General features: G+C 29.1%; 1 protein-coding gene across 1 annotated transcript; it reads left to right on the forward strand.

The window, feature by feature from the left end:
• Nucleotides 1-18,111: 18,111 nt before the first annotated feature.
• On the forward strand, nt 18,112-115,824 carry LOC107444002 (synaptogenesis protein syg-2). The gene is made up of 24 exons (XM_071177677.1): nt 18,112-18,724; nt 50,110-50,247; nt 67,645-67,766; nt 69,610-69,667; nt 71,116-71,268; nt 72,395-72,559; nt 74,348-74,644; nt 80,768-80,979; nt 82,529-82,616; nt 85,275-85,411; nt 87,951-88,104; nt 88,860-88,918; nt 93,461-93,704; nt 95,033-95,311; nt 96,946-97,230; nt 97,834-98,121; nt 101,121-101,297; nt 103,502-103,638; nt 106,960-107,041; nt 108,285-108,400; nt 109,898-110,033; nt 111,887-112,008; nt 113,787-113,887; nt 115,566-115,824. Exons 1-22 carry the CDS (start codon nt 18,670-18,672, stop codon nt 111,970-111,972), a joined length of 3,468 nt encoding a protein of 1,155 aa, XP_071033778.1. The 5' UTR covers nt 18,112-18,669; the 3' UTR covers nt 111,973-112,008; nt 113,787-113,887; nt 115,566-115,824.
• The last annotated feature ends 28,355 nt before the right edge of the window (nt 115,825-144,179 follow it).

Consider the following 144,179-nt stretch of genomic DNA (forward strand, 5'->3'; position numbering starts at 1 on the left):
GAAAAATAAATGCGTCTATACTAAGAGGAAATTGTAAAATTTAGCGTTTTCTGGCTCTATAAGAAACACCACATTCATTTTCTACAGAGTTTCGTGATACTTTTTCATCTATACACTTTCGTGAATTAATGTTATTTATTTTTTAAATATGTCACTATTTATTTCCAATGCTAACAACTAAGTCTTATTTAAAAACAATGAGTCCCAAGCAAAATGAAAATTTGGAATTACAATATTCACCTTGGAAAAACAAAATTCATATGTTAAATGCATTGAAAAGCTAATATTTCAATAAATTATTTTGAATTTTTGCATTCTAGTGATCTAATATTATATATTTTCTATATTATGAACTAATATTATATACAAATACGTAGCAATTTATTTCCATTATAAATTTTTTTATCTAATATTTAAAAAAAGAGTCGCACTTAAAGCAAATATTAAAATTCAGTGAGCTTGAATTACCTGAATTTAAATGTTTAATGCTTTGAAATGCTGATATTATAATATTTCAATCAATATGTTTGATTATTAGCATTTGAGAAGTGTTTCGAAAGTTTATGTTATGTGTTTGGATGTTTAACGATTACTACAACAGTTAAAACACTTTTCAGTATAATTTTTCCATTTGAGTTTAAAATAGCATGTTTTTTTTTAAACAAGAAAAGGGGAATTGGAGTTTAATCTTGTAAATATAAAAACATTACTGATTATTTACAATTTACAATTTCAAAATTTTTATATCCTTGCACAAATTATGGTTCAACACAGAAGCATTTATTAGGGAGAATATTTAATGCAACATTAAGAAAGTGTTTATTTTGCCATGGTTTTTTTCAAGTCATAAAAGTCAAGTCAAGTTAAATTTAAAAATAATTAATTTAAGCGATAATGCATTTTAATTTAGAGCCATATAAATGTTTCGTCAAAGCAGCATGGCTCCTCTTGACAACGATAAAGTTATTATTTAGTTATTTGTCATTTTAATATTAGAAAGAATTTAAATTATCTTATTTTTGCATAGATAATATTAAAAATTTATAGCATTGAATAAAATGATGTAAGTTTTTAAAAAAATCATGTATTTAAGTTACTAAGTTAAAATACAGCGAAACAGTTCTTGGTCTCATATTTTTATTTCCGAAATGAATTTATCTAGCTTTTATTTATGGATTATTTTTTTTAAAGTTTTACATGCCTTTGAATTCTGAGACATGATTGAAAATATTTACTGAATGTTATTATTTACTAGCATTTAAATGAAATATCATGGTTATTCAAAACAGTTTTGTGTTAACTAATGATAAACTTGATATCTTATTTAAAGTTATAATGAATTATAAGAAAAGAATAATAAAGAGATAGAATGGAATTTTATTGAATCAGTTATTTTAAGTTTAATTGAAATTTATTAGAACAATACATATTTGTTAAAATGAACATCTTAAGTATAATACATTGTCGAATATTTGACAACATATTTCGAAATACTAATATAAATTACACAAGTATAGCATTTTTATTTTAAATTGAAAAAAGTATAATAAGACTATAATGACTCTAAGACTATAATGTAAGTCTAAAAGATGAATTTAAACTTTCAAACAATCAACACAACTAATGATATTTGAAACACAGTTGGAATAAAAAAATGAATTCTTTGCTTTGAATAATAAACTAATATAAAATTGTTAAATAAAATATCTTAAATCTTGAAGATTTTGTCCAAAATTTTTCAACGCTGTTCCAAATTAAAATTCTAATTGGAAATAAACTAAAGATTTTTTTAAATATTAAATTTAAAAATAATTAATTTTGTTATAAAATTAATTAACAAATTCCCTATTAGTAATTAAAAAAAGTAGATCCATATGATGATAATTGCAAATTCAATTAGATCATTATGAATTTGATCATTTTGGAACGAAACTTTCCACATATTGACGTAGATCTGGAACAAAATTTTTGTATGGAAACAATATTAAAGAAAATTAAAGCATAGAATTGGAAGTAAATCTGAAACAAATTTAATAAAACAACTATATTAAATCCTAAGCATTATGTCTAATATATTTCCCCATTGTTCTAAATAAAATTTCGAACACCAAGAAAAAATAATAAATAATTAAAATAAAATATGAAATTAAAAGATTTCTTGTTGTGATTAATTTAAATTCAATTTTACTATTATGAATTTATACATTTTGGAAGAAGCAAATTTAATATTTATTAATATTTGGAACAAAGCTATTGAATCAAAACAAGAATAAAGAAAATAAAAACATAGTATTAGAAGTTTATCTAACACACATTAATTAAAATCAATACCTTATAAACTGAACATGTTTAAGATATATTTAAGATACTACAACATTGTTCGAAATCAGAGTTTTAACTGCCGAAAAATAACAATTTTAAAATGATTCATTAAGCATTTCCGCATTGTGCTTAGTCCCAATACAATTTGTAAATTACGAATTTAATCATTCTGGAAACAAAATAATTCTACACTTTCACCGACATCTGGAACAAGACCTTCGCAAGAATTAATGAAAATAAACCGTAACATAAGTCCATTCAGCAAAGCATCATTTAAATAAAATACAAAGAAACACATAAAAAAATCATGCCTGATATTCATAAATGGTAAGCCATTTAAAAAAAGAAAAAAATTTCTAAAACGATAATGTATTCTGTCTAAAATGGGATTTCCATTAAAATAAATGTTATGTTTTGAGAAAATGAATAAAGAGGTTTTGCTTTCAAGATCATTTATAAGAGAAAATGAGGTGTTATTGGCATATCCGATAGGATTGAAAATTCCAATGTAAAACTGTTCTTAGTAAGTATCTGTAATTTAACGATACTACCTGCTTTGATATAGAGCTATAAAAATAATGCTTAACTATATTGAAAAGCTGAGAGAGGAAGTTTTATATTTCGGCGCTGAATCAGTTTAAGAAATTTATTATTGCGAATTTTAAATCAATATTCTTCGTTTTTATTCCTTTTTTCCATACATATTGTTTTCAAATTTACTTCCATACATAAATATTAAATGTGTATTATTTTGATGGCAGTTACGAAACATAAAAGGCGACAGCAATTTTAAAGGAGGTTTTCAATAGACGAAATCAATAAAAAAGGGGAAAAATAGTTTTTATAATTTCCTTACCGTATTTACTTACTCTTTTCTAGCTAGATTTTTTTCAAACAAAGCTTCTGCAAATTAAAAATGAATTACGAACTAAAAGTTCTTAAACTACAATCTTAAACATCTTAACAATAAATATTAATAAATGTAGTAAGATTCTAACATAGCAAATAGACGAATATTAAAACAAGTTTGTTATTCAGAACTTTCAAACTCAAAAGAAAATAACCACTGAAAAGATCGAAATAATTTTTTAACTTTTAATTCTCCTAACTTTGACAAAAATATCTGTAAAAATTTTGTTTTAACTTACATTAATGACTATTTTGGAATGAATGAAACTTTAGAAAATAAAATTACAAATAAAAAAGTGGTAAGAAAAAAAATATATACATCAAACCATAAGGATTGCTCGAATGAAAAGTCATGTGTCATAACATCAGCAAGATAATAGTCATAAAAGGGCACACTGTTTTTGGTTTGAGAAATTAGATAAGGAGGAGAACACGCGTAACTTGTGTGCGCAAAAGAGAAATAAAATAAATAAATAAACAAAAAAAATGAGCTTCCTGAATAATTTTTCATAAAGGGATTTGTATCTTCATATACAAAGACTTAATCTTTTTGATTTGATGGCCTGGCCTCAAATATCTGAATTAATAATTGCAGACGATATTTCAAGTTGCGAAATCAGAAACAAAAACGTATTTTCTCTGAATAATACTGTCTGTTTTCTAACGGGTTTGGCCTCTTGACTCTCAGAATAACCTCACCCAAAATAGTTTAAATAATTCCTAAGATATCAAATTTAAAAAAAAGGAAGAAAAAAACATATTTTGTAAAAGTTGATTTATATATATATATATATATATAATAAAAATANATATATATATATATATATATATATATATATATATATATATATATATATATATATATATATATATATATATATATATATATATATATATATATATATATATATATATATATATATATATATATATATATATATATATATATATATATATATATATATATATATATATATATATATATATATATATATATATATATATATATATATATATATATATATATAAAGAGAGAGAGGAAGAATACGACTAACGCAGTAGTATATCATTAATAAAAATTACGTTTCTTAAAAAAATGAACTTAACCTGCGGTCAAAATAACATATGAGACATCAAGCATTTAATGTTAGTTTCTTACTTCTTGATACCATTACCCAACTTCTAATCCTTAAAATATGAAGCAACGTAGTTTCAAAGTAATCTATAATGGAAAGAGCGATTAGGAGCCCGAGGAAATGCTCATCATAATAACATTTATGTTTCACTTTTCCAAAGTTTTTGATATTTTTTCGCACGAATCTTGTGGTGTGATCTAATAAAAACTCTTACTTGATGGCTTTACCTTCAAAAATCTCAAACATTTTCTTATAAAACATATGTTTTTCACATCATTTCAATGGAAGTAGTAAATCTACCATTTTGAATTTGATATTTAGATAAAGACTGTATTAATCTCAAAAACTATTCTTAATTTAGTTTTTTATTTACTTATATTTTTTCTTAGGATTTTTATACAAAAAGCTGAAAAAATATTTCCTGAAATAAAAAAAGTATAATTATTATTGGAAAAATAATATTAATTTTTTCTTAATAAATTACTTTTTTTAATTAAACATCAAGTTATAGTAATGATGTAATAAAAAAATTAATATTTTGATTTTGATTTTCTGATTTTAAATTCCATTATTTTATATAATTTTTTGGATCTTTACATAATTTGTTAGTCGTCTTTAGGAAATGTTACGAATGGTGTAACTGCTTTTGAGAAAATGCAAGAAGTAATGTTATTGGTATTCCACCCAGTATGCATGGTGGTCAGGAGCTAACCTCATTTCAGAAAAGCCCCTGTTTAGAATCCCATTTTGCACATGGGAGTAATTTCCCTCTCTGTTTTTCTTATGCTATTACGTGATGATGCCTACAAAACAATGATATACAAAACTGCTCATTAAGTACAACGATGGCATATAGTTTCCAAAAGAGGTGGGAATTGGAAATAAACATTTTTTCTGTTGTAGTCAATGTTTTATAACACCTAGCAAAATTTTTCCACGGAACAAATTCATAATGATCACCTTTAAAGATATTAATATCAAATTAGTTCAAATATTAAAGTAAATAAAATTAAAATAAATATATTGTTGTTGACTTATGCCTGTTTAGGCTGAGGGGGTGCGATTGTTCTTGTTTTCCAGTGGTGCCATCTATGGCCAAGTATTTGACTTCTGCCACACCATGCGTCACACCCGTTTATAGGGCGGACCCATTAATACATCCATTCATTCATGATAAGTATATTAAGTATCAAAATTATAAAAGTCAGCTTGACTTTTTCACAAATCTATTGTAAGCAGTTTATATTGTATGAATTGTATGAACGTAATACTGTATTGTAAGAACTGATATTAAAAACTTAAGATTTTAATATCAATTTATTGTTTCATAAAAATTTATTTCAAACAAATTTTTAAATTTTTATAATCCGTGTGCTAATTTTTTATCGGTATTCATTTTCTTAGAGTTGCTGATATAGCAAGATATTTTTGCAAGCGGTAGCACCATTATTACTCAAGAAATAATTTTCGAAAAGAGACAATAACTGGAAATCAAGAATGGGATCTAACAATAATGGAAGTCTAAATTTTAATTGATTTTAATGGTGTTTTGAAAGAAATTTAATTTTAAGCTTATTTTATTTTATAATCAATAGCACATTTTCATTTTATGCAATATGTAGTAAATTTCTGATCACCTAACATGTTTATGCTAATACTTTCCCTTCATTTTCTCTTTTATATTAATACTTTTATTTATCCCGGACTCGACCAAAGATTATAAACAGACTTTTGTAAATCTCTCTATGAAAGTTTAATGTCAAAAATTTAAAATCACTCATCACTGCAATTTATAGCTTGTAACCAGAATTTTAACTAATATCATTCGTTGAATAATTTACATTTTAACTAATCAAAGATAACTAAGGTACTCAAAATAATTATTATTTTCAATTGGTATTTTATAAATTTTCGAATGGAGCAGTCTGTTGAAGATATAATTTTGTTAAAAGAATTTTATTTTTATTTTTTAAAAGAAATTCAATTGATAATCGATCAAATTTCTTAAGTAAAAAAAAAAATCCCATCCTATTTAGATTTTAAAAGAGCTTTCTATTGGCTTCTTGGTTCGATCCTTGGACCGGGCGTGGTTGACTCCACCTTCCATCCCTTCTGTGGGTCTATAAAATTAGTACCAAGCATGCTTGGGAACTAAACACTGTGAGTTCCACGTTGGGCTGACCACTCAGCCGGAGCAGCTGCTCCTGGACCTCAGAGCACTAAGGTCAAGAAAACTGAGATGGACACAGTAGATCTCAGCCTTCTATGTACTGTCGTGCCACTGAGGTTAGTTCAGTTTATATTGCTATTTTTTTTCTCATTTTTACATACACTGGACCATTCAATTTACAACATTTCCTACTCAATTCAAAGCATAAAAAACTAAAAATAAAGAAATGCATCACCTTAAATTTTTTTTTCTAAAAGGTTATTGGAAAAACCAGGATAAAAAGGAAGTCAGAGTAAAGAGTGAATAAAACAAAGTCATCACTCATACAGAAATTCATACCCATGGCTAGATTACATACATCAATAAAAGTGCAGTGAATATTTATATAGGTTAACTTAAAATGATTTGGCGAAAGATAGCGTTTAACAACTAATTTCAAATGGCTCGCATTAACGGCAAACTTGGCTTTTAACACATATTGAAAATTTTATAACTTATTTATTAATATTATTCATTTCGTTCCGCTGCTGAACTGTATTGTAAGAATTATGATTTAAGTTTTTCTGAGGAAATTACTTAAATAAATTTTTTTAACTGAGGCGTAAAATGGGATAGCTATTTTTAAATGTTAAGATTCACAGTAAAGAATATAGGTTTATTTATTTTCTATTAATGACATGACAGATACCGCATCGCTTTATGCCATAATAAAATCTAAATGAATCAATTAAATTAACAATCTAATTTAAGGACAAATATACTTTGTGGTGCACACAAAAATAAAGCCAGAAAATGTGAATAAACACAAACCCTCATATTATAACGTCTCAATATCAGACTTACAACAGTTTTGGTTTTATAATCAGGAATCTTTAAGTTGAAGCACAGAGTACAAGGGGGAAAACAGAAAGGAGCAAAAGAAAGTTGCAAGCAAGTTGCAACAAGGAAAGTTCGGACATAATTAACAGAGGGTGGAAAACTTGTCCCTTTTCTATTTCTGTTTTTCGACAATGATAGAGGATCAGATTTTTAGACCCTTATAGCATAGCAACAAAAAATAGGACACCTAATAATATTGAATGCCTATCTAGAAACTTAGGCTATTTTCCGGGCGGCACCATATGATCAATAAAAAGGGAAATATCAAAATTTAAGTGGATAGACTGTCTGAAAAAAGATCTTTAAACTAATAGCGACAAACAGCAAACCCTTAGCTAAGAACAGTGCGGTATGATATTCTGAGGAAGACGAGGGGCTACCTGTGGCTTGAATGTGGAAAAGGAAACAAGAACTACATTATGTCAGTTTTCGTAACTTTATATCTGCTTTATTCCCATTGACTTGTTTTAAAAAATAACTATCGGAAATATCAAACTAAAAATTAACACCGCACAACAAGTAAAGTAATAATTACAGAAGACTACTAAATTGCTCCAATTAAATAAATATTACTGTAAAATTTGCGGCATAATATTTTACTGTTAAAAAAGATTTTACGGATGAAGTACTCAATGCGCTGGTACTTTGGCACTCAATGTGCAATGTCACAGTGTATTCTTGTTTGCTGGAGCATAATAATGTCCAACATATAAATGCTGTCGTATAAATTATAAAATAAAACTTAGCCATTAACAAAAACTTTCGTTTTACATTTTTTTTTCATTATAATTAATTATTTTTATTTTGAAACATTGTGATTGCTAAATAGCATGACAACATTTGTTTCTGGAAAACTGCCAGTAGAGTTTAAATATTGCATGCTCATACATTTGCAATTCCTTTTCTTTTTCAATTCAATTTTTTTTTCAGTTCAGTCTACCCAAACTCAAAAAGAAGCATAAAATCAGATCCCAAAGAAAATATTGCATAAAAAAAATCGCAGCCTTCTTCGTGATTAAAGTACTGAGAGAAAAATTACACCTGGTTAGAATGCTGTCGATATCCATTAGACTTCTTGTAAGTGTTTCTGTTCCTATTTTAATTTCGGGTTCCCTGTTTAAAATGCAAATGTAGCGTGACCTAGAAATTTTTAATCAACTTTTGGCATTGCAATCGACTTTAGAGTGACTCGGTAGTACATCTAATTTTAGAAAGCAGAAAAGAAATCACTGCAGCGATTTGTGAATAAAGCTTGTTTCAGATTCTGTTTTCTTATCATATATATATTTTTTTGCAGTAGTTGTTTTAGCCAACGGAAGAAAATTCATTATTAAAACTTCAGAAGTTAGAAGAAGAGAATTCCTTATTTTTTGCATGCATTTTTTATCAAATGAGAAATTGTTGTTTTATGTGCTTTTAGAGCCGAGTAAACTGTACGCAAAGTTGGGTATGTTTTAAGCAAAACCTAATCGACTTAAGTAATAAGATAGGAATTTTTAAAAAAATGTGTAACAACTTTAGTTTTCTGTCAAAAATATAAAAACAAATTGTTTGAAACATTTTTTTGTTCGTTCTTAAATAGGAATATGATGCACTTTCAGACTACTTAAATATTAAAGATAAAAATTAGTTATTTATCAAAATCCAGTGTTGATAAGCAGCTATTGCGCTGAAATTATTTTCTACACAAGACCTTAGAATTTATTCATTTATTATATCTTTTAAACATATCATAATTTTTTCAAAATCGAATCGAAACGTTTCAGAAGGGATTTTATTTAGTTCATATAATACGTAGAGACGTTAATATGTAAGTATATATTGAAACTTCGCAGTTGCGTTTTGTAATCATAAAAAATTAGTCTTTTGCATGACAAATACCAATTGTTGCATCCATCTCTATCAAATTGTTTTTTAATTATGTAAGAAAAATGGATGACATCTGTTTTTTAAATCGAAAAACAATCTATAAATAGCTATTGTAATATAATGCTAAATACGAAATTAATAGAAACTATCTTTTGTGATTGCATTCAGTCTCATACTATACTTATGGAATAAATAATATAAAGGTTGTAATTTTATATTTCTCTAAATTCTAAATCGCATGTACTTAAAAAGTTGGGCATTACTTCACTGTTTGATTTTCCTTTTAATATCAAAATATATTTAGTCCCTAAATCAGGTCATTGAAATTTCTCTAAATTTATAAAATGAAATTTATTTATTTATTTTATTTTTAAATTTTATTTGAATGAAACTTTTTATGCACATGAAATGGAAATAGTTGTAAGATACATTTTGTTTGTAAAAACTGCAATTTTACATGGTGTCCCAAAGTTCATGCTACATAGGTGAGGGGTGATAAAATATAACTAGGTAAACACAAATCACCATACAATCCATGGTCCTAACGCCAAAGATCACCATAAAAAGGCTGTTACCAACAGCTGTCATCATTCGCTTTGTGGATCACCGATGAGATGTCACGCATCTTCTAATCAGGAGAAAACCGAGATGCACATTGCGGAAATCGGTAATGAAAGAGAAACTCAAAACGTTTTCTAAGGGGACGCGACCCTGAAGCGAGGACAAGTCAGCGATTGCACCAACACTCATTTAACGTTCATTGTTGTTCATTTAGCGCTTGAAGTGAACACCTGTGAACCTAACTCAGCGAGACAAGAAACATTACCAACGGCACACTGCCATAGATAACTGCTCATAGAGTGAGCCTCAGTTACACTCCTCACAATAGAGGACAACATACAGAGAAATATCCATACCAAGAGCGAGATTTGAACCTGCAGCCATCAGCTTCACAGTCCGGGACTCTGACCGCTCTGACACCTGGGTGGTATGATATATTTTATAAAATTAGAGAAAAATTCAAGGATCTGGCAAAGGCAGTCTAAATATATTTTGTTTTAGAAATACACATCCTTTCCCACCAAAGCTGATTTGAAAAGAAAAATCGATCCTCTTTAATAAATAACATTCAAATTCGTCTCTTAACGCATTCATTGCGGCAATAGCGCGACTTTTCCCTATCCTCTGTGCTACGAGTTCCACTTTTAAATAAATAAAGGAAAAGAGGATGAGAATTAAAGGATAAGAGGACGAGACATCTCGTCACTAGCGGACAGAAATTTTCCTTAGAAGACGATGTATCTCATCCTTGGCGATGAAAGTGTTAAGAATAAAGCACCAGCAATACAAACTTTCCAGCAAATATTTCTTTATTTTTATCATAAACACATGCATATTTATTTTGATGATATTTACATTCATTGCGATGATATTAAATTATTCTGAGAATATTTATTGACAAAACAGCAAGTTAGGGAAGGAAATAATGCAAAAACATGAACTTAAAGTTTCAAGTTAGAACATACTGTTAAAATCCAACTGCAATTTTTCATGTAAAAACATAATGCAAAAACCTAAAACTGTTTCATGTAAAAACATAGTATTAATTTTAGTTACAAGTACAGTTTGTAGTTGTAATTTCTAAATTGTTAAATGGGTGATAAGAATAAAATAAGTAATAAGAGAAGTAAGTTAAGCAATTAATAAGAGAAGTTTGTTTTCCACAATCGTTTCATTAAAATTATAAATATAATTTTAATTATTATTTACTGAAATTTATTTTTATAATTTAATCAAACGAATTTCAAAACTCCTTATTATAATGACAAAGATGAATCATACGAATTACAACTAATAAAATTTTAAACGATAAATTCTTTATTGTATTTTTCTAAATATTATTTGGAATTCAATAGGTGAAAACATTTGCAAATCAAAAGGATTAAGTTAAAACATTTACAGTCTCATCATTAAATGAGCAAGATTAATGTTGTAAATAATATTTAAAATACTTTTTTTTAAAATCAAATTAACAAAAGCTTGTTTTCAATGCATCTTGGATAAAGCACTGATTTAATTCTCGTTTTCTAATCCATTATTATAATTCCATTATTCTTAATAAATATTCGAACTAAAATGGGATTTTCAGAAGTGAACAACAAGAGCATCTAAATTGCAAGATTATGCTTTAACCCACTGACGGTTCTANTCAAAGTCGTTTGATGAAGAGCAATGTTGAAGGATTTTAGTAAAAGATTTAGCAACTTATGACAAAAACTTATGCTACATAGGATCTTTTATGTTCTGAAAGTCGAAGTTTGGGGATGCATTTAGTTTGTAAATGATGCAAAAAAACTTTGACAAAAAATTGATAAGAACCCCAGCTATTATTATCACATATAGAGTCTTCAAAGCTTGAAAAATTTCAAATTTTTTATTTTTCACTGAGGAGAAAAAGTCTTTACTCATATTTCTTAAAAAATATTATTAAAAAAATCATGCTGATTTAGGGACTGATACTTGGACAATAAGCTAAAACAATTAAATTGTTTAAGTTTGAATTAAAGAATATCTCTAACTTCATTTATATGCATCTATCTCAATGAAAAGTTTAAGGTATAATAAAAAAAATATGCTAAACTATTAGCTATTAGACTAAGCGCTATTAGACTAAGTGCTATTCGACAGAAAAAAATAACTTGGCATTTAATATTCAACTAATTTACTTTGAAATTAAGTGTAAACAGAACTTCAATAATCCTATATAAAAATTCTTCATTTTATTTTATAAAATCGTATGGTATTATGATTTGATATGTTCACATACATTATGGTTTTTAAACAAACACTTTCGGTTACCTTTTGTCTTCTGCACTGTAAAACATTTTCGTACATCTTAACACAAAAAACAGTAGCAACTACTTTACACCAAATGAGCTGCTCTCAAACACCAGTAATATTCCTTAACAAAACATGGTATAAAATAACTGCTACCATATAGCTGCTGTTCAGTAAAACTAACATTTATTGTTACAGTAACATAGCATACGCATAAAAGTCAGTAAAGTTATTTTTACGAAGCGAAATATAGTAAAAATCTTTAATTTATGCTGCATATATACACTGTTTCTTAAAATAAAACTAGTTTGTAATTCAGATTGTGAGAATATACATTATAAACTTATGTAAAACAGTTTGCAGCATCTTTAAAATTAAAATATAAATATTCTTATTGCTTAACTAAAAACACATATACATTTTCTAAGGGTGAACTTTTGTTTCTCTACATGAAAAAGCAACATGGAAAACATTGACTATTTCGCGCCAATTCGTGACCGATAGTTAACCATCCTATGGAAGCTAATAACTTCTATGGCTAATAACTTCTATGATAAACATAATAGATATTTGGTTTAAACTTGTAAAAAAGAGCTCCTTCAAACAAGATTCTAGTTGTTCAACATCAAACTTGAAAAAAAAAATAGTGTGCCACAATTTTTACAGAGTACTTATAAATGTACAAAACGTCAATTGGCGTAGAATAAAAGAGATAATGGGTATTTTCAGAATGGGCACATAATGACAAGCAAAATGATTACTGAACTATAAATATATAAAAGCAACTGAAATTTATTTGAATGCGTTCGAGCAACATGTATTGTAAAATAATATATTATTTAGCAGAACAAATAATTCTACATTAAAAATTTTGAAAGTGATTTTTATGTGTGTTTAAATGTTAATTTAAAGCAGAACAATTGCACTTCAGGTATTTTAAGGTTGGCATTTTCATTCAAAGTTGTATTTAATCTGCAAAAATAGGAAAATGTTCGTTTTCATGATTTGAAATTATCGCATTAAGGAAGCTGTTTCTTAAATAAGTGCCCACGCGGAATGAATTGAGAATAGGGATTGTTTTTATTTTTGTGAAATTTTTAAATCAATAACAACCGAATGCAAAATAATTTTTTCCAGTTTTGTAGTTCAGTTATCTCGTAAAGTTATTTTGAAACAGTATTGTGTTGGAAGACCATGAGACAATGCCAACCTTCATCAATCAAAAGGTACCTCAAGATTGAATCAAGCTAGCATGTCCTATATACTAGTCAATTGATGTTTAATATTCGTAGTGGTAGTTACCCCACAGTATCATTTTCCGTAGCCACTAGCTTCTTTTTTTCCGAGAATCAACTTCCGAGAAGTATTCTCTCCAGAAACTTAATTTCCTGGGAATTTAAAAAATCATAATCTGTATAGTGTGGGAGAGTCGCTCAGGTAATGCTGTTTCGACGAATAAAATTGCTCGAATTTCAAACTCGAATAAAATTGCTCAGTGCCCTCCAAGCCTTAAAACAAAATTAATTTGCAGAAAAGGCACTTTTCTTGCAAATGATTAAACCTTAGCTGTAAAATAATTTCTTTATATGTTCTGTATCATTTCAAAGTCTACCAAGAATACTCATTATGATAAGTTCTATCAAATGTGATTGACTCCCATTAGATATAATTACTCTTCATAAGGTATAAACAAAATTCTAATGCGAATAAAAATCTACGGATTTAGTTTCGAAGCAGGATTGGTCATCATGTTAAATACATTTTAACTTCTAGCTTTGTATTTTCTGACATAACACGTAATTATAAAAAATAATTTTTTTTCTTGCTGGATAATAGTTAATGCCACTGCAATTTATTTCAATATTCTTTTTTCAGGTGATCTTTGAGTAAAAGAACTAGTGCTGAAGTTGTAGTTACTGTTGTCTCTCACTTTCCACAATAACTTCTATCATTTAATCTTCATTCAATTTGCGACAAAAAAATTAGTTGAGTATCATGCAATTTTTACTATTAAAAAAAAATTTTTTTTTTCATAAATATTTTTCTCTTGTATTTCGCTTTTTTTTGATTGAGTACTATATTTTTATAACACCAATAATCAACAAACATGTTTATTTGGAAGTTTTGGTATTATTTCTACTATCAAAGTTTATCCAAAACGTTAAAGAAGATAAAATGAAGATAAAATTAGAAGATAAAATGCTAAAATTATTATATATATTTCAATAAAATTTTTAATATTTTTTTTTATTATTACATTGAATTTTATTTTATTAGTTACACACCGTTAAAAAGTATATTGTCCTTTATTAGATAGGAAAATTAAAATTATGTGATGCATTTCGATAGATTTTTTAGCATTGTTTTACTACACCATATTGGGAATTTATTATTTCTTTCTCAAAACTTCAAAATATAGTTATAATGACAAGAAATTCAAAAGTTAAAGTTATCTTCTACAGGGTTGCCACTGGCAACTAAAAATGCAAGAAGCGCTGACTTCTGAAATTTAAAACTTTATTAACATAAATTAAAATGGACAATTTTTTTATAACATAATTTTTCATTTTACTACAGAAAGCGACTGGAAAAAATAGTTGCATATGAATTATATGAAATGTAAATTATAGTGGTGGTTGCGATAGAATTAAGGAGGTGATAAATAAATAAAAGTGACTGACTTGATTTTCTACCACTTTTTGCATAAATAATTACCTGTGGGGATGCCACAGGTCACTAGATAGGTGTATTAGATAGTAAAGCTGAAAGTTAAAAATATTAGCTATATTTAAATGAAATTTTGAACAATATTTCTTCTATTAAAGCAGATATAGTATTCTTTAAATCCAAAATGTTAAATGAAATGTTTTAAAATGAAAAGTCACTCCTTACGATGACCTGATAAACATTAATACCTTGGAACAGTAATTCTGAATGGAACAATATTTGCTTTTTTTATTTTCTGTGATTACCTTTAAGAACAATAGTAAAAAATATCTCCAATTTATTTCTCTCCCTTATTAGGTACAGAAACTGAAGCTGAAACTTATTTTCAGCTTGATGTCAGAGGCTTTATCACCTCNCTGTTTCTGAAATAAGTCAACTGAGAATAGGGGTTGTTCTTATTTTCGTGAAATTTTTAAATCAATAACAGCCGAATTTAATTTTTTTTTCCAGTTTTGTAGTTCAGTTATCTTGTAAAGTTATTTCGAAACAGTATTGTGTGAGAAGGCCATTAGACGATGCCAACCTTCAAATATCAAATGGCACCTCAAGGTTGAATCAAGATAGCATGTTCTATATACTAGTTAATTGATGTTTAATATTCGTAGTGGTAGTTACGCCACAATACTCCCCCACCAGAATTTTATCAGGGATGGAATTCGATGAAAGGATACCACTAGTTGCTGTATTTGTGAAAGACCGGGAGAGCTTTATTAAGGTCACTGGGTTATGAGCATCAGTCATGAGGGCTGTATTAAGTACATGGTTGCGTGAGTGGTCACTCCTGTGTTGCTATTAGCAGTCGAGTGTGTGCAGGATCCGTTGTGTATAAGCGAAACTGAGAAGCAGCAGCACGAGGAGGACAATGATGCAGTCACAAATAGCAAATCAACTGTTCAATGTCGACCATACATCGAAATAGTCGTAATCATACCAACGTCCGCAGGTCACCAATGTGTGGGGGAAGACCATTAGACAATGCCAACCTTCATCTATGAAAAGATACCTCAAGATTGAATCAAGCAAGCATGTCCTATATACTAGTTAATTGATGTTTAATATTCGTAGTGGTAGTTACGCCACAGTATCATTTTCCGTAGTCGCTAGCGTCCTATATTTCCGAGAATCAACTTCCATGAAGTATTCTCTTTAGAAAATTTAATTTACTGGGAATTTAAAAAATCATAATCTATATAGTGCGGGAGAGTCGCTCGGATTATGCTGTTTCGACGAATTATTTCGACGAAATAATAATTTCGACGAATTCGACGACGATTATAATTTCGACGAAGAAGCATTTCATTTCGAATAAAATTGTGCAGTGCCCTCCAAACCCTAAAATACAATTAATTTGCAGAAAAGGCACTTTTCTTGCAAATCATTAAACCATAGCTATAAAATAATTTTTTTTATATGTCCTGTATCAGCTCAACGCCTACCAAGAACACACATTATGATAAGTTCTATCAAATGCGATTGACTCCCATTAGATATAACTACTCTTCATAAGGTATAAGCAAAATTCTAATGCGAATAAAAATTTACGGATTTAGTTTCGAAGCAGGATTGTTCATCATGTTAAATACATTTTAATTTCCAGCTTTGTATTTTTTGACATAACACATAATTGTAAAAATTCTTTTTTTTTCTTGCTGGATAATAGTGAATGTCACTGCAATTTATTTCAATATTCTTTCCTCAGGTGATGGTGATGATCGGGTAAAAGAACTAATGCTGAAGTTGTAGTCGCTGCTGTCTCTCACTTTCCACAATAACTTTCATCATTTAATCTTCATTCAATTTGCGACAAAAAAAATATTCGAGTATCATGCCATTTTAACTATTTAAAAAAAGATTTTTCTTCTTAATATTTTTTTCGGGTATTTCGCTTTTTCTGATTGTGTACTATAATTTTATAACACCAATAATCAACTAACATGTTTATTTGGAAGTTTTGGTATTACCTCTACTATCAAAGTTTATCCAAAGTGTTAAAAGGTGTATTAGAAGATAAAATGCTAAAATTATTAGATATATTTCAATGAAATTTGTAATATTTTTCTTATTACTGCATTGAATTTTATTTCATCAGTTACACACCGTTAAAAAGTACATTATCTTTTATCAGATAGGAAAGATAAAATTATGCGTTGTATTTCGATAGATTTTTTAACATTGTTTCTACTATACCATATTAGAGAATTTATTATTTTTTTCACAAAACTTCAAAATGTATTTATAACGAAAAGAAAAAATTTATCATCTACAGGGTTGCCCCACTGGTGACTATAAATGCAAAAAGTGCTGACTTCCAAAATTTAAAATTTATTAACTTAAATTAAAATTTGCAATTTTTTATAACATGTTTTTTTTTCATTTTACTACAGAAGCTGAATGTAAAAAATAGCTGCATATGAATTATATGAAATTTAAATTATAGTAGTGGATACGATTGAATTATTAAGGAGGTAATAAATAAATAAAAGTGACTTGATTTTCTACCACTTTTTACATAAATAGTGACATCCCTGTGAGGATGACACAGGTAACTAGATCGGTGTATCAGATAGGAAAGCTAAAAATTAAAAATATTAGCTATATTTAAATGAAATTTTTAACAATATTTCTACTATTAAAGCAGATATAGTATTCTTTAATTCCAAAATGTTAAAGTAAATTTTTTAAAATGAATAGTCACTTCTTACGATAACCTGATTAACATTAATATCTTAGAATAGTAATTCTAAATGGAACAACGCTTTTTTTTTATTTTCTGTAATTACCTTTAAGAAAATAATGAAAAATATCTCCAATTTATTTCTCTCCCTTATTAGGTACAGAAACTGAAGCTGAAAACATATTTTCAGCTTGATGTCAGAGACTTTATCGCCTCGGTATACTATTAGATAGAAAAATTAAATGTTAAAAACATCAGATACATTTTGATAAAATTTTAATATTATTTCTACTATCACAGCAGAAATTTTATTTTTTTACTTCCAAAATTTTAAATTGAAAGTCACTCATTAAACACACTCAAGATGAGCTGATTTACGTTAATACCTTAGAGCAGCAGTTCTGAATGGAACAAAATTCAAATTTTTACTTTCTGTGATTTCTTCTACGAACAATAGCGAAAAATATCGCCAATTTATTTCTCTCTTTGTTCAGGTGAAGGAACTAAAGCTGAAATATTGTTTTCAGCTTGACGTCAGAGGCTTTATCGCCTCTTTCTCCTCTGATACTCTCACCCATCTTATCTTTATGCAGTTCAGAGATCAGGGGTAGAAAGTATGGTAGAGTGGAGACGAAGAGAATAAGAAGCGGGACGAAGAATATCTAAAAAGAAAATAGAGAACGGTCCGCGCATCCCTTTCCTGCTCACGTGACCGCGGAGGAGCAAGATCTTCGAGAACACAGTAAGGGAGCTCCACATCCTCCACTACAGTAAGAGAGGAAGAATCGAGGATAGAAGATGACATGCGTTTGTTCTCATTAAAGTTTTAATGCTTGCTGGCTATCAGCTATTTTTCATGCAGATTTTGGATAAACTGCTAAATAAAATTTATTTAAATAATATTTTTTTGTGGCAATTTGAAAACAACTTTTGTAAATTTTGAAGAAATTTAAAAAGGAAGAAAAATGTGCAGCGTGTTTACTTTTTAATGAACCTAGTATTAATGTGGAATACTTGTGTTGATGTGCATTTCATGACATTTTTAATGAGACATGACACTACATACGTGACATTTTTTCTTAAGTATTAGAAGGATTTCATATGGGACCAAAAAATATGGATTAAATAAAACATAGGCATTTACGATGATGAATAGTCACTTAGAACTATTAATTCTGGTGCTAAGCACAATTTTTAAAGGTGAGAAGTTTAAATTAAAATATTTCTTATAATTTCTAGCTTATAATATCATGTTTTCTTTCCGAAAATTATCTTAGAAATATTCGGATGAATTTTGTGGAGTATTAAATTTCCCTTTAGCCAAAAAAAATGTGTAACACAATTATATAACAGAAAAATTAAATATTATGAACATTTAACATTATAAAAATTAAATATTTAAATTTTTTTCATTCTTTTGCAAAAATTAATACAACATTGTGTGTTAAGTATTATAATTTAAGGAAAAATAAATTTTTAAAAAAATGATTAATGCTTGCATGACAACTAATTTTGCAACCTTTGCTATTTTTTGAAATTAAAAACAAAGTAAAATATAACTGAAGATAATATTTAATTCGTGTTGATTTTTTTATTTTGCATTTTAATTTCTTTTCATCTTATTTCTATCATTTTGTTCCTATTCTATCTAAATTTGATACTTAAAATTCCGATTCAAAACTGATCAATATTTTTTTTCTTTTAGTTATTGTGAAATTTTCAAATTCCATTTTTTAAATTTGCTTTATGAAAAAAGGGAATTAATAATTTCTTTAAAAAAAATTTAAATTCTGAGCATAATTTTATTAGAGAATTATGATCCCTTCATCATTTTATTCACGTTTGTTCAAAATATGTTCAGAAAAGAAACTGGAAATATCATGATTTTTTAAATTTTAGTCAATTATTATTACTATTATTTACTTTTTCAAATGAATGAAATGAATATATAACGAAAAGAAAAAATTTATCATCTACAGGGTTGCCCCACTGGTGACTATAAATGCAAAANTTGTTTCTTATATATATATATAATGCTGTGTTGAAGGATTTTAATAGATTAATACTTAGTTAATTTATTAGAATTCCAACTATTAGGATAAAAGGAGATGGTTTAATGCTCTAATTTTTCCATTTTTGAAATAATTTTCGAAAAATTATGCGATTTAATTCATGTCTTAAATTCGCATTGACTATCTAATAAACTTTTCCCGAAATTAGTTAAGGAAATCCACATTCAGTTTTAATGGTAAATCTCATGGCATTATCGATGACTTAGCTATAGGAAATTTCTTTATAAGGGACTTGTATATGCACTACTTCAAAGTGAAACACTTCGACATCCGTTTCACAATGATGGATAGTGTTTGAAAGTGAATATGTTTCGAATATTATAAAGTTTTTTAATCATTGCATTCAAATAACCTTTTTCAGACGTTCTTATCACTAATAGTTGCATTGAATTGTTGCCACTTAAACGTGTACTGTTTATACGAAACTATTTCCAGTTTTCCACCCACTGGTGGAATTTCATCCTATCTCCGTAATAAAAAAGTAGCAAAGTAGTACTTTTGCCTACCATGCTACAGAAATTTCTTAGAATAGTACTGCTTCAGTAAAGAGTTGCTTTACCTTAAAACAATCAATCCTAACAGCGGATTTCCATCTAATGTTCTTTATTTTATCTACAGAATATCGCTTATTTGAACTATTAAACTTTCTGATCAAAACTTGTTTTGCCTTACTATCACAGAATCTATTACCTAAATGAGAAAAATTTGAATTACTAAGACTGTAACTACAGTTTACTTTTATTTTCTCTCCTGTCTTATATAATTAAATTTTTACAACTCTTAAAAGAATCTATGTACGTTTCGAAGACTTAAAAGAGTACTCTTTAAAGAGTCGATTGTTAAAATTTAAAGATGGGGTTCAGTGTGGTCTTGCTTTCAATGGAGTTTGATTTTACCTTCGTTCCATATTTTTTTAAAAATCTTACAATTTAGTTATTAATAAGTCTTTTTTCACTCATGTTTTTATTCAGTTTTCCCTGAAGTTTGTTCAGTATGGAAAAAAATGTCGAAACTAAATAAAGAGCATGTACTGTAATGTGTGAAATAGACACATGGTGGTTCGAAAAAAACGTAATTAAAAAGATATAAACCGTCAGTGTTTTGCACCCATCTTTATTAACAGAGAATTAAGGAATCGAGTGATTTCAAAATGCATGCGATTTTTTTTTTCAAAATTAACATGATGAAAAGATAAGTTAAAAAATTAGCAATAACAAATTATAAAATATTTAAAGACTTAAAACTAATAGGTTATTGAGAAGAGTCAGTAAAATAGCTCTGTAAAACAGTATTAAAATAGGAATAAAATAGAAAATCTGGAAAACTCTTAATATGTTTATAAATTTAAAATGTTAATTTACTAACTTATTTTAATGCAGCATGGCGTTTCCATAATTTCTTAACGTTAGTTTAAACAATTAATTATAAATAGAATTAATTCAGATATAATATTTGTAACTAAAATGTGACAGGCAATTGGTTAAAGCAATATATTCTAGTTTGGTATCATATACATCATTATCTATGACGAAGCACGGTTACCTTTTATGTTTATCACACAAATGAGGATACTTCTACCGAAATGGTCAGTAATAATTTTAAATTTGCTAAATGCTGCTCTCGATTTTATTCTATTATGTGCAAATATAATTCTTGTAATTTTTGACTTTTTGTAAGAAGGGGCTAGCAATTTATGCAAAAAGTTATTTTATTAGAAAATGCATTTTTGTAATTAAGAATTGTGAAATATGCAATTAAAAGTTATGTGTGAAATAACATAGAGGATAAATGTTGTTCATAATTTTCATGCTACATATACACTCATTTGTGAAATTTTTTTGAGAAATACTTGACTTATATGGCGGCATTTAGTTGATCAAATGTATATAGACTTATTTTTTTACTTCTAGGCGTAAATGGTTATTTCCTTGCTGATATTTTTTTTGTCGTATGCCTGTTTTAGGCAGTGGGGGTGCGATTATTCCTGTTTTTAAGTGGCGCCATCTATGGCCAGGAATTTGACTTCTGCCACGCCATTCTCACAACCACAACCCATTTATGGGGCGGATCACATTCACACACATTCAGATACAAAGGAGAAAGGACATAGAACACACACACAGAGAGAAAGAAACATCCCGGGATTCGAACCCAGGACCTTTCTGATGCAAGGACAGTTCCCTGGCCACTGTTAAATTTCAAAAATAAATCAAAAGACGGTCCTACGATATTTTATCGCATGATCTACGCAGCAATTTTTATTCTAAAAACGGGAAATAATGCAGGAGAGCTCAATGCTTAAAATATCATTCACCAAAGAAAAGGCGCCATTCCTTCATCTGTATAGCTCTTTACTTCTTATTAAACCTGACAGGCCATCGGTTCCATTGCCTTTTTTTCCGCTGGTAATAATATATTGACCAAACGTACTAAAATTCAATTGGTGTCTTAATTTTAAAGCACGCTAAGAAATAGGATGGCCAGAACTACCAGAGTATGGTGAAATTAACACTGTTTCTGGCTGTATGGGAGAACCAAAAAGCTCCAGAATTTTTATCGATGCGCTTTAGTAGGGACTTAGGTAAAATTAACAATAAAATGTAGTTTTATAACATGTGATAAAATGTGGTAAATGTGGTAGAATTTGGTGATTTTATTGTACTTTTGAGCTTAGCATGAAAACTATTTTTTCGTTAAAACTTATTTTTCAGTTATTTTTTTTAAGTGTGTGGTAATAAGATTTAAAACCAGAATGAAAAAAATCAGAATAGAGCCAGAATTTCTAGTTAACCGTTGCCATATGATTTGAAATATTACCGTATGAGTGACTTAAATACTGTGTATTTTTAGATTTTTAGCCAGAGTTATGATTAGTTTTTTTTTGCTAGAAGTGTCATTGTCAAACAGTAAGTAATTTTACCAGATTTTTTTATAATCTTCGTGAAGATTGTTATTAATATTCTTTTAGTATTATTTATGTCGATTTCATTCATTATATTTTTTTTCTTCAAATTTTTTGATTGTGTTTTGTTTTAACAAAAAAAAGTCGATCTTATATTTGGGTAGAGAAAATTAAATACTCTCGAAACTGAATTAGGGTAAACCAACCAGTGAAGGAGCACTACCCAGAGAAGGAACATTTCATATATATTGATTAAAAATAAGAATTTGAAAGTTTTTCGTTAGATTGATTGGTAACAATAGCTTACTTCCAAACAATAGGAAGTCATCTTGCAATGTTTTGGATTTCATGGTCAAATAGACTTCTCTGGAAAAATTTTTGAATTTGTTATTATCTCTGCAACACATTGTTTCTTTGAAAAAATTATAAGGTGAGTGTTTGTATTTATATGTTTGAAGTAGAATCAATTGCATTTAGTAGTTTTATTTTTCTCAGTGTGAAAAAGAGAATTCAAAATATAGTTATTGTAGTTACGTTTTATTTTTTTAAGCATCATAGATAATAAAGTACTGAGATAAGGGGGTGTTTATTCACTGGATCACCAAACGATGAAAAACCAGTGAAGGAACAAGTGTTCCTTTACTGTTTCTTTTTCTAAGTTAATGAAAATAAAAGATAAACTTTAATTTTCTTGTACCTCTAGTGATGTTCCGCATCAAAAGTATGTTAAAAATACGAAAAACAACTTCTAACCAGTGAGAGAGCAGGCATGTTCCTTTAATGGGCATAGATTTCCCAGTGAATGAACAGTAAGTGTTAATATTTTGACACTTTTATTTTCAATTTATGGTTACAAAAAAAAGTTAACATTTTCCAAGTTTTTATATGCTATAATTTCAAGAATAGGCTTGTTTTTAAATATTTGTATGGCTCATAAATTCATAAAGAGCATTAGAAAATAGCCAAAATTAAGTGTTCCTTTACTGGATGTTCATTCACTGGTAAGAGCTGTTCCTTCACTTGGTCTTCTTACTACTTGTTATTTGAACCTCCAAAACTTTAAAACAATATTATGTAAGTTCTCTGCAATTTTTTTTACATAATTTCCAATTAGTAACAAATATATTGACACTAACTAAACTGTCATTTAACTAAAATTATGAATTTTGAAATTAATATGATTTTTTAAAAGGCAAGCGAAGCTTAAGTGTTCCTTCACTGGTTAGTTTACCCTAGTTTTAGATTCGAACGAAATTAAAACTTGAACAAGACTGCAGCTTCTGGCAATATATTTTTTAATTAGTGTCTCAGATTTGATAGTTTTATTTTTAGCCACATACCCTTTAAAGTAGTAGAAATACATAATTATTTTAAACAAAATAATTGAAATGTCAATCTAGATGACTAATTAAATTATATTATATTATTATATTTTGAAAAAACGAATGAAATATACGATGAAAAATATTTTATACTATCGTGAAACAAGATATTTTCTTAAACTTTAGTAGAACTTATTAATCCCGTTGAATATTTTGCGAATAACTTGTTATGATAAACAAAAATAATATATTCATTCTAAAGGGATAAAATATGCCGATTAACTAGAATGACAAATTAAAAAATATCCATTTTCAATTGAATAACTTTTGGAATGGGTTTTAACTTCAGAAAAAAATATTTAAAAATCAATATTTTTACTTTATTAAAAAAAACTGTGGTGTATAGAAATGTTCTCAATAAATGATAGCTTCGACTTCAAGATTAATAAAATGTCTACTATTAAAAAAATGACATATGACAATCAATAACTTCTACCTCATTTGTTATGAATAATTGGAACGTGGGTAAGTGATTTCCAATATGGCATGGTAAAAATTACAACATTGGTTTTCGGAAAAATCTTGTACGTTAATAAAGTAACGCATCTACTTCCTGCTATCCCAAAATCCACTTTGCCGAAATGTTGTTATTGATTTTAATATCCAATAAAAAAGCACTCGTCTCTCATGTATTGTTAAATTTGCATGAAGAATCCATTTTCGTTGAAATATATCGGGATTTACACAAGAAAAATACATTTTGGTTGCTTTGTGATGCTCATTGAAAGACGAAGTAAAAAGATTAAAGCAGAATAAATTTCTGAGACGAGAATAAATTTTTAGCATATATTGTAAGTTCATGCGTGTTAAAATATTTTTCTTTAAATATTTGGCATTTTTTAAAAGATAGTTTGCAAATTCGAAAAAGAAATGTGCAATTATTTTAAAACAATAGGGTGACGTCACCAGTTCGCTGACGCTCACCAACCCCAAAAGATTTCTACGCAATCATATAAGTTTTGCTTTGCTATTACTCACTCCACCCTCTAAGAAGTTAAAGGAATGTGTACTAGAGTAAATTCTTCAACATTTAAATCAATGATAATAAATTTTGAAATAATTCCTCGTGTAGTGCTTAAACTTGTAACGTTAAAACTTGTAACGTTAAAACTTATAATGTTAAGATTTCATGTTTGTGACAGCTCACATGCTTGATAGTTCGATTCTTTATTAACAAAGTGGAAAAGGATCTCAATTTTTCTGTCACCATGTAAAAAAAAATATACATACGAAAATATATATAATAAATAAAATGTGTGCTGAATATATATATAAATATATATATAAATATATATATATATATGTTGTAAATATATATATGTTGTAAATATATATATGTTGTAATATATATATGTTGTAAAATTTGCCATCGTTAAATTACTTCTCATTAAATACCAATTACTAAAATTATATTTCTTCCTAGTCATATAATATGTAAGTTATTTTAAGTATATATTAACTAAATGATTTTATTTAACCTTTGGATTTAACACATTAAACATTTTTGGATATTTGTAGTCTGATTCAAAATTTAACAATATTTTTTTTTGAATCAAAACTCAAGTCCAGAGTGATTTGCAAACCAGCAATCTCTAAAGTGAGTTGCAAAACCGACCAAATTAAGTCCAAATTATGAAATTGAATTACTATTTTCTTTACCTTTCCCTGCCTCATTATATTTTAAAACACATTACATTTTATGCTTCTTTAGCCAAATTGATTTGGTCAAATTTTACTTTGGAGTAACAAAATTATCTTAGACCAACTTATAAACCTACATAAGTTGGTGTATTATATAAACGTAAACTGGTGTATTATATTATATATAAACTTGTATAACAGGTGTCATAAACTTATTACTGATTTTTAGACTCATAATGCGTTTTTAAAATTTGCCAAACGTAATAATGCTGTAATAAGAATAAATTATGTTAAACGATCGAAATCGTACTTTTCTAATCATTTCAAAAAGTAAATAGCTCATCTATTACCCTCAATGCTTTATTCATTTCGTAATATTTTATTCTATTAAGTTAGAAATTTGATTTTTTTTGCATATTTTTATTAAATAAGATTAAGACTTAGACATAAACGTAATCAAATAAGTCAATGCTGTTTTTTTTAATAAATAAAATAACTAAGTGTTATGTATTGTGTACAAGAAAATATATCGGCCTAATTTTAAAGGCCTCGAATCTCCCGTGTCTTGCAATATAATAAACCAAAAAAATACCAATAATTGGAAGAAGAATTCAAAATAAAATATATTACTTAATTTTAGAGCAATTGATCTAGGACTTCAAGATATTTCAATTTTTATTCTTAAAATTTGAGTTAAACAGATTTTTTTATGTTTATTGAAATTCTAAAATTATCTGAAAATTTCATCATATACCCTATCTCATCTTCAATCTCTCTATATATACATAGATTGAATCTCTCTATATACATTTTCAATTGTATACATATCATGTTTTAAACTCATTTATCTAACAAATAAATAAAATAGTAGTAATTCACCATCAATTCAATCGTCAATAATAATCGTCAATTCACGGATTCGTGCCTTTTTTTAATCGTTTATTCAATGATTTTCTTCTACATTATATTTCCCCTTTCAATGATTTTCAGACTTACTGATTCATTTATTTACAAATTTTCTGATTAATTAATTGAAATCCTTTCGTTTTTTCGTTTTTTTCCTTTATTCACTAATTGAACTATACATACATAGTAAACAATTCAGGATAAAATTATAAAATACTGACGCTTAGGGCACAGCAATCATGAAATCCATTTCACCGTAAAATCAATTTTTACTTTAAAATATTGTGCAGTGAAATTTGCAGAAACACTTATTTAATTAGATTGATTCAGTGATGATATGGTAATTATTTTCCCTAAAAATACGGTAAATCAGATTTTTCGTTCCGTAACATATTCCTGTAAAAATAGATTTGACTCTGAATTCTGGCATTTTTTAACGTAATTTAATCTGTTTTATTTTAAGAATGAAATATCGGTTATCATAGTGATATACTATTTTTTAAAATACAAAATAACATTCGCTATGAAATGCCGTTGAATAACTTCCATTTTTTTCTATTGATTTGAGCAGATTTATGAACGTCAAAAAAGGACAATCAAAATGAAGAACATAGCTATCAAATTTTAAACACATTCTTAAAAAATTCTTATTATGAATTCTGGAAATGAGTACGTAAATCACTTAATTTTAAGCCTTTATCACATCTTCCCCACTTTAATGTACAGTTTTCTTTAATTTTTCTCCAATTAATGCCCAGCTATAAATTTAAAAGTGAGTTAGTGTTTTCAAGAGATTAGTCCTCCCCATAACTTATCAACTAAAGTAAACAATTTGATGACAAGCAGCAAGTACCATAAAGGCTCTTAAGTGAACGTTCTTAATTAATTCACCAAAACATATAAAACTGAAGGCGTGAAAATGAGACCTTAATGAAACGAATAAATTTTGCTATAAATTGAAGCTTTGCGTTATTGCTAAGTACCGAGAAATTTATTCCAGGTCATTAGGAACTCCTGCTATGAATACTCTTGGCGGAGGAAAATTTACTTGCCGCAATGTCATTAACGAAAGCACTAATTTGGTTAAAAAAAAATGATGAACTTAAATACTCATGAACTGAGCAGGTAAAAACCATTTTCAAATAGTTTTAACCGAATAGAATGATTAGGACTTTTTATCCTCATTCTTTTTTCCAATTTTTGGTAATTTGGATTTTTTTTTTTTTTTACAAACGGACATTATACTAGAACTGAAATCATCCTCTAGAATTAAAAAATCATGCTTTTTTGTGGAGAACATTCTAATACTTTGTGAAAAATATTTAAACGGGTTTACGGACAATATTATAACAAATAATAATTTGTTTAAAATTTATTATATGCGGATGAAGAATGGAAGCCTTTAGCTCTCTATGTAAAACCCATATCTTTTTAAGATTTTCTCTATTCATTGTTTAAACCATCGTTTTTCAGTACAGTGTGCATTCTAACCAATGCTTTATAAAAATTGTCTCATTTATCAGATCTTGTAAGATTTAAAGTAAATTTTTTTTGTTACAATATTTCTTTCGACCTAATATTTCTTATTGTTCAGAAAATAAAAAGAAAACTTAACACACTGAGTGTGAGATCTGGTTAACAGGGGGGCTACGAATGTTGCCCCCCTGAAGAAAGTAACAAGTTTTCAGATAAACTATTTTTTGCGGTTATAATGGTAGATTGTAACTAGGATTAAATGATGGAGCAAGACATTTCCCTTCAATAAATAAATCCTTTACCAAATGTAACACATTTCTCAAGACCAGCCCAATTGTAATTCCGATTTTATAGTTTGTTTCCTACATGATTAGATTCATTTTATTCTCTAACTGGGGTTGAACAGCCAACCCATCAATGATCAACCTTATGATCTTGAACCCAAACCGGAAGACAGGAGAACACATGGATTGAATAAACTAGGCTTCGTGGAAAACGTTTTGAGGGTACTAACCTGCGTCTGCGCTAAACAGCGAAGAAAATCACAAAAACTCCCAGAATAAGCCTAGAGGAAAGGGAATTCTAACCTATGATGATATCAATGAGCCACTGAGGATATTTAATGTAAGCACTATGGTCAATGGGAGAAGAGAATTCGTATCGGTAAGCAAATACTGAGATTCAAATCTGAGTTTCTTCATTGAAAGGTAAGTGCTCTATCTTCTAAGACACCGCTGGTCTCTGCATGATTAATTAGTACAATTGTACATTTTTATTTTTATTTCTTAACCGTCGTTGAACAGCTGACGCAATATTGAGTTTACAACTATCAATATTTAATTCCGTAGTCTTGTAATTTTGAACCAACTCATTCCAGAAGACAAGGACACTCCTCGATCAAGTAAAGGGGAGAAATTTGCCTTTGCTGAGTACTTTTTGATTAAACAAACATGCATCTGCGTTACCTGAAGAGGAGAACTATTAAAACCATCCACGGTTTTCTGGCCGGCAAGGTTACTCTATCCCATGATCTGTCTACCACTGAAGATATTTTATGTCAGCACTGTGGTCGATGCAACCAGGGGCTGAATTCAAATCGACCAGGGGTCTTTGGTCACCTCAATGGGAGTCAAAAGCTCTATTTCACGACTCATTGCACATTTATATAAATCACACAGTTAATTTTTTTTTTTACTTTTATTTATATATTTATTTACTTTGTATTTTAATTTAAGACTATTCAGACCGCCTAGTCAGGGTTCTGTATTGAGTAATCGCCTACCAGTTGGGTCAGCAGAGTGAGTTTTCTTACCAGACCTGGTTGAATTCCTCCTTGGTAAGTGTTCAGTGTGTGAGCAGATTTCCCTTAATCTGTGTTACCTTGCGTTATCAGAACCATTTTAAACACATTGTCTTCTGTAGTTTCGTAGCCGGAATAGTTAATGCACATTTTTTGTGTGGAAAGCGTGGTTCTCATACTTCTTGTTTACCACCATTTAAATCTGCTGATATTTTTAAATTGTGGAAATACAGAATGTGCATGAGTAAGCAGTATCTTTGGGTCATTACCCAAAATGAATTGCAATCAAGCGTGAACAAATTGAGCTCAATCGTGACGTTAGCAATCAAAGTCACTTTGCGAATTATTTAAAAACAATTTGTTTATGTTGTTATGCAATCATTAAGTGCTCCGAGTGCACTGTTGGTTATAGCGTAGCTCATATTGATGTCGGTCATGTGCTCGATTCTAATAGCTGACAAAACAACCAGCGTGTATACGCAGATCAAAGAGTACGTTAAATGCGGCGTGGCTGAAAGTTAGCTTGTTGGTTGCAGTGTGGAAGTTTAGAAAGCTGTACAAACTTTTGTGCTGTCCACGTCATCTGGCTAAGGTCAAAAATACGTGGGAATAATATCTAAGTCACTAAAAGAGCTCTAAAAAACGACGCTAGGTGCTTGGCAATGGTTTTGTGTTGTCTGTAACTTAAACAGACTGTCCATCACCTCTTGATAATGTAATCGTGCCCCCTTAACATTAGTAAACTTTAATATCTAAAAGTTAAAATTACAAGTAAAAAGTTCTTTATATAGATTCTGTTTATAAGTCACAACACTAAAACTTATCAATACTTTTAAAACTGATGCGAACATATTCTTTCCAGTATCTAATACATACAATTTTCCAAGTATCTAACTCAAACTTAACTTTTCGTTGTATCAAGTAGAAGCAGAAACGTTTAAAAGCACTCGAGATGCTTCCGTAAAAAACTATTATCCGCCTCTCTATTGCATAAAAATAAACATGAAAAAAATTTTTATAAAAAAATGGAACCTTTAATGGTTTTAACTCATGTCTTTCCACTACACAAACAAAAAATACCAGCTTTATTATTATTCAAATTTTTTCTAAGATTCGGAGCGTTTAGTTTAAAAGAAATATATAATTACTTGGCTGTATGAATTAATTATGTCTTATGATAAAGAGCAACTAAAATATTAAACAATAGCTATTTTTTAAAATTAAAATAATAAATTTTTACCCATTGTATTTTTAAATATTCATTTAAGCGCATATAAAAGATATTATCACTGCCCGAAGACATAAAACGAAATTTTTCCTATTCCTTAAAGTTTTGATTTAAATTTTCAATTATATTTATTGTGTTTTAATGATAAGGAGAGATGCAAACTTGGCAGAAAACACTTTTTTGACTTAAGTTAAAATTATTCACGTAACACATATGTGATGAAAGGAATTCAGTTTGCTTACGCTTCTACCTCCACTTCTCACTTCCAAATATAATTAGCTATAAGTATTACAAGTATTTAGATCGATTAATAAGCAGAATTAATTTTCCTAAGTAATCTCTTTTTAAAATAACATATACGTATATTGTCATAACAATATATTGTTCAAACAATTTTCAAGAGTTCACAACCCTAATTTAATAATTTCGCTTAGCAAAGGGGCGGATATATTAAATACAATTTTTGCTTGCATCTCATCATGCATGAAGCTGATCATTAAGTTGTAGATCCTTGAACAGATCTTTTTAACTGTAGTTTATAACAGTATATTAATGCTATTTGCACAAAAATAATTATTGTAAAGTGGTTAATAATAGTAGACCACCTTTCTAAACAACTTTATCTTAAAATGTAGTTCATAATTACATTTAATAATAAAAAAAAAATAATTCATTCTCGTAGTTTTAAAGTCTAGAATTCAAAGCGGAATAATAGCAGTAAAGGAAAATAACTTTAAATTACAGATACACAAATACTTATACAAAAACAATACCCTTATAACTTTTATTAATTTTATGCTGGTGACAACTTAAACAATATGGAAATGAATTAGAAAAATCTGGATCTACGTGATTTTCCGGCCAATAAAAATGCTCGGACAACAATAGATAACTGTCACGTTGTCATTAGATATAATCAAAACAAAATAAAAATTGCAACAAGCTATAACATTTCGGCAGGCAGCATTATTAAAAATTATTACCTTATCACACGCATGCATTCTCAATTTTGATTGGTTGTTTTGTGCGTGTGATTGGCTATGTGTTATCATTTCACTCTCTTCTTACATTATATAAAGATATACAGATAATAGATAGATATATAAGATATATAAGAATATATATAAGGATATATAAGATACGTAAAATTTTAAGTTATTGCGTATGCACCAGTGAAAAAATATCAAACTTATGTAAGTGAAAGTAAGAGATTTCGCAAATATCCGTAAGTTGTGTTGTTGTTGATGCACGCCCCCATTGACCAGCAGTGCTAGACCAGGTCCATGACGTTATACACCCTCAAAAAAAACCAACACCGTCAATGGATCATCTGCTGAACCCCATGCACGCGAGAATGTGGTGAGGAGAAGCCTGGTCTGAAGAACAGTTGGTACAAATTTCAAAGTTCTTGGATCCTTCCGAAAATTTCATTGATTTAAGGTGACCACTTCGAAAGCGGGCAAGAACAGTTTGTCCCTGTCTATTAAAACCTTGGACCAGGGAACCTCCAGGTCGAGAACACTAATACCATGGGTGCTTTGGGGGGACATTCCAAGTAGTCTCGTTTTTGTGTTTTATTTTTGAGAAGATTTCCAAAAAGGTGAGGGGTGTCGACGGCACAGATGCCTCGCAAGCACCAGCTTTAGCCAAAGTGTCCGCAATCTCGTTTCCTTCAAGATCGACGTGGGAAGGAATCCACTGCAGATGATTGTTGTTGTTGATTTACGTCGCACTAGAGCTGCACAATGGGCTATTGGCGACGGTCTGGGAAACATCACGGAGGATGATCTGAAGACATGCCATCACAATTTTGATCCTCTGCGGAGGGGATGGCACCCCCGCTTCGGTAGCCCGACGACCTGCGCGCGAAGTCGAGCACTTTACGGTAGCACAGTTTAACGAGGACCAATACCGCACACCCTCGGTCCCTACGCAGACTGATCCAAGTGGTCACCCACCCGCACACTGACCGTAGCCAGTGATGCTTGACTTCGGTGATCTTCTGGGAACCGTGTCTTAATGATCAGTCCACTGCGGGACCCACTGCAGATGAATCCGATGCGAAATGGAAACTTTTAAACTTTTTGAGTATTGACACTCCAGCACTATCTCTCACGCTTTGGCAATTGGTCAAGTACTGTATTGCACTTCAGCTATCAGACAACCAGCAAGTTAAAAACGCTAACGTAATAGAATATCGTTTTACCTTTGATTAAGAAATCAAAAGAAGCATTTACAATGGACTTATACTATATCTTCGCTCATCCAATTGCTGTAACATCACACATTTCGTTTCTTAATTTCATCAATATATTTCTTCAAATTCGCATTCCATGTTCATATTTTAAGTTCGAAGGTAGGCTTGAACAGAAAGCAATATTTAACAGCTATGAACAGCGTACTTGCAGTTTTGTCTTTGTAGAGTTAATCCCACTAACATACCGTTAAGATATGTAGCATCTAAAACAGGAGTTTTCAACTGACATGAGGCCGGGGGCCACAATTAAAAACGCCAGTCAAATGGCGGGCCGCAACTTTATCAAAATTTCATATAGGACTCTTTTATGTTTGAAGGATAATTAAATATTACTGCCAGATTTTTATCAAGTTGTACTAAACAAAAGTATTGAATTATAAATTAAAATAAGAAGTAGATTTTTACCTGAGAAATAAATTTTTCGCACCGTTGGTTTGTTAAATTTCACAGAAACGAAGAAGTTATGTTTTTTTAACAAACAAAAGTACTTTAAACCCATATAGATTTTTTATGGAAATTGTCCGCAAAAAAAATGACAACTGATATATTTTAGTTCATAGGTCACAAAAAAAGACTTGGCGGGCTGGATGCGGCCCGCGGGCCACCAGTTGGTTACCACTGATCTGAAATAAACGCGAGCACATGCGCAGTTGCTTCAGATCATATGTACGGGAGCGTCCAGAGGCTAACTTAAGAGTGCAAAATTATTCTATATAGCAATCCTTAACAATAATTTATAATTGGGTATACTATAGCCTACGTCACAGGTTGTGTTATTCCTACTAAATTTAACCCATGAACGGCATTTTCTGCGAGCCTAACTTCAAGCCACAAATAAACAAACNCTTATATATATATATATATGTATAGAGAGATTAAATACGAGATAGCGTATATGATTAAATTTTTAGATAATTTTAAAATTTCAATAAACATATAAAACTCAAATTTTAAGAATAAAAAATTTTAATTTTTTCAAGTCCTAGATCACTTAATTTAAAATTAAGTAATATATTTTACTTTGAATTCTTCTTCCAATTTTTGGTATTTTTTCGGTTTATTACATTTCAATACACGGGAGATTCCAGGCCTTTAAAATTAGGCCGATTTATTTTCTAGTACACAATGCGTAACACTTGCCGTGTTTTTAGCCGAAAAGCACGTTAGTGTTTACGGAAGTGCTTCCGTAATGGTTTTGGTACAATCGGTAAGTTCGAAATCATTACGGAGATTTTGCAAATTTACGTTAGTTGCGTACGCTCCCATACGTAAGATTTTAAGTTAATACTTTAATTAAAAAATCAGAAGAAACATTTACAATGGACTTATACTATATCTTCGCTCATCCAATTGTTGTAATTTCGTTGCTAAATTTCATCAATATATTTCTTTAAATTCGCAATCCATGTTCATATTTTAAGTTCGAAAGTAGGCCTAAACAGAAAACAATATTTAGCAGCTATTTACAGCGTACTTGGAGTTTTGTCTTAGTGAAGTTAATCCCACTAACTTTATGTAAAGATACGGGGTAGACAATATTTGAGGGTGCCCCTTGATTCTCGCCACCATGTGATCGCGGTTGATCGCCAAACTGGGCGATGTTGAAACCCAATCGTGATTCTGATGAGTTTCGATTTTTGCGTTATTTTTAAATGTTCAACGGTTATAATTTTAGAGGTCTGTTAGTTCTACGTGGGATACCGGCTGGTAAAGTTACTTTTGAATCTGGATAATAAGATCGAAGGTAGGTGGGCAGTCATAAAAAGGGATTTAAGAAAAAAATGTCACCGCTAGTCCGGTATTACAGACGCCATTTTCGATTCGCATTTCGGCGAATTTTTGTGGCGAGGGAGGTACACAGATTCTATTCATGATGAATTTAGACTGTATCTAATTGTTATTAGTTAATTCTGTACACCTAAATCTGAGAATATTCAAGCTTAATGGAGAAGTTTTTTCTTCTTTTTCTTTCTGCGCCTACTCCATTAATTTTTGCTTCGGATGTTTTGTTGAAATTTTCCAATGTTTTATTGAAATATCATTATGTTTTGGCCGCCATTCCTGTTACCACAGTGTTCCGCGCAAACAGGAATAGCGCCAAACATAAGTCGCCAATTTCGCCAAAGGGCACCCTCAAGTATATATTTCCCAAGATATGTAGCATCTAAAATAAACGCGAGCACATGCGCAGTTGCTTCATATCCCATGTACGAGATCGTCCAGAAGCTAACTTAAAAGGGCGAAATTATCCTATTAAGCAATCTCCTTAACGTAAATTTATAACTGCATAATAATGTAATTTAAAACAAAAATAATTATTGTAAAACAGTAATTAATAGATAGACATCGATAAGAAATTATCATAGAATTACATAATAATCAAGAAACAACTCTCTTAGTTTTAGACTCCTAATTTCAAAAACAATTGTAATTAGAATCGTTTTTATAGCAGAGTAAAACAAGAGAAATAAACATCACTCGTAAATTTGAGATGCAAAAATATGTAACAAGAAAACATACATTTATGGTTTTTATTAACTTCATGCTGATGACAACCAAAAAATATAAAGAAATTCACTTGAAAATTTGGAGAAAAAAAATTATGTATACCAACAACAATAACAAAACTGCCACACTGGATTTAGATTTATTATTAAAACAATAACAAAAATATAATATTTATAATAAATAACTATGTATCTCTATTTTATATAACAGCGTATATCTAATATTTGCGCCTTCATCTCAAATCTCAATTCATTTTTAGTCCCTTTTTTTAGTACGTATCAATTTATGTTTCTTATAAAAATTGATATAGAAAAACTTAAATAATCATTTACCTATCACTTTTTAGTAAATAAAATTTACATTTCTAGGAAAAATTTAGATTATTTCTATTTAACTTAAATATTTCATTTCAATGATGTTAAGAAATACTTAACAATGCTTCATTTTAAATCGAAATTACAAAGCAGAAAACTGAATGATTTTCACATCGCATTAGAATTAATGAAGCAGACTTCTATATCGCCCGAAGTAAATGAAAATAAAGAGAACTTATTTTGCATTAAAAAAGCCCTTTAAATAATGTCCGTAGTCAGTTTCTTGGAAAATGTGTTGTCAACAATGAACTTCTTTAAATTCTTTTTTTTAAATATGTATTAAAAGAGTGGCTTTTTTTCGAAAGTAAAATGTGAAATTTCTGATTTGTTCCTAATTGTTTTATTTATAATTTTTTTTCTGTGTCACAAAGAAAAAAAGACTTTCAAATGAGTTTTTAGCTGAGAATTTTTGTCCTTTAAATATTTTTTGCTTTGTCTTTATCTAGGATGGAGAAATAAATTTCTTCCAGTTTTCCAATTAGGGAACTCCAAAGGAAAATATTTTTATAAAATCTTTTCTTAATTTGTCTGTAATAAAAAGAATGTGTTTATATTCTGGAAGATTTTACAATGCAGCACCGATAGGGCAATCCTTTAATTTTTTTACATTTGTTTCAACGCAGAATTTGAAAACAGTATTTATTTTGAAAAACTGATTTTGGACATAAAGGACTATTTTAACTGAAATGAGTTCTCTTTATTTTAATTTACTCTGTTTAGGATATTAACCCGCTTCATTAATTCCAATGCAATGTATTAAATAAAAATTTGAATTTTTACGTTTCCTTTATTTATTTATATATTATTTTTGTTATTTATATTTTGCTTATATATATTTTTTGTTTATATGCATATAAATTAATTTACACTGCTGGCCACCCAAATTGCAACACCAAGAAAGACACGAGATATCGCAACAAAATTTATTTTGTAGATAACATGCTGATCAAGTATCAAATGATTAAATTTTTAGACTTCTGTGAAGTGTGGTTCCTGCCAAAATCAAAAGCCAGAGTTGCCGCCATTGTTGGAGATCACCGCTGCCTCTTGCTTCGGCATTGATTCAATGAAACTCTGGATGTCTTGGGGTAGAGCAAACCAAGCAGCTACCATACGTCACCATAGTTGATCTGGTGTGGCAGCTAGGGATGTAATCTGTGTCAATCGTTGAGCAATTATGAACCAATTATGTTTTCAATCGGTGAAAGATCCGGAGAGAGAGCTAGCCAGGGAAGCAATTCAACTAGCGATTGATGAAGAACCCTTGGACAATGCGTGCCACATGTGGTCGCGCATTATTCTTGTTGAAATATAACTATGGGCAGGCTCTGAAAGCAAGGACGGACAACTAGCTCCAGCACCTCGGAGATGTATCGCTAGCTGTTTAAAGTGCCAGCAATGCGTACTAGAGGAGGGAGAGAATGATATCCAATACTGCCCCACACCATAATACCCGGTGCAGGACCAGTGTGGCGGTGCATAACACAGCTGTTCAGCATCCTCTCTCCACGGTATCTCCAGATTCGAATGCGGCCATCGTGGTGTTGCAGACAGAAGCGTTACGCGTCAGTAAAGACAATTTCATTCCATTCCGCCGTCCACATCCTTCTTTCATCGTACCATTGGCGGCGGAGACGTCTGTGGCTCTACGTCAACGGTAAACGAAGTAATGGACGTCTTGCGGACAGATCACTCTGCTGTAAACGGCGTCGAATGGTACGTGCAGACACTGGATGATGCGTTACAGACTGAATGCGCTGTGCTATGGTTTGTGATATGACTGAGCGATCTGTGTCTGCCATGCTCCCAATTCACCTGCCATCACGTGAAGTTATGCACTGAGATGGATGCAATCGAACACGTTGGACCGTCTTACCCTCCTGCATCCAGTGATCACATATCCGCATTACAGTTGTTTGGTTTCGTCCAACACGACTGCTGATTTCCATGAAAGATAATCCACAATCTCGGTAGGCCACTATCCTCCTCTGTCAAACTCGGATACTTGATCAAAAGATGATCGCTGTTTTCTACGAGGCATAATTGATCGCTTTTTGAAAAAAACACAAGAAAAACACTATTGCCGAACTTGAAATCGTCGATTTCTCCAAGCCTTAAATAGCGCTTTGAAGTGGCGCCACAGGCGCACGTAATATGCGTCTGTGCTGAAATTCTAATCATTTGTATATCTCACATCCGCTAATGCATGTTGTAATTTTATGTTATTTGCATGCTTACTTCAGGATCTCGCATTTACGGTGGCCAGCAGTGTAATTTAATTCTAAATTTATAGCACTTAATATCTGTGCAAATCTTATAAAAAGAAAGCAATATAATTATAAGTATAAAATGTCATCCCGCATAGTTTTTGAGAATTCATAATCGTTCATGAGAACTCATAAATCATCTGATTTTTAAATTAATAATCTGTTGCACGATATAACAGTTAGCTTGAACAAAAAAAAAACCATAGTTCAATTTAATATCCGATTAAGATTTCCTCAAATTTCAAATGTATAAAGTTTTTTTTTTTAATGGCGGGTACTTGGACGTATTAAGTTTTAGGTTAACGATATTATTTTTCATCAGTGAAGTGATTGTCCTGATTCTGCACCGATAAGAAGTTTAATCAAAACTATCATAATATGATAAAATTTACTGAGCACGTTGAGAACATTAAAATGATCCATAATTTTCACTAAAATGCTTGGGTAATGATTTTTGTTAAATGAACAATAAAATATGGCTTTTTAATTTGTGATAAAATTTGATGAATGTGGTAAAAACTGGTAATTTCATCATAATAACTTTGAGCATAGCATAAAAACCATTTATTCAGTTGAATTTACTATTAAATTTCGTAATTTTTATTAATTGTATAATTGATAAGAACTATAATGTTAGAGACTAAATTTTCCGGTAAACCGGAAACCATATGACCGGAAAAAATTACTAAATTAGTGGCTTAAATACGATATATTTTGGTTTTGTTAACCAGAATTATAGAGTTTTTTTCCTCCAGAAATGTCAACACCATACAGCATGGTATTTCGATTAGAATTTTTTTTCTCCGTTTCTATAACTCTAAATGTTTCAGCTTTTTGATTGGTGATAGAGGAGAATATTTCAATAGAATTGTTAACTACGCTGCTCAGTGCCACTGCAGGAAGTCGTTTCCTCACATACTCCCTCAAATAACTTTTTGCGATAATGAACTATAACATCGCGCAAATTTCATGGAGTATTATTCAGGTATTGATTTGAAACATGTTTCCGTTCAAGTTGGATCATAATATTAAAGTTCCTTTTGTAATAGTATATTTAGCACGATAATAAGGTAAAACTAATTGAAGTTGTTGTTAATTTTGACTATTTTGTGGTTCCACTTGCTCTGGCATTTTTAACTGCGAGCTTGATGGGCAAGGCATTGCTGTTTCCGAAAGCTTTTCCTCTGAGTGCCTCGCCCTCATATACGAAAAATGGTCAACAGAAGTTTTGGATGGAGCATGGTTTTCCGAAGACAACAAAAATACTGAGAGGAATCTTAAAGCACTCTAATATTAAAAAAAAAATTAACTTTAGAATGGAAAATCATAAAAAAAGTTACATCGAGATTGAGTTGATTGATCGTGTGGCATGGCTCATAGTAGATAACCGAAGTCAAACGTCACAGGCAGCGGTCTTTGAGAGAGCGAGTTATTTCTTAGATCAGTCAGTGATGGAGCTGATGGAGCGCATTATTGGTCCTGGTTAGACTGTTCTACGGTAAAGAGTTGAACTTCGTGAGCATGTCGTTAGGCTACCTAGCTACTGAAGTGAAGGAACCTCTGCAGTAAATCAAAATTGTGATGATAGTTCTTCGAGTCATCCTCAGGGATTTTTCTCAGATCATCACCAATTCCCGATTGTGCAGCTCTAGTTCGACGTAAAAGAAGCACTTCTATACCACTAAGTATAAAACTAAGAAGAAATTTCTCGTATTTTAAGACAATAAAACAAGAACTTAACAAAATCTGCACAATATGGATGTAAACATAGCAATTAATATTATTGGGATCTTTGAATTCGCTGTTTTGCGAAAAACCACTGAAGTGAGAGAAATTTCTACAATTTCTACTTTTTCAACATTTCTACTTAAAATTCTTCTACTCTTTGCAATTAATACTTAAAATTTGGTAAATTATTATTTCTGCGAGGGAAAAGTAATTTTAGTTATTCCCTGGAATTTTGAGAAGATTTTTTTTTAAAGTGTCTGCATGCGCAATTACGTTGTTCCGCAATAACCACCCTTATTATTTATTTAAAAAAAACCTGTTAACATTGAAATCAAAAGAGTGTAAGTATTAGATGAAGCAAAATTAATGCTGCTTATACGAAAAAAGAAAAAAAAATGCTAACGAAGTTTAATGAAGTAGGAATGAGAAAAAAGTTGTTTGCAAACATTAAAACCAGCCTTATAAATAATAAGTGTATTTCAGATGATTTTTTTTAAAATTCCATCTGCAACCAAGCAAAGTTTTAATGTTTCAGTCCCTTATTTCTCAATAGTGAACTGTTATATAAGGATAAAATTTTTTCCAGTCATTAATATTAAATTGAGGTATTTTAAAGTGTCTGTATGTTTTTTTCCTTAAATTTTCGCCTGGAACTCTATAATTTCATATACTCATTAGTAAATACACAGTATACTCCTATGAGCAATGTAACCGAATGCTCAAATTGACAGTTAAATAACTAAAATCTGCAAAACTAGTCGGAATAGAAACTAAATATAATTAAACTTTTTTTGTTGAGTTGACCTTCGAATGAAGTGACTAGTTAATTTAAGGTGACTGGAAAGGGTAACAACAAATAATAGAAAGATAATAAATTTATATCAAATAATGTATTTTGTCAGTATATGCCGTTCAATTTTATGTAAAATTGTGCACTGCCGATTCGAAGGATTGATTATTTACTTTTATTACTCGGACAAGGAACAAGTTATTTAAAAGAATAATTTAAACATAAAATGATTAATATTTTTAAATGCTCAGCATAAAGTATATCTGAACAGTATTTAGTTTAGTTCAATAGGAAATGCTTTTAGATAACATGTTTACTCAAAAAGAATACTAATATTTAGACAGCGTGACTTATGGATATTTGATGATTGGTTGCATTTTAGCTTTCCAAAAGATATTTGTAATGCTATAATTTGCTTAAGTCTCAGAAGGCTATACTTTTCTTATTGAGAGTTAATGTTGTTGCAATTTGCATGGATTATTTGTTATTCTAAAATATTTTTTTTGTAACTAGCTGCTTTTTTTCTTTCATCTTGAATATGAAAATCAAGACGATTTTCAATATACGATTTCAAACTAAAATGCATAAATCACTATAATATACTTGTGTTTATGTAATTAAATTTTACTTATTTTCCTTGCAGATATGTAATAATAACTAGAACTCGCATTTATATACATGATGTTTTCGAATAATGAATAGAACTAATTTTCATATCCATTTTTGAAGCAGAAATGATATAAATTCTTCAAAAATTACAATAATATGTGTAATAAAAGTATGTTTTTCGAAGAAGAGACTACATTCTTCTTGAAATAAAAGTATTGTTAAACCTTATGTTTTATTCTTTACACTTTACCCTCAAAATTTAAACTAAATATTATTAAATTTTAATTGAGTTAAAATACTTTATTTTATTTTAGAAAAACTATTCAAAACATTTCTGATTTGTTCATTTTCTTGCATTGCATAGAATTTAGAAACTAAGTGAAACTTTTTTTCATGGAAATAATGCTAATTTAAGAAATTTATGTAGTTTTGGAAGCAGAAAATTGTTGTGATTAAAATTACCGCTAATATACAGTATAAAGTGGTCCCCATCTAAGTATAGCCACCATGATTTTGTTCCATTACTGGCTGCGAAAAAAAGGTAGGAAAACAAAACATATATGTGAAGAGATTCTATGAAAGTATATATACGAAGAGCAACTCCCTTCCTGCTCCACCAGGATAAGAAAAATCATTCAATAAGTAAAAATGGAGGGAAAAAGTGTCTCATGGAAATAAAGTCACTTCTTGTGATAACTAATAAATTCGCCAAGTTTGTATATGACTAAAAATACAAGAGTTTGCAATTTACTGAACACGGCAGGACATTAACATTAATATTATTCCAGTTTTCAATGATGGCAGTTTTCAAAAAGTAGAAGTTTCGGCACTGAAAGTTCTACTTTTTGTTATATACAGTCCTCGTGCAAAAACTACAAAGAGATGGATTTTGAATTTTAGAGAAAATGTCATGAATGCCCTGTTCTTTCTCAATCACAAGCAAATAGGTGAATGGCTATCCTGAGTAGAACTTTAAGTACAAAAAAGAGTCATTTTCACTCTGGTGCAGAAATGCAAACTGCTGTCATTGAAACTTGACATAATATTGCGAGTAGTTTGTCCTCTGAGGAATGGTAAATGGTATGCAGCATCACATATTTTAAGTCAAGTAAAATACGGTGGATAATTGGGCTATAATCAGAAGAGACTTTGCTTAAATGGGTACCTGTTTTCGCATTTTTTACTTATTCGATTTTTTTTTCTTGTTCAGCTGGTGCAAGAAGTGAGTTACTATTTATAAATATGTGTTTATTATGTAACTTAATATGCCTCTTTAATATATTTGTTTGTGTTTAGTTGTAGCAAAAATTCAAGGTGAGTTAATTCAGTGGGGACCGATTGCAATGCGGTTATTATAATTATCTTAGTGATTAAAAAAATAGCTCTAATGAAAATAATATTTTATTTTATATATCGTTTTTCCTTGCATTTATAAATTTACTAATTATGTCCTCGCTATGTCATCATGCTGTAAATCTACAACAGATTTAAAAAAAGATATGTATTTTCCCAGAAGAATTTTTTAGGACTGTTCCGGCAATTATTTTCATCCTGTAATATTACTCTTGTTCAACTCGTGGTCAAATTTTCTCTACTACATAGTGAGACTGAAGTGATTTTTTGAATATAAGTTCAATTCGTTGCTTATAAATTTGTTCCTGTTAATTTCAAGATTAATATGAACAAGCAAGTTTAAAATTTGGAATTGAAATAGAAGAATTGAATTGAATTGATTAAATTGTAATTGGCGAATAAATAAATCTTGATGTCAATTGATTGAAAAAAATGCAACAATCATATTTTTGTAATTTTGCACAATGTTATAAAAATGCAACAAATAATTTTAGAACAATAACAAACAAGTAATTAAAATTACTTATTCCAATGCTTTACGTAAACAATGAAACAAAAAAGAGTAAAGTGTTTTAGTACGCAATCTTTACCCCCTACGAAGTAGTCTAGAACTCTCACATTTTCACTGTAGACATCAACGTGACTGCCTTTGTTACATAGAGGAAAAGAATCTAACATAAAATAAGGTAAAATTACAAAACTCAGATGATTTTTTTTTTCTTATTTCCTGAAGTAAAACCTGGACAAGAACAAAATCTTTTCAAGACATATTTACACAATTTATTCTGTAAAATAATTATCACAATCTATCTATAGGAATCAATTTAAAATACACTGTCATAAAGAAAGATTTCTTAAAGAATGCAATGTTAAAATACAAAACCCAAATTAATTTCTTTAACTTATTTCTTCAAATTAAGATCCAGAGAAGTAAAGAAAGCTTTTTAATCTTTACACAATTGATTCTATTAATTTGCAATTTTTTAAACATAATTATCTCAATTCATTGTCCCTACAAAGATATGTACAAAAAAAGAAAAAACCCGAGCGGCTGTTTTATGAATATATTTAGATAAATCAAAGCCTAAATTGCATGACTCATATTTATCACATACTGAAATCAAAGCTTTCCCTAAGATTTTGAGTTAAATTTAGGCCCTCAACCCATCCATCCAAGAGACTGGTGCTGTCAAACAGGGTGTAATAAGAAATGCAAAAGATAAAAGGACGAGATGGCGTAATTAATCTCAGCACATCAATTACAGCCGCTCTGAGATTACTTTTAACCAGAGGCGAAAGAAAAATTAAAGCAACTTCCAACCATGTTGGCACTGCAGAAAATTAAATTTTATCCCCTGCAACAAGTGATTAGGAAAGCAGATTTTTCCCTTAGTGATTTTCTTTTTCCACTCCAGTTGCGTCTTTCTTAATACAAGTTTTGCCCACTTGTGTTCTAAAATGCAGACGTATATCGTATGTACATAAATTTAGTTTTCTTTTCCATTTGAGTTTTGCTTGAGCAAACGGTTATTTAATGCAATGGTTAAAATTGTCTTTTGTTTGAATATAAGTGTATGCAGATGAAAGTTGTAGGAGTGCCATTAAACAAAACATGTTTCATTTGAATAACAGTAAAAAAAAACATTGCATTACTTCCTTTTAATTATATTTAAATTTTAATAATGTTTCGCTTGAATCAATTTGTCTTTGTATTGTATGGTATTAGCCTTGATTGTGAGGATGACACGTGTTTGTAGCCTTAATGCTTTAATATAATTACATTTGTTTGCAACTCGATATTCTTTTTTATTTCAGTATAACAAACAACTTTCTAGAGAACTCATATTATCATCATGTTGATTTCGCAATAAAAATTATTACGATCATCTACAACGTAACTTTCCAAGTTCTTTTTTCCAAGTTTCATTTTTATTTCTTTTTTGTTCCGTACCATATAAATATTTCAAAATGTAAGGAATGCAAAGTTACAGGAACAAAAATTATAAATTGTGAATGTTAAAAATTGTAAAGTCAGTCAATGATTACGAAATTTTAAAATGATTATTCATTTAATATTATTCCCTTTTTATGTTATATACCGTAGGCGTTTTTCATAAAATATTAGCAGCCATTTATTATCATCTATCATATTAGATAATAATAAATTATTACTATTATATGGAGAAAAAAAAAGATCTTAAAAAAGCAATTTTAGTATGAAAACAGTATCCTTTTTCTATTTTTGTTTCAGTGTTTTTTTTACAATATTAGATCTTCTAACGAAAATTTTTAAAAATGCTTATTTTGTTGGTTAAATATCATAGAAAACTTATTGTTGCGAAGTTGCACCTATCTTAAATTTTGTCTCATCAATTGTATCAGTATTTTAAATTCCTAAGAAAATGTGTAAATTACATTTCGTTAATGTATTCATTTTGTTGTATAAAACACTTTTTTTGTATCTTTTACCAGATATTAAATCTTCTAGAACACTTATGAATCCAATCTTCATTGTGAATTCTTGTCAATATACGTATGAAGTATATTAAATATAAAAGCCAAAAGGGTAATTTGATAGAACTTTGAAAAAAAATTAGCTTTCTAAGGAAACATAAGAATTTCGATCAATACTTGAAAAAAAGTTCATAAATACTTCATTATTTTATTTGCTAAATATCAATGAAAACTAATTGTTGTTATGTTAACCTTATCTTAAATTTTGTCTCATCAATTGTATCAGCATTTTGATTTCAAAAAAATGTGTAGATTAAATTTTTTTAATGTATTCATTTTGTTGTGTAATACATTTTTTCTTTGTATCTTGTAACATATATTAAATTTTTACTTAAATCTTCTACAACACCGATGAATCCAATCTTCATTGGGAATTTTTATCAATATACGTATGACGTGTATTAAACATAAAAGCCAAATGGATAATTTGAAGAAGAAAAAATTAGCTTTCTAAGGAAGCCCATCAGAATTTCGATCAATACTTTAAGAAGAGACAATCAAAAAGATTAATTTAGAATTTAAGGAAAATTGAAGAAAAAATAATAAAGTTAGTCCTTGTACTAGTGACCTACATTTTGTTTTATCGAACATTAACCTTCTGAAATCGATTTAAGATTCTAACAACCAAAAAAAAAATGAAAGCGTTCATTTTGTTTTTCATGTCAAGTCTCTCATTATCAGAAAATATCAAAATGCGAGCAGTGTATGAAGAATTTTCGAAAAATATATCGGATTTCAATAAAATGAACATAATGAAGCTTTCTTTTCTTTATTTTTATAATCTCAAGACAGAAAAATCTCAATTGATAACATGCGGAAAGTCTTTTAAGAATTTTGAATTCCTTGGATAAAGTCATTTAGCTATTAAACTAAGACAGTTTAAAAAGAATTACTAAAACGAATTTTTCTGAATCGCTTATTTTAAATCCTCTTTTTATAAGAAGCTCAAATGCACTGATATTTTAGCAAATCCTCATCGTTGTCTGATATAGTTATCGACGTTTAATTTTGACCTTTAAACTGAATTCAACAAAAGATAGGCAAGAAGTTGAATTTAATTTTTAATTAAAGAAAAATTTAAATTGTAGATAAGGTGAAGAACTAAGTTGTTAGAAACTGAACTTTTAATTGAAAGTATGAAGAGTCCCTGATATTATCTTCAACAAACAAGTAAGTCATTTCGGGGAAATTATTAACTAATATTTTAAATATTTTCATCCCAAAATATGGTGCGAGTAAAATGATCTTAGATTAAAGTTAAAATGTTTAGATGGAAAGACATAAATATCACAAATGATTGAAATCTATTTATAACACTGATTTTGAAACGTTCATATAGCATATGAATGCCTAACGCAAATATTTATTTTTATTTTTTAGAACATCATGGGAGTTAAATGCACATACCAATTAAATGTAAAGTTCTTATGTGATTACTAAAGTCTAATAACAATTTTGAATTGCTGAAACATCAGATTATAATTTATTAAAATAACCAAATTTCAGGACATATTAATAAAAAAAATATATTTGAATGTTAAGACAACTTCAAATAAGAAAAAGGGAGCTTTTTCCTAAAATATAATATGTTTTACATGACAGTTAAATTATTTCGCAAGGGCTTAGTACATATGTGGATTTTCAATTTGTTAAAAAATAATCCTTAGAATAATAGCTGTAAAACATTAATAGGAAGAAGAGAAAAATTATTCAAATAAAAAAATAGAAAAATTGCAATTTAGAATTTCTGAAATATTAAATTCTAATTTACATCAATGTTTCAAATTCCGCAATTTTTAGGAGAAAAATATACATTTAAATTTTATATAACCACCTCAACATATTTCTAGCAAACATTTAAACTATTTTACAAATTATTATTTCCTATTCGAATCTCTATATTTTTCCATTTGATGGGAAAAATAATTATCAGAATAAAAACTGCAAGACATCAATATGAAAAAGTAGAAAATAAACAAAAGAAAAAAAATTCCCTTATGAAACTAATTGTAATTTAGAGTATCTTAAGTATTAAATTCTAAATCATTTCACGATTCAAAATCGCATGATATGTAAGAAAATAATACATATTCAAATATTATATCCACCGCAAATACAGATACATAATTGAGTTTATTTCGAACATATCTGCTTTATTTTATGTTTAAACTATTCCACAAGGAGTTTACTGCATATTCGGATCTCATTCTTTCCCGTAAGTTGGGAAAAATAATGTTCAGAATAAAAGCTGCAAGACATCAATATGAAAAAGAAGAAAATAACTAACAGAAGAAAACCACGTAATGTAATCAGCAACCGCCAAACGCCACAAGAACGTTGACAGTGGTGACAGCGACTTCCCCGACATTGATTATATGGGAATGACATATTCCTTCAAGATGCCTCCGAATTCTTTTTAGTGTCGGTTGATATGCCACACAGGGCTTTCTTGGGCACACACTGGTGACAAATATTCAATATAGAACGTAATATCTGGGACTTTTCGTTCCATGGAACCATTTCTCAACTCTTGCTTATCAATAAATAAACACTTGTGAAATAGTTTAAAATATATATTTAAAAATAGCAAAATATATGGCTATTAGTATTCCTTTTTTTCTGAAATTTGCTTCAACTATTTTTTTTTCTCTGTAAATTTGATTGAAATGTAATAATAGCTTTTTTTCATTACTTTGTGACATTAAATATATCTAAAGAAAATGTTTTAAGATTCCATATTTGTTATGCGCCACCTATAATAAGTTTCGTATTCGATGATTATTTTGTATTTCTGAAATTGGTTTCAGAGTATGAATATATATTTGATGAATATATGTTTGTACTTATCAAAGAAAAAAAGAAGAAGAATAGCATAAAAATGAATAAATGTATTTTAATTTTTTTTCCGATTCGATGAAAGCCATCTATTTTCTTAAGAAGTAAAGAATGTAGTCCGTCTTTTTCGCGATATCTTATAGGCTATTTGTAGAAAATAATTTAATTAGCATTTCGTTTTGTGAAAGAATCTTCTCTAAAACTAAAGCATCTTGAGAGATAGAATTATTCCCTGAAAGATTTTAAATTTTTGTTAGATTTCCAAACTAATATATTTTAAGCATTTACATTCTTTCTATTAGGGGAATAATTATAGTTCTCGAACAACAAGCGATGAAATTTACGATGAGAATCGACCAATGTAGACACACTATTAAGAATTTTAGAAAATTGTGTTCTTGCTTCGGATTTCAAATGCAAACAAATCAGTTTATTGCATACTTTGATTTCAAATTATCTAGGATTTGACGAGAACATTTAAAATATGTTTTGTTTAATGTGGAAGAGGCACTTCTTAAAATTATGTTGATAAGAGCATAGCTTGAAATTAATGAGCGAATGTTGACGAACCTCTTTAAAATTACTCTATTGAAGCTAATAAAAATTTTTTGGTTTGCTTATGGTAATTTCATTTTCTTTAAAAGCATTTAAAAATCCTTTTTTTTTAAAAAAAATTTCGAGAATTGCGTGTACACTGAGAAAAATGTATGGTCAAAACTGTCAGAATGTGGTAAAATTTATCACGCTTGGGAACACTAAAAAACATGGTAATTTTTACTAAATTTATTGGGTTAAGTAAGCAATAAAATATGGTTTTATAATGACTGATAAAATTTGCTGAATTCGAAAATTTTGGTAACTGTATCATGATATCTTAGAGCACACTATAAACAATATTTATTCGGTTAAATTTACCATTCAATTTTTATATTTCACCGAATATGTCATCATAAGAACTATAATTTTAGAAGCCAGAAATTACGATTAACCTTTATCATACAAATGGAAAAATGCCAAATAAATGGTTTAAATACCATACCAAGTATCCCTTCGTAATGACCATCTCTAATCAACAGCAACCAAAGAAGAAACACCATATGTTTATGCTACCAAACGTATTCCATAGTGTATACATCACGAGAAACATTTGACCAGCAATTTCTGAACAATGGCTAATCGTTTCTGTCACAAACTTTGCAACATGGAGTATTTTATTCAACTTTTTTCAATTTATCATACCTTGTCTGCAATAATTTTAACTGAGTATTACTAAACATATTTATTTTCCCCCATGTATCATCACATTCAAATCATAGTTAACAATTTATAAGCATCAGCTGTCCCTACTACAAATAAAGGGCATCTTTCAAGGGTGGTCTGCAAGAATTACAGAAATTTTGATACACTATAGTTGCATTGAAATTTTTGAGCATCCATGCAGACGTCAGTCACATTTTTGATAGTTCAATTTACCTTATACAGATAAAAGAGCTGTTTTCATGATTATTCTTCATGAATCTCGGGAAATCTTATTTTTAACTCACGCACTGAATGGTGATTCTGGATGCGTCATTGTCTAGTTTTCAATTTAAGCAGCACATAGAGATCACTGACTCTTGCAAAAAGAAAAAAAATAATGTGTACAAGCACTTGCCTAATATTTGCTTTTCTTCATGTTCTAGAAATTGGAAGAATAGTTGCCTTAAAAGGAACTTTAGTAAATAAATAATCAAAATATGAATGATTATCGCAAGAAGAAATTCCTTAGATTGAAGGATAAAGGTAAAGTTATTGAGGATGCTGAAAAAGGAAATGAGTAGACGACGCAGTGACATCACATTATTAAATTTAAAATTACAGAGTAGGGAAATATATTTTTTTTCCACCCTGATTCTGTTTCCTTCCTGCTTGTCCTGCTCACGTTCTTAATTGCTTAGGAGCTTGCTGGAAGCAGTAGTTGGTTGAGCAGGAGAAGATTTTCGATGTTCTCAGGTGACGGAGTCTTTTGAACACCAGGCCTTCCTACACCAGGGGGATGAGTAACAACAGCAAAACACCTTCTATGAGATAACGCGCAAAAACAGAGAGAGCACCATGCATCAAAAATCAACCGAATTAGGAGTAGACTAATTCAGAAATGTGAATTTGTATAAAGAAACAACACACATGGATTGCGTTTAAAAACTGAAATTTCTGCTATCAAGTCGGACTGATGGAATAAACTATTTTATTCCTGACATCTGTCAAAAAAAATTTTTGTTCTTCTTTTACAACACGCTTTAATAGTCTACATGTTTGACAATTTAGAAACGTATATTTTGCTGAATATGTTTCACAGACAGTATTATTTTTAAATTAAATTCCCTAAATATTAGTTCCTTATTTTGTTATATTTCATAAATGTACATTTCCTAAATATTTAGTTATGTATTTTGTTTTTCAGTTTCGTATAGTGAAAATCAATTCTTCCGAGTGAGGCCAAAGGATCAAGAAAGTAAAGAAGGCGATGAAGTAGAATTTAAGTGTCATATTGGCAACAGAGCAGGCTCAGTTCAATGGAGTAAAGATGGTTTTCTTTTAGGTAATTCTGCATTTTTTATTTCTGTTTACAATAAAGTTATAATTTTTGCTTATTATATGCGAAATCACTTTAATGTAAAATTACGAAAAACAATAACAGCATAAAATTAATCTAATTGATGTAACTTAGCACAAAACAAAGTGTACGTTTTAATTAAATTTATAAGACTTTGAGTAGAATATTATTTAGGAACCTTTTGTGTTTTCCATTTGTGATCATGACTCTTAACCTATGAGTCTTTTGTAAAGAATGAGTGAAACATGATAATTATACAAAATAACTTTTAACTAAATGAATCCCCTATAATTTTTTTATTTAATTTTGTTATAAAATTCACTATGCAATATTATACAAAGTTAATTCAAATACTTATGAGTAATTTTTTTTTTCAAATTTTCCAGCCTAAAGGGTCTAGTTTTTTCTTTCAAGTAAACTATTTCTCGTGATTGAGACAATCCTACTGTCGTTATAAACACAATACACAAGCAACACTTTTAAAAGCCACAAACCAATAAAACCACACCAATTTGTTTTCCCGTATTTTAGCAAACAGTATTTTAACAAAATATAGTTCGGTTATTTACTCTGTTTAACTGCTTAGAGCTTGATGACAAAGCTCAGGTCAGTCCGAGTTTAAATATATTTGTATTTTAAAGTTGTGCATAAGAATATTACTGTCGTTATAAACTTTTAAAAGCCACAATACACAAGCAACACTTTTAAAAGCCACAAAGTTCTGTGAATAGGAAATTTAGGCTGTTTTTTTTAACCAAGTACATACAAGAAAAATTATTACATATCTAACGCATGAATCTCCATTTTAATATTTTAACTGTAAGTCTCTAACGAGTAAACACAAAAATATGTTTTGTTTAAAAATTATTTTTGCATTAAAATACGATAGAGTATCCCCTAAAATCATATTTGTCCTCATAATTGATCTTCATATTTCTTAAATTAATATCTTTTTAACAATTATCTCAAAATCTATAGGTCTGGAGATAATATCTAATAAAGAGACAAACTAAGTTATTTATTTTCTCTTCAATGCAATTCAACATTTTGAATCTTGATTAAACGTAACGTGCATCCCACCCTAACAATCGCTCAGTTATTGGACTTAAGCAAACTTGTAAAAATTAAATCTTTAAAAATATGGATCAAACTACATGTTTACACATTCTGCACCACAAGAACATAAAAAAAATCTTTTTTTTTAAAGGTAGAAAAGTGTTAGGCTAAAGTAAACCCATTTTGATTGCCTGTGACACTTGGTTACAAATCTAACTAAGAAAATTTAGAAATTAAAATCACAAATATGAGAAATTTTAACGAGTAATCATTTTAAGAAATGACAAGTATGTTAATTTCCATAATGATTCTCTCTGCTATTTGTTATGCAAAATTAAATGATTTTTATCAAAAGCATAATATCCAGCTCCGTTTGGTAACCAGTTTATAATTCAAGGATATCAATTTCATTGGCCAAAGTGGTTAGAAATTCTGACTTTTGCCAGGAGGAGGGCAGTACCCGACTCTGCTAGGACCCACCGAGCGCATGCGATTTGCGACACAGAAACCTGGGGAATCAAAATTCCTGTGGTCGGTCACTGAGCAATGCCACGGGTACATGGATCTGGAGAATATTTCCTTCCGCTTCAGATCTATGTCTAAATTGAAAAAGTGGCATCATAAATGAGCAGTGCTGCCATCTATCTTGTCCAAGTGTCATTCGAAACAACTACTTCTTAGTTATAGAAGGCTTAGAAAAACTGTCTGATCAGACTTCTGCTCTGCTTCATTCTCATTCACTTTTAGCTGTCTCCCTGTGAACATTTAATCAAATTCTCTAACTCACAAAAATGCCAATTTTGCCAGATTCTCAAATAGTTTTTTTGTTCCATTGTTAGAGACCTATTTCAACTTACTAAATTTTAAAAAAAATAATAAAAGAATTAAGGGAATATATTAATGGACATTTTTTACGTTAGCATTTTTCGACTAAACTAATTATAGTTAACATTTTTCGTACTAAACATTTTATGAAGCAATTTATGTTTAAAAGGAGTTTCGTTTCTTCATTTGCTAAGCAAATTAAGCAAAATTGATGTTTTTCAAAATATTGAACTCAAAAAAAAAATAATAACCTTTATGGAATTTTTAAGCTAAAATAAAATGCAAAATTTTAGTGAGGAATTTTCCGATTGATATTAATCTTAAGATTTTATTTTACATTTTTCTATTGATGATATTTTGTTAGTTATGATTCGTAGAATGAGAAGTAATGTTTACTAATAACAAAATATTTCAAATTTAATGGTTAATGTATTAAAATATTTAGCCCCTTTTTTTAATTTGAGACATAATTATGCTTGAAAATACGTGCTTCGTACAGAACTAATATTTCTTATAAAATAACTTTTTTGTGAAAAAACGGAAAAAAACATATACAATCTTAACGTCCATATATTTTAAAAATCAAGTCAAAATAAAAATTAGAAAAAGTGTTAGCAATAGCGAGATGAAAAGTTTGATCATGTGAATAAAAAAAGAGGGGAAAAAATTCAAAAATCTCTGCCGTAAGAGAAGAAGAAAAAAATAACTATTATAGAACATTTTAGCTAAGGTATTCTGCAATATTTTAGCCAAGAATTTTTTTATTGAAAATTTTCTTATTATCTTTTTGTACTTTAATATTGATGATGTTTTGTTAGTTATGATTTATGGAATAAGATGTAATATTTACAAATACGATTTTATTAATACATAATTATGTTTAAAAACACATTCTTCTTACTGAAATAATATTTCTTTCTAAACGCATTTTTTGTGACCAAACAAAGCAAAAAATACAAAATTTCGAAGTCCAAATATACAGATTTCTTAATTATTATTCTTAGTATTTTTTTCACATTTTAATATTGAGGTTATTTTGTTAGTTGTGATTTGTAGAATGAGACGCAATACTTACAAATGTTGAACGGTATTTTTTTCCTAACCAAACAAAACAAAAAATACAAGCTTTTAAAGTCCATATATATTTTAAAAATCAAGTCAAAATGAAATAGTGTTAGCAATAGCCAGATGAAAGAATAGACCATGAGGATAATAAAAAAAGAAGAAAAAGAAGCCAAACATCGCTGTCGTGGGAAAAGGTCAAATAATGGCCATAATGCTTCAAGCGTTACTAAAATCAAATAGAATAATTCTTTTCCTCTTCCACGTATTTACAAAGAAAACAAGGAATTGCGGTTTTGGATTCGTTTTCAAAATTGTTGGAGCGCAAAAGATTTAGCCAAGCGCAAGGAAGACAAATAAAGAAAGGCTCCCTCGAGATTAAGTTATTTAGTCCTATTTGTGTGCCCAGAAAAAAGAATCGAAATGAAAAATCTTGGAAAGATTTTTAGAGCTAACGGCTGACTGACCAAAAGTTAGAACACATTTGGCGGTTTTAATATGAAGTTGCGTTTTGAGTTTATATTTCGTGAACCCGAGAAATCTTGAGTTGCTAAAAAAGAAGAAACGTCAACTACATTTGTTTCATTACCCTTTTGAATATTTCTTGTTTTAGAATCTGTTTACAGTGATACAGAAACATGTTTTAAAGGACATTAATTTGCAAGAAGTATTCTGCAAAAGTTTTTTTTTATCTCTATTACTTTCTCGAAATATGTATTTAATAAAGTTTAATAATAATAAGCTTTTGAGGATTTTTTTTGGTACATTTTATCACTATGACAATAAAAAAAATAAGAAAATAAATAGATTTTAAGAATATATAATACTTACAACAAATTCTTTTTTCAATTTTTAGTTTAGTTATTGTTAAAAAAATTAAGTAAAAAGCTTTACACATAAAAAAGAATAAATAAATGCAAAAATCGAAACTTTTTTTTCCTATTAATTGCATCAAAATAAAGAAAAGCTGAAAAAAATAAATTATTTTAAAGATAAAAAAAAGAAAAGCATTTCAATAGAATATGTGAAAGCTATTTCTCAACGGAATGCCATTCGCAATATCGGACCGAAGAATTATGCACTGTTAAATTAATTATTTTTAACTATTTTCAAGTCTTTACAAATCCAAAATATTACTAACGGCTTGTAACATAAAAAAAATAAATAAAAATACACACTGAAACTTTCCTTTTTCTCTTAAAGTTCTCAGAATAAGGTGCTGCTGGATGATATAAATCCTCTAACAATTACTTAAGTGTCCTTGGGGTCATTTTAATAATTTTTTTCATTTCTTATGTTGTTTTAGAAGACATACGAGATCATCGAAGCGAATATTTTATAACTTTTTCTTATGTATGTTTAATTATACTGTATCAAAATCCCATGTTAGATTATTAAAATAAACAATCATAGAAATATCTGAAAGCACCAAAAATAACATTTTGACCTTCGTAAGAAAACTATTCATTTTTGAAGTTTCATGCCAGGTTTTGCTTTTGCAAGATTTCAAACATTGAGAGGATGATAAGTAAAACATATACCGGGGTCCTCCGTGCTAAGAAAAATGTCACGCAATCAGTTTCTGTAAATTGCATGGTATTTTAAATACAATGTTCGATCTAGCTTAGTTAAACTCTTATAATTTTTATCAATGACAAAATCGTTATTACGTCTTAAAGAAACCACGTACAGTGCGCAAAAAAGGACTATCCTGAATAACTTCTGATCTAATGATCGATTCTAGGACTCAATCCTAATTACTCGAGGGGGTGAATTCAAATATGCTAATAAATAAGTGCAAATGATATTTTCAGTTACGAAATCAGACGCAAAAACGTACTGTCTCTGAATAAACATATATTTTTCAATGGATTCGGATTTCTGACACCCACCTATAATATAGGGGGTATCCGCAATCTAGGAAACGTTGTCACAATAGTTTCGTCAGAAGAGCACTCAAAGTTTGAACCCCCTTAACGTAAATTTTGCTTTTTGCGTATTTTGCTATTATCTCGAGAACTTCTTATGAGAATTGAAAAGTTTCTGCACACGATTATGAAATTCGTTTATCCACAGATAATTCCATGCAAAAAAATTTTTTTAGTAAACATTTATTATTTTGTATTATTTCATATAATATTTATCTAAAAATTTTTTTATTGCACAGTATATAAGTTTTTCACAATTTTAAGGAATATAATTTTACAAGGCAAAATACGAAATTTGAGCAAAATCGGTCGAATAGTTCCTGAGAAATTGAATTTTAAATATTTGATTTTTTTTAAAAAAAAAATTCAATTTCTCAGGAACTATACAACCAATTTTGTTCAAATTTTGCTTTTTTTGCTAAGTGAAATTATATTCTTTAAAATGACGTAAAAGTTGTATATTTTACAAATCAAAATGTTTTCGACCATTATTAAATAAAATGATAAAAAATACTAAATATTTAAAGTTATTTTTTGCATGGAGATATCTTTGGATAAACGAATTTATAATTGTGAGCAAAATATTTTTTTTTAATTTGCTTAAAACGTTCTAGAAATATAGCGAAATTCGCAAAATCTAAAATTAACATTAAGGGGTCCAAACTGCGAAGCGCTCTCTTGGCCAAACTATTGTGACCATATTTCCTGGTTTTTGGCTACCCCCAATATTTTATGGTTCAGAAATTCGAATCCGTTAAAAAAAAAAGAAAAAAGAAGGTATGTTTAGAAGAAAGTACATTTGTGTGTCTGATTTCATAATTTAAAATACGGTCTGCATTTATTAATTAGCATATTTGAGGTCGCCGCCTTGAGCCATTAAGATTGAGTTCTAGAACATGAAGATCCGGTTATTAGATCAAATCAGGGTGATCTGTTTTTTTTTTTTTTTTTTTTTTTTTTTTTTTTTTTTTTTTTTTTTTTGCACTGTACAACTTCCTTATAAACAGTTATTTTTATTCTAATACTGAACAAGAAAAAAACTGTTGTTAAATAGTTTTCTTGTAAATCAAAATGCAAATTTATAACATGGCGAGAAAGCCACATTCTTTTTAAGTACAAGTATTTTACTTTCAACTGACGCAAAATTAAAAAACAAATCTTTTTGAATGGTTACCTTTATTTATGCCAGTTGAAAAACATCTCCAACTGAATGACAACTCAGGGAAAATCTTGTGCTCTATGTATGAAACCACACCTTAACCCTGAGCACAGCGGGATTACTGATAATATTTTTTATCTCAGTAAAACTTGTAAATGAATTTTTTTCGGCAAAAGAAATGCCCGCTACTTGGGATTGTACAGTCTATTCGGGAAAAAAAATTTCTTATATTTTGAGTGTCACTTCGATGTTATGGCATCTATCTATTGAACTGCAAAAGGAAATAAAACACTCAATGCATAAGTGAAAAAGAAAAAGAATGCAGTAACTCTAAAGAGTATTCACGTGAATTAGTTTGCAGAAAAAATAATGGAGTAGAAGCCAAGTACTGTCCCTTACTACAATAGAACAAAATGACAGGCAAGATGCTACGGAATTATTCAACACTATGTGAAATTTACAAATGGCTCGGACGAATTTTACAATGTTTGTGATGGGGCCATTTTCAAGGCTTGGATAGTTTTCGATAAATTTTCATCCTACTAATTAAGAATTGCTAGTTCATTCTTGCGCAATAAACAGCCCAAAATTCATAAGGACGTAATAAAATTTATCATAACTATGAGAATTTCTAGAAATCAGTTAGTCGATGTTTTACTGTCACTTTCACTACTTGCGGATATGCTGTAGTAAGCCAGCTCTAATGTTTAACTAATGATGAAAATTCTTCATTTCAAAGCTTGTTGCGAAAATGATTAAATTTTGCGTATAGATAAGATTTGCATCTTTCGTTTATTTTCGCATGACGAGCACTTCTGCCAATGAATAATGTGTAATACAATATTATACAATATTGTTGTACTGCCATTATTTTTTTTATTAACTTAATCTCTCAAAACCCTTATATATGGTATTTTTAACAATATTCAGCATCTAAAAAATTATTTACTTTGGTATGACGTCAATTTCAAATGAGGGTCAAATTGACTCCTCCAATTGCCGGTTTCAATGTAAGTCCGAAATCCGGCTGTTCTACTATTAAAAATAGTAAAAAAATGCTTTGAAATTTGAAACTGTTTCATAACGGAATACCAAAAATATTTAATGCAATTATACGAGCCGGAGAATTCCGTATAATTGCATTAAATATTTTTAACTATTTCCCAGCTTTTACAAAACCAAAATTCTTCTAATTGGTACTGGCATTAAAAATAAGCATATAAATAAATAAACATTTAAAACGGAATTCAAACCAAAATTAAAATAGGGAAAAGCTGCAAGAAATAAATACTTTGAAGATAAAAAAAAGAAAGAAAAAATTTGAAATGGGATAGGTGAAAACAATTTTTCAACGTAATAATAACATAACAACAGAACAAAATGCTTACAGGATAATTAGGCATAATTACATTAATTACTTTAGCCATTTTCTAATATTTGCAAAACAAAAATTCTTCTAACGGCTTCTAATATTAAAAATAAATAAATAAATAAAAAGAAAAGCACAAACTTTGGCGTTTTTTTTTCTTCTTCAAAATGGATTTCTAACTTTCAACTCATAATGGTAGGAATGTTTAGTTAAAGTTATCAGTATAGGGAAAGGCTGCAAGAAATAAAATACTTTAAAGATAAGAAATGCTTTGAAATGGGATATGTGAAAGTCATTTCTCAACTGTAATACCATTCTCAATATACGGACCGGAGAACTTGAGTTAAATTCAACCATGCAAAAGCTTTTAAAGCTACAAAAGGAGAAAGGCACTATCTACCTATAGAAGAAGAAAAAAGAGCAATTTCTATACAGCATTCATTTTTTAACACTAAAAAAAAGAATGATAAAACATATTTGTGTGGTTTTTAAAGTTATTCCTGACCTTGTAGCTTTTTCTCTTAGAATACCAACTATTTCTAACTATTCCTACCTTAGCATTTTATAACATTGTTTTTGGGCGCCAACCTTATAATATAGTTTAACATAAATTATTCATTTACTCGAGCTATAGAGAACAACAAACGCATTTTATGAAAATAGTTGCCTACTATGTCATTTTAAAAAAAAGGTGCGTTAGTTTCTTTCTCTTTCTTTTCTTTATTTTTGAATGATTTTAAGGAACAGAATCACTAGGGAGTAATTTAAAATATAAACAGTTAAAATCAATTTTTTAAAAAATCTTTCAATTAAATGAGTTTTTCGGAGATAAAGCCGTGATGAGTATATTTATTAATAAAAGAATAAGAGGGTTAAATATAAGTTTAGAGTTATGAAATGTTAAGAAACTAGATTTTTTTCTCCTCTTAAGGAATGTATATTAGTTATTTTTATTTATATACAACTCTTGCTTAGTCAGAACACTTATGAAACATATCAGGAATTTTTATTTTCTTCAGATACCAATTTATGTATCTTTTCAAAACATCAACATTTCGTTACTTCTTTTCCTTAGGCAAGTGTTTATTTCATAAAATACTTTCATACAATAGAAGATATTTTTTCATTATTTTGTTTTTTGTTGGAGAGTATTTAAGTTATGGGCATTAGCGCTACTATCAATCTATATCTCTCTCTATATATAAATATATATNATGTCTACTGACGTTCAGTTTAATATAAACTTACAGTCAAACCCCGCTATAGTGAACCTTCAAGGACCAAAATTTTGGTTCACTATATCCGTTACGCAGACAATTTAACTAATGGTTTCCAAGCTCCTCCCTTTTATTACACATTATTCAAATAAATGACTGAAAAATATTATGAAGTAACAAAAAATGTGTTATTTTTTATTACTCTTCGTCTTGCGTTCAAAAAAAAAAAATTAGTAATCTTTAGCTAATGAGCAATCCTCAACATCAGATATGGAAACACTTCCCGACTCTCAGATAATTTTCACGAATTTCTGTTATTCCGCTTTTTAAACCTGTCTAACCTGCCATTCGAGCACATAAGAGTAGTCTCATAAAATGGCTTAGCAAATTCATCGACATTTGTCCAGATACAGGAAGATTGCGGCTTCTTCGATTGGTGAACCTTCAATAATGCTTCGTCAACATCCTTGTGATCTGCTTTTCACAACTTTTTTCTGCCATCTAAATTTTCTTCGTGAGCAGAAATTATTAATCGCCTATATTTCCATATGTTACAAACAGCAGACTTGGATAGTTTCCTGCAAATATCAGCTTGATTGCGTCCATTTTCAATTTTTCTGATTATGCCCATTTTATCATCAATGGAGAACGTTTTACACTTACTGCTCGCCATAGTTAAATTTGAAACACTTGTTTGCAGGAATTTTTTTAACTGAACTGAGAGCAAAAAGGAATTGAAATGAGGTCCTTATCAACACATATTAGTGTCCAATCCTTTGACCAATAATAAATAATTACTCATTCCCTCTGACAGAAAATGCATACTGATCCCACTGACACCTTACAGGTGCATCGTCTGCCGGGGTTGGAAGCATCTGCTTCGTTTGTTTAGGTATGAGAAAGTGAGATAAAAGACGTAAACAAGAAGAAATGCTTATCGCTACATTCCCCTCTACGGATGGTTTTGAAAATCGGTATATGTATTTATTCTGAAGTAGAAATTTCAAAATTATTACAAAATATTTTTTAAGAAAATCTGTCGAAGACAGAAAAAAGTTCATTATATCCAACTTCCTCACTTTTTTGATTCATTATATCCACAAAAAATAACATTGTAGAGCAAGGCACGGGACCGAACATTTCGTTCACTATATCCGGGAATTCACTATAGCGGGGTTTGACTGCATATAGTTAAAAAAAAGGTGACATGATTGCTAGATTTTGAAAGAACTCGCTTTTTTGGCAGTTCTGATTTGGCCTCTTTTTACTTGTTTATTACTGTTTGTTCTTGGTGCAAATTATCATTTAGGTTTTAATTTCGATGGCGGTATATTGTTAACAAGGTAAGACGTATTTTATAACGATTCTTTATTCAAATGACAATTCTTAAGTCTTGAAATGATTGGTCTTCAAATGACGATAATTATTTTTATTTAAACACAAATAATAAATCAATAAGCAAATTAACAATTACACGTAAACAAAAAATACTACTCAAGATAGTCCCAGAACACAATGATCACGTTGTGAGCCAAATGGTTTCAAAGCTTACTAAAAACAGTAACCCAGAAGTATTCATAATTTAGTACCTATGATGAATTTTAAGTTTGCATAAGCAACTGTAGCATCTAACTTTTAANATACAGTCAAACCCCGCTATAGTGAACCTTCAAGGGACCGAAATTTTGGTTCACTATAACCGGGAGTTCACTATATCCGTTACGCAGGCAATTTAACTAATGGTTTCCAAGCTCCTCCCATTTATTACACATTATTCAAATAAATGACTGAAAAAAATTATAAAGTAACAAAAAATGTGTTATTTTTTATTACTCTTCGTCTTGCGTACAAAAAAAAACTAGTAATCTTTAGCTGATGAGCAATCCTCAACATCAGGTATGGAAACACTTCCCGACTCTCAGATAATTTTTCACGAATTTCTTTTATTCCGCTTTTTAAACCTGTCTAACCTGCCATTCGAGCACATAAAAGTAGTCTCATAAAATGGCGTAGCAAATTCATCGACATTTGTCCAGATACAGGAAGATTGCGACTTCTTCGCTTGGTGAACCTTCAATAATGCTTCTTCAAGATCCTTGTGATCTGCTTTTCACAACTTTTTTCTGCCCAGATTTGGATAGTTTCCTGCAAATATCAGCTTGATTGCATCCATTTTCAATTTTTCTGATTATGACCATTTTATTATCAATGGAGAACTCTTTACACTTACTGCTCGCCATAGTTAAATTTGAAACACTTGTTTGCAGGAATTTTTTTAACTGAACTGAGAGCAAAAAGGAGTTGAAATGAGGTTCTTATCAACACATATTAGTGTCCAATCCTTTGACCAATAATGAATAATTACTCATTCCCTCTGACAGAAAATGCATACTGATCCCACTGACACCTTACAGGTGCATCGTCTGCCGGGGTTGGAAACATCTGCTTGGTTTGTTTAGGTATGAGAAAGTGAGATAAAAAACGCAAACAAGAAGAAATGCTTATCGCTACAATCCGCTCTACGGATGGTTTTGAAAATCGGTATATATATTTATTTTGAAGTAGAAATTTCAAAATTATTACAAAATATTTTTTAAAAAATTCTGTCGGAGACAGAAAAAAGTTTATTATATCCCACTTCCTCACTTTTTTGATTCATTATATCCACAAAAAATAACATTATCCGTGTATAGCAAGGCACGGGACCGAACATTTCGTTCACTATATCCGGGCGTTCACTATAGCGGGGTTTGACTGCATATATATATATACTTACGATTAGCACTAATTATAATATATCATAAATAGGCTTCGCTTTTTGTTATTTTAAAAAGTTTTACTTAGAATATCAAATGATAATTAATTATTCCGTTTTATTGTCTGTGTATAGAATTCGATGATTACATGTGAAGTTGTACATGGTGTTATATTATTTAATACTAAATGCATACCTATGACATTTTACTCTTATAATAATTTATAATGTGACTTTTTTAATTCACTGCCTCTTCATTAAAATGCAGTATATAATTGCTCTATGTCTGCTTTTAAATACAATAAGAGCTAATCATTCTTTGTGAATAGCTTTCAGTGAACCTAATGACTCGGGAACCTACGCTATTGGTTTTCGACCTAATTAATCGAAACTGTGCGTTCGAATTAGAATTGCTAATTTGGTACAAGGTTTCTGAGTTCCTTTCAAACATTTCAGTATAAAATGGTAAAAAGAAAGTTTGCTTTTTTTATAACAGGGGATATCTCTGTTTCCAATCAATTATCTATTCAAGAATTTAGTTTCTTTCTTCCTCGCTCTACTAAATGTAAGAAAAATCTCTGAAAATAAATAAAATAATTAAAAATGACCTTAAATCGAAACAAATGTGTGTAAACAACATATCGATTAACACACTCAATGTCAAAAGTCAGCAACAATTTAGTAGCTTCATCTAAACTGTTCTGTTTCATTAAAATGGATGTCACTTACTCGGAATTTATTCAAGAACGAACGCGAACTTCGACTGAATTTCAATGCATTTTAACGATACGTTCAGAGGGAATCAAGAATACGTTTCACGTAATTGTATCGGATGACAGAATAAAGTGAAACGTGTCGGAAATAAATTTTTATTAACATTTTACATTTAAATTAATCTTTGAAAATTAGTCAATTTATAAAGGTACTCAATTTATAAGAGTAGGGGAGAGTGGGGTCAATTGTAACATTTTTTACTTAACTACTTTTAACTAACAAAAAATACAACATATTATTAGTATTAATTGACAGACGAGTAAAGTAGACTATCTTCTACAAGAAAAAAAAAAATACCTTATTTTAAATGTTATTATATCAGTTATTAACAATTTTTGACAGTCGTGCACTTGTTACAATTGTCCCCACTTACGGGGTCAATTGTAACAGTTCATAAATTCAACTAAAACGTAGTTAATTGTACATATTATCATAGTTGTGATAGATATTTTTTATTGATCAAAATAGTAGTGATATTTTGGGAGTAAAAATAATAATGAGCAGAGACCTAAAGGGTTAAACTTTTAACTTTAAGGGGTTAAAAAATTTAATTTATGCTGTGAAAGGTGACAAATAAAATAATGCACATGCAACATAATATAAATGATATAGAAAACTATTGGGGGTCCTTAAAGAGTTAAGTAATGGTTTGTAAACATAAGATTATTTATTTTCAGCTGTTACAATCGTCCCTTTACTTATTGTTACAATCGTCCCCAAGACGCCATTTCATCTTCATTTGTTTAAAACAATGCTAGTTAATTAACAAAACTAATATTTTTTTTTAAAAATATTACTTAAGGTGTCCACTTACATATTCGGTTAATAATTTTTATTTGTTTAAACAAAATTACTTTGTTACAATATAATATTCTAATACCAAAAAAAGTACTTAGGTAGCATGAAAATATCTTTTGTGATGTAACTCTTTCAAAAGTACATAAAAATGGTTGCCAGCAGGGGTGTACATGTAGATTTATTAAATACACTTTGTGCGACACCTGGGAACCACATATAGAACCCGACACTCGAAATTTTTGCTCTGTTACAATTGTACCCTGTTACAATTGACACCACTCTCCCCTACTCTTAGAAAGAAAATGAAAATTATATTACGGGTATCCTTAAAGAGAGAGCGTCTTGCAGGGAATTTTTATTTTTATGATACAAAATTTATTGAATTGAGTGAAAAAGAGCTTAAGAATATGTTTCACTGAATCGTATCGAATGATAGAATTTAGTGAATAATGACTGAAATAAATTTTTATTAACATTCAAATTAATCTTTGAAAATAAGTTAAATTATTAAAATACTCTTAAATATGAAAATGAAAATAATATTACGGTTAATCTTTAAGAGAGATTTATTTGCTAGAGATATGTTATTTTTATGATGCTAAATTTATTGAAGTGAGAGAAAAAGCAGCTTAAGAGTACGTTTCCAGTAATTGTATTGGATAACAGAATAATGTAAAACGTGTCGGAAATAAATTTTTATTAACATTTTGCATTTAAATTAATCTTTGAAAATTAGTCAACTTATAAGAGTACTCTTAGAAAGAAAATGAAAATTATATTACGGGTTTCCTTAAAAAGAGAGTGTCTTGCAAGGAATTTTTATATTTATGATGCAAAATTTATTGAATTGAGAGAATAAAGAGCTTAAGAATATGTTTCACGGAATCGTATCGAATGATAGAATATAGTGAAACATGCCTGAAATAAATTTTTATTAACATTCAAATTAATCTTTAAAAATAAGTTAAATTATTAAAGTAGTCCTCAATATGAAAATTATATTATGGTTAATCTTTAAGAGAGATTTATTTGCTAGAGATATGTTATTTTTATGATGTTAAATCTATTGAAGTGAGAGAAAAAGGAGCTTAAGAGTACGTTTCCCGTAATTGTATCGGATAGCAGAATAATGTAAAACGTGTAGGAAATAAATTCTTATTAAAATTTTACAGTAAAATTAATCTTTGAAAATTAGTAACTTTCTAAAAGTATTCTTAGAAAGAAAATTAAAACTATATTACGGGTACCCTTAAAGAAATATTGATTTCTAAGGAACTGTTATTTATATAATGCAAAATTCAATAAAAAGAGAGACAAAGTAATTAAGTTCACGTAATTGTATCGGATGACAAAATAAAGTGAAACGTGTTGGAAAACAAGTTTTAATTGACATTTTGCATTTAAATTAAACTTTGAAAATTAGTTTAAGGAAAATTATACTACCGGCACCCTCAAAGAGAGATTGTTTTGCAAGAAATTCTTGATTTTTAGAATGCAAAATTTACTGAAATGTGAGAAAAAGAGCTTATGAATATGTTTCACTTTACGGCAGAATAAATGTGAAGCGTGAAGGAAGTAAATTTATATGATAATGTTATCTATCACAAGTTTTATACTGTCTCCCGTTTTTTTTTTATTAGTCTTTTTAATTGGTTTTACTTTTACCTTTTAATTCTAATTAGATGTATATAGGTTTCTGCAATAACTTCATTCATTTTTTTGAAACTTAAACTTGTTTTTAATCTGAGTAATATACTATGTATATGTTCAACTATTGCATATTTTATCATTAATTATTTATAACATTTATAGAATATTATTATGTTTAATTTACAAGCTTGATACTCCCTATTTTTTTAACTGCGCAATATGAATATATTTTAGAATTAATTGCTTACTCACCGCATTTTTATATTGCTCTTCTTTTTAAGTCATACAGTGCCTTATTTATCAAAAAATATTTTTTCCCAATTTAATTATTTTTTACTTTTTGTAAGCGGAAACCAACTCTGGCTACCTAATAAGTTATCCCGCTCTACTTCTGCACATGTTATTTTTGGCCTGCGTTGACCACCCTCATGTAGACACCTGCATCCGGTCAGTTTGTTGGTATAGGAGTCAGTGTTTAATATGTTTATTTTTATTTTTCTCCCCTCTTTTTACCAACTTTCTGTAGCTGCAAAAGCTCTTATTACTTAAAAATATAGTTTTATATCTTAAGTTCCCTTATAATCTGTGAGGCATTTTTCTATTTCTCTTACATCATGTGAACTTTTTAATGCCTCTTAGTCGGAAATCATAAACTCTTGTCTTTTCCCCTTCTTGACCTTGGGATTTGTTCCCCTTTCACACGGGAGTGTCTAGGTCACGTGGTTTCATTTTACTATATTTTGCTAATTTCTTCTTCCGGCTAATAATATCTCAAGACGTTCGGTGAGAACTGCCCACTTTTTTTCCATTGGCTATTTTGGTAACATCACTTTCTGTTTTTCTTTATTGGTTACTTACCAGCGACTATTGGTTTTTTTTAACGTAGTTCATGACTGAAAAAGGATAGAATCATCTTTTGTAAAATTTTGGCTGGTGTTTTGATGAGAAGCAAGAGTTGTGGAAAAGTTTTCGGTGTTAATGTAGAAGTTTTCGGTGTAAAATATGATGAATTTAAGTTGGCGCATTGTGGAGTTCTTGCGAATTGTCTACATTCGAAAGTTAATGCCATATATTGTTTAAGTGATTGTTTCTCAATATTGCATCTGTATTTCATCCCTTCGAAATTGTTTTTTCCTCCGTAATAAATTTAAATAAATGAAGACACTTCTATGAAGACATTCCGTAGAGGACATACTGTATCGTCGTCATTCTGGGTGCGTATCAGAGCTAACTATTATATGTCAAGTTAATATAATAGTTAGCACTGGTAACAGTGGACTCACTAGAATGCCTTCACCTTACTTTCGAATATATATATTTTATTGTGCTTGTATTTGTTTCACTTCTCAGTTTTTTCTGTTCTTTTTATGACCTAATGAACCTATTGAAATAATGCTATTTATCATAAACTTTATACTCTCCCTAAATTTTTTTGGTCTTTTTAATTGGTTTTACTTTGCCACATACACATAGTTTTTTTTTTATTTCTTATTTTTTTTTTTTTTTGTAAATCTTACCATATTATAGTTTTAAACTGTTTTCAAGTATAACTGATGTTTAATTACTTAATTTCGTTTAATCATGATAATTTAACCTTCATTTATTTAATTCCCAGTGTATATATCAGCATTTAAAGTTTTCAGAATTAATTTTAATGGTTTACATTTAAAATAATTTTTGAAAATTAGTTAACCTCTAACAGCTCTCTTAGAAAGAAACTTAAAATTACGGTACAGGTACCTATAAAGAGAGATAGTTTCGCAAGGAATTGTAAATTTATGATGATCATCTATATTATTGAAAGTCTGGTGTACTAATTGAAGTAAAACTTTTTTGTGAAGGGGAGATTACATTCTGGCAGCGGTATGTATATGGATTGGATGGCTATGACGTATCCTAATTCACTTACGGTGAATTCTAATTGGTTCATGATCCCCATATAACATTTATTAAAATTTTTTTATATTATAACATTTATTTTTCAAATGAAATATTGCAAGAATCGGCATATAATAATTTATTTTTATTGAATTTTCAAAAAATTNTATATATAATTAGTGAAAATCTGAAACATTTATTTTAATCTAATAAAAAAAGGCGAACGAAATAATGAAAAGAAATAAAGAAATTTTAGGCGTGTGTTTTTCATCACACAACTGTTTAAACAAAACAATTGCACACGATTTTATACCTTTAAATAATCCACTCAGTTAAAGAAAAATATTGGTCATTTTGACAGAAATATTCCAATGATGACTCACCAATTTTATCCTTCAAAAAAGAACACACTCTATTTAAAAATATTGTCTTATCCACTTTATATTCAAAAGTGCTTTATCTATGCTCTGAAAAATACAGAATTGACATTTTACAATAAGTATCAGAGATTGAGGTCTCGTTCTGAAGGAAAATGTATTAACTTTATGATGGAAAAGAAATCTTAGACATTTATTCTGAACATGATGAACATCAATGTAAAGAATTAAAAAAAAATAATTACGAATAAAATCGATAAAAAATCGTTTAATTAAAAAGTTAATAAAAAATGAAATATTAGTTTGATAAAAAGGATAGAAATAAAAACAGCACATTTGGTCACTCTTACATCATTTTGACTTTCATATATTCAAAATAAGAATTTGACCTTTAAATTCTCTGGTTACGCAAACATTTCATTTTTTTAAATATAGAAGAACTTTAAAGAAAGGACTATTCAATATTCAATGCTATTTTTTTCCTCAAAAATAATTAATCGTTAAATTGGTTATTTGGACTTTATTACCTTCCAGGTTTCGACCCAAAAATACCAGGATTCCCCAGATATTTTATGGAAGTTAAAGAAAAAGAAGGTATATATAACTTGCACATTAAAGAAGTTAAGTTTCAGGATGAAGGAGAATTCCAATGCCAAGTAAGTTTTTATTTCTTATTTACATACCTAATTAAAATGCTTTTTACTGTCACAAACAATTATTAAAAATTGACTCAAGCTACCTATGACAAAAATATTGAATAAATGTCAAATTTAGAAATATGCAGCTTGGACTGAAATGCACGCCTGCAAAAAAAACTTAACATATTTTCAGTATTTATTAACAGAAAAAGAGCGTTTTTAATTTTACTGGTCATTTCACAACACAAAAAAAATGGTTTACTTACTCTAATAATCGTTTTTGTGTTTCTTTGTGTTTTTCAAATAATTTATTCCTTAAAATATTTAGAAAACTTTTGTGTTAAATATTATTCAAAAATGAAGTATCTACGACGGTATGGTACTAATTTACTTTAACAATGAAAGCATTTATACAGAAAAAAAATTTTATTATTGGTAAAAATAGCGCAGATAATTATTAATAAAGAGTTGTACTAATTTCTTTTGCATTCAACATCACTGTCAAAATGGTTTTCTAACATATATTATCTATTTTTAAAATCATACGCTAAGTGTGACGGAATAGTGAAGGTTTAGAGCATGTGGTTACTAATCAGGCTCTTCACAGTAAAAAATGGATGCTCGATTATCAGGAAAATTTATTCATTTTTGACTAAACCATTATCTAATAACGTTACGGCTCTGATCAAAAATTTGGTCTCTGTGAAAAAATAACTATAATTTTTTTTTTCGAAGAAACAAATTTCATCAAAATTAAAAAGAAAAAAAATCGTATTTTTTTTCCATTAAATACTTGTAGTGTCTGATTTATCTCACTTTTTTACTAATCACTTTAATGTGGGCTCCATACAGGCGGGAAGACAGAGCAACGAGGAATAGATAAATTACACCCATGCCCGAAGAGAGATTCGAACTTCGGATCTTCTTGGTACAAGGAAAATTTCTTCACCACCATATTAACCAGCGTAATTTGTCAGTTTATTTTCGATTGTCTAGTCTTTATTCTAATTTCGTCATTCTAGCTACCAATCTCTCACAATGCACAACGAAGAGGTTTCGAATTGAAAAAGTATTTTCGTCATACATTTGAGGGTTCGTGTTTTGTCAAAAATCATGTGATTTCGTGACGAAATGATTCTTAAAATTAACAAAATACTGCTCAAAGATTGTTGAGTTGTCAAAAGTGAGAGTTTTATTTTTGAAAGCGTTCGAGTTTGAACTCTTATATGACAGATTGGTCTCCGCAATATTTTTTGATTATTATTCTAATTTAAAATTAATGGTTAATAATAATTACAACCTGAGAGCCGTAACAGAATATTCGAAATTTCCAAGTATTCTTTCTTCAGAGTTGATCTCTGCAATGACTATTGTGTCAACCTCACAGACAGCTGCACTTTCTTTAGAGTTAAGTTGGTAAGCTACGATCAACAGGGAAAATCGGTATTAATGGAGCAAATTTTGTTGCTATCTACTTTAATGGAAGTTTAACATAAAGCACCATCGATTTATATTTGATAGTACTAAAAAAAGCTATTGTTTTGAATTATTTGGAATTTCTGAAAAATTACAAATTCATGGATTCTGAAAAATGACCAATTTCGATAATATGGAATCTTTGATAGCTAATAATGAAGAAGCGATTGATTTTTCTTAATAATGAAAATCACTTTAAATTCACGCTTAAAAATCTATTTATAATATGGTGAATATCACTCTAACGGAACAAAACATGGTAGTCCTTGATAGATTCGTTTATTATACCGAAGATTTTGTTAAAAAAATATTTATTGTTGTATTGTTATTGTTTAAATAGTTAACTTTCAAAAAGTTTAAGGAATATTTCTTTTTAATTCTACAGGTTGGTCCAGCTTTAAATAATACACCGATTAGGTCAGTGGCTAAACTTAGAATACTCAGTAAGTATAAAAATATAGTTTGGCTTTGGAATTTATAATTAACTCTCCCTTATATCATTTATTTTATTCACATGCTTATCTGAAATGAGCAATTATGCACAGTATAAAATAGAGGATTAAATTTCAGAAAAAGTACTGGCTCCCTAGTGTATCATTTGTAAAACCAATTTTACAGTAAAATTCATTTTTAAAGTAAAGTTTTACACCGTTATTTTACGGTAATAATACTTTGAATACAGTGATTTTACACCAAATACTAAAGTAAAAATTACGGTATATCAGATCTTTTTCTGTAACATGTTCCGGTAAAAATAGATTTTGCGTTAAAAATTACTAGTACCCTGAGTGTCCCGGTACTTTTCACCGTAATTTGATCCAAAGTTTTTTATAGTGTGGGAATTTCCTTTAAGGGTAGTATTTTTTTCACTGTTTTATGTTTAATATTTTTATTATATTTCTTAATAAATTTGACCCCAAGAGGGTAAGGAAAAAACTTTCTTAATCTTTGATATCCTTGAGAAATCTATAATAATCTTTGAGAAATCTATTGAAATCTATAATATCTTTGAGAAAGAAATCTGAAATAGGTGTATTACTAATGACTTAGTTGATATCTCGAAAAAAAATTCATTTGCTTCGTTAAGATAAAAAAATGACTTTCATAGAACCCGTCAGCTTTCTGTAATGACTAAAAGAATTGTTCAATAGAAATTAATGTTTATGAAATTAATTATTATGACTCACTAGTAAGTTGTTTGTAAGAAAACTGTAAATCACATTTCAATTTTTTTCATTTATTTATTGATTGTACGTATTTAATAAATTTAAAAAATCTTATTCTGCTGTAGTTAAAATATCCAAGCGTTAAACGAAAATTAATTACTTTCTTAACTTTAAACTTTTTTTCACGACTTATTTTTATGCAATTTAATGTACAGAATTTAATGTACAGAATCTAATATAATGTATCTCCAGAGATTTATTATAATTTCCCAACCAAATATTGATGCATTATTTTACGATTGTTGATAAAGGGAACTTTGGAAAAAAAAAAAAATGAAGGTGCATAAAACTTATTCGGGAAATACAGAACCAATATTTCGAGAAATAATTTTACTCATTTATTACTCTTTTAAACAACCTACATTACAGTTACCACGCGTTTAGAATAATTTATTTAAATATGAATAAATAATTTCCTCTAAAGCGATTAGTTTAAATTTTTTATTTGTTAGCACTTGATTTTAATCAGTTAAGCATTATAAAATTAGGTGTAGAAGCAATGTTGTATGTAGTATGTGCTTAAAGAAGTTTTCACATAGAATGATTGTCTCATAAGGAAAAATATATATATTTTATGGGAAAAATTAACATTGCTTTTTATCTTCACACATTTTTACATCTTATTCATATTTATATATACCGTTTTTTTACAACTTTCTTTTTAGTTCCACCAGATTACATAACAGTCAATGGCTTGGGTCAGGCTTCCACAATGGAAGTAAAACAAAACACAACGGTTCAACTCACTTGCCAAGCAGTGGGGAGTAAACCAGCAGCTCAACTAGTTTGGTACAGAGACAACATTGAAGTACCTAAAGGTACGATGCATGCTTATAATTATTTCGTATCTTTTTGATGAATTTCGAGTGTTTAGTCACTTTATTTAAATTTAAAATCAAACAATTCAAAATTTTAATTCTTTTTACGAAATTCCATTATCAGAAGAAATGTGCTATCAAAATTCTGTGCTCAGAAACTTATAGAAATATATTCTATTAAGCAAACATCGGACATTGTCTTTGATATAGGAAAAAAGTAGCATCGTATAAGTGATTTTCAAATGATCATTAACGAAAATAGAATTATAAATAGGCGTAATTATAATACAACGAAACCCAAACTTGCATATTAAGCGCACATGTATTCAATTTTATTCAAATGTACAGTGAGATAAATTAAAAAATGGTCCGCCCTGAATATCTTTTGATTTAATGATCGGATTTTCGCCATCAAGTTTTCAAATTTAATATATTGAGAGATTTATCTTAAATATATTAATTAATCAGTGAAGACGATATTTTAAGTTAAGAAATCTGACACAAAAAATGTACTTTCTGTGAATAAACGTACCTTTCTTTGGCGCATTCAGATTTCTTACCCCCAAAATATGGGTAGCCGAAATCTGGAAAATATGGTCCTAATAGTTTGGTAAGGAGAGGGATCCTAAGCTTTGAACCCTTACTGTTAATTTTACTTTATGCTTATCTCACCATATCTCGAGAACACATTAAGCGGATGGAGTTCAGCATTCCGTATATTTTCAAAATTCAGTATATAGCAATATAAAATTACTAAGTAGCCAATAATAATTTTCTGTGTTCTTAGTTTGAGACAAATCTAGTCAATCTGCAAATAATATTACACAATCAGATCAAACAACAAATAATAATAAATTCTTATTTATTTCTATTTGCGGCCCTACGTTATTGACTTTACGTTATTAAATTAAGTAAAAAACTTATTTAGCTGTTCATTCTCCCATTAGTAGTACAGAAATATAAAATAAATTATAAATGTAATAAATGTAAAAAAAGCNTTGTAATTTTGTATAATGAATATATTACTTCAATATCCCTGTTTATGACAGTGGATTTAAGCATTTTTTTAAAAATTGTATTTGTGCATAATATTTCGAAGATTTGAATTTTTTTTTCTTCAATCTAGAATCCGTCCATTACGAAGAACGGAAAGGAAAGAAGAGATATACTGCGACAAGTTATTTAACAATTCGTCCTCTAATCCAAGATAATGGCGTAAAATTTGCATGTGAAGCTGTGCATAAGGCGCTGGATCAGAAGATGAGGACCGAAGTTACTTTAAGTGTCTTACGTAAGTTTACTTTATTGCCTTTTCAGTGAGGAAATTATTCTGGGCCATATAACTGACATTCCAGGAATGATCTTTCGTTTAGTAAAAATTTCAGAACTTAAATTACAAATAATGAAAGTTTATTTTGAAAAAAAAATGTGTACAAGTATTTCTTTTAAAATGCTCTAGTAAAATAAGCTTTATTAAAATAATCATAAGAATAGCAGTTGTTTTTTTATATTGTAAAAATATAAAACTTATTTCAGGTAATAAATAATTATGTAAGGTTATCTGTTCAGTTTAAGTTTTATTTAATGTATTTCAAGCTTGAATGTTTAGCCGAGCTATTCAGTACCGTATCTTACATTTAATTTCGTATTTTATTTATTTATAATTTTTTCTTAATTTTAAACCACACTATTGATTTTAAGATTGATTTTTCTATTTCGCTTATATTTGCAATATAATTTTATATTGAATATTAAATAACATAATGTTACCAAAATTCTAGATCTTGTAACCCCATTTTTTTTAAAGTAATACAAAACTGAAAAATAAATTTAACAGAAGGGTTTTTATTTAAATGAAGGATTTTTATGCCATGCTCTGGGATATAATAATAAAATTTTCGAATTTGATCATATATTATGAAACTATATAATACTGCTTATTTTACTAAAAGTTGTTTCCATGCTCTAGGATATCATGATTAAATTTTAGAATCTTATCACATATTATAAAACCTAATTGTTATCTTGTTTTTTTTTACCAATAGTTGTTACCAAGCTCTATTATTCCATTATAAATTGTCTAGTTTTATCACATATTATAAAACAATATTTTATTGTTTATTTTACCAAAGGACGTTACTGCAGAGGTTCGATAACAATTTCTCAGCTTTTTGTGCTCAAATAACACTAGAAACTCCGTAATTATATCAAATTGTATCTATGGTAGTTTTAACCATACGTTTCTTCTCAGTGTGATAGCCAAAACTCTCCAGCACTACATGTGCAGATTATAATGTGAGATTAATTTTTAATCAGTATCTTAAGATTTCAGCTGATAAGATCTCTCTAATTATCATCTGATCAGCAGCATCAGAAGATTATTTTTAATCTCATCTCTTAAAGCAAACATACAACTATGGTAAAATTTCTTAGATCCCTTTCGAAACATATATCTAAACTTATTTCAAATAAGAATTAAACACCTCACAGGTTAAAAATAAAGATTGCTTTCTGTTATTTCATTACCGATCTAAATGTACAGGGATTTTTTCCATTTTTTAGTATCTTTGCATAAAATTCAACTTAAATTTAAGCAACACTAAGATTTTATGTATAATTCTTAGGTTGCGAAATTTTTGAACATGTAAATACGCCTTAAGTATGCATACGTGACATTAAACATAATTTTTAAAATAATAATTTACTTGCTTTGAGATTTTTTATTTTTTATTTCCTATGAACTGCACAATAAGTCTTCCCGATGAGCAGACCTAGTGCGTTCTCCAGAAGTGGTATCCACTCTTTCAGAACCAACACAATGGGTGAGATACCGTTGGCCGTGTTAATTTCGACGTCTAGTTTCTGCCACACTAGATGGCAGCACTGAGACTCTATTTGGATGCATTAAAATCATAATCAGAATTTTTTCTAAAGATAATGCTGCAGAATAATTCTTTACATTTTGCTTTCGGGGCATATGATAATTAAGAATTCGTCAAAAATGCAATCCTTTATGTTTATTGGAATTTGTATTTACATCGCAAAACAAATCCCATTAATTGTTGCTTTTTTTTTTTAGATCCGCCTGGAGTTCCTCGAATAGAGGGCTATGAAGAAGGCACTATAGTGAGAGCTGGCGAGGCCTTAACCTTAGTATGCATTTCAGAAGGTGGTAATCCTCCTCCTCAATTGATATGGTACCGAAGTAACGCTCAGATTGATGCAACATATTACCCAATAATGGGAGAGTCTGCAACTGCCAATAACCTAACTTTTACAGTAAGTGCCACGGACAATACAGGGTCATATTATTGTCAAGCATCGAACGCTGCTACAAAGGAGCCGCTAACAGCTTCTATCAAGCTTAATGTTTATTGTAAGTACACAAGGAGATTTGATTTGTTTTTATTGTAAAAACGTGTATAGTGTACAAAGGGATTTCTATTTATGCCACTCGAATTACCTTTAAACGATGACAGAGATGTTCTTTAAATTGTCTAAGTAAAGTAAGGGGCTCGTTAATTGCTGCTTATACACACAATTTTTAAGTAGTTATTGGTATTGGTATGATTGAAAGAGTATAGCTTTAAGTACTGATTGCCTACATTAAAATCTTGTGAGCTGATGTATCAAAAATTTACTGATACATCAAAAAATTTAGGTGCGGTTGTTTTATCTTCACTTTAACCGTAGAAAGAAGAATGGGGCTCGATTTGGCCCCTCTCGTTTTTTTTTACTCTGTAATTCGTAAAATAACTTACTGTAAGTGTTGAGTAGTTTTGACTTTTCATATCCTGATCCAACTAAAGTGCTTATTTAATCATTCATGTGTTAGCCTCAGAGAAACGTGCATATAAAGAATCTTATACTTAGAAGCCAGTGTGATCCCTTAGGCATCCCATTACCTTAGGTAGATTTGGGTATAAGATACTCTTTGGTACATGTAAGGTACCACGAATTCAAAGAAATCAGAAGCATTTTAACATGTGTGTCATTATTAATTTCAGAAAAAAAGGAAAATACTGAAAAGCCAGTTTTGCGTTTAACAAAATGTTTTCGTTAACCAAATCGAATGCTTCGATGATGAGGTTTATAATATATTTTTAAAAAATAAAGTAAGACTATATTATAAGATTTCAGATATCTAACAAATCCTCACATGAACAATTCGGGAATGACTTAATTGGCCTCTTCAGCCTTTATAGGTATACACCAATGTTCAGTCTTTCAAGATATAACTTACATTATATCTTACGTGTTATGCTTGTTTCTTTTTTTCGCTAATCATCGATTTTTGTAATTTTGTATAGTGATGCATGAAAGTTGCTTTAAGATTCTGGCTGCTTTCATGTTTAACATAAGTACTATGTGTCATATAGTATTCATATTATATGACGTATGTACTTTGATGCCATACAGTTGCCGGTATAACCAAATCGGATAAATTATCAAATTTTGATAAGTATGAGCAGATATTTTAAACTATTTAATAACGTATAATGACTAATAGCCAGCACATTTGTCTATAAAAACAAATTATTATTGTCCATTTATCCCAGAAAATCTAACGACATAAATTGACTACCAAAAATATATGCTAGATGTAGCTTCAAACAACACTTCATTTTTTGGACATATGATGCTCTTTCTCCCAACAGTAAATTGTGAAAGAAAATAGATAACGCAAATGATAATGCAAATGATAATTTATGGAAAGAAACAACTCGTGTTTCTCTATATTAAGAAACATGGTATTTTAAAATTTTGTATTCTTTAAACTTAAGTAACTTAAATTTTGTATTCTTCAAACTTAAGTAACTTTAAGTAATTGTCTTAATTACTCATCTCAATTAACTTCAAGATTTAGAGTATATCGTATTATCTTAAAAATATGTTCATCTCAAGCAAAAGTATGGTTTGTGCTAAGCGAAGTCACGATTCAGACCAATCATGTTTCAGTTCAGTAGGAAACGTCTTTACACTGATTGTTTGACCGAAACTTCAACATGAAAATAAATAAATAAAATATGAATTTTTTTTAACAGAAATGTGTTATTCGTATAAGCCTGAAACTCTTATTCATTATTATGCATTCAGAGATTTCCAAGTCAATTTCTATTGGCTGTCAACATAATTCAAAAAGCTAACAATGGCTGGGCTGACAACTTGACTGGAATCCTCTTGATATCGAACGGAAAAAAAATGTCCACTTACAAGGTTGTCAAAAACTTGATAAAAGCAAGTGGCGCAAACTGCAAAGAAATACGAAAAGAACAAAATACTTCGAAAGGTCCAGAAAAGGTTGATTGAAAACGGTATAGATGGCGATGGAAATTATGCATTCATCAAAAATTTATGCCATATCAATTAAATTTTGAACAATTTTATATTCTTAGTAGAAAATACTTTTAATTTAAAGGGAATATTATAAATACGTTTGAAATTTAATTTCAAATTAGAATTGAAAGAGCTGTAAAATTAAAGACTTATTTTAATATTCTATGCATTTGGATAGTTTCAAAATCATATACCTTGGATAATAATTATTTATTTAAAATTTTTTAAAAGCATTAATGTATGATATAATCAACTGCCTAAGGTTTTGAGAGAAAAGTGTTCATTTTGCTTAAAATATTTATTTTAGCTTGCATTAATTTGAATTTTTTGCTTAAATTTTACTATATAAAAAAGCTACTAAATCGGGTACAAAAGTGCTTCGTAACATTGCAATTTTAAACTAATTTCTTTCTCGTTTGCATAATTGGACGTAAAAGTCACTCTTAAGATATGAATTAATGACACACTGCGTCTTTCATTCACGATTTTAATTAAAATTGTTTAAGCATTTTCATACATCGTATTTTTGTGAAGTAATTAGCTAACATTTTTTTCCTTCATAGTTTTTTTCATGCGACTGATGTTAATATGATTTTAATTACACTTGAAAATTTGCAAGTTGAAATAACTTTTCTTAAAATTAGACACACTAAAAAATATTTAATGAGTTAGTATTACAAAATGCTCACAAGAAAGGCTAATGCATAGCTTTTAAGCTATATTTTTACTTTTAAGAAAATTAGAAGTAATCAACTTAATTCGAGTGTTTAGTAGATTTAATTTAAAAAATTTAACTCATATTACTGTATTTTCCTTTTAATTTAAAATTTTTTTATATGATTTAATTTTTTTTGTTGTCACTCATACTGTTCGCCATTTTGAAGAGAGAATCCATTTTAAGTAGCATATTCGTTGATAACTTAAAAACAAAACAGCATAAATTTAATGGTTGTCCACTTTGTTCGTCACTTTGTATTGGTATTGAACTTTCCAAATAAGATACCAATAGCCTGCAAAGAGAAAATTGCAGGTGTCTTATGAAAATGTTGGTTCGAAAAGAAATATAAACAGGATGCTCCGTAATTACCTGTCTCAAAAAGAAGTATGCTTTAGTATCCTTGTCAAAAATAAGTCAAAAAAGTCACACAAATGAATTTTTAAGCCAGGAACACCAAAACAAAATGGTATCAAAATTATACGAATCACTAGTAACGATGGCGGCATGAAATCATCAAAAACATTTCAATTGCCTGAATAGACTTAGTAACATACATATTTATTTCGTTTCAACTTTTCACACAGTATTTGAACAAGTTTTTTTAACCCTGTCTTCCTCAGTAAATATGCAAATTTTGTATATTAGATATGCTAAGTTTTTTATCTAATGTCACTCATGCTTTTTATTTATGACACATTTTCGAAATTAAATTATTTCTTTAAATATTGAAAGCATTTTTTGAAATCAAATTACTCTTTTCATTCCCTTCATGTCTTTCACCACATGAGCAGTTTACACTGCCTGGCACTCCTCAGATTGTGCTCTGCACTCTTTGATGCCCATTACTTTACGCAAAGCCTAGCCTTTACAAAATAAAATGCTCTTTACAGTAAACTTTACTATAGTTTGATTTTACTATAATTTTAGAATAAAAATTCTAACAGTGAATTTAGACATCATCCAAATTGTCAATGTTTTTGTCTCCTCGAACCTGGTGTAAAGGCCTGTTTACACTGTCCAAGTTCTTGAATCCGAGAAATAGGAGGAATTTCTCTGTCCAAGAAATTGGATGATTAGTAGACACTATCCAAGTTCTTGAATGTCACTGATTGGTCGGAAGAAAAACTTGAGCATGCGCATTTTTCATTTTCAACATTATAAAATAATACTTACATAAGTTTGAAATTACTAAATAAATTCAAATAAAATCATAATACAAATAAACTGTGCAGATCAATTTATCTGGACTACAATATATGGAAACAGACAACAAAATGACATAATCCGATGACTGCTTGTTGACGTCACAAAACCTAAGACGCTGATTGGTTAAGGGAGGAAAACCTTGGATGGAAAGTAGAGCATGTTCTACTATCGTCCAAGAGCTTGGATCAAGTACTTGGATAGTCGTTTACACGATCCAAGCTCAAAGCAAAACAAGTTTCCATCAATATCAATCAATCTTCGTCAAAGAACTTGGATCGTCTAAACAGGCTTTCATAGATATAAAGGACATATATTTCACAGATGTTCATAGATATTAGTCCTTGCTGGCTTTAAACGGTGGAATGAATGAAATTCTGCTGGTGCAATATCTTCCGTGTATGGTAGGAGAGATAATCTCACACCACAACTAATGAATTTTCTAAAGTTGGTCTTCCTTTTGGATACGACTCACTAAAATATAAGTGATCTAATTTTGAACTTGAACTACCAACTTCATCATTTACGAATTTTTAATCACAGATATTTTTGGTTGCAACTGACATCTCTTAACTTTAAGAAAATATGCAATGGCGCGTAAGCGCCTTTGTCTGCATGAAAAATAATTTCCATTTTTTTATTATTCAATCGTGTGTGACTTATAAGCTAGAATTTGTTTCCCTTTATTTGTACGTTAAAAGTGAATTCTATCCATTTATTATTTAATACTGTGTGATCTATACTCTTGAATTTGTCATCGTTTTCCTTTAAAATTAAGCGAGAAAAAATCCTGCGTAAAACTCACACACAATTAAAATAACATAAATGAAATCTACTTTTAACAGTCTGTATCTGACTGGCTATTACCCATTAAATTGAGTGGNTCCAAATTTTCAAAGTTTTTGTTTCTTCGAACCTGGTGTAAAGGCCTGTTTACACGGTCCAAGTTCTTGAATCCGACAAATAGGAGGAATTTCTCTGTCCAAGAAATTGGATGATTCATCGACATTATCCAAGTTCTTGAATGTCACTGATTGGTCCGAAGAAAAACTTTCGCATTGTTCATATTCAATATTATATAATAATATTTACATAAGTTTAAACTTACTAAATAAATTCAAATAAAATCATAATAACACAAATAAACTGTACAGATCAATTTATTTGGACTACAATATATGAAAACAGACAACAAAATGACATAATCTGATGACTGCTTGTTGACGTCACAAAACCTAAGACGCTGATTGGTTAAGGGAGGCAAAACTTGGATGGAAAATAGAACATGTTCTACTATCGTTTAAGAGCTTGGATCAAGTACTTGGATAATCGTTTACACGATCCAAGTTCAAGTTTCCATCAATGTCAATCTATCTTCGTCAAAGAACTTGGATGGTCTAAACAGGCTTTAAACGGTGGAATGAATGAAATTCTGCTGGTGCAATATCTTCCGCGTATGGCAGGAGAGATAACCTCACACAGCAACTAATGAATTTTCTAAAGTTGGTCTTCTTTTTGGATACGACGCACTAAAATATAAGTGGAACTTGGACTACCACCTTCATCATTTTTGAATTTTTAATCACAGATATTTTTGGTTGCAACTGCCATCTCTTAACTTTAAGAAAATATGCAATGGCGAGTAAGCGCCTTTGTCTGCATGAAAAATAATCTCCATTTTTTTATTATTCAATTGCGTGCGACTTATAAGTTAGAATTTGTTTCCCTTTATTTGTAGGTTAAAAGTGAACTCTATCTCTCGAATTTGTCATCGTTTTCCTTTAAAATTAAGCAAGAAAAAAATCCTGCGTAAAACTCACACACAATTAAAAAAACATAAATGAAATCTACTTTTAGCAGTCTGTATCTGACTGGCTATTACCCATTAAATTGCGTGGAAAAAAAGATTTAACAACTTACGAGTAAATTAGTCCCCTTAAAATGTCTTTAGAATGACTTTGAAGAACACAACTAGTTTTATAAATGACAAACGAACATCGAAATGCGCAGAAGCAACATTATTCTTTGGTTTTCCTAACATACCAAACATTGGTTTAAGAAGAAATGCTTATAAATGATTTGAGTATAATGTAATGATTTATTTTTTAAAAAATCCACCTGCAAACAAAAAAATCCGGTTTTCATTTTTTAAACTTGAAGTATTTAAAACTCTTAATACTTACTGAAATGAAATTATTAGAATTATGCAGAATTTATGAATAAATTTCGAAACTTCCACAGATCTATCAAACAAATTGTCGATAAAGGGTCCAAATGAAGTTCCTCGGGGAGGTACTGTCACATTGAGCTGTATTACAGATATCAGCAATCCGAAATCCGAAATAAGTTGGACTGTTGACGGTAAACGTTTAAAGGCAACTAAAGAAGTAATCGAGGCTAAAGAAGAAGGGTGGATTACTACAAGCAATGTCACCATCACTCTGTCCAGGCAGGTAAATTCATCACCTTAAGCTTCCCGCATAAAACAATTGCTTTTTATTGCAGCATTAACGTGAATATTAATTTTTAAAGTAGTGATTTTATTTTACGGTTATTATTGTTATCGGTGTTAAAGAGATGATTTATGATACTGTAAAAATATTATTAATACTGTAAAAATCAAGGTATATCAGATATTTTGTTCCATAACATGAACAGGTAAAATAGATTATACTGTAAAAAGTATCGGCAATCAGGTGCCGGTACCTCTTACCATAATTTGATTCGGATTTTTTTCAGTGATACGACTTGCCTGACGAAAAAGTGTGCAGGCAGTTTTGGTCTTTTTTGATTTCCATTTATAACTTAAAAAACATTGTAGAAAATATCTAATATATACAGTATAAAAAATTCAAACGTTGCAAGACATATTGTTTTATATATTACCTGAATAAATGGTTTAAGTAGTACATTATTTACAGCAATTGAGTTTTATCAACTACAGTAACACACTCAATTTGAATTTTTAATTGTGCTGATTACTATATTTGATTCATTCATTAGAAGGAAATATTCTGATATCTTGTATTGCATCTCTTCTTAAAAACTGAAGAAAACTCCACAACTACTACTTCTCAATAAATTTACTATGTTGACAATTCTAGTTTGGTGCAGAATATGGGTACGTAACCGGATTTTTTTTGCAGTGTAAAGTTACGGAAAAGTAGTAATCTTAGAGCTTTCTTTGACTTTTAAAAAGAGATATAATACAAGATATCAGAATATATCCTTGAACACCATTTTTACCGTAAAATATGATAGCATAAGTTTCACAGTAATATTTATTTAATTAGAGTGATTCAATGATTTTGCGGTACTCATTACTGTAAAAAAAAACGTTACATCATATTTTCCCCCGTAGCATGTTAGGTAAAATTGAATTTTTCGAAAAAATGTACCGGTACCCTGAGTGCCCTTACTTTTTTACCCCAATTTGATCCGGAGATTTTTTCAGTGTAGCTTTAGGAAGATTGTATTTACTAACACTAGAATTCATAACTGCTTTTAACTTTAATTCTACGTACCAGCACACTCTATACAATAGTATACCACGATGTATTACTTTATTTTATTCAAACAAAGGATTTAGTTTAAAAAAAAATACATAAACAAGCTTGAACTACGAAAAATTAATTTTAAAATTAATATATCAGCAATAACAAACAATAATACAATGAAAAAAAATCGAAATATAAAACATTTTGCACGTTTAAGGAATAATAATAAAGATATATTGTAATTTCATTAATTGTATAATTGTATTGCACATCAAAGTAAGTGAAAGTTTCTGAATTTATTTCACATTTCATAAAATTAATATATGCGTAAAATTAAAAACTATGTTATTTATGCTAAGAAAAATAAGCTGAATCCAGGCACTTTAAAGTATTCTTAAAAAGATTTGCCATTGAAAAATTGATTTTTCTTTAGAAAAATAAAATAGCATTTTCTTTTTACTCTATTTAACTTTCCATATAGCGTCAATTGTTCATTTGTTTTTAGGAACCGGATGTAAAAGAGTTTTCATGTTACGCAAAAAACAACCAAGTGTCCGGAACCGCTTCTGTAGTTCATAAGCTCCGTATTGTATGTGAGTATTTTATATTCAAATATTTTAACCCTTAACTTAGCAATTAGAAGAATCAAATTCACCGCTTATTTATTCCCGATTAACAAAGTCCTGTTTATAAATATTCAAGTTTTATAAATATTGTTAGAATACTGGTCAATATTTATTTACTTCCTAAAATTTATCCCAATCAATCAATCGTCATTTTTCTACGATACAGTTTCGTCATTGGTTAGACAGTTATCAGACACCATAAGTACTTGCTTCGTTTAGTAAACATTGCAGTAGACTTCTTTCCATCTGTAAATCATTTAAGCCACACAGAAATAAACTTTTCCAAACAGTACACTCTCCCTAATTTTTCATTGGTATTTCTTGCCATTTTATTCTTAATTTGAAGCAAACATAACGAATTGCCCAAGTTTGTAAATTAAACCCTTTGCAGATTGAGTGTCGTATTGTGCAGTTTCGCATGAAATGTTTTGATTTGGACACTAAGAGTCACTAGATGCCATGTCCTTTCATTGCGTTTGTGTCTGTGCGAAATCCCAACTATACTTCGTCCCACCTTTACTTGGCGGAATTGGAAAGACGGGAAATGTAACATTGAGTCAGGAGAAATTATTTTGCATTATTTTGAGATCTAAGGAAGTCAAGCGCTCCTTAATTCTTAAATGGATGTCACAAAACATGATTTTTTTGTGAAATATATGTTAGACGTTTCTCAGACCTAAGAACATTTAATTTATAATGTTTTCTAAGTAGAGTAATCGAGTTAGGACACTAAGATGTTAGATATATGTTAGACGTTTCTCAGACCTAAGAGCATTTAATTTATAATGTTTTTTCTAAGTAGAGTAATCGAGATAGGACACTAAGATGTTAGATATATGTTAGACGTTTCTCAGACCTAAGAACATTTAATTTATTATGTTTTCTAAGTAGAGTAATCGAGTTAGGACACTAAGATGCTAGATATGTGTAAGACGTTTCTCAGACCTAAAATTATTTAATTTATAATAATGTTTTCTAAGTAGAGTAATCCAGTTAGGACACTAAGATGTTTTACTTTGGCTGTGAGGATTTTTAAATAGGCGCGTCACATATGGCAGTTCCCATGCCAACGGCCACTATAAGGTCCATGTGGTTTTGCAGCTCTTCAAAGTTTCTTATTAAATATGTTTTTCATTATTTTTTAATTGCTTTGCATTAATTTAGTTCAAAAATAAGAGAAGATATTTTATTTTGCATTTTAATAATCTATGGTAAGTAAATACGGCATGAAACACCGGTGTCTTTTTCCACGTTCAAAATAACATTTTCTAAATACGGATCACTACTAAAAATAATTGTTCATATTTACATTCGTTTAGTTCTGATGAGAAGTCTTCCTAATTGGAATTTCTTCAATTTACAAAGTCTGTTATTTGATACGTTTTCGAATATGAATGAAAAAGTTCCAACTACTTTTTTTTTAAATTTAATATTTTAGTAAATATATAATTCCAATAATATATCATAATTTTTTTTAATTAACTATTAGACTGATTTCAATACTTAAAAAAGTACCAAATTTAATTTCGTTTGTAATGTATATGAAAGGGCATAGGAGACCTATTTGCGGCAAAGGGTTAAGGTAGTATCTCGCATAAGTAGTAAGAGCATATCAAAGTATCGTGTGCTCATTCAATTACGGCACCATATACAGAGCTCTTCAAGGTCACCTTGTTCATTGGTTTGTGCCCTTAAAAATACCGTTATTAACGTTTAAACCGTATTTACTGCTAACTGCTGAAAATGATAACTTTAAAAGTACACTGTGAATTCAAATGCATGTCGATTGTTAACCTCTTCCTTCTCGCTCCCGTGATATTGACGGGCTGGAGTGTTCAGTAGTAATGAGACAATAAGAATAATACTAATTCATTTCTTTTTCCCTGAAAACATTTTATTTCTCATTTTACACAACATATAGCAGTACCGGGATATTTTTAAGGTAATTGTAAATAGTTAGTTTGTTTTAAACTAGATACTAGCACTAATCAAATACGTGTATTTGGCAAAATAGACACTTTTATGATCGTTTTCTTGAAAATTAACCGATCGTTAAGGGGTTAAAAAGTGAAATTAAAATGAAACCTTAAAATATTTTATCTTGAAATAAATCTAAAGAATTCTATTAAAAAAAATCCTCTTTATTTTAAATAAATAATTGTCTCTTTCTTCCAGTGAATTTTATTTACTTCAAAATCTTAGTTGAGTTATTTTTTTTTCGTTTGAATGCTTACACAAACTCAAAGGCATTGTTCAACTACAAAGTTCCATGGCTCCACTTATTTATATGTTTAGTAAAGCAGAGTGCATTGAAAAAAAACTTTAAATCTCCCAAACAACATTCTCCTAACAGAAGGCATAAACTGAATATAAAAACATACAAAAAAAAGGAACAAAAGCGCGCAAATCGGATTTTGTTATTGCAACCTGTGATTTTCAAAGTCTTTCACAATAACGAATAGGATTTAGAAAATACTTGAATATTGAATTTTCTAAACTTTTTCCCGGACAATAATTTATTTTAAGACTCAAGACCTTAAAATGATAAAAACATGTCTACTGAAAACATTTTATTCAGTTTTATTTTCTAGGATATAAATATATGTTTACGTTTTCACAACGCAGATCCTCCAAGACCACCAACCATATTAGGATATGATTTGAAAACATCTCTTAGAGTGGGCGATATGCAGAAATTTAATTGTGTTTCTGTGGGTGGAAACCCTCCAGCAATTCTTAGATGGTTCAAAGGAGACAGAGAGGTAAGTGATATCTGAATAATGATGCCCTATTTCTTAGGGTTTCAGTCGTTCAAAACATCGATTATTTAAATGTATGTAAAAGAAACCATTATGTACTAGTACATTTTTCAGAGTATTCCCGAAAAGTTTCTGCGCGTTCTCATAGCTTAGAGTTAAATATTCGAAAAAAGCAGAAAAATGCCATCATTCAAATTATAGTCAAAATAAGAAATGTATAATATATAATAGCGAAATATCAGATTGGCAAATTATTTTGCAGTTTTTGCTTGCTAACAGGGATTTCTAGGTGTGGAGGTTGTCTCAAAAATTTTGAGGGCAACTTTTGGGGAAGGTTGGGAACATCATGATAAGCGAGAAATGCATAATAGTCCACGACCAAAAACATCAAGGGAAAGTCGTAAATTAGAAATGTAAAAATTTGCATACCTTCCGATTAAAAATTGTTCTGACTATTATTATGTAAAATAATGAAAACTAATAAATAATGAAAAAAAATTTTTTATGAAATTGTCTATGGATGAAAGAATTTTATAGCTGCACGCATTTTTTTTTTTTTTTTTTNNGCATTTTTTTTTTTTTTTTGATTTGTTTAAGCAAGTCTCGAGATATCGCGAAATATGCAAAAATTAAGTATGAGAGTAAATTACTTTTCTTTGACCCTCAGAAATATCGATTCATTATTCAAGCTTATCTTCGATGCCTGCAACCATTATATAGTACACGCTTGCTTTACACTTATACGATGTTACTTTTCAACCCATATCCATACCTATGGCTAATAATATAACCTATGTTTCTTTTTCAAGTAAAATAATCGTGAGTATAAAAGTTATTTAAAAGGATTAAGTTGCACACGAATGCAATCAAACTTGACGCTGTATTTAAGTTGAGAAAAGTGTATCAAATATTTCGATTTCACTTGCTGTAAGATTACTGGTGGTCTATGACATAAATTTTAAACCTTTGTTATAAGTAGAATCTTTAAAAAATTGCTTCCACCTATATTGCAATACTCATTTTTAAATACTACTTATAAATGTATAAATACAAATAAGAGGGCAATAATCCTGTAATATTCGTACAAAATTTCCTTATAAGTTAGATATTATTCAATTTTATTATTGTTCTTCATTCATAGATTAGTGCCCCTGTAATATCTATTGGATCTGGAGTGGCAAGCGAGCTTATAATCAGAGTTCAACTGAGTGACAATGGTGCTTATTATCGGTGTGAATCTTTTAATTCTGCTCTAAAGAAACCACTGTCTGCCTTCGTGCGAGTTTCAGTATTNATTGTGTTTCTGTGGGTGGAAACCCTCCAGCAATTCTTAGATGGTTCAAAGGAGACAGAGAGGTAAGTGATATCTGAATAATGATGCCTAGTTCTTAGGGTTTCAGTCGTTCAAAACATCGATTATTTAAATGTATGTAAAAGAAACCATTATGTACTAGTACATTTTTCAGAGTATTCCTGAAAAGTTTCTGCGCGTTCTCATAGCTTATAGTTAAATATTCGAAAAAAGCAGAAAAATGCAATCATTCAAATTATAGTCAAAATAAAAAATGTATTATATATAATAGCGAAATATCAGATTGGCAAATTATTTTGCAGTTTTTGCTTGCTAACAGGGATTTCTAGGTATGGAGGTTGTCTCAAAAATTTTGAGGGCAACTTTTGTACATCTTTTGTACATCTGTTTTTTGAGGGCAATAAGTACATCTTTTTATTTAATAATTTTTGGTGGACATTGTATATGAGGAGCTAGACAAATGCAGTTCATGGTTAGCGTAAAACCATGGCACTAATACATGTATGACACCGCTGGACGCGATTGCACACAGAAGGTTATGCATGTTTGAATGTTGATACAACACAAACTAATATAATCACGTAATCGATTGTAGATAGACCACGGACTCTCAAAACACGATGGTTTTGAGATTTACCAACAAAAAAGCAAGTAAGTTTTTTTGAGCATTAGAGACATTCCGGGAAACCGTTACATAAACAGTGAAAAAAAAAGTAAATTATTAAGTATGAGAGTTAATTACTTTTCCTTGACCCTCAGAAATATCGGTCCATTATTCAAACGTAACTTCGATGCCTGCAACTATATAGTACACGCTTGCTTTACACTTATAAGATGTAACTTTTCAACCCATATCCATATGTATGGTTAATAATATTACCTATGTTTCCTTTTCAAGTAGAATAATCATGAGTATAAAAGTTATTTAGAGGGATTAAGTTGCACACGAATGCAATCAAACTTGACATCGTATTAAAGTTGACAGAAGTGTATCAAATATTTCGATTTCACATGCTGTTAGATGACTGGTGGTCTATGACAGAAAATTTAAACCTTTGTTATTAGTAGAATCTTTAAGAAATTGTTTCCACCTAAATTGCAATACTCATTTTTAAATACTACTTATAAGTGTATAAATTCAAATAAGGGAGCAATAATCCTGCAATATTCGTGCCATATTACCTTTTTAGTTAGATATTGTTCAATTTTATTATTGTTTTTTATTCATAGATTAGTGCCCCTGTAATATCTATTGGATCTGGAGTGGCAAGCGAGCTTATAATCAGAGTTCAACTGAGTGACAATGGTGCTTATTATCGGTGTGAATCTTTTAATTCTGCTCTAAAGAAACCACTGTCTGCCTTCGTGCGAGTTTCAGTATTCTGTAAGTTGCATTTTAGTAAAATTCGTAAATATTGTTATTTAACAAAGAAAAAATATAAATTATTTAACATTGGATGGTTTTGATAATTGCATTAAAATGAGAAAATGGCTTTTTTTTCTTCTTTATCTTGATTTAAAATGATTAAAAGCAATTAGAAAACTCTCACGTTACAGAAAAATTAATTGCAATCATTAAACTGTTATTGGATCTTAAATATAAATATAAATTTGCACAGTTCACACGTAAAAAAATGTGGTAAAATTACTGTGTTCTATTTCTAGTAAAAAATCCATAATTGTGGTTAAAAAAAAACGAAAAATATGGTATTTAAACCATTATTTGATAATTTTTTCGTTCATATAAGGTCAGGGTTTACCAGAATTTCTAGTTTTCAAAATTATAGTTCTTATTAAAACGCATTTAGTAAAAATTGGAAACTGAAAAGTAAATTTAACCGAAAAATTTTTCCCATGCTTTTAGGTATCATGATGAAATTAAAAATTTTAACACTAGTACCAAATTTTATCACACATCATAAAGCCATATGTAATTGCTAATTTTACTAAAACCATTACCAAAGCATTTCGATGCAAGTTACCGATTCTTTTGGTGCTCCTATAGAGGTAAATTTTACCATATTCTGGTATTTACCATATTTGACAAAGTATTTTTTTCTCAGAGCAATATTCGATTTCTTAAGCTAAGTTTTATACATATATTAAAATTTATGAAAATTATTTTATTTTTTTTACCAGTTCCTCCAATGAACGTAACAATTGCAGTTCATCCTGTTGAACCTAGAGCTGGAGACAATGTAAGTACATTTTCAATGAACTATTCGCAAATCACATTCCTTAAATTTTGCCATTCAAACTGCATTAATAGTCAAATACGATATTGTACAGTGACGTCAAATAAAAAATGCATGATCCACGCTGTGAATGAAGAGGTACAGAACTTCTATATTTTAATTTGAAATAAATTTCCAGAACAGAACCTAATTTTAATTTTATTTTATATTTTTATTATTTCGGAACGCTAGTCAAATGTTTTTAGAAATTATAAACACAATAGTGCAACTAATAAGTAACAGTCAGTCATGATATCAACTTATTTTAATGATAGCAATTGTATAAACATTTAAAAAAATAATAAAAAAATTATGATTGAATAGTTTGAATATGAAATATATTCACAACTTTTCATCATATCTTTATAAATAAGTACGAAGTAGCTTTAGGGTATATGATCCGTCACTATAAATGTTTTATAGATAAAATGTCTCTCTTAAATTAATTAAGAATGTTTTCCAACATAACTAGTTTAAAAACTATTTTCTTAGAGAAAAATGCAAAAAGAAATAACTTGCTGAATAACTAAAACCTTTTTAAAAAAGAATTTAAAAAAGAGGGAATAAAATAACTATGAATAAACCAAATGCAGACAAAGAGATAAAGGAATTATGATTTCTTTATTTATTTAAAAAGAAGAGAGATTCCTAGGAAGTAAGAGTTAATCAATTCAAATATTAAATAAAAGTGGTTAACATTTTAAAAAAGGAGGATAGTATATTTAAACTATTCTAAAGGGGTTTATTTTGAAGTATAATATAATCTATTTTAAAATTCATAATTTATTTTTAAATGTATGATTGGCTTTCTGAATAACTAAAACCTTTTTAAAGATGAAAATCTTAAAATGCGTTATTTATTTTAAAAATGATTTATTTATTTTATACTTTCTATTTTATTACTTTATATTAAATGAATATATTATTTAGTTTAAATGTGTAGCGAAACATTTTTTTCCATATTAACAATTAATACGCGCTACTAGTTTACGGTGATTCACCGACAAAATCTGTTCAAATCATCTTAAACGTAAAAAGATACAGGAAAAAAAAACTTTATTCTTGTAAAACAATACTGATCTCAAAAATTCAAGTTTGTTGCAGTAAGTTTTTTTTCGCAAAATGTGCAGCGACTTGCAGCAAATGAAAATCATATTCGTAAAAGTTATCATCAGTTCGAGCCTTCAAGTGGAAAATCAAGAATAATCGTGTGACATTAAACGAAATAACATTGTGCTGCCATCTGTCGAAGCGGGAGAGAAGCGCGTGTTCGTTGTACTTGGTTACTAATTAGATGGTGCTGCGAGAGAGAGAGATATGTTCTTTGGTGCCGGCTGGGATCAAAACCGGAACCTCTGGATCTGTAACTTGATGCTGCATGCTCTATGGAGCAAGGTACGCATGGATTGTGCTCGTTTTTCATGGTCACCAACGTGGAGGTAGAGCAAGAGAGAGAATAAAATTCCACAAAAATTAGTTTCATAATATATTTTCAAATTCCCGGACTAACTATATAATCTATCAATGAGAAAATTTTATACATTAGGGGCACCGGAAAGTAATGTCGTTTCGGTGCATTAAATATTCTTAATAACCAATAAATTTTTTTTCGATAAATTTCGATTCATTTTTTATCCGGCGTAGAAAGGTTGTTGCTAACGAGAGTGAATACATTATTGATTCAAAATAAAATCTTGATAGCAAATATCAAATGCACCGAAACGACATTACTTTCCGGTCCTCCTAATATATCAAACTAAATACACTTAAAAATCTTCATTTCTTTAATGAAATTTTCTTTTTCTTTTGGGCCATTATATTTAATATTTGGTCATTATATATTATTTTGGATACTTTTAGTTTTATGGTATTGCATATTGTTACGATTTGCATGAATTAAAAATATACACTAATTAATAAAACGAAATTTAATAAAAAAAATTTCAATGAGGCAAGGAAGAAAAATCTTCTCTCAGAAGTACTACTTAAATTATGAAATATATTTCCTTCGTTATCATTACAGATTTTTTATTTATAACTAATGGGTTTCAATAATTTATAAATAAAGCAAATTATGTTTTTCAGTGTCATTTTTTTAAGGAAAAGGGCCTACTAATGGATTATTTCTACGTCCCGTCACATTGTAGATTCTCTTCTGCTCTTCTTTTTTCTCCACTTAATGTTTTTTCGTCATTGTTTTCAGTATTCTTGTCAAATGCACTGAGCGTAACGACCCAGAATGAAAAGAAAGAAAAAAAATCCCTTCAAATAAGCAACAAAAACATGAGAGAGGGGAAAAAAGAGGACAGTTATCCAGAAATGAGCAGAGTAACAAAAAGATCCGGAACTTTTTTAAGGAAAATTACAGAGCGGAAAGATGATTGTTACTTGCTAGCCTTTTATTCAAGTCATTACTCTCTTGCTTGAAACGTTTTTGATGAGAGAGTTGTCAACAAACTCTCCTTTTTTCCCATTTTCCGTTTTAGTACAAAGATCTGAACTTACCAAGCCTATAATAAACTTTACCCCGCCATTTAACGTTTTACAAAATTTTAGAAGTTTTATTTTACTTTAAAGCACTCGATGCTTGTGCTTTAGTATAAATTATCTCTAGATTGCTTATTTAAATTTTATAATTAAAATCACAATAATATGCAATCTATAACATTAGCATCTAAAAATTATTGATCGAAAAAAAGTGTCGTCTATTTTACTGAAATTTTTATATTCACGCCAAGATTAGCATAATATTATTCTACAAGAAATGTTAGCAAAAATATTTCCCTTTTTTTTCGGAATTATGAGGGTAAGTCCAAAAATATATATCCTAGTGACTGTGGGCAGAAGCGTGTATGAAGGATAAAACATATAGTAATATATTAAAGATAAGTACATTTCCGCATACCTACAAAGTACGTTTAGACATAAGTCAAATAGCCTTTTAGTATAAAACATTAGGGCTCTACATATTGAAGTAGCAATGATTGGCTTGTGTGATTTCAGCATTACATTCAAAGAGCCTTCAACAGAGATTCTTCTTCAAATTAAGAAACATAAAAAAGCCACTGGGTGAGAGAGAAAAAGACTGTATGGAGAATTGTTTAAGCGCTTCCATCCAAGAGAGTGGGAATACGGGTTTTCGTTGTAGTCAAAGATTTTGATTCCCCATTGCCATCCAACAATTGAACTCCAGTTGTTAGAAGGTTAGGCAGTTTATTTATTTATTATTTTTTGAATAGCCTCCGTTCAACAGGATGTAACAGTAAAGCGTATCATTGACTGCTCTAACCTCCAAAATGTTTAACAAATCTACAGGCCTGAGAAGGCTGTCTCTGCAAAGAATGGCACAATGACATTACCTGAGAAGGCTTCGCGCAGGTAATGTCATTGTGCCATCTGCTTGTTAATGGTCGAACAATATCCACTGGCAACTTCCACGTCCAATCACTGCTTTTTTACACCAAACTACAGGAAATTTCTTGGAATTTTTTTTTTTTAAAAAACAATTTATTTGATTATTATTTTTCCATATTTAAGCAAAACTGTCAAATTACCATAAATAAGATAGATAAACTGTTAACTATGAGAAAAAGCATTTATTAACTGATTTCACCTATTACGGTTAGTCCCGCATCAGACTGATTGTAAAGACACGGTTCCCAGTGGAACACCTAAGTCAAGAACCACTGGCTGGGGTCAGTAAGCGGATGGGTAACCAATTTAATCGTTATGGCGTAGTTTTAATGTTTTTTGTTTCTTTTTTCTTCTTTTTGACACACACACACAAGTTTCATGTTTTTCAAATTTGTGTGCTTGTAGAATATATTAATTTTTACTTAAATACAAAAGTTTACAGATCAAATTGAAGGTAATTTAATGTAAAGTTTAATAATAAATACAGTAATACAATATCTGTATTGCAAGAAAAAGTTATGCAACTAATAGTAAGATCTATCTTAGATTTGCATTTTTTTAAAGTGATACTTACACGATCAATACTTAGTAGGAAAACCCTTATTTTTTAAGACAGCTTCTTTTCATCGAGTGAACGAGTGTTTGGAGTTCATCTTTTGTAATCACATGGTGCCAAGAATCACTTATAACTTCAATAAGTTGTCTTTTATTGGGTGGGCGTTTTTTTTGGTACAGGAATTTTCAATCAATAGCAGTAGTCAACTGCAATCAATAGCAGTGGTCAGAAGAATGACTTATTTCTGCTAACAGACATTAAAATAATTATAATAATATAAAAATAATAATATCGCTCTAGCTCTGAAAATCGCGCTGATGGCACCATTTTGTAGAAATATTGAAAAGATGAAATATTTCCTACTGAAATGCCCTAAAATGTTGTTAAATGTGCCACTAAATATGTTGCTGTAGAAATACACTTGAAAACATTTGAAGATAACGATTTATCACGTTCTTTGCACTCAGCGATTATTTTTGGAAGACGAGCTATCTTGTCCATCTCGGGCAAAAAGTTTAAAGCTTCTTTCTTTGCAGGTAACAATTAGTTGCATATCTGCTAGCAGTAATCCAGTATCAAGAATAACTTGGATGAGAGACGAAACTACTCTGAAAAACATCAGGGAGGAAACGGTTGGTTCAGTTTATGGTGGATACACCACACGGAGTAGGATATTCATAATAGTTTCCCCATCTGACGATGAAACACAATTTACATGTTCAGCTAAATGTGATGAATTCAAAACTATTGTTAAAGACTACTTCACACTTCGTGTTAGACGTAAGTAATTACTGTAAAATTAATCTGTCAAAGTCACCCTTTATTCTTTCGAAGGCAGATTAATGGTGTCTTAAAACTAAATTTTATCTAGTCTTTTTATTTATTTACTTATTTTGCAAATAAATTTTTGTTATCAATGCCTTAGGCAATGTAGTACTAAGCTGAAGATTGTATTTTTATATTAATTTGTTCCGAAGTTTTGTTTTCCGGTAGGAACTTTTGAATTATCGCCCTTCTCACTAGATGGCATTTAGACCAGCAGAATAATACTATTTTCTTGAAGGATGCTGTTTTTCTTAAAAAAAAAAGTTTCGAAAAACTTTTCGCCTTAACCTTTTGAAAGACATGGCTTATGATTTCTTCGAAGTGTCTAAGTCCTTCACTATCATTTCTCTAATCTTACCCAATCTGTTTTTTTAAAGGAAATTTTGTATTTGTTTTCTTTTTGCAATCTTTTTTTTTTGATTTCTTAGAAGATTATTTATTTTTCTAAAATAGAAGTAGTATTTATTCAAAATTAATTTTAAATAAAACTGAATTTAATCTAATTTTTTATCATTTATAATTTTTCTTAAAATTTTAATTTTTGTCATGAAATGACAAACTTAATAATATTTTGCAAAATCCTTTGAAGTTTTAGATTGATTTTAAAAAATTTTAACCTATATTTATTTTCTTCCAAGTAACAAATCCTTCACTATTATGTATCTAATCATACCCCTTCTTTATTTAATAATTACTTCTCGTCTCTTAATAACGGTTTTAAAAATCATAGAAGTTTTAGATTAATTTGTAAGAAAATTTGAACTTATGGTCATGTGCTGCCAAGTAGCAAATCCTTCACTATTATGTATTTTATCATACCTCTTCTTCTTTTTTAAATAAATATCTCTCGTCTCTTTTTGCAATATATGTTTGATTTTTTATTAAAATATTTATTTATTTTTTTAAAACAAAATTATTATTTATTGAAAACAATTTTCAAATAAAACTGTATTCTCAATTTTTTTATATTTTATTTTATCATTGTTTTTTATCCTTTTAAATTTCAGTTTTTGCCATGGGTTTTTATGTTAAATTTAATAGCAGTTTTAAGCATTCATTAGATTTTTATTTGAATTTTTAAATAAGTTTGAACCACTGACTGCTTCTGTTGCAATTAACGAAGATGATTATTTTTTTTCTCTTAAAAAAATGCTGTACATAATAATTCTACATACAATTCTACAATAGTGCAATGAAATTTTCTAATTCAAATTCTTAAAAAAAAGTATTTTGAAATTATTTTGTACACTATTTCCCGTCCCTCTCAAACAATACTATTTCAGATGTCCCAGTATTCTTGAAAACAACTCACAATTTAGATATGTTAGAACAAAGTTCTGTGATAATCAACATGACAGCTAAGGCTTATCCTGAACATATTACTTACGTATGGAGCAAGAAAGAAATTCCAGTCGAAAGTGGGAAGATGTCACAGCGCATTTCATCCAGTGGTCCCATTTTAGATGTAAGGAATGCGACAAGGAAGGATTCAGGAACTTATGTCTGTACAGCTGAGAATGAAGAAGGCCAGACGCGAATTTCCATCACTTTAAATGTTTTATGTGAGTTTATTTCACCGAAAGTCTTTCCGTTTTTAAATATATTATGTTATTTAAATTTAAATCGTGTGCTATTAGAATTTTTTATGACTGTTGCTTCATAATATTCTTCGAACTTTTTCATTTTTATTACAGTACCATGAAAATATATTACGGTACAATGAAAATGAATTACGGTACCATTTTGAAATATATTACGTTCGTAAAATCTAACTTGTACACTGTTAGAATTTTTTTATTCGCGTTGCACCATAAAGCTCAATATTCTTTTTTCTGCACCAAACATGAAAGTATTACCATTTAAAAATATATTAACCCGTTTTAACATAACTCGTAAATTATAAGAAATTATGCGTTTTCTTAACAAAATTTCTTCAAATTTTATACGATGCCGAGTATAGTGCAAAATTAACGACCATCATCGTCACAGGTGACTAAAGGTAACAAATGGCAAATAAAAACAATTATCAGTCAACAACTGATAACTTTTTTACTGTCAAAAAAGCCCCTCAGGGGCATTTAATTAATTATTATTTTTTAATAAATATGTAACTCTTCTGAATATTTTAATCTGAAAATTCCTCTATTTCATTCTTGTTGCGTAAGATTTTTCTTCATTTTAAAAATAAATTTTGTAATGTTCGTAGTATTTTGAGAAATTATTCAAAATAAATACCTTGCATTTGTAATATTAGCAGTATTTTTAATCATTCGAAATTTTCAGCTTTCTGAAAAAGTTTTTAAACATGTTTTAAAAAGTGGCTAGCGGCCCATCTTGCCACTGGCCCTTAACAAAATATCCTAAACTTGCTTTATATCGCCAAGCATATTAAATATTCCTTCTGAAACTTTAGTAAATGCTATAACGGAAAAACTAGAATGGAAAAAGCAGTTCAATTTTAGGATTTACTAAGGTTGTAGAAATTTATTTGGTATTATGGTTCAAAAGTATAGTTCAAAGTATGTTTCAATATTCAATTGGTTTTGAGTGACTTCGGTTCATATTAGAAATTACTTTAATTTTGAAACATTAAAATTTTTTTTTAAAGAATTTGCAAATAACTATGTAGTTTGTTGTTCAAGATATTCTGGATGGACAATAACTTGGAAATTTAATTAAATTTTTTGAGAGATCAAAATTAGTATCGCTAAAACATCTATTTAGGGAAATTAATGAAAATAAGAAGACTAAACAAAAACTTCGATTAAATTTTTAAACTTGATTAACAGGAATATGAAATAAAAAGGTGCCCAAAATAGATTTTATTTTTGGATTAAATTGTCTCTGGACCACTAATTCACCGCTTGCAATAGCGCAACATTTATTAATCATTTTCCTTTTGAAATGCATTTCAGTACTTATATTTTTATTGTAGCTCTCAATTTTAGGGAGTTGAGGCATACAATATTTATTGGTGTTTTTTTTAAGGGGGGAACTATTGAGTCAAAAACATATCGTGAAAGAATTTATATTTTTAAAAATCATTTTAAAACTGAAACTACGTATATTTTCGTAGTTTTCTGAGTTCAATTATATTACAACGCATTTTATCACGTTACGGTTGCTTACGTTATACATACATCACATTACTGGAGATATGTAAAAATGATAACTTATGATTTACAATTATTTTTAGATGGTGCTTCAATTGAATCTTTGAAAATTATTTCACCGTCTGGAGCCGTTTTTGAAGGAGGAGAAGTCACAATAGAATGCAGAACTACAGCTAACCCAACAAAATCAGATATGATAAAATGGAGAAACAAAGGCATAATTCAAAATGGTCGCCAGAATCAAGATAATTCTATATCAGTTTTGCACATCAGTAATATTTCCAGAGAATACAGAGGTCTAGTAGAGTGCTGGGCTGACAATGGTGTTGGTTCCCCAGCATTTCAGTCAATCATGCTGAATATTCTTTGTAAGTTTCAATTCATACTTTGAACAACTATTCTCTGAAATAAAGAAGAAAGTCTTAGTAGTTACTAATAAGAGACTGCTTTCCTTTTTTTCAAAATTTATTTTCCTACTTTTCTTTAAAAATATATTTTAAATTTTTTCAAAGTAATTTTTTTATTTGAAAATATGAAATAGAATTTTTGAAGTAATTTGAAATACAATGATTGAAAATCAATAATGAAATAATAATTAGTTAATAAAAATAAATAATTTATGAAAATAAATAATTGATGAAAATGAATAATTAATAAATAATTATAATTATTTAATAATTATAAATTATAAATAATCCTTAATAATTAATAATTAAATTATAATAAACCAAAAATTAACTTAACTAATGCTTTAAAAACATAATATTTTTTCAAGACATAATAAATTACTTTTAAGTCAATTAAAATATTATGTGTCTTCTCACAGATTTTAAGTGTTAGAGTTAATATAAACTGTCATAGAGTTGATATAACCTTAAATTATGTCATTAATTATTTAAATTAACTAAATAAATAATTTTGCATTATGTGGAAATACACGTTATTTTATTGTTTACATATTTTTTTTGCAGATAAACCTTTGGTCTTACAAAGTGGTGGCGAACTGAATGATGGAGTTGGTGATATTAAATGCATATTTGACGCCACTCCCAACGTGACTGTCACGTGGGCTCTAAACAATACAGTATTAAAAGAAGATGCACTAAAATACAGTATGAGTCTCACTAACACGGCTGATGTTCATTGGCTATCTGTTCTTACTATTAGAAATATCAATTATGACGATTATGGAATTTATTCTTGCATTGCTAGAAATAATCTTGGATTTGATTCTGCTGATATAATTTTAAATGAAAGAGGTAAGATTTTTACTTTAGAAGTCTGTAGATAATTCAAATATAATTCTGTTTTAAATATAATATCGTAAGCTTTAAAATTTAAGTAATAGTATCAGAGGACATTAAAACTCATGTTAGTCATATAGATGAATAAGTTTAATAGAGGAATAAGAAATTTACACATATAGTGACTTTATACTATAGAGTGAATGTAATGAAGGCTCGAAAATTAATGTAAATCGGAGTCAATGCTTACTGGAATATAAGAATTATTAAACTAATTAATGTGTCCTAAATTAAATATATTCATTTTCTAGAACATACAAAAACAATTCTGCAAGTTATAAAATCGATTAAAGTTTATCTCCGACCATATCGTTAAAATTCGTATACACCCTCAAAATTAGGAAGACATTAAGTCCGTTTTTTTTGTTGATTTTTTTAAAATACAATTAAATCTTTTAACACAATTAATAATCAAAACCTAAACCTCATTTTATGTTGTGAATTGTATGGCATATTGTTATCTTGATTTATCATTCTATAATGGAGGGAATCAGTTTGAAATGCAAAGACTTATCAATAATGTATCACAATTACAAATATTAGCATCAAAATATTACAAATACCTGGAGAAATGCCTTCACAGTGACAAATTGATTAATTACAACGATATTTCAATGCAAATCTGCACATAACTCAGAGATCACATATTTTCATCGAAATAGTACTTTATCTTTTCCCAGTATAATTTCTATGAAGGCAAACATTGAAATGAACTTCCAGGCATATTCTTCCTAGCAAAAAATAATGTGCCAATTTTGCTATATATAGCTTGTAAATGGCGAAAGGCATGGAACAACTACTCCTAGAAGAGAAGAAGCCTTTACATGGGTCATCATAAACGAGAAATTTGAAACTTAAGTAGTCCGAACGTTGTGACATCTTTGGTATTTAACCACCACTGCGCAGTGTAGTGGTCCAAATATTTCCCAACCCTGTGTGAAGTGTAATAGTCAGAACGTTGTTACAGCTTTCTTATTTTCTTTTACCACGGAGCAATTTATATACGTTCCGTTGGGCTGATAAATTGATCAATGGGAAGGTTTTCTCTCTTTTAGCAACACTGCATACAGTGGTACGATATACTATACTTGCTATTTGTGAAACATTCTGGAGTTTGTAGTTTACATACTACTTGTTTAAGGTTATTTTATTCTATGACAGTCGTTTAACAGCCGGCCCAATGTTTGGGCTTACGACTACTAATATTCAACTACGTAGCCTTGTAATTTTGAACACTATACAGAAGACATGGACATGCCATCGCTCAGATTTGAACCAGGGTCACCTCACTGGAAGGCTAGTACTCTATCCACTGAGTAATCGTGACTCTATTTAAGTCTATTAAAGTACACTCTGTAACAAAAAAATCGTCGCACCAAGACGCGCAAAATCGACGCTCGATCAGGCTGGAATGATGCCGACTGGGGACGTATAATCTTTAGCGAGGAATCCCGCTTCCAACTGTGTCCTGACGATCATCGAAGACGTGTTTGGAGACGCACAAGGCAGAGGGGGGGATCCTGCCTTCACCATTGCACGCCACAACGGCGCTCAACAAGGCATTATGGTCTGGGGTGCCATTTCCTTTGACAACCGGACCCCTTTGGTCGTCATTAGAGGTACACTTACTGCACAGCGGACCGTCGACGACATCCTAAGACCTGTTTTGCTACCGTTCCTTTTGCAGCGCCCTGGGATGGTTTTTCAGCAGAACAATGCCAGACCACATACGGCACGAGTTGCTATGAGCTGTCTGCAAGCTTGTCAAACTCTTCATTGGCCTGCCAGATCACCAGATCTTTCTCCTATAGAGCAAGTCTGGGATATGATAGGAAGGCGATTGCATCTGGCACGGAATGTTGATGACCTCGTTCGACAATTGGATCGAATTTGGCAGGAAATACAGCAAGAGACGATCCGGGAGCTTTATTGGTCTATGCCACGCTGTGGGGCAGCTTGTATCCAGGCTAGAGGCGGGTCAACACCTTAATGAACTTGTTACTGTAACTCTGCAATAAATCATTAAATTGTTCTGAAATTTTAATCACTTATTATTCTGTACATTTTACTTCTATCCACCAATTTTCGTTTTAATCGGACAACTCCTTCTTGGTGCTTCAATTTTTTTGTTATAGAGTGTATTTAAAAAGTCATTTCCAAAATGCTTTGATTTTAAATCAAAGATATTTGAGGTGTCTAATGTTCAAAACCCCGTTGATGTCTGGTTGGTTCAAAGATTGTGCATGATTTTAAAGACCAAAATTGCCCTGTCCAAAAAAATTACCCTTTTATCGATATAATGAGTTATAGTTATTTGTAATTTAGACAAGGTGGTTAATTAAGTTAGTGGTTAGTTAAAACGAAGGTGGATTAGATTTACCTAGGAAAATATCTACGAAAGTGAAGCTGCGTAGTTCCATGGTTTTCAAATTTATTAGGTTGCAGTGGTAAATCATAAGAGACATTAAATTTAATTCGGATTCCATAAATCTCGATATGGATCATTTTAAAATGGCGAATGAAAGAAAGCGTAATATTAACTTGAAAAATTCATTTTCTTTTTGTTGATAGGTTTTATTGCAAAGTTAATTTATGATCCCTTGTCAATAATAACAATAAAAAAAGCATTTAAAGCTAAAGCAAGAAGATAGTAAAAATAAGTATCTTTCGTTGTACCACTACCACATCTGTATTATATTTATATAAATATATATTAAAAGAGAACAGTTTTTACTTTATCTCATTTCAACATTAACCATATACTTATCTGTTATGAGACTGCAAAACTGGATTTAAGAGGCATCAGGAGTTGCGGTATCAAAATAAACATTAAAAATACCTCTATGCGTACAAAGTATAACAAGACTGAAAGGACAAAACAATTGCTATGTATGGACATCAGCATCGAATAAAACTTTACTGATCTAACTTTCCTGTTTTATTGCTCTTTTTAGGTGTTATTCCTGATGTTACAACTCCTGCATTGGTCCCAAAAGACGCTCCCAGTCGATTTCAGACCATTAAGTCTTGGTGGATCACGGCAACAGCTGGTGCCCTTGTGATAGTTTTACCTTGTTTCATTTTCTTTATTTGCAGTCTAAGAAAAAGATCCAACAGGACAACCCCTCAGAGTAAGTACTCAGCTTCTGAATGAATTTTTGATTTTAGTGGGTTGTAAAAATGAATTTTATGGACTATAAAATAATATCATTTTCATTTACTGTTGGAATTTATGATAATAGATTTTTATGTTTAAAAATTAAATTTCATTTGCAGTTTTTTAAGTCTTTTGTGAAAAGAAAAAAAATCACAATTTTTTATAAAAAGGGGTTTAGATATTATTATCAAGGATTATGCAATCAATATCTTCAGAAGTTTTAACGATTATATATTTTGAAAAAATATCCTTCGAATTTAAAATCAAGGTTGTTCGTTCAGGTTATAAAAGCAACTTATCATTAAAAAAATATAGTCACTTCTACAATAATGTACTCCTTAAGTAAATCTCTTTATTTTTATTATATTTTTTTAACAATATCAAAAGGGAATTCAAATTAAATGCAAATTGATTGTACGTGAAACCATCAATGTAGATATTGTTTCACATAAACATAATATCTCACCATGACATTTTAAGACATTTTATTCAATTACTGTACATTTAACTTACAGAATACCTTTACCTCACCATTAACTTATAGAAATGGAAAATTCCGTTTGCCGTATGCAAGCAAAAAGTCGCGAAAAATGTAGACCTCCACTATATTCTGCAATTTTTAATATATTTTTTTGCTTTAATTTTCAATTTTAGGCACTAAACAAAATGGGCTTTCCCAAAAAAAATTAAAAATGCTCAATTAATTTCCTTGCGCTCAGCTAACCAAAAAGTACTGCTATATCTCGTAAAGAATTATAAATTCTCGTAGTGAATTTTCGTTGTTGAAAACAATTGTTACAAATTTAATCTTTAGAATGGCTTCGCCGATTGGCATGGCATAATATTTTTTTTTCTTTTTTGATCATTTTGCGATTCTCATACTTAGAAAAATCTTAGATCTTTAGAAAATTATAATTCCTAAATAAAACTAGTTAAGTTGTTTAAATGATGCATTAAAAATGCGTGCAAATATGTAGGCTATGAATATTTAAATTTAAAGAAATACTACTATTAAACCTTTTCAAGTAATTTTAAACATAAATATGCTAATTTTAAATCGTCCAAAAGGCATTTCAAGACGTTAAGAATTTTTGAATTCTAACGCAGAAACTTTTTGTTCCCAAATAGTAATAATAATTGTTATTTTCAAACACCTTTTTTTTAATTCTTAAACGGCTCTCAGAACTGCTCTCTACGGCTTTAAATGAAAATATCACAAAAATATGTAAAATAAAACAGATTTTTAAGTCTGAGGTCTTTTTCTGAGATGATAACGGAATTTTTCACATCACCAACAATGTAAAAAATTCTGTATCAAATTACATTAAAAAGTGCCGACACTGGTACTTTTTTCCGTAAAATCCATTTTTACTGTAGCCTACTGCGGAATAAATACATTTGTTGTTGCTGTTTCTAATGTCACTTGCTACACAGGCAAGCCTGCTCGGTGAAACCGAGCAAATTTAAGGCAGAGTGTGCTCTTCTTGTTTTTCAGTGGCGCCATCCTGTGGCCAAGAATTCAATTTCAGCCACACACACACACGTCACATCCCGTTTTATAGGGCGGACCCATTCACACATCCATTCATTGATCCACAGATAGTAATTTTGACCTGAATCAGAGAACGATCGATCTCCATTCCAGTACCCCCAGGGGTATTGATTTGTTATGGGAATATGGAGGACTTTTGCGACTCGACAGATTTACCGTGCATAAGATACTTGACTACACGGGGACTCTTCGGCCGACGGGGTTCGAACCCACGACCTCACGGAAATGGGCTCAGTGCCTTACCGACCAGGCTATCCGGACAAGTTGGCCCTTTCGGTTACAGCATGTACCGAGCCTCACGGAACTAAGAGGCTTTCTAAGGTGGGACTAGTAGGAACGGAAAAAATTCAGGTCGTTTAACCGTATTAGATCAAATCTGTCACTGAAGGATTTGTCTCACAGTAAACAATTTGAATACCTTCTTTTTTTCTATCCTTATTTGAGTATTTTTGTTTAATATAGTAAAATAGCAATTAAATGCATTGTTTAATATTTTTTTCCAGAAATTTCTAACAACGTTTTTCCTAACAACATGACATACAATTTCCAATTCATATGATCTTAGCGAATTTTAAATTTATATAATTTGCAAGGTTAATTTTACAGACATTTTTAATTTTCGGCAGGATCGCGAGAAACACGTCATCTGGATATCAACAACCTCACGTCGGAAGAAGTTTGCAACAAGTTGATGCTATCCGGGGATGTTAAATCGATATTATTGTGTACTTCAGAGAAACACCTCCCTCTACATGACTACAAGGTAATTGTAATAAACTTTTATATATGAATTACGAGTTATTGTGAAATATATAATTGAGTCATGAGAATCAAAAAATCAATAAAATAGAATGGACTCTACGGCATTATACGAATATCATTTTAAAATCTACGCAAAATCTTGTCAAAAATGAAGTGATTAAAACCTGTTAGTCAATTAATTTGCAGAAAGGGAAAGAATTTGATGAATTAATCACCAATTCTGATCATAGTAAAAATAGAATTAAAGGTGTAGTTAAAGTACATTAAATTAGCCCTATTGCCACATTTCGATTTGAAATAAAAATGTGTGTTTGCTATTTATGTTGAATCTTATATTTTAAGAGAATGAAGGGAAATAAACATTAAAAACAGGTTTTTAATATCAGGGTACTTTTAACGGGGTCAAATATTTTATTTCTTATTTCCAATTATTTAAGTTTATTTCAGATTTTTTCAGCTGTTGCTCAGGTACCAGCCGAGAGTAAAGTGTATTGGTTGTTATAAAAACGGTACAAAAATAAAAAGAAGATAAATCAGGACAGTGTTATAAATTTTCTGTTTTATCAAATGAAAATAGTACTTTAGTTTGTTTTTAAAATCTATAATTATTATTTTTTTTTGTATAAGGAGTAGAAACTCAAATTACTGAACTATAAAGTTTTAGTATAACAAAAAAATCATAATGTTATATTTAATCAGATATTTTCGTTAAAAAACCGTCGTTGCATTCGTCTTTCAGTATATCATCATTTCGTCCTTAGAAAAAACAAGAACATGATATTTTGATAATCGAGCCTCCATTTTATATTTAACAAACAATATTTTCTCATTTATTTTAAGTTATAGATACATATTTTTAGATCTACACTGTAAAATCAATGAGGGGTCACACTGGCTAATTCGTTGATTTTAGTATATAGCAATTTTAATTTTTTTCAAAGAGAGAAAGTAATTCTCAGTTACAGCAGTTTTCAGAACTTTTATTTTTACTTTATTTATTCTCATTTAGTTTGTAGATATATAAAGATGCATTAAATATTAATTTGCAACTCCTTAAGAGGATGAACTCCAAATCTATGCATTAAGCAGCGTAGAACTTTGTATATTCTATAAAATATAAAGCACACTTTCACTATATTTATCGATAAGTTACCAAAACAGGATATGATACTTGCAACTTCCAAAACGATAATCGAAATTTCAAAGAACCTCTCAGCCTTCCCTAAAAATAACTTTGAAAGATGAAATCATTTTTCATGTAAAAGGATCTTGAAATCGAAACTTCAACCAATATCATTTTCAATTACATTTCCCGTTTCAAAACGGAGTAATTTAGGTGGAGAGAAGATTATATAGGCTTAGATGAATTACAGTACATTTTATTTACTGTCTACTTTCTTTGTAAAACTTATCCGAAAATGTTTTTCATCGTGATAAATTATTAAAATATCAAGATAAGTTTTGCATTGCATTGGTTCTTTGTGGGTTTTCAGCGTTAGATTGAAGTATCAAGTTAGAGTTAGATTGATATATTAGGTTATTATTTGATTAGAAAACTTTATCGGTCTCAAAAATGCGCAGATGTTAATAAAAGTTGACATGCTTCAAGCGTTTAAAAATAGGCGCCTATTCTCAAGATTTGCCAGACGTAATTAAAATGAAAGGTAATTTGTAAAATAAAACGTAAAAATGCCATTGAAAAATGGAGAGTAAAGAAGAAAAGAAAAACCAGAAAAACCACAGTAGCCGAGATTGTAACAATGAAAATATTGAAAAAAAAAGAAGAAAGAAATAAGAAAGAAGTGGCCGAGAGGGGTGAGCTAGAGTCAAATGCACCTCTACGTGCTATGGAGAGGGAGTGTGTAACAAAAGTCGTTAACAAAAGAATCATTTATATGAATGAAACAAGATTCCTCGGCATCAAGATGACCTAATATTTCCCAAATCAATTTCAATACATTTTTCACAACACTATTTCAAGCTATTTTATATTTTAAATCACTTCTGTTTTTCTTATTCATGGACCCCGAGAGCCTTTATTTCTATCTGCATATTTTTGAGGACAATTAAGTTTTTCAATCAAGTAACGCTTCATGTTTCCTGTGTTTATTTATTAAGTATTAGTTTATTGCTAATCAAATTAAAGGATTTAAAAAGGAAAAAAATTATTCATTCAAACATAAATTAGAATAAAATATTTGAATCGAAACTTAATACCAATAGAAAATTAATACTATAAATACAATTTTTTTTGATCAATAGATAAACATAATACAAATGATATTGATCACAAATCATAAATAATTGAATTTATTATTTTTTTTTAAATATTTTAAAAAGGAGTGTCAATTTGCTTGAAATCAGCAATATATATCTTAACATATCAACAGAAAAATTAAAGGTAGGATTCCTTTAATCCGGAACATGCAAACATCAGAGTACGCATATCACTAATGATATTTAGTTGAAATTGCTTTTATATTATAAAAAGAGTATAAATTTGCCTAAAAACACTAATTTATGCCAACAAAGAGTTATAAAAAAACTAAAAAGAAATGACTTACTAAGTCTAAAACACGCTAATATCAGAGCATATACACTGAAGAGCCATTACATTATGACCACCCTGCTAATAACATTTAGGACACCTTTAGCCCTCAAAACTGCTAGCACCCGCCGAGGCATTGATTCCACAAGGTGCTGATAAGTAGTCTGAGGTATCTGATACCAAGCGCTCACTAACTGGTCCTGGAATTCCCTCACATTGCGAGGGGGTATTGTGGCAGCACGAATTTGGTTTTCCAAGTAGGACCACAAATGCTCTATTGGATTAAGGTCAGGAGAATTTGGGGGCCAAGACATGACTTGAAAGTCATTGGAAAGTTCCTCGAACTAATCCATGACGATTCAACTCTTATGACATGGTGCATTATCCTGTTGGTGAACACCCTCCCCCGCAGGAAAAACTGTTGCCATGAATGGGTGAACCTGGTCTGCAACTATGTTCAACTAGCTTGCAGACGTCAGGGATTGTTCTATGAGGATTATGGGTCCTAATGTGTCCCATGAAAACATTGTTCCTGGGCGAGAAACCATGAAACCAGGGTGAGCCCATTGTTATGAATGGAGGGTGGAGGGAGGGTGTAATGGCTCTTTGGTGTATATAAATAAAGATTGAGAATTCAAGGAAAGTCAATTTGAGAAATTATATCTATCTATCTGTACATATAAAATTCGTTTTGATTCTCCACATGTAGCAACGTAATAATTAAAAACTGTGAATACTTTTAAATGCATACATTTTGATTTTTTACTTTTGCAGGGGCAGTCAGTTTTCACTATAGAGGATCCTTATTCATTAGACAAAGTGCATACTAGACATGATCATGATTCTAAATCATTAGGTAAGACACGAAAAAAAAAAAAAATTATTTCACTCCTTATCCATTCGTGTACGCGTCTCCCCGTAAAAACAGTATAGCACTGCGAATTATATTGTATCAATTTTTAAATTTTTTTTAAATATCTCATGATATTTTTTATTTTTTAAAAAATAATATTTCTGAACTTTACTGTTAAACAGGCTGCGTTTCTCAATCACTTAGTATGGAATCATGCTTTACTTAAACCTTTAATTAGCTCCCTTGTATTTCAGTTGTTTTTTTGTCTATAGCATGCAAACATGGATTATTTTCTTCAATAATGCTTTCCACTCTAACTCTTTTTTATTTGAAAAATATGGAGCAGATCGAACTAACTATTTAGGTTAATAAGATACAATAAAAATTGAGCATTTACCAAATAGATCGACTGCTCCTTAACTATCATAAGATAAATTAAGAAATCATAAATTTACTAATAAGGTTTCTATGAAAATCGCTTTTCATAATCTCAATCTCTATATAAATGTAATAACAAATGCATGATATTTTTAATCTTATTTTTTTTTCTTTAATATAAGATATTAAAATGTTATGCTTAATATTCTAATTTGCATGTCCTTAACTAAAACATTTATCACACGGAGAAAGCTGTACTGTAATGACAATTCTGGTTAGAAAAATCCACAATTGGGGTTAATTAAATCAAAATATATGATATTTAAACCATTCATTCTGCTATTTTTCGTTTCAAATGTTAATGGCTTAACTAAAAATTTGGTTCTTAAGGTTGTATTTCTCATTATCAAACATTAAATAAAAAATGCAAAACTTAAAAAAATAAATTTCTCCAAATTAATGGTTTTTATGCCATGTTATCTGGTATCATGATTAAATCGCTAAATTTGATGACATTTTCCTAACTTTGTCTCAAATTATAAAACCATATTATGCTACTAATTTCACCAGAAACATTACAAAAGTGCTTCGGCAAAAATTACAGATTACGGAGCATTTTAGTGCTCCCATAGAGCGGTAAATTTTACCATATTCGGGAAGCTTTAACCATATAATTAACCAAACTAACCCATAATTAGCAAATTAACCAATAATTAACAAATTAACCAAATTAACCATAATTAACCAAATTTTAAAAAAAAAAGCTTAATACGTTTGAAAACATTCAAATACATTCATACATTTATTTATACTTTAAATACATTTGAAAAGTGAAAGCGTCATTTGAAAAATACATTTTTCTTTGTAGGTAATCCAGTCAGAGATACATTAGTGGAAGATATACCTCCTTCTTCAGTGACGTCACAGCGTGATTGCCCAGATATACTAAAGAACGAAAAGTGTCTGTGTCTGGTCTCGATGAAAGTAAGTCAAAAATACTTTTTTATAGTGTAAGAATCGAAATTTTATTATATTGCAGGGATATCAATATGAGCTACGTTGTTAAATATTAATGAATAACTGTTTAAATTCTATCCTAGAAATTATTTTTTCCTTATTGACCAATTATTTAAATTTTATTTTTGTCCAGTTTCTACTAGTAATAAGATGTATACACATTCAATATAAAAAATATTTACATAATCAGCTTTTCATGTAGTTGCCCATGGGGCTTTAACATTGGTCATTGATTGTAAAATGAGTTACGAGTTAGAAAAAGTTACTACACATATTTATACCTTACATTTACATGAAAGAAATATTTGCGATTACCCTTTAATATATGAAAACCTGTTGAATCTTATATTTTCAATAAATTTCCTGTTAGAATGTGTAAGTTTAGACATGATATCCATTCCCCGTTATAACAGGGGATCCCGTAAATGTTGCGACTAACTCCCAGATGAGCCATCATCATCAGAGATAAAATTGCTAGGAAATGTCTTCAAATGAGACTAAAAATGCTTTTCAAGTATAACCTGATCAGAAGTGGAAAAAAATCGTAATAAGGAAACATCTCTATCGGCGTATAGACATGGCGTACATTTCAAGGCTTGGCTTCCTATGATGATCATATACCCTAAATCCATTAAAAAGTTTTTTTTATCAATATTTTTGCGACACCCTGTTATGAATGACGTTTGCAAACTTGTACGTTTCAGAAAAAAATAGAATAAAAATTTCTTCAAAAATAACTATTGCTTGGAGAGAAATCAGATTGCAGCTTTGAAATAAGATATATAAAAATATTCAAGGCCAGTTAAAATATCTCATGCTACCTAAAACAATTTTTTCCCAGTGATATTATTAATTGTATATTATTATATAATTAATATTAAATATTATAATACATTAAATTAACGATCAAAAAATATATCTTAAATTTTGGTCATTTGAGATGTCTGAAATAGGAACGTCCTACAAGGTCGTTCTTTAAAAGTTAAAAGAAAAAAACCCCGAAATAGTTTATCCTCAACTTCTTTTTCGTTCATTGACATCATTAATAATTGATTCTAAAAATATTATTATTCTATCACTATATCGCAAATGGCTGAGCATTTCTTTCTATCTCAAATAAAAGATATAAAAAATTATTCACACGTTGGACTTCGAAAGTCTACAATTTGACGAAAAAAATTTATGAATGTAAAATTATAACTGGCACTTCAATTTATGTTTTGCAAAATTGTTTAATTCGCCGACAAAGCTTGTTTAAGCTTTGTCGGCGAATTAAACAAGCTTTTAAGATTATCTAACATACCGGCGAAGAGTATTATTTGAATATAAGTGAATTTTTACAAAAAAATTATCTATCTATATATCTAGTTATCTATCTATCTATATATATATATATATGGTAAATTATTGATATATAATTGGTATATATGTGGTAAATTATTTTTGTAATTTTACTTGTAAAAGGAAAACGGAGAGGATTGTATGTCTCCTCAGTCCGATAGTCCAGAGAGTCCAAGATTCAATTCTACACCTTCTGGTTCAACGGGATCTTGTCTTAGTGTTTACCATGAAAAAACGTCTATACGGTCCTTAGCTGGAGGTATGTGAATTTTTAAATTGAATAATGTGCAATAATATAGTATCAAAAAAAGGTTAATCAATAGAATAAAAGTAACCTTTTAACCAATAAAATATTGCCATATGTGCTGGTAAGTTTGCTTATAATTCAATACAATAAAATATATTTGATTAATTATCAAACATCTGTAATTTTAATAATTAGATAATGCAATCAAATAATCTGTTAGAATAAAAGGAACTGAGGAATTGTAAAAAGTAATTTTTTGCCTAAAATTACCATTGGGTAAAAAAAAAATTATAATCGTGTGCAAAAATTTATTCTATTCGCTGAATAAGCTCTCGGGATATGGTGAAATAAGCAAAAAGTAAAATCTACATTAAAGACTCCAAAATTTTGTGACTGAGCTATAGGGATCATATTGGAACTATAGGGCTATCCTCAGGGGTCAGAAATCTGAATCCGTCTGAAAAAGTTATGCTTATTCAGAGTAAGCAAATTTTTCTGTCCTCTTTTTTAATTTAACATATCGTATGCACCGATAATTTAGCATATTTGAAGTCACCCCCTCGGAAATTTAAGATTGAAATTTAGAGAGTGAAGATCCGATTATAAAATCGAAAGTTATTCAAGGTGGAATGTTTCTTTAGTGCTTAGTACATTTAAAGACATTTATTTTCCTGTTCATATGGAATAACTATTTCTCAAAAGCACAAAACTTTAAGAAATAGGACTTGCTGTTCTAAAATATTCTACAGTTCTTACAATTCTCAAAAATGTTACATTCTGAAGACTTTTCATTGTACAACATTTTCATTATTTTCATTATTTTCCACACTTTTACTATTTAGCAATCTAAAGAATTGTAGTAATAATATCTATAATTCTTTACAGATTGTTAAGCATTAAATTCAGTTTCGTTCAGTTGGTTAGATGTAATTTATAAATATGATGAATTCTTAAAATAAATAAATTCTTAATCAAGAAAATATAAATTAAATCTGACACTTTCTTTCGAATGAAGGCATTTTTCTCATATTTTCATTCAATGATATTTGTTATATGGGATGAAACAATTTGCACAACCATTCAATTATTATTTTTAATAATTAGAATAAGCTTCTGTTCAACTGACAAAACTACACCTGAGAAATAAGCTATGATATTATTAAATGATTTATATTTACATTAAACCGAGGTTAATATGTAAATCAAAGAGTATTTAAAATTTACATCTGTATTTAAATTGGCTTTACTGCGAGCGATTTTCAAACCAAAAAGCAGGTAAGAAAATAAATTATCATTTAATTTTGACACAATTACACCAAATTGTTTTTCTTAAAACAAAAATTTATATCTCCCACATGAAATAAATTCAATACAAACAATAAAAATGATATAATCCTCTGAAATTTTCGTGTAGAAGCAAGAGAGCAGACCTAGATTTGATGCAGGATACTAGTTTTAAACTTTGAAGGTGATTGGATTTTTCCCAAAATTTTTGATTTAAGTGACCAACAATAAAACAACAAACATTTTAAACAATCCATTTTGTACAAATATACACAAATTTCTATGCGTAAATTTTCAAAATGTTAAAATTTTCTTTAAAAACGGTAATAAAAATTTATTAAGCACTTTAAGCAATTAATAATTAATTATTAATACTTATAAAAATAATAACCTTTTTGTAAAAACAAGATAAAATTTTTCAATTTCATGAGATAGGGTTGGTTCCGTGAAGACAATTATCCGATAACTTTTCTGGAACTAAAGGTGAAATTCAAGAAAATGGAAACGTCAGCCATGTTCTGCTTTCCATGCAAACATTTTTATCGTATTAATTGGTTACATTGTATTGTAATATTTTATAGATGTGGATAGTGCAGCTTTGGCAAAACTTCACCCAATTATGGTGATAAGAATAGAAGAAGATTTACATAAACTTTCAGAAACGTGATGTTTCAGGACAACAATTATGTCATAATGTTTATTGGTAAGCAAAGCTGTTTTTTTTTCTCGTTAGAAAAGCACGTTTAAGTCCTAATTTTTTAAACTTTTTCTATGAATGTTTGATTTTTTTAATATGCCAGAACTCTTTGAACATGAGTGCAGAGTAAGAAAAATGCTGCTTGAGGATTTTAATTAAACTTTAAAATATTTTGGAGGTTAACTGATCGATTTTAAAACATTAACTAAAGGGATGTAAAAACTAAATAAAAAAAAAGTTTTTTTTTAAAACTGGTACATTATTTTCAAAATTTTTCAAGTAATTTTTATGACGAAATATTGTCTACAAAACATCCCATTTCTAGTTAGTGTTAATTAAATACAAATCTAAACTGATGTTATTAAGTAAATAGTATTTTAATAACCGAAAATAAACTTATTTTCATAAAAAACCTTTTTATTATTTATGCTTAATGAGAAAAACAACAAAAGTACAATATTTATTTTACACGTTAATTTATTTTGAGTTCTACGCTCTTTCAGAAAAAAGCAGTTTAAAAAATGTTCGGTATTTTTAAATTAATTTTCATCTTGAAGAATTTCTATTATACTGAAAAATTTCAGAAAAATCAAAATACATACTTAGGAAAATGAAGGTTTTGATTAGAAGATTAATAGAAAAAAACAAAATTAAAACTATGCGAAACTCCTCATAAGTTTACTTATTTTTGTTATATAGTTTCTATAATAATTAAAAATGATCCTATAAGTGAAGGATAGTTAGAGTTTTGTTTTTTCTCTTTTCGTAAGATGGGTTTAGTATGCGATATTTTATTAAAAAAATATAATAATAATTCTAAGCATTGTATGAAAACTTTCGAAATATTTGAATGAAAGACAAGTAAACTGCTGAATGTTTTCTTAATTATTTCTTTCGAAAGAAGTGTGGTGCTCACAATTATTGATTTCTTAATGAAATGAATTATAATGTAATAATCTTCTAATTAATGAACGAAATAAATTGAATTTAGTTAAATTGGATAAAAAAAAGAGAGAATTATATCTAAAAATTATTGTCGATTTTCCATTTCAATGAAAATATTAGTATGAACTCATGAACCATTCTCCTTTTTATTATTATTAACTACTGAAAATTATCCGTTAATTAAGAAAGCTATTGGCAAACATCTCAGTTATTTCGAAAGTTTTAAGATTTCGCGTACATTAAATAGGCAAAATTAAGCTGCTGACCTATCTAATAAAATATGGGTTTAACATTTGTTATAAATGCAGAGAAAAATTGATTTAAATTCCTATTCATGTGCGGTGTTCCTAGCGAAAACAATTAAAATGGAAGGTGTAAATGGGACAAACTGGGAGAATGTTTCACATCTATTCACTATTTCCCTATCTAATAACATGGAAAAACCGGTTTTGCTGTGCAGAAAAGACAGCAGGTTAAAATACAGATTTTAACAAGGCGACTTTTTATCTGTACTGCTTTTTACGTGTTAGTGGGTGAAAATATGCAACAAAACAAAAAATTTTAAAAAAAAACTTAGTTTAAAAAAATTTGTGTCATTTAATAAACGTAAGTTCTAAATTTCAATACTAACTAATTTTCGATAATTGCTTCGTTTTTTCCTTTTTTTTAAATCTTTGTCCCATAAAATTCACATCAATTTTTAATAAATTGTACCAAACACCGTAACTAAATCCACCGATCAATTGCTATAGCTTTATCTGCGACCCTTTTTATATAATGTCAAAATATAAAAAATCACCGTTTCTGATAAACTCTTTAACAGTGTTGTTATATTTTAGATGTATTACTCGGATTTGATACATTTTTAATGTCTCTTCAATGAAGTGCCTAATATTGATGTTTCTAAAACTATGTGGGAATCCGTTTGGTTTAAATTACCGTAAGTATAAAATCAAATTTGTCTTAATTAAGTTATAGTAAACGGTATTATTATAATGTAAAGCAGCAGCCTTGAAGTGGAGGTAGAACACTTCACAAGGATTAGAAATAGCATATTGAAATTGCTCTACTCTTGCTTCGATGACGGTAGACATCAGACTTTCAATCGGGAAGAGTTCTCGTGATAGTTGGATTGAGATACCAATTGAAAAAGTTTGGAACTTATTTCTTGTTTATTTTTCAGACTAGTTGCCTATTTGAAACCAAATTATAAAATATTAAATGTCCTTCCTTTAATACAATACCTACTAAAGGCAGGGCATATCATTAAACATAGCATTTTTTAGGTGTTGTCTCCTTTTTAAGAAAATTCTTTGGCAGCCGGGCCTGATTTTATTTCCAACTGTTCCAAAACTGTCAGCAATTCTTTCCAACCTTCATTAAAAATTGTTGAAGCTAAATAAGTTGCAATATCAACTATTTATATTGGAAGCAAAATTAATTATTTTTTTACATAGTTTAAACAAATTATTTAATTAAAATCGATAAAATAAGCATATTTTACGAAAATATTTTGATAGGAGTGAGCAAAACCCATTAATCAATTCAGTGCACAAGTTCACTTGATCAAACATGTCACAATGTATTCCGTGTCACGTTAGACATATTATGTTGTAACTATTACATAGCTACGAAAATCGTTTCATTAACAATCTTAAAATGGATAAACTACCGAAAAAGGATTTTTTTTTCGTTTTTGAAATTTTTTCTGCGTTGTTTTCCTTTAAGATACTACTAATATGTATCAGGATAATGTAAAAAAGTACATATTATAGAGGTTTAAATTTTTCTATTTGCTTAAAATTGGTTCGCTAATGAAATTTGAAATGTGTTACTAAGTTTATTAGGCTAAAAATTATTTTTATAAGTTTAAAGATATAAAATTAGTTAAAGCGTGAAAAATCTGCTCGAAATATTATTGTTTGCCACTGAAAAACCTGATAGTTAATGCTCCTTGCGAATAAAATTTTATTTAAGATGCTATTGCCTCTTGCCCCCCCCCCCACAACGGGCTGCACCAAGAATACTTCACTTTATTTCATTTTATTATAATTTTCTAATAAAATGACATAAATATAAAGTGAAGTATTCTTAATGTATCCAGTTTTGGATCAAAGAGATCACGAACTTTAAAGCTCCAAAATTTCATGACCATTATAATTTTATTATAAAATGAAATAAAATGAAGCATTCTTGATGCTTTCTGTTGTGGAGCAAGGGGGTCACGAGTATTAAGGTTACACAATTTCTTGACCACCATACAATAAGTGTTATCATAACCATAGCTAGTTTAAATCATTTATAAATCATCGTATTCAAAAGACTGATGCAGTATAAAGAGTAAATAACTTGTGTTTTATTTTTAAACGAGTAGTTTTAAATATGAAACGTGTCTAATGATATTCAAAATTGAAATACAACTATAAGTGTAATACAGATAAAAAGTTGAAAGGATTTCTTTTAAAAAAGTTTATACGAGTATAGTGTAATCAATTGTCAAATATCAATTTGACCAATAACATTATCTCCATAATCTGACAAATTATAATAAAAGAACTTGCTACTAACGAGAATGAGATATTCATGCAATTTAACTTATATCCATTATATCTTTTTAGGTGATTTCTATTTTTCTAATAAGAGTTGAAGAAACAAAGGGCTTAAAGACTATTCTCATATTTCTGTGATTATATTAAAATGGGCTTCTAAACAGTGTTGATATTTATTGTCTGTTAATGATGGCACGTGACATTATTTAATACAAATTATAAGAAGATACATGAAACGATTTTAGTTTTAATTTTACGTTTTACTCAATGCATACATTTAATAGAATATAGATGTTTAAATGAGCTAATAAAATTATACTATTTTTAATTGACTGGTGTATTTTCTATGTAACTAATTACATTTTATTAAGAATAACCTTTGATCAAACGTTGTTACTTAAAAAATACTGCAAAATTATGTAATTGCCTTTAAAAAGTTCCAAATAAACTTGATTAATCAAGAGCGAAAAACTATTAAAATTGCAAAAACATTATGCTGGTACACATAATTATTATATTTTAGAAACTTAGGATGCTGTGGTTAAAAAATGATCTTGTCACAAAACTACAATTGTGGCATAAGGTACCTTCACACAATAAATGACGAAACAATAATCACTATGCAAAAATATAACCTAGAGCAGATTATTTTTTTTCTCTGAGAACTAGGGGACAGGAGAATATTTCTTGAATTTTAATGCAATTGTGTAAATCCAGTGTGATACAATTATAGAAGATTTTAAAAAATAGTTCTATCTAACATTATTGAAGACATCTATAAAAATAGACATAATATGACCAAATTTAATAATCAGGGGAAAGATGACTAATAAAAATTTAAATTTATAGGAAGGAAATTATATGAAAAGTATAAATAGACTTGTAACTTTTATAAAAAAATTGAAAATTATTTATAAAAAAATACATTTTTAATGGAATTAAACGCTAATGATGTATAGTCAAATGTCCTTTACAAATGATGTTTAACTTAATAGAAAAAAATAATAAATCCTTCGGTATGAGCAAAGTCTGCATCTTGAGAAAAAGAAGACGGCCCGCTATTTTTATTACCCATGATCTTGGATCGAAGGTCGCAAAGAGTCACTATCAGAACTTAAAACAACCTCCAGGAAGAAGCATAGTCCCAATTAAAATTTAGAAGAATACATAATAAGAAACTGAAGCATTTGCGTATTTCCTCCAATGAAATGTAGTAAAGCAAATGGAATTCATGTTAGAGATGTGAAAATAACAAACCAATGACATTCGATAAATTCATAGATAGGAGGCAACTCTTTAACTTAACCCAGAAGACTCTGCCAAAAAGGAAGTGAGATTGGTGCAACAACTTCAGTGAACATTGACTCAATAAATGATGAACATTGAACATTGACTCAAGATTATTTTTCAAAAGAAATGTATCGAAATCGAGAAAAGAAATCGAGAGTAAAATTAATGCTCAAAGTTTTTATATTCGAAGTAAAAACAAATAAATAGAATAATAAAAAATAATGGATTTAAAATAATAATATTTGTCAGGAAATCATCGGAAAATAAAGAGAATGAAAAATGCTAAATATATTGATTTAATAAATTAATAATTTAGTTTTACACAGGCTCAAAGTCAGGTTTCAAATAAGTCTCTCATAATTCAAAGCATATTTGCTAAGATTGATATTAATATAAATATTTTTTTCGATGTTTCAAACATATTTCTATCTAAACATTTTTGGAAAATATGATCTTTTTTTAATTCTATTTAGAATTGTGTTCCAACACAATCTGCAGTATGAAAATTATATAAAGAAATGGTTTCTATCTGCCATCTTCCCGGAAAATCCTCATTTATAAAATGAAATATTTGGCCGTAAGTCTGCAAAAAAAAATTGTGGGAGTCAGGATTAGGTTTGGTTTGGTTACGAATGCAATTTATGGTCTGTGTTTCATACAAACATACTTGCACGAATGATTGGTCAAACTACTAGCACGCGTTTGCTCAAACTACGCTACTACAATTTAGACCAGAGGGCAGATGGTGGAGACATTCTCTGTAGCCCTGCAGAGAATAGCGCAATCTCCCGAGATTTTTTCCGGCTCAGAAGCCGTCAGGGATTCTGAACTCGACTAAAATACCAGGTGGAAAAAAAATGCAGTCAGTTCAGCACACCGACAGGGTGGCTGGAGATATCAGAAAGTATCTTACAAGGAAATATCCCGACTTTTTTGCGAAAGCTTCGGGATTTGGTCAATTATTTATACTAACCGTGATTTTTTCCGAGGGGTTTGAATAAGGAAATGTTCAAATGGATGAACATTTGCAGCAAGGAGGGACATAGGCGCTTTCTTTCCACGACAAATATATCAAAATGGTCAATATTTATTCTTATCCTATCTTTTTTATATATTTTTTGAATATTCCCACTTACAGTCTCATTTTCCTCCCCAAAGCCTCTGTTTATATTAATCATATTATGCATAAAAGTAAAAGTTAGGCTATGGTACTTAAGCTCTCCCAAGCTTTATAATGATAAGTTGAAAAACACTCGCTCAATTTCAGTCAAAATTTTGGTATTATCATTATTGTTATTATTTTGGGCGATCTGAGAAAAAGGCGTTTGAAAGTAGAAAATAGCTAAAATTTTTATAAAAAAAAAACTATCAATTCAAAATACAATAAAATTTAATTAGAACAAAACAGTTAATTTAATGAATTTTTCAAACAAAATTTAAGGAAGAGAATCTTTCAAACTATCTTCATTGCTTCAATTTTTTTAAGTTTGATAAAATTTTACCTATTTAATTTTGTTAAAAAGAACTTTAGCTGTTAAAATTATCTTACCCACTTGGAAAGGTCCCTAAAATCTCAGAAGAAAGTTGCAAAATGTTCAATGCTTGGATGAGGTTAATTTCTGGACCTATTCCCCTAATCAGCGTTTAGCTAAAATTGAGGCTAAATAATTTTTAATACTTACGAATGTTTGGGGAAATAAGGGACTAAGATTTTGAATGTTCAGAAAGAAAAAAAATTTAAGAAAATTTTGAGGAAAAAAATACGGAAAAAAGCCATCATTTTTAATGATAAGGTTTACAATTTACGAAGAAACTTAACTTAGAGTTGATAAAAATGTAGTTGTTTCAAAATTTTTCGTTCCCCTTTTAGAGGAAATTTAACAATTAAAATGATAATTTTAATATTTCTTAAATCAAATTATTTTCTACAAAAAATGGATATAAAAACGATAGACATAGGGTGTTCCAGAAACGGTTGTTTGATTTAAGAGGTCATTTTGCAAAAAAATTAGTAGCAGCTTGCTGATGGTATCTGAAATCCAATGGTACTAGTATTTTTTGAGACAATATTCTTTAATGTTACCGGATTTTTCCTCAAAAATTTGAGTCAAGTCAAAATTAAAAGAACACACAAATTACACATAAAACTGAATCAAATAAATAGAAAATATTGACAAAATTTGAAAACTTTTTGCAGAATAGATAATAGCAATTTGTATGACCCAATCTTTCGCTTGAAGTTAGGTTGGAATTTGTCAAGCTTAGTAAAGCATTAAAAAGGTTTATAATCTTGTTTGTCTCGCTTTGCAAGTGGTCACTTGAGGTGTCTCTCGTTTGCTCAGGGGCAAAAGACTTTTGGACTTTGCACTAAATGTAGGACTGCTCAGGCTTCGCCCGAGCATATTCTAAGCTGTATCGATTTTAAGATCGACGAGGTTTTTTCAAAACCTCAACTGTTATTAGACTTTATGGACATTTTTGGACTTATGGAATTGGTCTAATTAGGATGGACCTCTTGGGGATTAGAAACAACAACAGGTTTATAATTTTTGTAAATCTGCATTAATTTTTATATTTTATTTTCTTTCCAAATTAATATAACACATTTTAGTAATGAATTCAAACAATTTTTAATATGGTGTTAGTTGCTTAGTCATTGTTCTAAAACGCATCAAGCAAGAATATAAATCTTTTTGATTAATATAGTATTTAAAATGCTTTAGTCTCGAAATCTCCATTCGCGTCCATGAAATGTTAAGTCTTACCTTTCAAGGGTATTTTTTTAAATTTACTTTAATCAATTTGTTTTTAAGTAACATTAATGCATCGGTGAATATTCAAAGTCAATTAGATTTCGAAGATACATCAATTGAAATCAAACAGATTTAAATGAATGTACTTACGTATTTTTCTAAAGCCTAAATAAACTTTAAAATAATGCACTATTTAAGAAATGTGAAGTAGAAATTTTACAAGAATAGTTTTTCCGAAAGAATTTGAGCTCCTACAGACTTATATTTTTCTCCTTTAAACTATTTGTTTTCTTCGCACATTCTTCTTAAAAATGCAGCACACTTTTCTTTCTTATTTCAAAAATTCCAGGACTCTACTTAAGCCGAGTGGAACAAAGTGGGTCTGTAATGAAAAGAAAGGCAAAAAACGCCAGTTGTACTTACTATTTTCCCCGTTGTTTGCTATTAATATGGATTGGGAAAAGCTTTTAGCGAAAACTTTTGGAAAGCGTTTGGTATTGTGAAATAAGAAAATTCGGTAAAAATAAAATAGTTTGATATGGGAAACATAACAAAAATTGAAAAATAATGATAAATGAGACGAGAATAAAACTTTGAAAACATCCTGTTGGGGAAAAAAAAACCGTTGTGTAAGCATATATTTTCGTGGTTTTTCGGGGAAAAAGTAAGATATATTTCGTATAGTTAAAAACATGTCATGATGCATTTTAAAGCTGTCAGCAAAATGAAATGCATTTGTAAATTGAGAAGCATCTTCATTCAGATTCCTAAAAAATTGTAGTAAAATATTTCTTGCTACGAATTATGAATCGCTGCGTTATTTTTCATGATAAAATAGTTCTAGTTGTGGTATATGGGGCTTTTTGCAAATGTTCAATGAACTTTGAGGCAACTATTAATGTGTTCAGTAATGTATCCTTTATGGTAATGTTGGGGCAGTCTAGGAAGTACTCCAGAGATGTCGGGATGTTGCTGCTAGAGCATGGTGGCAGAGTTTTTATTCCATTTTTAAATCTCATGCTCCTGAGGTGAACAGTTCTGAATCTATAAAGCATTGTCAAATAGTTCTAGTTTTCACTTTTTTAAAAAAAATAATTGTTAAAATTAGGAATAATAAATGGAGAATATAGGCTGAGCATTTTATTCCCTTGCACTGTCCACTTGAATTTAAGCAATAAAGTAAATTCTAATTTTCAAATTCTATTTCCTCTATTAAGGCATGCTGAAGGAGTACGCTAATAGGAATATACGTGTAATACGAGTATTGCGTGTACTAAAAATAATCGACACATTACGAAATGTCAATTAAAATAAACAGTAGAAGAAAGAAAGTTTTGATTCAATGCTTTCTACTGAGAAAAGTAGAAGGTTCAGGTTTTGAAACTAGTAACAAAGCTCTTTATTTTATTTTATAATCGTCGTTAAACAGCCAACCCAATCTTTTGGGTTTGCGACTGCTAATGTTCAACTCTGCAACTTGTAATTTTGAACCCAATCCAGACGACAAAAAAAATCCAGGATCACGTATTGGTAGAAATTCGCCTTCTTGGAGGAATTTTTTGATGGAATTGACTCGCATTTGCGTTACATCGAGAGGAAAACCACGAAAACCTCTTATGATTAGCCTGGAGGCTATGAGACTCTAACCCATGAAACGTCTACCACTGATTATAGATTTTGCGTCAGCACTGTGGTCGGTGCAAGCCAGATACAGAATTCGTATCGACCAGCCATCCCTGAGATTCGAACTCGGTTCATCTCATTACAATGGGTACGCTCTATCCCTAGAGGCATCATTAGTAACAAAACTTATCAATGATGGCGTTACTGAATGATAATATTACAGTGATTTTGAAATTGGGAAAATGTAGTGGTCTAAAGGCACTATTTTCATACTCCTGTGGAAATATTTCAGCTTAAGATGCAGCAGAAATAATCATCGATCTTTTTTGGACATCCGGTATTTAAACTGATTCGCTTACTGTACTTTTTGGAAGACATTAAAAGCACTCCGCGTAGCTATAAACACATCTTTTTCTCACGAAAATTTTAATTGTTATTCAGTATATCGTTTTCTGTACCATCTGGCATACATCATAACAGACCAGATTACAATAAACAGACCGCTTATCCCTGGAAAGTTTCAGATGTCATTCATTTTAACAATTTGAGAAAACTAGAAATTAAAAGTTACAATGTTAGATTCTGGACACTCTGTTGATATTACGCCTTTATTAATATTTAATTTTAACATTTTTATTATGCCAATTGTAAAATTTTCACTGGATACATATGTTTTCTACACTATTTTTTATTCTCACTTTTATAAATATCAGCTGAAAATAATAAGCTCATCTGATGCTGTAAAAATATAATTGTTTTTTTTCTCATCAGTTTGCATATTTATATTTTCCCTTATTATAGCATTAAATGCAGTATACTTTATTTTATTTAATGATTTAAACCCCCCGTTTTATAAGTGTAAACAAAGCAATTGAACAAATATATTAGTACTTAACTACATTTTTTGAATTTACTGAAATAATACCAAATAGTTTTTCGTATAATCATTTTATTAATGATTCTTGTTGATAATTGAATCACATTAGTGGATAATTGATTCTGATAAACTTAATTTTAAATCAAGTGGTTCTCAGGTAAATCTCTAAATAATTTACCCTAAACAAGTTGAATATAATCAATGATGGGAGCCTACTTATTTGAAAAGATAGATTTAAAAAAGGGGTCATTCAGTTTAACACTGAAAATAAAAAATCTTTAATGAGTCTATTTTAAATGTATACTACGATTTATTTTAGAAAAATTCGCTTATTCATAAATTTTTTTTCCGTGTTAAGGTTATTTGTTTCAACTTGCTTAACTAAGTTAAATTAATAAATTTATTTTTCTAATAATATGAATCAGTTGATAAAAGCACAATGATTCTCTTAAAAAAACTACTCATTTTTGAATATTTTACAATTTTTATATTTCCAAACAAGCAGAAACTCAAGAAGTAAAAAAAAAATTGATTGAGGAATTTTAAAGAAGGACTCTTGAATTAAAAATTTGATTTTTTAATTGCATTTTGTCCCAAATTATTTATTTATTTATAAGAAGTAGTAGTTTTTTGCTTTTTCCGTTTATAATGTCATAAAAACTTAGAGTACTTAACTCTTCCGATCGATTTCAGTTTTCGATAAAATATTTCAAATAATTCTTCAAATGGCAAAAGTTTCTTTTTCCATTAGCTTTCACACAGTTTCTTTAAGTCCTTCTACACAGTAATAATTCCAAAAAGAAAAAAGAAGTCAGACACCCGTAACAGCAATCTATCTTAGCCTGGCTCCCTTGTACTTACTAATAAGGCCTTAGTTGGCGAAGATTTTCTCTGGATCTTTTTTTTTTATATATATTTTCAGAGGGACTTCTTAGAATNTTCTTTTTCCATTAGCTTTCACACAGTTTCTTTAAGTCCTTCTATACAGCAATAATTCCAACAAAAAAAAAAAAAGAAGTCAGACACCCGTAACAGCAATCTATCTTAGCCCGGCTCCCTTGTACTTACTAATAAGGCCTTAGTTGGCGAAGATTTTCTCGGGATCTTCTTTTTTATATATTTTCAGAGGGACTTCTAAGAATCCCACACTCAAATCATGAAAGAATTAGGACAAGAGGAAGATAAAGTTCCCTACGTTGTAATCCAATAAGAACAAACGTTCTTTCGGACTTTCTTTTCTTCTAATATTGATCACATCCCGTGTTATTTCGTTTGTTTCGGCAATAGTCACCATATGGGTTTTAATCCATATATTATTTACAATAATTTAACACCCGATCAATTTTTTATTGGGTAAGAGTTTATTGGAGATAAATGTAGAATGTTTATTTAAAATGTGAAAAATACTATTTAATTTAGTAAAATAAATAGTATTTTAGATAAATATTTAGAAATTTAGTTTAATGAACGTAGCTTACAGCCCTTTGAAAATTTTTTCATATTAAGTAAAAAAAAAAAATTTCCTTTTTAAAATTGCGAAAAAATATCTCGGAGATAAATATAGAACATAGATTTAAAATGGAATAGGATTATTGAATTTAGCAAAGGTTTAATGAATACAGTTTGCAGCCCTTTGAAAGTTTTAATATTTTTGTAAAAGCAACTACTCAGTTAAAAGAAAATTTTTTTCTCTAAAAATTCCGTAAACAATTGTAATTTATTAAAAGGTGTCTCATAACAAAGTTAAGTTGGATTTGTAAAGGTTTGGATACGTATAAATAATAAAGGTTGAATATAAAAACAGGAACCTGAAATAGGTTTACGTAACTCAACTTTTATGTGGCATTATATCATTTCTAACTGCAAAAAGAAACAAATTTTATTAAAATAAAAAAGAACAAAGTATGGATTATTAGAAAAATCTCATACATCATCATGAATTACAGCTCATACATCAATTAACTACTAAAAAGTTAATTTTATTTCTTGGAAATCTTGAATTGTTTAGAAGTCGTACGTCAGGGAGTTTATAAACTGAGTAATCCTATTATTTAAGCGTCACAAGCGATAAAATTAACTTCTTTGCTTAAAAATTAAATGGACAAAATTGCGTTGTAAACAATCGTCATTAGGTTTTAACATGATTTTTTCGCAAATGATAAAGTTTGAGGATATTCATTTAAATTCTTTTTTAATGAACTTCCTCTTATTTCATTCTTTTTTAGTGGAGTTATCCTGGTTTGTTTAATTCAAAAATATCAGCATTTCTATTCAATTTCCGTTTATGATCATTATTATTATACTTTTCCATTATCCATAGTATATTTATTTTGTTATCTTCTTTTTCTACTTCATCCACTTTTCTTCAACGAAAATTAAACCTAATTTTTAACTAGCATATTCTTTATTTCTCCTTTATTTTCATAAATAATAAAAAAATATGAAGTCATATAAGTATGAATAATAATAGAAAAAAGACTAATTTCCCGATTTACTGTTATCCAACTTATATAATTGCCTGAAAAAGTTTGACAACTTGAGAATAAGAAAGTAAAGCCACAGTAAAAAAGTCAGTGAACTTAGATTCAGTGATAAAAGAAATCTATTATCTACCACAAATTGTCATTATAATAAAAAAGTTAATGAAAAAATGAAGTTTTTTTTTTGTTCTCAGAATGCATTTGAATTCTTAATTGTTTTTCATTTTGATATGTCAAATTTCTATTTTTTTATTATTTTATCAAACATCAAAAATAATTTACTATTGCGAATTCCTAAGTAACCTCTAATTTATTCACATAGTGACAGAAAAATATTAAATGTCGTATTATTAATTTATGATCATTAAATTCAAATTTTTTTCTGTCGAAATAATTGCTCATTTTTATTGTATAACCACAAAAAGATAATATACGTTTATCTTATTTTCATTTCATAACGGCATTACTATACTAACACAAAGTTTTTTAAATCAATTTTTGGAAATGATGTATCAAAATATGTAAATAATGTGACTGGAATGTTTTGCTTTTATAGTTGAAAGTTTTTTTGCTTTTGAAAGTTTTAGCAAGCTCTGCAATAAATAATTGCGCTAAAGCTTAATCTATATATTTTTTACTACATGCAAAAAACGTATACAAATTAATTAGCAGATGAATAATTTTAGCATACTGTTAGGAATTTCATGCTAAAGTTATGGTAAAATAACCGACAACAGTCTGTTAATCAAATTAAGATTGAAAACACAAATAAATTCTGAAATATTTTTTTAATTAGCAATAAAAAAAATAATTCACTGACCGATTCTAGTTATGAATGCATTTATTCAATTCTAGGTGACGTCTCGTGGCGGGGGAAAACGTGTTTCGAAGTAAGTTGGGGGATTGGGTGCCGTCCAACACCGTTGCTGCGTAAGGAAATTTATCAATGCTAGGGTAGCGTAATGGGGAGATAAAAGATGGTTATATCTTCATTCAAAAATTTCTAGCGGTATGAGAATCCCGTCATAAAAATAACATAAATCACTGGCCTTCTTCATTTTGAACGGTGTGTTCATCCATTGTAGAGTGATAAGTGTAAGATATTCCGGATCGAATTACTCTTAAAAGTCCGATTCACTCAGGTTGCTGGTACTTTATACCATAAAATCCGTTTCTACAGGAACATGTTATGGACCAAAAAATCTAATATACCAATATTTTTCTATAACATTTAACGTCATATCACTGAATCACTCTAATTAAATAAATATTTCTGCAAAAATTAAGTTATAATATTTCTCGTAAAAAATGGATTTTGTGGTAAAATGGATTTTACGGAGGAAGCACTGAAAGTGCCAATATTTTTTACCGGAAGTTTAGCAGTGTAGTTGATTACGATGGTGATTTTGGTTCACGTCATTTTATTGAAAACATCTTAGTGGAGAAAAAAGTGAATATTTATTTTAAAGTGAAATAAAAGCAAAGATAACATCCTCATGTACTGAAACACATTAGACAATCCTAGATAGAACCATTATAGCCTTCTTAAAACGCATTAATTTTAACCATGGCAGCAGCAACAGTGCTTTAAGTTTCTCACAAGGGACAACAAGAGCTCAAATTTTTGTTTCAGAAGTTAAGCTAACTTAAGGAAATATTAACTGGATAGTTCGATGAACCAAAGTACTGAGAAGGAAATGCAAAGGAGATCATCTAAAAAATTACGCAACTAATTTTTTATGTGAAGTTAACTATACCTCAAAAACGTCACTTGTAATAAGCTATATCTTAAAATAAAATTAACCCTGCGTTAAAAATTATACATATAATAGACAGATATATGCATAAAAAAAACACATAAATCGGTTTTCATTTGTTTTATCACACTTCTGCACTCTGAACCGTGAGCTTAGATTTTAAGTGATGTTTTATGAAATTCATATAAGATACTTTTTTACTGCAATTTACATATCAAGTATGTTTATTAAATTACTTTTTCATAAAGTAAAGAAATAAAATTAATATATATAATAATAAAATGTGGATATTGTCTGTGTATGTGTGTTTTAAAATTCCAGAAACGTTTCTTCAATCGTCTTGAAATTTGGACTACGGTGGCAAGAGAAAATTTAAGCCCTCGATCCTAAAGTTCATTTAACATTCTCTATTAGATCGTTCTAGAGAGATGAGTGAAAAATAGAAATTCCTGATTAGTTTAGCTTCAGCCATTGTTTTAAATAAAACTAGAGATGGTGCAATTTCATTTTTTAAATGTTTTGAAGGCAACATCATTAATGTTTTCTAGCTTATGATCTCATGATTTAAAAAAGGAGTTTATTACCTGTTCTTTAATAATTAATTATATATTATTCGTAATATAAGATACACAAAATGGTTAATGTAAGCGTGGTAGCATGCGCGAATTTCGTCATGGAATAAATACAGTGGAACTTCTATTTAGCGAACTTCCATTTCTATTTCGAACGAATTTCTCTATTTTGCGAATTTTTTCGTGGAACCAAGAACATTGATGAAATTTCTTCGAAAAATAGCTTACTAATACCGAAATGAATTTTCTATTTGACAATTTTTTTTGAGATCTACTTTCCCTATTTCTCAAAATATTTGAGGAAATTATTACAAAAAAGGTTATAATTTAAAAGTTATAATAAAAGTAATCAAGGTCAAAACGTTTATAAACTTTAAAATTATAATTTTTTTGTATTTTCAAAGTTATTAGAAACCACATGTTTATTTTGTCTGTAGTTATTTTGTTATGTGTTATACAATTAAATAATTTAAAGTTAAAATTTACTTGAAATAAAAAACAAGACATGTACTGAAAATAACAATAAATCGAGAAATGATGCTAATTCGCTAAAGAGAAGCATAAATAATCGCTATATTAGGAGTGAAACCAATAATGCTTGGTTAATTTTTGGTCTAAGTACTAAGCGAATTAAGAAAAAAAAAACAAGTTATATACAAAAAAGCAAAATTAATGGTGAAATGACAATAGCCCATTTAGGAAACGTAAAAAATCGCAGTACATAAAAATTGACTCATATGACGCTTAATGAAATTCGGTAATAGAATCTACTGGCAATTTGTGTAGTTCTAATGTGCATAATACAGGTTTATAATTAGTGCATTTGGTATCTATTAAGCTTTATCAATAGTGCAGTGTTTCAAAATATAATGTGAAATGAGATTTTTTAGGATATATCTAGAAAGTGGTAAGTGGTAAAGTGGTTAACTTTGACAATTATGAGTAGACCTTAAGCAGCAGATCATGCCAAATGTTAGTGAATACAGTTAAAGTTTATTTTGACAGGTTTAACTTTTACAAATTTGTTTTGCTTAATCTAATTACATAAAGCCAAGTAAACGGGTAAAATATAATATATAAATACAATTAGAATGTTACCATTTTACCTTTTTTTTTAATTGAGGAGGTTTTATGCCTTTCAGTTTTGTGTGTGATTTAATTTTTAGTTAGTTCCGATTTATTAAAGTATTATTTAGTTCAATTTAAACTTAGAACGGGGGATTAACTTTTTATAAATAAAATAAGAATTTAAGAAAGAAAATAATCAAAAGATGAGCTTATAATAAATGTTAAACTTACTAAATGTTAATAGAGTGTTGTAAAAATGTATTAAATATATTTTAAAACAAATTTATTTTCGACATAAGGTATTAAGGATATCTGTGAAAACGGGTATAATCAAATAAAAGATTGAAAAGCTTTTAACATTACATTCAAGTTGCATAATCTAAGTCTTAGCTACGGTATTCATGTATTTCGTTAAGCTTTGGTAATTCCACAGCTAAGGAAATTTTCAACTAATCTAATAAAATGGGAAATATGCTGCTGTAAATCTGCTCTTTGTCTGAGATGCTTTAATAAATATGTTTCTTAAGTAATGGTTGGGACAGAGCTTAATGATGAATAGAAAGATTATAAAGCTTAAGAGACGAAATTTAAGTTTTATCTCATTTGTGTCACATGAGAATTTTTCACAGGAAGCGTACGTTTCTTTTAGGATAAAATTTTAAGACATTTTTTCCTTAAATTAATATATTATATATTCATTTCACAATTTTTAAAATGGTATTTTAAACTCCTAAGATACAAATTATTTTCGTGATCTAATTAATTTCTAATAATTTTGTTTAATACATATATGGGGTGGTTAATATTTTCTCATTCAGTTTCGCATTTGAAGTATATTTTAGTAATTAGAATTTTATCGTTACATCTTTTGTATCAAAAGAAACAACAAAATACTGAAAATCATTAAATCAAGTGGGTTTGTGTAGTTCTACCTTTTAAATTATAATTTTTTTTTACAATTTCATGTATTAATCCAAACTGCTGCAAACAGTTAAAACATAATCTTTAAGAATTTCTTCTCAATCTATATATATATTCGCTCTATGCTTGTTTTGCATTGTGTCTTTAAATTTCTTGACTGCTCACACCTCAAAATTTCACTGTGACCCTCGTACAGACAATAGAACAAAAATTTAATCTGTTTCAAAAAATGTGATATTAAATATTGAAACAATAAAGTTAACATGAAATATTTTTCATATAAGCAAAAACTTGATAATCCGTTAATCCATTTACTTACATCAACTTAAATATTTGTCAAAAATTAACAGAAACCATCAATTCTAATAATTTAAGGATAAGGAGAGCATTTTGAAAAATATATATCTCAGATGATACACTAAAGAGCAAAACAACTGACCCAACAAGTTATAAAACAAGACTTTCTGGACCGGGGCCCAAGGGGAGCAAAATAATTTTACGAGGAGGCAAATAAATATTGATTAATTGAAAATTATTAGTAAGGTACATTTGTCACTGATCTATATTTAAATATAAAAGTCAATATCACTCAATGCGTTTACAGTATTTAAATAGTTTTTAAAACAATCATGAAAAATTTATTTAAATTAATCTGTCTCAATATAATTATAACTATATTCAGTAATAGTGCTAAAACAATAATAAAGTTTTAGAACTTTATAAGGGAAATGTCACTTCAAATAAAGTTGAAATGTATGTGACAAAAATATATCACTCGAATGCCCATAATTCCTTTAACTGTGAGTTTTAAAGAAATGTAAATTTATATCGGAAGTAATTCTACACTTTCCATCCGGAATGTATTTGTCAAAAATCTAGATATTTTTCAAAATGTGAATGACATTTAAATTTTATTTTAGAGAGCTTAATTTTTATTTCGAATCTCTGTCACTTGCCTTGAGGCATATGGTTATGTAATTTGCATATCATTTTATTTAGGTTACAGGTGAAAGTATTAATTTTAGCATTTAAATGCAAAGTTATTTATATTTATTGGAAATAATTTCCTGATCATAAACGTCAAATTATCTAAAAAAAATCTATGTTATTAAAAAGGGTTTATATCAATGAACTATTAGCATAAATTATCCTTTAGTTTATTTTTTTTAATATGACATTTTGCTTCTATTTAGTTAATATTATAATTAAAAAATTTGAAATAAGGGTCAATTTTGATGGCATTGCAGATATTATATATAGATATGTAATATCTCAATACGATTTCGAGACTATTACTTTAAAATAACTCAAATTAACATTAAAAAACAGACTCTTTGTTACTCTAGAATTGTAAGAAAATTCTTACTTTTTCCCTATTAATTAGTTTCTTCATAGTGTATTTATCAGTAACTTTAGTTTAGCAATATATACGATGATATGCAATTTGTGATAATATACAGGGTGATACAGTTCAACAGTAACAGATCTAGAGGGAAGATAGAGCATATTATAAGAATTGAGATCTGCATAGCAACTCATGACAGGATCTGTCACAGTCTGCTAAAAGGGGCTTTCCTGTTATAAACTGACTGTTCGCGCAAATTTGAACAAGTGCTTGCATTTATCTGAATTATCTTGATTTAATGTTTTCTAACAATTATTATCAAAAACATTTTAAAAAAGTAGCTATTTTAACGTCATTTAATAATTTGGGTGCCCAATTTGTCCCCAAATCATTGAATTACAATGAAACAGTAATTTCTGGAGCAAACTGAAATTCTATTTTTATTATCAATTTCTAAAAAAACGTATGACTCATGTAAAAATTAAAATAATTTAGCTGAATAAAAGTACTGCTTCAAATACACATAATCAGTCAGATTATAAAATGGAGACACCTTTAGCGGTTTGCTATGACATGGGTTGTTGTGTAATTCTCTCCAAGACTGTTGCCGTTGTTCTGAATATTACTCTGTATAATTAATGCTTTATTCACACTAAACATTGTGTATAATTAAAAATATCTTTATTAACATTAAACATAATAAAAAATTCATCCCTGCTGATATAGTGATGTGATCACCTTGCTGTAGATCAACTAAAGAGAAAACAATCAATCGGCAGGAGAAAAAGCATTAAATGCTCTCATTGTGTTCAACACTGCTTTAACAGAATTATACAAACCTATTGCCTTAACCTTAGGTGCATGTGAATGAAACATTAGTTCTGCAGTATTAATTCAGGTATATAAAACGTAGTTACTATTGGCTTTCTCTCCGAACGAATACTAAGCAAATAATCAAATTAGGTTGAGTTCCACTAAATAGATAACCCTTGTTTGTTTTAAGAGGTTTTGTTGTTTGGAATGTAAAAGGATGTAAAGACAGTATTGTATCTAAATGCTTTAATATTTGGATTTATAAGCTTATTTTTTTCGGTCTTAAAATAAAAGTTAATATCATTAAAAATAATTACACATGTTTGGAAGATTTCAATTTAAATGTTTTAAAAGGAATTTTTTCTTTCGCGATTGAAAAATCCTAGAAAAAATATAATGTAATCAAAAATTATACACTTTAGTGATAAGAAATTTAGTGATAGGACAAATTTCTTCCAAACAATTTAGGGTAAATAATTTTTGAGATTGAGAACAGCAAGGAAGGGATTAAAATCATCGAATCATAATTTATTTATCTAGTAGGTTTCAAAAATGTGCTTCTCTTTTCAGAAAGCTCCTTTAAGCTTCATTTGAAGAGAAAAAAATTTCAAATGATTAATCTAAAATTTTATCTGCATTAACTGGAAAAAACCTTTGTTCCTTGTTGATTCACGTCTAATTTTAATATTAATATGCTTTATTTTTATAGCTTTTTATAACTTTTATAAATTTGATAGCTTTTTTGTTGAATTTTTTTCTTATAAATATTTTGAAATTATAAATTTAGAGTGGTTATTATGTATATGCAATGAGTAAAAAGTATGGACTAAATGAACCTGATTATGGAAAAATTAATAGGGAAAAATGCAGTACCAGAATATGGTAAATTTATATTTCCAGCTGTATGAGAACAACAGAGAGCTCAGTGGAAGTTCGGTTTCATCGAAGCACTTTGGTAATTATTTCAGTAAAATTAATAATTAAATATGGTTTTATAATATGCAATAAAATTTTGTATTTTTCATGCTATCTTAGAGCATGGTTTTAAAGCCAAAATTTACTTTTGGATTTGTATTTTTATTAACTGTGTGGTAATGAGACATATAATTTCGAAAACCAGAATTTTCCCTTAACCGTTACCATATGAACGAAAAATATAACGAAATTAATGATTTAAATACCGGATATTTTAGTTTTTAATACCATAAATATGTTTTCTTTTACCAGAAATATAATTCCCATGCGGTACGTATTTGTACTAGAATATTTTTCTCCGTGTGTCATTTGTTATTCAAGATATTTGTTATTGCATGAAGTCAAGCATTTCTGCATGTTTGTAGCTACTTTAATTTAATTATCATTTCTTTTTAGTTGGTAAAATTATCAGTAAATCTTTAAACATTTATTTTCATTTATTACACATTGTTTTTGAAATCAATTTCGAATTATAACATTTTATCTTTCCTTGTGAACATTTTTTTTCCATACCAAAGTCTACAGTACATTCATAGAAATAAAACTCGCATTGACGATTCAACAATCCATGAGTTATTTTTCATTAATTTAGAGAATTATTTCCTTACGAATTCATGTGATTTGTGACTAAACGAGATCTCCCGAATATAAGACGAAAATGTTTTCTCAATTCAATCCCTTATAGTACAGCATCGTGGGAGCTTTTTAACTAGAATTACACACTAGAAAGATAACAAAGCGACAGTATAAACGATAGAGTAAAGTGCCGAACTAAGCCGATTCTAGCCTTTATAGTGGTCAGGAAGTCTGCCTCGTCTCTGGAAAATCTCGGGTTCGAATCCCGCTTCGGAATATGGGTGTAAATTATATCTCTGTCTCTCTTGTGTTATTAAGGTGACATTGATCCAGCTATATGGTGCTAAGGATGAAGCAATCTTCAGGTACTTTAAGCACTTCTTCTTTGGGAAAAATATGGAATGGCGAAATATCTCCTTACTATTGACGAAATTCGTTTACTCGAAAAAATCTTGATAGTTATTTTGTTACTTTAAACGAAATATTCGCTCGGAACATATACTAGGACAAGGTTTAATTAAAAATGGAGAAAATTTCGTGCAATTTGGGTAACTACTTTTGACAGAGTATGTGGCCCACTCTATAAAAGGGTATCTGCGGCAGTTTGGCAAGGGTAATCTTACTCACTTCCATAAATCTGGTCACATGATGCTCACCAGGCTACGCAAATTGAGCAACACTTTTGGCACCTTCCTTTCTTAAGAATGACACTGCCGTTTAAAAAAAAAATCGACAGTGTAAAGAGTGAAAGCTTTCAAAATAATTTTTAAAAACTCCTTTTGATATGCATAATAGATATTCTTAAATTGATTCTTTTATTCAAAATTTAGTTTTAAAAAAACGATGAAACTGCATAAAATGATTGCAATTTTCAATCAAAACTGTTAAAACCCCTAGTATTAAAAGTAAATTGAAATTTTACTTTTCCCTTAAACGGCAAGAAAAATCGATTTTAATTTTGAGATGTAATTACATGCATTTTGATTTCAAGCACTCTTTCTCCCCGTAAAATCAACTGGACTGAAACACAATCATTTCATTCAGTTATTTTTCTCCAAAACTATTTCTCGTTACTTTTCAGCGAACTTCTTATCCGTTGTCTCACATTTTAATTAAAATCATTACAATCCAATTTACTAAATATTATCGATTTATCCTTTCAGTTTGGAACTTGAAGTGACTCCTTCAATCTTCTAAATTATCTTAAAACTGAATTTCATCAAATAAATAAATGATTGCGTCTCAAAGTTATCGGATATTTCACAATTTTCTAGCGGAATTAAAATAAATGTTTCATTTAAAATATTAAATGTATTCTTTTCATTCTTTTATTTTCACTAAAATAAAAATTTCAAATCATTTAAATACTTGTATAGAAAACTGATGAAAATGTATTGAAGGATGATTCTTATTGAGACAAAGGGAAAAAAAGTCAATCACGAAATTATACATTTAAAATGTTACAGTTGTATTTATTGTCAACTAGATTAATACCTTTTCTTAGTACTTTATTTATAAACAAATAGAAAATATTCCATGAGCTAGCATAAATCAATGATATACAACCAATAATCATTATTTAAACTGAAATGCATATGCCCTCTCAATAAAAAATACTATAATGATTCTAACATTTGTTATTAGTATTTATTGCCTTTCTCGAATTTAACGGCATCTTAATTCTTAATTCCAAGTTTTCTTTTTACCAGCGAAAAATATTTAACTTTTTTTTGTAAATGCTGTATACTGCAACAACTACATACCTCCGAACATTGGACGAGAGAGCCCATGACAAAGTTAAAGAACACGCTAGATATCAAATCAAAAGATATTCAAATTACCCATTGGCAAAAAACAATTGTTGGAAATGATGCCATGCTTTTAAACTTCCGGATGCAAAGATTGTTTTTAATGTTACTTGCAACTGCCAATTCCATTTTATTTTCATAAGATTTGGCACTATTTGCAAACAACGATAGTATTGTAAATTTAAAAAAAGTATTTTGTGATTTTATCTACTTGACAAAAAAAAATTTCAGTTTCTTTTATTTTTAATTCTGCTTCTTCTCATAAATTAGTATCTTTTTTCTTTTATTTTGCTCTGTATCCATCTTCTTTCCTGCATTGGTTGACCGTTCATTTTTCTCACTTCGTCATTTATCTGAGGAAGATGCCTTTTTTTCCCTAAACGCAAAGTTGCTTCATTTCTGTTACATGGCGTCTTAGGAAGTGTAAATAAATGTCCTTATGTTCCTCATCAGTTTCGCAGCATGAAATTTCGTATTCATATTAACGTTACTCTACAACTACGATTGGGAAAGTCTAGAAATACTAAATGAAAAATATATATAGCCCGACAACTAATAATAAGTTAAAATTATGAAAAATCTTAAATTTCTGAAATTTAATGTTACATAAGTGAATCGAAGATTATATTTCGCATGTTAAGAATTTTTCACTTTGCATTCTATTTGCAAAACAGAAGTAAATACCATATCCCCTTAAGTGCGAAATAATAATAATTTCATACTACAATATGCTATTTTATTCGAAATGGATTTAGAACGCCTATAACAAACATGTATCTTAAAAAGAAAAAAATAATAAATTAAGTAAAAGTGAAAGTACATAAAAATGATGTACTATAATTTCAGTTCTATAAACAAGGACCTTCCTCACCCACCAGATCATGATTGATAAAACTGCCAAATGCCCCGGATTATCCATGCAGTGTACTTGTCCTAGATTTGCTGAAACAGCTTTGTCAAGACTTAGGATCGGCCATATAAAGTGTTTGACCTTCAGAGCGAAGGAAAAGACTTATGCCTTTTGTCATTGCTCAGCCTTCACTTCTCCATCTCATCTTTTGGATTCCACTGGGGGCTCTGTGAGGCAACTGATGAGTGATGGGGAGACTGTCTATGACTTGCTGATGCGACATGATCTTCTGGACTTGGTACAGGGCTCTGGACCAAGGAGATAAGCAACAACAACAGCATGACCTTCCTCTGTTTCTAAACATCAAATGAATTCATTGATTATATGCATTCATCAAATGAATTCATTCAGACACTGAAACGTCTTTCATTTGACTCTTAGATACTCAAACGTTTTCCATTCGATGCTTAGAAACTGATAAAGATTCTTGTTCATAGAAATGAAACTAAAGTATGTCTATTCATGTATTTTCATTTGAACTTCATTCGCATGGATTTTGCTTTAGTCTATATAGCAAAAAGTATATCCTACCCCTTATTGGACGTAGTATATTGTTTGTATGTCAATAAATATAGCAGTATATTTTGAATAAGAATCAAATTAACCGATGATTAAATATAATCACGGAAACCTTGAATTTATCAAATTTATAAAAGCCAGTTTGCGTTCTTGTTAATCCAGTTATCCTACGAGAAGTAACACATATTTTATGTTCAAAAAAAATTCTGGTGCGGCTTTTTATAAAATAAATATTCTTTACGTATATTAATTTATTGTTTATCAATATATTAGTATATAAGTCGGCTAGAAGACGAAATAAGTGAGTAGAGAAAAACATACATAAACAAATACTTATGTTAAAAATTAAACATATGTAAATACTTATGATAATAAACATGCATGAATCTTATGCAAAACAAATTTTTTGCTCAGGCTTTCGGTAAAATAAATATTCCCTACAATCATTTGTCAAATGTTTAATTAATGGGAAAGCACAATGTAGAAAAATGCGTCATGAAAATCCAGAATCTAAAGAATGAATGAAATAGTAATCGCTCTCTAACTTTTGAAATTTCATTGTTTACTAAGATTATAGTATTCATGTCATTATGTTAAAAATTAACCATATGTAAATATTTATGATAATAAACATGCATAAATCTTAAGCAAAAAATATATTCTGCTCAGGTTTTCGGCAAAATAAATATTGTTAACATGCATTTATTTACTGTATAATCCATGGGAAAGCATAATAAGGGAAAATGTATCATGAAAATCCAGACTCTAAAGAATGAGTAAAATAATAATACTCTCGCTAACTTTTGAAATTCCATTGTTTACTAAGATAGTAGTAGTATTCAAGTCAGTTAGAAGAGAAAATAAGTAAGTAGAGAGAAACATACATAAACAAAACTTTTCCTCTACTGCAGTTAATACTTTCCTTCACTTGTTATTTTCTCGGAAAATGTTTTCCGGTTTTCTTCGGGAAAAAGAGAAAAAAAAAGTTTTTGGAAAGCTTGAAAATTTAGGTTTTATTTTTTTCACCTCTGGATGTTTACACAGCAGTAATAAAAACTAGCATTGCACTCTGTAACTTGGTTTTGAAAAAGTGTGGAATAAAACTTTTAGAGAGCACTAAAATTTTGCTGTGCTTATGTAGTCATCTCATTTTTTATAAAAAAATTGTTTCCCTAAAATATACGCTTCTTTATACAGTTGAAGAAAGTATAGGAATGATCTAATCTTTTATTCTTGAAACACTTTAGATTATATGCAATTATACTTGCAAAAAGGAATTATTTTTTTAACTAAACAATAGGGTTTCAATTATTAAATTACGTATTTAAAACATTAAAAAAATTTGATATGATATAAAAATAGTTTCTACCCTGCAAAAAAAATCGTAAAATTACATTCATTTATAGTAATGACTGGTAAAACAAGCGCAATTCTGGGTTAAGGAGGACCAAAGTATACAGCATTTAAACTATTCATTTGTTAGTTTGTCCGTTCATTATGTAATAGTTGGTAAGCAATTTTGGGTTTTAATGAACTGTTCTAATTACTCTTTTCCTTTTGTTTCAATCAGTCATTATTTAAGATAGGAAAAAATCGATTTTAACTAGCTGTTGCCCACGACTTTGCCCGAGCGGAATTACTTTGATTTATGTTTTAACTCTTTTCATGAGATATCCGAGATATTTTCTAAGTTCTCTATGTATTAAATTTCAGTAATTCTGTCTAAAATCTGCAGGGAAGCCAAGTCACACAAACCACCAAAAGAATGACTTCGAGAGCATATTAAGCGGCAGAAATTCTAAAATCATTTCCACCTCTGCCGTGAGATTACATGGATAACTCATCTCAATGTTCCGTTTTGTGCTGCTCAAGCACCTATCCTGCCATGACTTGAATATCATATTATATACATGATATTGCAAGAAAAAGGTAAGCTCCTCACTCAATAATTAGTGTACAAGCACCATAGCACCATTCATATACAGATTTTTACAGAAATTTTAGAAAGGATAAAAAATAAATCAAATTAATTAGATCATAACTAAGTTTTTGTTTTGATTGAAATACATATTATTCTAAAAAAACTATTTTATGTATAACTAGCTATTTAACACTATTTAAGCTATCAATTAAGACTACGGAAGTAGATGAATTAAACTAAATACTTAATGTATAACTAACTTTTTAACGCTACTTAAATTATCACTTAGGGCAACCTAACAAAATGAATGATTATATACGACTATAGTGCTGCCAAATAGTGCTGCCAATTCAGGTTCTCTTAAGTAGTACCAATATCTTTGGTACTACTTAAGTGAAATGAATATATATATATATATACTCATTTCATTCATTTCATATATATTCATATATTCTGTTGTTTGTTATTTTTGACTTCTTATTCCCCCCCCTTTTTTTTCTCNCAACAAAAAAATTTTTACGAAAATTACGACAAATAATATATAACACAATACGTAAAAATAACACGTAAAAACATAAAATAAAATAAAAAGAAAATACAGCATAAAACAAAATCTCTAAAGCGAGTAGCGAAATCAGATGTATTTACATGAACGGGAAATTTTTCAAGAAAGATTTAAAAATATTTTCGCAACAAGATTGCCTGATTACAAAATATGAAAACAAAAGCGCAAATTGAGTGTAACTAGAGGAATTTAAAGTGCCGTTCTTACTACATTGCTAAAGTGATTTGTAATGCTGTGCATTGATTTGTTAGTTACCAAGGATGCGCCCGAAATGGATGTGTGCAAGGTAATATTATACTGGATAATTTGACGATAAATAGTTTTAGAAAATAGATGGTTATTTAAGAAAAAATATAAAATAGAAAAGAGAAACATAAATTGCCTGTTTTGCAAATAATTTTCGCCACGGACTTGCCCGAAATGGATTTGCACATGGAAAAATTATATAAATTATAAAAGAAAAAAAAAATTTGTAGATAATTTTAACACGGATTTGCCCGAAATGGATTTGCTCATGGAAAGATTATAAAAATTAACAAGAAAAATTACTTTAGTAGAAAATTTTAGCCATGGATTTGCCCGAAATGGATTTGCACATGGAAAAAATGTATAAACTAATAAATAAATTTTTAGTAAATAATTTTACTTTCGGATTTGCCTAATATGGATTTGCACATGAAAAAATTATAAAAATTAGGAAACAAAAATTTTTTTAGTAGATAATTTTAGCCACGAATTGCCCCGAAAAGGATTTGCACATTGAAAATTATATAATTTAACAAATGAAATTTTTTAGTAAATGAATTTTTTAGTAATGGAATTTTTTAGTATATAATTTTGACCACGGATTTGCCCGAAATGGATTTGCACACGGAAAAATTATACAAATTAGCACAGAAATTATTTAGAAAATAATTTTGGCAACGGATTTACCCGAAATGGATTTGCACATTGGAAAATTATATAAATTAACAAAGACATTTTCTTTGTTAATTTATATAATTTTGCATATGTCTATAATTTTCCTTTGTTTTATCTCCATTTTGAACTCATCTAATGATTTCTGTTTACTGGCAGCTTATACGCAATAAATGAAACTTATTGTTTTTCTTAACTTTCTTCGTTGCATATCCTTATTTAGAAAATATTTTAAAAGTGTATTTTTCTTACAAGGATGTTTTTGAACAGTAATTTTGAGCTTTCTTAGTAATCTCAGACTAGGACTGGATCAGTTTTGTTTGTAAAAATTTTTGTCTGGTACATGGATAGGGAAATGTCCAGTAATGGCGCTTTTGCTCTAGATTATGCGACAAAAGCAAGTTAGTCTTCTATGCTGTCTGAAATAAACAATATTACAATCAGAGCATGCAACTAAAACGTTTTATTAAAGGCATATAACTAAGCATATTCGAATTTTTTGTTAAAGAAGAAAAGAGTCATGCATAAAAAAAAACAATGCGTAAAAAGCATTACTATAAAGTACAAGAGAAGCTCATTTCTAAATAGACAACTTGTGTTTGAAAAATGTTTTCAAACTAAAACACACAGAAACAAACAGTGATTAATTTATGATAAGAAATTATACGTAATTTATTACTTGATTGCGACATATGTCTTCTTTCCTGTTTTCAGGAAATAATATATTCATACACTTGTTTGAAAAATTTTTTTATATGCTATTTATTGCTAATTACGAGAGACAGAATTTCTATTCTAGACAGAACTTTTAAAAATACTGTTCTAAATTTATTTTTATATTAAGGTGCTTGACTACGTTGTTCAATAGGCGGAATAACATTTGTTAAGATATTAAGAAAAATTATCTTGCGTCATGACAATATGGTGTCTTATAAAATGTGATACAATTAAAAAATATAAACTTCTTTCGTGTTGACATTTAAAAAAAAATTTACATTGCAATATGAGAATAATGCAAGCATTAATAATGCATTTATTATTTATCATAACTATTATAAAGTTGTCTTTTTTAATTTTCAGACATTGACGCGATGGTATACCGTATTTTGACTACGCATCTTTAAAGTATATATTTTTACGTAATCGTTGAGATTTTAATTTTTCCTAACCGTAAAATATTCCTTTAATAAACTACGTTCCTTGAGTTAAGTAATGTTTCTCGAAAAACTAGTTTTAAATAAATATTTACAAAAATGAGTATTTAAAATAAAAATTTTACCTTGAGTATCGCTAAAATCATTAAGTTCAATGGAAAAAAAATCAAATAAGAATTCATGATTTTAATGTGTTTTGCCAGTATAGACTTTACACATTTCCTACCGCTGCAAATTTCTTTTAATTTCATAAATTTAATTTTTAATCATTCTTAATTCAATTTTAAATAAATAAATCAGTTATTTATTTTTTTTAAAATATCTTTACGACAATTTTTAATTTTTTTATAAGCGAAGAGAAATATTTCATTCTCTTCTTAACAATCAATGTAACTGTTAAGTTGCATATCAATATAAATTTTTGACTCATCAATTCACTGATGTGACAAAATTTAATACCAAAACATATTTTTTAATTTTTCCTTTTCTAAGCTACTTTATTTCTCTAACAACAAAAATGTTTCTACTACAGGGCCATATTAATTATCACTGTCTTTTTGGTAATTAACTGAATATATTTTAAATAATTTTGCAGTGGAAAAATTATTTAAAATTTAACGCTTTCTTTATTTTGTGCTATTTTGTTTTTCGATAAATTGCCAACTATGGATCTCTTCCCCATCTCCTAAGTGTCCGTTTGGAACAATTCAGCCACTGCTTATTTTAGCTTCTTGGCGTTCCTCCGTCTTGTCTTAGGGATCACGCCCCTCATTACGACAGTTATTAAAAATTTACGCAATTTTCTTCATGTTAAACATGCATCATTCGTCTGATGCCCACTATTTTTTTTATTTAAATTTATGTAGCCGTTATAAAATATTTCTTAAAAAAAGCAGTAAATATTTTATATATCTATGGACTATCCTTTTTTATAAAAGCATTGTTCAAGAAGAATTTCCTATAATCACGCTTTCCTAGAACTATTGCAAATCATGATTCCTCCTCTAAAATCTGGAAGAATTTCCACCACTTTATCTATAAGTATTTATTATTTGATAGTACAATAGCCATTTAGAAAAAAAAACATAGCATGGACTTTGCCTAAACATCGAGTCACACATAGTGTGAGGGAAATAAAGAGTAATGATATGGTGATAGAGGTTCTATGTAACCAATAACGAGTAATTAGGAAATATGCAAGATAATATGGTCAGAAATAAAAATATTTGTATTTCTTTTTGAGAACCGTATTTATTTTGAAATATAATTTATTTCAGTGATTTTAAATTTGATAACATTACCTATTGCTAAAGAGTTACTGGCATTTTGACAGGAGTTTTAGCATTAAAGACAAAAAATAAATAATATATCATAAATTTCATATAAAATCGGAGTTTTGTATTTAAGTTCAACATTTATCTTATCCCCATAATATATTTTTTTTTCACTTTTTGGTGAGTATATTGCAGAAAGAATTTCAAACCAATTTCGCTATTCTTTTGTGCTGAAATATTGGAAACTTACTTTTGATCTCAGAGGAAATAGTTCAAAAGTTGGAACCGATAAAAATTCTGTCACGACCTAGTGAGCTTTTAGGCACCGTGAAACCGTCAACCAATAAATTGATTTGCCGACAGCTTGAACGAAGAGTGTCATGTTGGTACAAAGTGTGACTGCTGTTTATCTAGAACAAATTGTTGGATTCCATTTTTTTTCCATCCGATTCCATAAATTGAAAAGAGACGTAAATTGAATAAATTTATTTTCAATTTCAAAGCAATTATTTTAAGAACATGCTGCTTATATAATAATTTGAATTTCTTTTAGATTATAGTATGGTACATTTCTGAAGAATAAAATAAAATATTCTAGATATCAAGTTATCTTAAATTTTTCAATCATAAATATATATTAAATTTACATGAAATATACTCAATAAAAATGAAATTTAACGTATTACAGATGTATAATAAATAATAAATATATTACAAAATAAGTATTAGCTATTTAAAATATTCAATTGAATATCATTGATCAAAATATTCAAAATATTGATCAAATGATTCAAAATGTGTATTCGAAAAAACTTTTTATTATTAAACAGATACGATTTCTCCTTTTGTTCAAATTTAATTTTATATTCCGCTCTTTATATATTTTTTTGAATACTAGCAAGCAATGAAGTACAGTCAGTACTATCTATGCATATCGATCTCAGATTATTGCTCAAAAATTCTATCACAATTTAATGAATCATGGATGATAAAAAACGTTAAAAAATATATTTTAGGTTTAAACACACTATTTCCACCAATTCCTGCTCCTACCAATAAGCAATTGGGCTTTTGATATTTTCAGTTCTGTGTTGATTCATTGAATTTTGATAGCCTTTTTGTTTTGTCCTTCCTTAAATATTAACCTATAACATGTTTTTTTTTATCCAGGATTCTAAAAATATATATTTAGGACAGTTATTAGAAAACACCCTGCACTTTGAATTAATAATGACTTGGTTGAATCTGATTTTTATTTATCACCACTCTTTATCTGACTCCAACAATAGCACTCCTTACTTGAGATTCTTTAACTAAATTCTGAACAAATGTATGCCGGATATTCGCGATGAAAAAGTAAAGGTTCATTGCCTAATAAATATTAAAAACAAAAATTCTAAAGAAAAATTAACTAAAGAAAACGTAAAACCTGTGTATAAACAATTAGTATAAAATATTTTCCAACTTTTTGCAAACGATATTTTTCACCAAAGTCATACTTTAAAGTTTGTGAAAATCCCTTTAAAAATATTTTAAAATAAATGCAATTCCACGCAATCACTTTTTTATGTCTTTTATATGGATTTCGGCTATCTATAAAGTATAAGATTAGGAAGTTTTATATATTTTTTGGCATCTCTGTTTGTATTTCTTTTAGATTGTAGGCCGCGATATTGTGATCAAAATATATGCAAACAATCAAAATTTTATTTACAAAGTATTTTGCTATCAGTTTTTTTTGTTTTAAATAACAAACAACATTAGTGATTTGCAAAAGAGAACTTTCAAAATAAACTGAGGTAAAAAGTTTAATATCAAGAAAACTAAGGCAAATAATGTACTTGGAAAAAACTTTCATTCGAAATGAAGGAATACAGACGCATTCAGAGCTCTTGAACACGACGATATTCATCTTTAATGTTTAAAACAGAGGTAGGTCAGAAACAAATGAAGACACATTCACGAATTAAAAGAAAATAAGAAGAGAGATTAATAGGAAGAAATACAATCGACACAAATAAATAAAAAAAAACATAAAAATAATTTGACGAGTTGATGGTTGTGAAAATAGCTGTAAATTAAGATTAACTACATTTTTACGGGCTATGCAAGAGTATGACAAATTTGAGATTAGTTTAAACTAAAACAATCACAAGTCTGTATTTTGTTACCCCATTGGAACTGTTCTGCTTCCCTGGCTATCGGGATTTCTCTTATCTTTCTCTTTACCATGACTTTTTCTTTTACTGATAATTTTTCTTATTTTTTTTTAATTTTATAACCGTCATTGAACATCCGACCCAATTTTATGGGTTTACGACTACTAATGTTCAACTCCATAGCCTTGTAATTTCGAACCCAATCCAGAAGACAAGGGAACTCCTGGATCGAGTATTGGGAGAAATTTGCTTTCGTGGAGGACTTTTTGATGGACTTAACCCACATTTGCGTTACATGGAGAGGAATACCACGAGAACCTCCCACGGCTAGCCAGGGGGCAAGGGGACTCTAACCCGTGATCCGTCTACCACTGAGGATATTTTTACTGATAATTATGATTTTTC

This window comes from Parasteatoda tepidariorum, chromosome 2 (genome assembly GCF_043381705.1).
Source record: "Parasteatoda tepidariorum isolate YZ-2023 chromosome 2, CAS_Ptep_4.0, whole genome shotgun sequence".
In the NCBI taxonomy this organism is placed as follows: domain Eukaryota; kingdom Metazoa; phylum Arthropoda; class Arachnida; order Araneae; family Theridiidae; genus Parasteatoda; species Parasteatoda tepidariorum.

Excerpts from the sequence above, each read along its gene's own strand:
- LOC107444002 (XM_071177677.1), top strand. The coding sequence starts at position 18,670 with ATGATGAATAGTCACTTAGAACTATTAATTCTGGTGCTAAGCACAATT. Across the intron at positions 103,639-106,959 it reads TCCCTCTACATGACTACAAG|GGGCAGTCAGTTTTCACTAT; the intron begins GTAATTGTAATA and ends TTACTTTTGCAG. Across the intron at positions 110,034-111,886 it reads TATACGGTCCTTAGCTGGAG|ATGTGGATAGTGCAGCTTTG; the intron begins GTATGTGAATTT and ends AATATTTTATAG.